The sequence below is a fragment of the Lontra canadensis genome, unplaced genomic scaffold (genome assembly GCF_010015895.1).
Source record: "Lontra canadensis isolate GAN:19392208 unplaced genomic scaffold, GSC_riverotter_1.0 scaffold60, whole genome shotgun sequence".
NCBI classification, from domain to species: domain Eukaryota; kingdom Metazoa; phylum Chordata; class Mammalia; order Carnivora; family Mustelidae; genus Lontra; species Lontra canadensis.
The window spans coordinates 750,908-870,647 of record NW_022631054.1 but is presented as its reverse complement, the minus strand read 5'-3'; the positions used below and the strand labels follow the sequence as shown (position 1 = coordinate 870,647).

Here is a 119,740-nt window from a genome sequence, read left to right as displayed (position 1 = left end):
GTCTTGATTATCGTAGCTTTGTAGTATATTTTGAAATTAGAAAGTATGAACCTTCCAACTTACTTCTTTTTCAAGATTGTTTTGGCTCTTTTAGATCTTTTGCATTTCCATACGAATTTTAGGATCCTCTTGTCAATTTCTGCAAAACAAGGGCAGGGGAGCTTGGATTTTGATAGGGATTGCAAAGAATCTATAGATCAACTGGGGAGAATGGCCGTCCTAACAATATTAAGTCTTACAATCCATGACACCAGAATGGCTTGTCATTTATTTATGTCTTTTCAATTTTCTTTATGTTACTGATTTTAAGCGGAAGAGTGACATAATCTGGTTGATACTTTAGGAAGATTACTCAGGAGTGTGTGGAAAAAAAACTGGGGGCCACAGGAGATGCTACATGAACAAGGGCAGTAGTAGGAGGGACAACAAGGACTTGTTACAGAATCATTTATGAAGTAACTCAGAAAGACTTGATGATTGACTCTGTGTAGAAAGAGGAAAGTGCAAAGAATGACCCCCAGGTTTTTGTCTTGGGTACACGGCAATACTAAGAAAATATTCAAGGAGCCGTCTGGGAGAAAAGAGGAAATATCAGCTGGGATATGTTGAGCTTGAGATAACTGGGACACCCGGCAGAAAGGGCAGGCGACTGGATATTTGAGTCTAATGCTCAGGGGACCATAGTCTGGCTGCAGTGATTTGAGAATTATCATATAAAAGGAGAGCCAAGAGATGACATGAACCAACCAACGGGAACAATATAGGAAGGAGAAAGGATACAAAAAATTACCAATATTTAAAGGTAGAGCACAGGGCGCTTGGGTGGCTCCGTCAGTTAAGCGACCCACTCTTGATTTCAGCTCAGGTCATGATCTCGGGGGTCTGAGATCAAGACCTGCATCAGGCTCTGCGCTCGGCGGGAAGTCTACTAGGGATTATCTTCCTCGTCCTCTGCTCTCCCCCTGAGCGCTCTCTCTCTCTATCTCTCAAATAAATAAATAAATAAATATTAAAAAAAGAAATAGGGGCAACTGGGTGGCTCAGTGGGTTAAACCCGGCTCAGGTCATGATCTCAGGGTCCTGGGATCGAGCCCCGCATCTGGCTCTCTGCTCAGCAGGGAACCTGCTTCCCCCTCTCTCTCTGCCTGCCTCTCTGCCTACTTGTGATCTCTCTCTCTGTCAAATAAATAAATGAAATCTTAAAAAAAAAAAAAAAATTGGGTGGATCTAGAGAGTATAGTGCTAAGTGAAACCAGCCAGTCCGAGAAAGACAAATAGTGGGTGGTATCACTCATATGTGGAATTCAAGAAACAAAACAAAGGAACAAAGAAAAAAAAAGAGACAAACCAAAACACAGACTCTTTTTTTTTTTTTTCAAAGATTTTATTTATTTATTTGTCAGAGAGCACAAGCAGTGGGAGCGGCAGACCAGGGGAGAAGCAGGCTCCCCGCTGAGCAAGGAGCCCCTGGGATCATGACCTGAGACCAAGGCAACTGTTTAACCACTTAACGGACTGAGCCACCCAGATGTTCCCAAAACACGGACTCTTAAGGGCAGAGAACAAACCAGTGGTGTCCAGAGGGGAGGTGGGTGGGGGCACAGGGGAAATAGGGGGTGAAGATTAAGAGGACACTTACCTTGACAAACACTGAATAACGTACAGAAATTCTGAATCACTATATTGTACATCTGAAACTAAAAGAACACTGTGTGTTAACTATACCGGAATTAAAATAAAGTAAAAAAAAAGAAAAAAAAAGTGCCCAAAGGAGACTGAGAAAGAACAAGCAGGGAAAACCAGTGTCCTGTGTGCAGGGGGAGCGGCTAACAAGGACCAGCCCCACGCTGAACCGCTTCCCTTGGATTCACTGAGTTAGAAGATGCTGGGGGTCTGGACGGGCTCTTCCAGAGCCACAGTGCAGTAGGGGAGAGGGAGGGGGGGTTGAGAAGATGGAGGCAGCACAGGATAATTCATTCCAGAAGTTTGGAGGGGAAGGGAAAGGACATGAAAAAGAAGTACCCAGAAATGTAAAGGGAGTCTAGGGGAGGGGATGTGGTCTTAGGATAGAAGAGACTCGGGTGTGTTTCCGGGCTGACGGGGAGCATTAGCTAAAAGGGGGAGAATTAGAGAGGGGGTGAGGTCCACATGGAGCCCCAAGGCCTGCCTGGGAGGAGGAGAAAGCCGCTGAGTGGCTTTGAAATAGTGTTTTTCAAATATGAATGGGCACACCCATCACACTTCTCAAATCTCCCCTCTCCTCTCCAGGTTCAAGTCCGGTCACCCCAGCCACCTTCAGAGCGTGGGGCGGCTCGCCAGACAAGCGGCCAGGAGGGGCTGACTGAACAGAAGGAAAGAGAATGAGCCGGTGACCTCTGTGAAGTCAGGTGTTGAAGCACTGGGAGGCAGAAGACCAGTAAGCTGCAGGAGGGGTCCTGGAGGGACTCTTGAGGCTGGGGTTCCAGAGGGGCCCATTCAAGGCGTGGCCCCAGAGAACACAATGGGGTCCCGATGAAGGTCACTGAGGAGGTCAAGGAAGGGGGTCGGCGGGTCATTTACATGGATGATCAGAGCAGTAGGACAGATCACCTGACAGAAATTATGAAACCCAAGTCCCTGCTGGATGGTTGTGGGTGACCGGGAAGGCAAGAGGCCAGGGTGATGAGAAGGGCTGGGAGAGCAGAGCCAGGGGCCAGGAGTCTCAGGGGGGAGAAACTGACCTATGGGTACAGGAGAAAACCCTCCTAAGCGTGAGTGTGTCTTGTCTGTGAGGGCAAGGAGGACTGTGGGTCATTCAGATTTCTTCTTTACACTTTCCTATGATTTCCTCCAAGTTTCCTGCAATGATCTTTTTTTTTTTTTGTAGAAATGTAAAAGATAGGGGAAAAAAAATACAAATAACAAACGCCCCCATTCACAGCATCTAGAATCCATCATTGTAAACATCCCCCAGTCCCCTGTGAGTCCCTCCTCCCCTCAGACAAGCAGGATCAGTAGGTTTTTGTGTTTCGCACACGTGTACAGACACCTATGGTAGAATTGCACACGTGTATACGCACACGTCAAACAGACGGTAGGTTTGTGCCTGAGTGTTTCATTTACATGGGGAAGTGTTCCAGTAATGGCGGGGCGGGGGGAGGGGAGTAAGGGGGGGAAGGAGCAGACGGGGCTGAAGCCCTCTCCAGTGGAGTGGCTCATCAGGGAGGCGGGGGCCCTGGAAGCCCCAGCCTTCAGTGCTGGGCCACACCTAGCCGTTAACTGTTCCAGAAAGAGGGGGAGTTACTACTTTTATTTCTCTGGCCAGGTTTCTACGTGCTCTCGTGTCTCATAAGTCATTTGCACCTCAGAGATCTGGGAGGCAGGGAGGCAATCATTATCCCCGTTTGACAGGTGGGGAGACTGAGGCCTGAGAATGGCAGAGAGCTGCACCGATGTCACAGTGAGTTGGTAGAGGACAAGGGACCAGAGCTTGGCCTAGGTTTCTTCTCCGAAGCCCAGGCCAGTGCACGGAAGGGTGGGGTAGAAGCAAGGAACACTGGGTGGCTTGGACTTTGGCCACTTGACAATAAGGAAGGAAAATGGAAATAACTTCAGGCAACTAAAGCTGGGGCATGGGAAACTGGGAAGAAACAGATGGTCAATTCACCCTTCTCAGAGGTCTCGGTGAGCAGACCCACCCCTGGAGGCTGGGGCTCCTTCTCCTCCCCCACGGTCCCCTCCCCAACTCAGGAGTCTTCACAAGTACACAAGACTCAGCCCTACCACTGACAACACGCTATGTGATCTTTTTTTTTTTTTTAAGATTTTATTTATTTATTTATCGGAGAGAGAGAGCACAAGCAGGGAAAGAGTCTGGCAAAGGGAGAAGCAGGCTCCCCGCTGAGCAATGATCCTGATGTGGGGCTCGATCCCAGGACTTTGGGATCATGACCTGAGCCGAAGGCAGACGCTTAACTGCTTAACCAACTGAGCCACCCAGGTGTCCCTGCTGTGTCATCTCTGAAAAGCCTTTTACCTGTCTGGGCCTCGATTTTCTCATCTTTAAAACAGGGTAATAACCTTGAGCTCAGTATTGTTCCAAGTATGGAAAGAGAGAACCCTCCTCTATGCATCTGAAAGCAGAGACCTTGAAGAGGCCTGAGTCCCCAGCCTAACTCCCAGAAGGCCCAGATGGTCTCAGTGTCCAGGGAACTGCCTGACACGACTGGACAGTCCACACATGCCCAGGCACAGGAGATCTGGCATCCGCTTTGCAGGGACAGATGGGCTGTCCAGCGCGGTCCCTGGGAGGTAGCCTGTGTCCGCAGATAGTTGTTGGTGGAGTGGGGCAGGGTGGTGGCAATGAGGGGGACTTTTCTTGCTCTCTTTGTAACAAAAGCAAGACATGAATCAAGAAGCATTGTAGACTCCTACAGTATAGCCCCGTGTAAAACAGCCAAATCTTTCCCTCCCTCTCCTTGGGGGCCACCTCCTCCCTCGGCTGTCACTTTGGTGCTTTGCTTGCTGTTAGGAACGGCTCGTACATAACCATCATTAAAGGTATGCCCGTCTTTTGCACTTTCTGGTGTGTAAGATGAAGACCTAGAAATTGAACTGCTGGGTCGCAGATGCAAGTGTTTGACCCCTTCAATGCGGATAAGTACTGCCCAGCCGCCCTGCGAAAAGGTTGCCTCTGAGGACATAAAAATCCAAATGCCAGCCTCGGAGGGGATCAGCCCAAGGGTTTCTTGTCTTCCACCCTGAGAGGCTTTCTCCCTACACTGCCCCTGCTGGGCATGGTCTCCCTTCAGACTGCAGATAATGGGGAAGCCTGTCTGCTGGGGGTTATCAGACCAGCCTGCCCCACTGTGGCCAACACCCAAGGGGGCTCCCCAGCCCCAGTGTCAGATGGCCCCACTCGCACCTTTGGCTCTGTGTGCTGACCAGGTGTCTGACACACAGAGCACATGGCTGGCACCAGTATGGGTGTGCAGGAGGGGACACATTCGGTGGACATCCGGTGCTCCACGCAGCAAGCCAGCCCCTGTCCTTAAGGCTGCTGCCCAGTGGGGTAGGAGTGCAGACCAGGAACTCATGCTGCCTGGATACCAGGAGAGGGCCTCCCAGAGGCCTGCTGCAGGGGCTGAGAAAGCCCAGGGAGGCAGCCACCACACAGCCACCCCTGGGCCGGTGGGCACAGAGACCGGAATGGAAATCTGGGGTCCCCCTTAGCCATCACTTCCAGCTGAGTGCTCTTGGGGGGTCCCCTTCTAGATGCGGAGGAGGAAACAGGGGAGGGCAGGGTCCATCCTAGCCCAGTAAGGCGGCTCAGTAACCAGCAACCAGGATAAGTAAAGCCCCCACTGTGTGTTTCTGCATGGTCTACACTTGGTCTTTGAAGGTACTCTAGAGAATTTCCTAAGTGTTTTCTTATCTCTTTTTTTTTTTTTTTTTGTATCTCCTTTTGTCACACCACGGCCTTAAAGGACAGAAATTGTTATCCCTGATTTTTCAGTGAGAAAACAGAGAACCCCCGCCCCCATCCCCAAGACAGAAATAAAGCGCCTTGCTCTGCGTCCGAGGACCGAAGCCTCCCAGGACTGGTAAAACTAAGGTCCAGGGAGGGAAGGTGATTTGCTGAGGTCACACAGTAAGTCGGGGGCGACTCTAGTTCCCCAAGCAGTGCTCTCGCACCGCCGCGGCTGCCGCTCCCCATCTTCTAGAAAGACGGAGACTTTCAACCTTCACCCTGGGGCTGCCCCGGCCCACCGGGTCACGACAGCCACAGCCCACACGCACGCGGCCCCATCCGGAGGACGGCGCCTCCTCGGAGCCTCAGTGGTCATCTGTGCAGTGGAACCACTGCGGAGTGGTGGGCTCGGGGTAGGGGGATACGCCGAGGCCGGCGGCCGGGTGGGTGGGGCCAGCGCCGCGACTCAGCCGGGCGGGCCGGGAAGGGCTGCCCAGCAGGTCCGACCGGCCCGGGATGCAAACGAGCCGCCGGGGCCCTCCCGGGGCTGGGCCGCCCGGGGGGTGACGGGAAGGGAGGCCGGGCGCCGGCCAGCCCGCTGCTCCGGGCGGGACGGAGGCGTGACGCGGGCAGCGCGGGCGGCGCGGGCGGCGGACCGGCGCGGAGCCTGCGGACGGGATGCGAGCGGGGCCCCGCCGGCCACGGCACCCGGAGCCCCGCTGAAGCGGCCGCCGAGAGCCCGCGCGGGAGCCGAGATGTGTCTGCGCCTGGGTGAGCCGCGGCGGGACGGCCCGCGAGGCCCCCCGCCGCCCCGGATCCTCCCGGGGGGGCGGAGCGCTGCGTCCGGAGCCCGGAACCCCGGGGTCCGCGCCGCCTTCCCTGCGGGTCGCTTGCCGCTCTCGGCCTCAGTTTCCCCAGCAGGAAGGAGGAGGGAAGAGGGCTGCTGGTTTCTTCTCGAGGTGGGGTAGCGCCTCCGCCCCTCGCCCCCTCTTTCCTTTCCTGGGGAGGAAGGAGCCCCAGGCGGGAGGAGGAGAGTCCCTGGGGGAGGGAGCAGCTTGCCCTGCGCCCAGAGAGCACGAGGGAGAGCGGAAGGATAGAGATCCAGGGCCCAGAGAGTTCTGACCCCGAGGCTACCTGCCCTTTCCCCTCCTCAGCCTTGCAAAAGGCTCCCACTTCCAAGCCTCTGCTCCTCCTGCCAGGTGGGGATGGAAGGGCCTTTAGGAAACAGGAGCCAGACAGAGTGGGACCGATGCGCTCTCTCCCCTGACCCCCTACCCACAGTGATGCTGGTTTTGGACATCAGACGGACCTGGGGACTCCCCCCCCCCACCGCACTCTCTGTGAACCTCAGTTTCCTTATCTGTAAAATGGGGATGGTAGCACCACCGCCTAGGACTGCTGTGAGAAGGAAGTGAGCTCCCAGGAGTAAAGTGCTTCCCACTGTGCCAGCCACATTGCTCAGTGCTCTAAGAATGGTCACTTGGAAACAGAGAGCCCAAGATTGCCCTGAGACTGCGTCCAGGGCTCCAGGCACAGCCCCGCACTGGCACCGTGTCTCCGGTTTGACGGGAGTCTGGGTCCTAGGATGTTGTTGTTGTTCATGAGCCCAGCCCTGAGCCAGGTGGTGTCTGGGCTGCCAGGTAGGTGGGTGGATGGAGTGAGGTGGGTCAGGCCCCTGGGATGAAGCTTCCTGTTCAGCTGGCAGCTAATCTCCACGGCGGCATTCCAGTTCCACGGTGCCCGTCAAACCCATCATCCGCCCTCTGCTCCCAGACCTGGTCCAGCTCCAGAGGGCCCTGCAGGCTCCAGGGCTCTCAGAGACAGCTAGGGCAGCCCCTCCCCCCTTTTATATATGGCAAGGTCACACAGAAGGGCTGTGAGCCTGGCCCTACCCTCCCTGCTCCCTAAGGACTGCCTCTTGGCCCAGGGCCCCCAAGTAATGATCCCTTCTTCCCGCCCTTCCTCCCTCCCTCTCTTCCTTCTTTTCTTCCTTTCTCTCTCTCTCTCTCTCTCTCTCTCTCTTTTCTTTATCGCTTTTAGCTAGGGCTAATATACAAAATATGATCCAATCCTCTCTGCCACAGATGGGGAGACTGAGGTCTAAGAAGGGACTCAGGTCCCACTGCGAAGAGCTAAGCAAAGAAGGGGGGTTGCTTAGTTCAGGCACCTGGCCAGTCTCCCAGTCTCCCAGAGCTGGCTGGAATGGGGAAGCTGACAGGGCCAGGGGGCTAGCACGGTGTGTGGCCTCGGGGACAAAGCCGGCACCCATAAAGGACATTCCAGAGGACAGATGTGGAACAGCCTGAGCTGGCCAAGAAAGAGGGTTCTCTATTCCTGGGGTGTGCAAATAGGGGCTGCTAGCCACTTGGCCACTCAGAAGGAATTTGCATATGCCTCTCTGGTGTTCTTTGACCCCAGCCTGCCCTGTCCCTGTCCGGTGCCCCTGCACCAAGAACTTGCTTTTCTCAGGACCTGCACGGTATGTCCCAGCCACCTTCCCTCCTTCCCCCACTTCCTGTCTCCTGGTGGGACCCTCCTTCTCCACTGGGAGACAGGAGTTATTCTTCCCATTTTAAAGATGAGGAAATGGATACCCAGAGGCTTGAGTTTTTTGCCCCAAGTCAGTTCAGCAATTGTGAATTCATTCTCTGCTGTGTGCTCAGCTCTGTATTCCGAAGTGAATCCTGAGCAGGACCCGGTTCCTGCTCCACGAACCAGGGGCTCCTTGGGCTGGGACCGTGACTGTCAAACTCACCGGGGTGCTTTATAAAGGTCATGGCCCAGAGCAGACATTCAGTGAACATTTGTGTAAAAACTCCTGAGTGACTAAATCAGTGACTGGGGAGCTTGGCAGAAAGACCATGGATCTGGAGCTAGAGACCCAGGTTCAAGCCATGGCCCTGCCCCTTGGGACCTTGAGCACTCATGTGGACTGTGATGCTTTATTAAATACCACCTGGTGTGCTTTTCCAGCCTTGGAGTTCAGGAGACTCTCAGGAAGGCATTGTGAACCTCTTTTCCGGATGAGGAAACTGAGGCTCAAGACAAGTTAATGACCCCGAGTCATGCAGAAACGGACTTAGAGCCCAGTATCCATTACTCCTGCTGGGGCGTTGGTCTTCTCCTCCTCTAGAGGCTGTGTCCCCCCTCCCCGGACCTGACATGGCTGTCGCCCACAGGTGGCCTGAGTGTGGGTGACTTCCGGAGGGTGCTGATGAAGACAGGGCTGGTGCTGGTGGTGCTGGGCCATGTGAGCTTCATCGCAGCCGCCCTCCTCCATGGCACCGTGCTGCGCTATGTGGCTAGTCCCCACGACGCGGTGGCCCTGCAGTACTGCGTGGTCAACATCCTCTCTGTCACGTCTGCCATTGTGGTATGGCTGGGCCAGGAGGGCGACTGGCGAGAGGGGGGGCCGGGGGCTTGAAAGGCCTTTGGTGAGTACCCGCCCCGAGCCTGGGGTTGGAGCAAGTGGAGCACCCCACGCCTTCCGCTCTGCACCTTAGCCACTGGTCAAGGCTCTCAGCCTCTCTCTCTGCCTCAGCTGCCTTGTCTATAACATGGGGGAGGGAACAGTGTCCACTTAGAGGGTCCCGGTGAGAATTAATGAGTAGCCAGCACCTGGTCCGTGCTCACTACTGTGAGCTAGGATTAACGTGACAAGAGGAAAGTATTGGGGCGCCTGGGTGGCTCAGTGGGTTAAAGCCTCTGCCTTCGGCTCAGGTCATGATCTCAGGGTCCTGGGATCGAGCCCCAAATCGGGCTCTCTGCTCAGCAGGGAGCCTGCTTCCTCCTCTCTCTCTGTCTGCCTCTCTGCCTACTGGTGATCTCTGTCTGTCAAATAAATAAATAAAATCTTAAAAAAAAAATAAGAGGGAAGTAGTGAAGGCAGAGCTGGCAAAAGGAAGGAGCATCAGCTTAGCTTGGGAGGGTCCAGGAGGGATCCCAGAGGCGGAGGCCCCAGAGCTGGGTATTGATGGATGAGTAGGAGTTCAAAGATAGGCTGTAATTACCGTAACCCAGATGGGAGGCATGCCAGAGCAGGCAAGTAGGAGAGGAAGCTGGGATGACATTCCAAATGCAGAGAATGGCAGAGGCAAAGGTGTGGAGGTGGGAATGGTTCAGATCTATTTTGGAGACCCGGAAAAAGCCGACTTGGCAGGAACTCAGCATTAGGCTTGGTCTGTAAGATGTGCTCAACGAATGGTGGCCAGGGTTAGGCCCGGATGCCAGTACCTGTTTGAGGAATTTGGGAATGAAGGAGCCCAGTATTCTCAAGGTCAGAAATGTCTTTCCCACCTGTTGGCAGAGGAGGCGGCAGCCTTGGGGCAACAGCCATATTTCAAAGTCTGGAGTTCCATCTCTGCCACCTCCTGGGTGAGGGGCTTATTTCTGTCTCTAAGCCTGTTCTGTCCTCTGCAAAGTGAAGGTCATACAGCCTGCTGGCCCCAAGCCTTGGATGAATGGAGATCACAGGCCCCAGCAAGCAGGACAGACTCAGTCAGTGGGACAGGGCCAGGCTGCAGAGCTGTGTGCGGTGTCCCCTGGCCTTGTTGCTACTCTGGTTCCTTCCTCTTGCCAGCCTTAAGGAAGTCAGGTAAAGCGGCGAGGTGAGCCAGGGTCAGGAGATCCACCAGGGATGGGCCCTCGGCCACACCCCTTCGGCTTTGCCCTCATTCTCTCAGCTAATCCTCCCAGCTTCCCGGCAACACGGAGCCTCGACTATCCCCACTGCCCAGAGGGGGAGACCACGCTGAGGATTCACCCAGAGCCCTGCTGATACAAAGAAACCGACTGGATTTGAAAATGTTGTGTCTGACACCAAAGCTAGTGTCCTTTCTGTGAGCTCATACTACGGCATGGAGCTTGGCCCCAGCAGGATGGGGCACTAACTTGTGTCCGCTTGGGGAATTAGAGACATTGCTGGTTCTCTATCACACACCTGACTGCCACCGGCCCAGTGCACAGAATTCTACTCCGAAACATTTCCTTTTTTTTTCCCCCCCTTTAAGTAGGCTCCATACGTAACCTGGAGCCCAAAACAGGGCTTGAACTCAGGACTTTGAGATCGAGACCTGAGCTGAAACCACAAGTTGGAGGCTTAATCGACTGAGCCTGGGCGCCCCTACTCCACAAAGTTTTCTGACTTGTTAAAATAACAATTTTGTTATTAATTCCTTGCCAGTCGAGTTACTTAGTTTCTTCCAGAATCTTTCCCCCTCCAGGGAGATGTATCGTTTATACCCTGTGACATTGCCCCTGTAGCCCTGGGCGACACAGGTGCCTGTTTGAGATACACAACTAGAAGCAGTGGGGAGTCATGGAAGGTTGTAGGCAGGGGGTTACTAGGTGCCAGAAACGTCTCTTCAGGACTGGACTGTGAGGAGGCAGTGGCTTCGTGCAGATGGAGGTAGTGGGGCCAAAGCAGAACTGGGCTGGGGGGCTGGGGTCTGGGAGGGCCAGAGTTGGCATCAGTGGAGTCTTTGTCGAGAGTGGCCCTCACACCCTGCCTACTGTCCTTCCCCGCAGGTCATTACCTCAGGCATTGCAGCCATTGTGCTGTCCTGCTACCTCCCCAGCGTCCCCCTGGTATGTGGCTCCTCCTGGAAGGGGCTGTGGGGGTGGCTCAGGGGCAGCGGCTGCCCCCAAGGGCCTCACCTGCCTGGAGGGGGCAGGGCTGACCCCACAGGGACCAAGCCTGACATACGTTGACCAGTGGCCTCTCCCATCCAGCGCTGGACAGTGTTTAGCTCGAGCATGGCCTGTGCCCTTCTGTCTCTGACCTGTGCTCTGGGCCTCTTGGCCTCGATCGCCGTGACCTTTGCTACCCAGGGCCGGGCCCTGCTGGCCGCCTGTACTTTTGGAAGCCCCGAAGTGCTCGTACTGGTGCCTGACTGTCCCTTCGACCCCACACGCATTTATGTGAGTGCTTAGGCCTGGAGTTGGCAGGGGGTGGGGGTAAGGGAGCAGGTGGGGTTGGGGGGGTGACACCCAAGTGCTCATCAGAGGTGGGAGCGGATTCTTAGAGACACCCCCTCTATCCTGCCCCTTGTGCTCCCCCCGCAGAGCTCCAGCCTGTGCCTCTGGGGCATCTCGCTAGTGTTCTGTGTGACAGAGAGCGTGTTTGCCGTGCGCTGTGCCCAGCTCTCCCACCAGCTGCTGGAACTGAGGCCCTGGTGGGGGAAAAGCAGCCACCACATGGTAAGGCCTGCCACCCCCTTCATCAGCCCTTACTCCCCGTATTTGTGGGAGCCCTTGCTGGGGAGCCCAGGCTGGTCTGCCCCTACCCCTTGCCTTGAGAAGTGGGGCAAAAGTTTTTTTCCCCAAGACAAAAGGGAGCAGCTTGGTCATAGCGCTGAAACCTGGCTCCCCCCAACCAAGGGCCAGGATGAATCTTGAGGGGGAGGGAGGGGTATCTGGGCTCAAGCTGGGGTTCCTCCAAGGGTATGGCCTGGCTCTTGCATGGGAGGGAATAGTGATGCCCCTTTGCCCCCGAGATCCTCGCAGCCCTGCCAGCCCCTAGGTGTCCTGGAGGAGCAGACCCAGAGCCTGGCACCCTCTTGTGTTTCCGCAGAGGCAGGAGAGCCCAGAGCCTGTGGAGGGCCGTGACCTGCTGAGCTGCACCAGCTCTGAGCCACTGACCCTCTGAGAGCCGATACCCCGTCCAGGCCCCATGACCACTAGGGCCCTACAACCCAGTCTGCACTGTGGCCAGGCCAGGATTTCTGGAGCAGACCTGAGAGGGCTTGCCGTTCACTCAGGAACTGGTGGGGCTTTCCACCCACTCCCGCAGCTACCCAGCCCACTGCACTGAAATGAGACTTTATTCTGAAGTTATTAAAAAGAACAGAGATGCTCCACGTGGATGCATGCAGCAGGGGAAGGGACATGGGAGGGGCTGTGCTGCTTTCCCACAAGGGTGCTGTGGTTGGGGCTCTGGGGGTGTCTGCCCATCCGTGGGCCTGTGTGTGTGTGTGAGGGAGGAAACATACACAGCAGAATCAGTGGGTCTGTGTTCATCCAAGTGCTGGAAGGCAAGCGGGGGTTCATGGGACCCACAGCTGGGAGGCTGGAACCCCAAGGTTTTCCTCTTGTTTTCCTGGCCTCCAGGAGAACAAGAGCAGTGGAACAGGAAGGGTTGAGGCCCTCCTGCAGGAAAGGATGGCTCAAGGAAGCTTTTTCCTCAAACCCCCGCCACCTCTGGAATCCTTCTCTCCTTTCCAGATGAAGACAGCCTCCACACCTGGGAATACTTTCCCCTTCCACCCTGACTGAGAGCTACAAGGGTGGGGTGGGGGTTGGGGAGCTTGCGGGTGGTTGGGGGAGGAGCTTGAGGCTGCGTGGGAGTAGGGGAGGCGTGGGGTGCGTGGGGGTGGGGAGAATGGTCGAAGTTCTGTCTGGGCGAGGGAGGGCAGACCCAGCCAGAGCCTGCGTCTCGATCCTTGCCTAAGGGAGATACTGCCTCTCGGATTGACGGTGCCGACCTCTTGCTTGCTTGGGCCTTAGGGGTACTGCGGGGTACCCCTAAGGGTACAGTGCAGGCCCTGGGGGGAGTGCCCAGTGTGACCCCCAGGCTGGATGGACACAAGGGAGAGGAAGCTGATAGCCGGGAGAGGGCCAGTGAAGGCAGGGAGGAGGGGGAACCTGGGTCCTCTCGCTCAGAACTGGGAGGCGCTGCTGGGGTCGCACTGCAGCAGGCGCACGATGGACGGGTCGCTTTTGGCCCCGCGGATGAACTCCTCCAGGGACAGCTTGCCTGCGGGGCAAGGGGAGCAGTGATGGGGGACCGCGCAGCGAGGGAGGCAGAGCAGAGCAGCGGGAGAGGAAGGGGGAGTGGCACCCGCCCCGCCCCGCCCCTGCCCCCTCACCGTCGTTGTTTGTGTCCATTTGGCGGAAGATTTTCTCGGTCCTCTTTTCTGGGGTCGACTCGTCCTCCGGCATCTTCATCACAGACGAAACCATCTTGTAAATGGCCTGAGGGGCGGGAGGGGGAGGCAGGGTGAGAGGAGCCTGCCCGACCCTCCACCCCCATTCCCATCTTCCCAAACCGCCCCCAGACACGCAGATTGCAGCTCCTCCTAGGTGAGGTGGAGATGTGGTCACTGAGAACCGGAAGGGCGGGGGAGGGGGGCTTCAGGAAGGACTACCTAGGAAGGCTTCCCAAAAGAGGGGGGCTATTGGAGCGGGTCCCGACCAAGTTCCCTTGGAGCGCCAGATGGGAAAGGCATTCCTGGCAGAGCAATCTGCACGTACAAAGGAGCGGCGGCGGGAAGCTCTGAGTGCGCACCGAGAATTTGGGGGTGCCTACGTGCAGGGGGACTGGAGAGATGTTGGAGGATATCAGGGCCCAGAGAGCGAAGGGGCTAGAACACCCGGCGCCGCGGGCTCCAGGGTAAGTACCGTCTTAGCGCAGCTTTTCTGAAACTTCGGGGCTCTGGGCGGCCCGCGCTCTGGGGGCCCGCAGGGGGCGCTGGGCGGAGTGGGTGACATTGGGCTGCGGTGCCTCTGTGGCCGGCAGGGGGCGCAGGGACGCACCAAGGGCTGGAGGGCCCGGAGCGCTGGGCTCAGAGCGGGAGGAGACGTTATGCAAATAAACTCAAGTGAGCATCTGCCAAGGGCGGGGACAGTATGCGCTCAGTTGAGCCCAGAACTGCAGCTGCCACGTGCAGGATCTCTGGAGGCAACGCGAAGGAGCGTATTTGTGCTAAATGTACACAGAGCACGTAGGGCTTGGCCTGTAGGATAGGTGGGTCCCAGCGCCCCAGAACTCAAAAGACCAGACCGATGGCCCCAATCTGCCAGCTTTCTGCTACTGACACATCCACCAAGAAGCCTCCCTTCTCCCATCCCAAAAACTTCCCTTGCCTTAGATCCGGCTCAGCCTCCCTACTGGTCTCTTCCCTGCGCTGTCCCAGGTCTGTCCCCTGCACAGCCTCTGAAATCTTTCCAAACACAGATCTCCGCCGCGTCCTCAACCCAATGGGCTGCTCCCTCGTTCCCATCACACACCCAGGCTTCCCTCCAAGCCCACCGTGCACCCAGCTCCTTCTGGATACTGCCCCACGCTCCTTCTGCTGCCTCCCACTCTTCCTTGGGAGGCAACTTACATGGCACTTCCTTAGGGGGACCTTCTCTGATCCCTGCTGGGCCAAGGCCCATATGCTGGCCCAGAGTCTCCAGGGCTTTTCCTTTGGGGACACCTCTCTGGAAGTAATTTTGCCTTTGTAGGATTGCTCCTAGTCCCCGGCCTACAGATAAAGATCATGGACATCTAGCTAATGCCCATATCCTCAGAATTCAGCACAGTGCCTGGAATCTGGCAGGGACTCCACCATTTAAAAGTTTAAAAGCTTTTGGCACCTCTCACTGCTCTTTCTACCAAGTCCAAACCATTCAGCCCCAGGAACTCAAGGTGCTTGCTGACCTCTCCATCACCAGGCCTCCCCTGGTAGGTGATCCTGCTGCAACCAAATACCTCTACTCCTTTTGGGTTTCCCAGAATGGACAGCTTCCACCTGGAACAGTAACCCTGGCTACCACTTACCCGATACCTGCTGTGTGCTGGATACTTCACACACATTATTTCTGAACTTCACAACAGCACTGAAAAGCAGGTATCATGATCCCCACTTTCCAGATAAGAAATGGGGCTTGGAAAGGGGGATTAATGCCAGAGACTGAATTAGAATCCGCTCTTTCATAGCTGCTGGATAGATGCTTGGGGCTGGTAATGACCAGACAGAACTTTGGAGGACGATGTGCCTATAGTGGCATCCTGTTTCCACTAATCACTATATCAGACAAGTCCTTAACCTCTGTGAGCCTCAGTTTACTCATGTCTCCCCCATAGGGACTGCCTCGAGGATTGAAGGAGACGGTTTGTATAGTTGGGATAGTAGCTGGCTAGAGTAGGTGGTCAGTAAACAGAAGCTTCTAGTATCATCATTCCTCATCCACCGCATCTTCAGGTCTTGCCTGCCTTTCAGTCCCCTAGACTCCCCGATGCTGCATTAGCTAGTCCGCGTGGGCTGCTGCACACTTGTTCTCTCCTACCAGAGTAGGGGCCCCAAGAGGCCAAGAGGCAGCATTTTCCCTTGCAGTGTGCCCACCACCGGACCATAGGGCTGGGTCCCGAGAAGGATGGGCGAGTGACTTAGAGAGTGACTGCTCCAATCATGACAAGCCTCTCCTGGGCCTCCTAATTAATTGTCTGGAATTGCTGTGCACTTGTTGTTTCACGGGAACTGGCTTGTAATTAATCAGTCACTGGGGTTTGCAGAGTTCTGACTGCACTGGCCGTCTCGGGGCCCGCGGCTGCCATAAAGGAAATGAGGGCGTAGGTAGCAGAGACCAGCCAGAAAGGGATCCTAAGTATGGCCAAGGAATGAGGCTGGCTTGACTGATATCTTGGGCTTGGCACCTCCCGCTGGGCCGAGATTTACCGGTCGTTACCAGTGCAACCACACTAAGTGGTAAAACGTAATATCCCTCATATTGGTTGGTATCCAATCCCTTGAGGGATCTTCCATCACCCCACCTGCCCCAACCTTTCCACCAGGACCCCCAGAACGTCCCACTAGCCATCAGCTAGAGAGTTAATGCCTGGCCCATGGGGGGTCACAGACAGACATTAAGGCTTTACGCCTAACGATAGGCAGGGAGGGCATCGCATGAGCTAGACGCTTTGCAAGAGAGAAGCCAAAGCGAAATCCAGGATGGGTTGGATGAGATGGAAGGGGAAGCAGCAGAGCTGAGGGACCAGAGGAAAGATTTCAGAGAGGCAGAAGAAAAGGGAGCAAGAGCATGTGCAAAGCTGTGCAGTGGGATTACTCGGGGCATATCCCAAGGATGTTGAAAAGGCCATTCTAGCTAGAGTAGAGCAGAGGAGACAACAGTAACTGACAACTTCTAACATTTTCCGGTAACAATTAGATGCTGGACCATCTCCTGGAGCCCGTATCCCACTCTGTACCTACAATAGTCTGGTGAAATAGGGAACTAACACCCCACCACTTGGGTGAAGAAACACAGGCTCAGGCAAAAAGTGAACTAGGAACTGGATAGATAAAACAGAACCAGAGCCCTAATGGACTTCGATGACAGGCCAAAGGGGTAGGCACTTGGGAATTTTCTGAGGGAGAGCTAACATGTGTTAAACTTAAACTTGTACTAAGAAAGGGCATTCACATCAGGTCCTTAAATCTCCCTGTGAGGTCAGTATCATCACCCCATTTTACAAAGGAGAGATCTAAGAGATGAAGCCAACTCCAGAACTGGAAGCCAGACCCATTTCTAAGGGCAGCTCAGAGTAGTCAGCTTGAACTTAACTCTGGTGACATGTTGTGTGACCTTGAGCAAGTTACTTCACCTCTCTGAGCCTCATGGAGTTAATGAAAGGAGGCACTGGCTCATGGATATAGACATCTCAGTTAGTACTAGGCTCTTAATGGGCCCTCAGTCAGTTGAAAGGTGACCGGTATCCAGATGGGAAGTGGTTGGTGGAGCCAGGTGGTCCACTCATGGGCTGTGTGGCCTTGGGTGAATGTCTTTACTTCTCTGACCATCCATTTTCTCCTGCGTAAATGAGGATCAATGAAACATCACTGGCCTGTACTCTGAAGAAATGTCAAGTTTTGAAAAACAGGCTGAGAGGCTGTTATAAATTAAAGGCAACTAAAGAGACATGACAACGAAATGCAACATGTGATCCTGGACCTGGGTAAAAAGGGCTATAAAGGACATTTTGAGACAGTTGGCAAAATTGGAATTTGGTAAGTTAGATAATAGCATTGTTTCTACATTAAATGTCCTGACTTCGATAATCATATTATCGGTTATGTAAGAGTATGTCCCTGTTTTTAGGAAATACATCCTGATGTAGTCAGGGTTAGAGGGTCACATTGAGAACAACGGCAAAGCATTACACACATGCGCACGCACACACACACAATGATAAAGCAAATATGGTTAAAGTTAATTGGTGAATCTGGGTAAAAGATATATGGGAGTTTTCTCAACTTTTCTTGAAACTGGAAATTATTTCCTTATGGTTTTTCAAATGGGCCACAAGAGTAGCACCTGCCACTACCTACCCACGAAGGCCGTTGAGAGGATAAAAAGGGATGGCAGGTGCCTGAGGCCAGGCCCTGCACCTGGCATCCTGAGGGGCCCAGGGGCCCACCTGCACAATCTCGAGCATTTCCTCACGGCTGATGTAGCCGTTGCCATCCAGGTCGTACATGCTGAAGGCCCACATGAGCTTCTGCTCCAGGCGGCCACGCGAGGTCACGCTCAGCGCAATGATGAACTCCCGGAAGTCGATGGTGCCGTCGCTGTTGGTGTCGAATGTGCGGAAGACGTGCTCGGCGAATTTGGAGGCGTCACCATAGGGGAAGAAGTTGGCGTAGATCTTCTTGAACTCGTCCACGTTGAGGATGCCCGTGGGACAGTCCTTGAGGAAGCCCTTGTACCACTCTTGAAGCTCCAGCTCGGAGAACTCCGTGTTCTCCCGCAGGTCCTGCAGCATCTCCGGCCGCAGCTTGCTGTTCTGCTTGCCCATGGCCGCCAAGCCAAGTCCCACCTGGGTCCCCGAGGGGTTCAAAGGGTAGAGAGGAATGGTCAGGCCCTCTTGGCCCCTTGTCACCACTCCAGGAAGGGCCCCAGACACCAGCCACCCCAGCCTCTCATCTGACCCAGGGGAAGAGAGGAGCTGCTCAGAGTCCTCCTTCTGCCTCTGTGACCTGCTCCACACCATGTCCCCTACCTTACACGTTCCCAGGGAACAGACCAGGAGGCAGAGGAAGGGGCTCATCTACTGAGGGCCTGCTCAGCACCAGCCACTGGGCTGTCACAGATGTATACCATTTTACCCTCACCAAGGGAAGTCTGGGGATTAGCCCCGCTTTACAGATGAGAAGGCAGGCTCAAGGAAGCAAAGTGACCTGGTTCAGGTCGCACAGGCATGGAGTGACAGAGCTGACTCCCAGAGTTGCCCAGGGAGGTGCAAAAGGCCTTCTCGTCCTCCCTCCTCCCTCCTGCTCCTTCACTGCCTCACGTATGCCCGCTTGCTACAAAATACACCTGCAGCCCAGACACTGACTGCACACATGGTCCTGACAAAGGCCACCACAAGGCACCAGAGCCAGACCACCTGGGTCTGAATCTCAGCTCTGCCTCTTACCAGCCAGGTGACCTTAGACAAGCTCCTTATACTCTCTCTGCCCCATCTATAAAGTGAGGGTAACAGTACCTACCTCGTTACTGGGGGGATTAAATGAGTTAATACATGTGAAGCACTTGGAATGATGCTAAGTGTTAAACAAAAGTGATTTACGTGGACCCAGATGCCACAAGGCTCATGCACGACAATATACAGATGAACACACACTGACACATATCAGGCTCCACAGCTCAGCAAATCCATACACCGGCTCCCATGCCACTCAAATACCAGCCCATAGCCACCCATGGGTCACCATGTCTCCACACATGACAGCATTCCCTCAGCTCCACAACTCACATGTTCTGACACACGGCACAACAGCTCCCCTACCCTGTGCATCAAGACAGCAGCCCACGACCCCACATGTCTCACACATGCCATCACAAGCCAACTCCCATGCTGACACCTCTCACATGGGCAGCTGCACGTGGGACCCTCAGGCATCCTTGCCATTTTTCTTTTCCCAGAGGTGCTTCCAGGTCCCAGGAGAGGGAGCCGCAGCCCTTCTCAGACCTACTAGGGTCTCTTTTCCAGGGAGAGCCTTGGCCAGCCAACCCTCCCCCAATACTTACCTTTTCCGTGTAGGAGGTTAGGGTGTGGGGGGCTGAGGGGAAGGCAAGGGAGAGGAGACAGCCAGGCAGTTCTAGGCAGGGATGGAGGGGCACAGGCTGGTGAATCCCTCCCCCCAGCTTGGCGCTGGGAGTGAGACAGAGTGAGGGGGGTTCCTTGTGTGTGCATCTGCACGAAGCTCTGAGTGCATGTAATGAGCATGTGTGTGAGTGCTTGTGTTCATGTATGCATGGATGCCCCTGGTTTCTGCATTGCATTTGACTCTCGTGTGTTTCAGTCTATATATGTGCCTGTGACTAGGTGCGCACCCATCACAGTAAGAGGGCGATGTGCCTACATGGCCATTTGGGGACTTGTGTGTGTCCTCAGCAGTGTGTCACACGCATGTTTTTGTAAGTTGGTGACCCTCCTTTCCAAAGCAGCCTCTTCTGCCCCAGACTGAGGACCCAGTGAACAAGTGTGTGGGAGGGGACTGAGGAAATGCGTGGGGCTGAGGCGGAGGAGTGTGTCCCTTAGTCCCCTCCTCAAGGTCCAAGGAACTGGGTCATCGGGGCGGGGGCAGAGAGATGCACTGAGCAGGAAAGCTCTTCCAGTGCCCCCTCCTCCCTGCCACCCTCAAAGCTGCCCCTCCCAATCGGGAGACTTGGAAACGAAGGTGGTAGGAGATTCTGTCGTCTCCGCAAAGACCCCCTAGTCCCCCAGATGGGAAGGACCCACAGCTCGACCTGAGAAACTCACCTGGGGAACCCTTTCCAAACCTCTCCCCAGCTCTCGCGCGGAGCCCACGCTTCAGAGCGCCGGGAGCGGGGCCCCTCCTGGAGGGGGCGCTCCGAGGCGGCCGGAACGCGACTCCTCCCGGCCGGCCACTCGGCGGTCAGGACCCTGGAGAGCGCCGCGCTCCTGCCCCTGGGGAGCCCCCTTCTTCCCCGCGCCCCCGGAGGCAGGCTTCCCGGGAGGCGCGGGAGCGGCGGGGTTGGAGAGGCTCGACGGGGACCCCTCCCTCCGGGTTGCCCCCTCCCCGCATCCCCCAGCCCCGGCCGGAGCGGCCCCCACTCACCCAGCGACGCGGAGACACCGACTGCGCAGGGAAGGCGGCGCTGCTGCGGCGCGCGGCGGCAGAGGCGGCCGGAGGGGCGGGCGGGGGGCGGGGGGAGGGACTGCCAGGGAGACGCCCCGCGGCGTTCGCCCAGAGCCCCTCCCCGGAGGGGTCCCCGTTCCTCCCCTTTCCCTCCAGCCCCCAGGGCGGGGGGAGCGGGGCGCTTGACTCCGCCCCCACCCCTGCCCGGGAGAGGGAAGGGGGACGCCCTCACTTCCCTGGCCCCCTCACGAGGGAGCGCCCGCCGGGGTAGGAGGACAGAGGTCTCCATCTCAGCATCTCGACTCAGGTAGCCCAAATAGGGTCGGGGTGGGAGGGGTCAGTGCCCAGAGACCTCTTTCCGAACCGGGGACAACCCCCGCTCCTCCCTCCTTCCTCCCCCATCCCTACCTGGGCGCGGAGCTGCAGGTCGCTCCGCGGGCGGAATCCGGAGTCTGGGCGGTTCGATAGGCACCCTCCCCGCCCCCGCGCCTCAACTCGGGAACTAACTGAGCTGGGGCTCTTCCGCGAGGGGGCAGCGCCCACTCTTCCAGTCCCGGAGGTCTTCTGGGGGCCAGGCACGCCCCCTACCCCTCCTCGGCCTTACAGAGCCCCGCCCCCATCTCCTGCCCACCGCCCCATCTCATCTTCGGATTCCTCTCAGAATGAATCCCACCTCCCAACATTGATCTAAATTGCTCCTCCCCTACTCCCGTCCTTCCCCTGCCTCTGGTCATATGTGGGCCTGGGGAGCAAGCATTTCTAGCCTGGGGGTGGGGGGCGGTTCTGAAGTGCGTAGGCACCTCAGCGGCACACAGGACAGCCCTTCTCGGGAGTCACTGACCCCCTCCCCCAACTGCAGCTCCTCCTGCCTGGGTGGGGGCTGCATCCTCCCTCCCCCCAGCTTCTGCAATAACCCCCACATCCTGAGCTTGAATTTTGTCCTTTATCTTTAGGAGGTGGTCCTTATTGTCCCCTGTTCACAAATGAGCAACCTGAGGTTGAGAGGGGCTGCATGATTTTTCCCGTGTCTCCCAGCTGGTGAGTGGAAGGCTTGGACTTGAATCCATATGCCCTCATCCATTCAGTGCACATTCATCAAGCACTATTTCTGTGCCCAGCATTGTTCTAGGCAAGGGGGTTACAGAAGTGGGCAATAAACAATGGACAAAATATACAAGTCAATCCTATGATGTATTAGATAAACGTTTGGGGAAAAGTTGAGGCGGGGTTCAGAGTTTGGAATGCTGGATGTGCTTAGACCATTCCAAGGACTTCGGATTTTGAGATGGGAAGCTCTTGGGGCTTTGAGCAGAGTGAGGGTCTGACTTTCAGGTCAGGCTTACTCAGGCGTTTTGCCAAGAACAGACTTAAGGAGTGGGAGGCAGGGTAGGAGCAGAGGGCCACTTCTGGGTGAGAGAGATGGGTCTGGTTCCTTTGAAGGTGAGTCCATAGCATCTACCTTCTGACTGGACAGCTCCTTCCAGTTCGGAAACAGCTGCTGGGAGGCCCCTGGCTCTGCAGAGCTCAACCCAAAGCTCCACATGCAGGTCCCAGACCAAGCAGTTTAGGTGTCCAAAGTCTAGTCTTAGTCCTTCTGCTTGAGGATGGGGAGGTCTCAGCTGGAGGAGCTGGGGAGCCGGGGGCGGTTCGGTGCCGGGCGGGGGGGGGCAGTTGGGCCCTCTAGAACATCAGTTCCTCTGTGTGCCTTGGCTCTGGTGTTGGGACCCCCAGTGGAGGCGTGAGAGACGCCAGACATGCGTGGGTGATCCCCAGCTGCCTCCTGCCTGAGGACCTGGGGGCAGGGAAAGACTTGCCACTCAGGCCCCACCCCAGGCCCTTGGAGTGACAAGCTCCCTCCATCCTCCCCACTAGGCCTGGAGAGCTTTCCCTGTTTGGGTTTAGGTGACAGGATAGCCCTGCATTCTCTGCCTGGGCTTCCCCTCCCACTCTTCCTCCTTCCTCTCTCTCTCTCTGGCCTGAAGCCAGAGAATCTTCCCAGCCTGGTCTGGATCCTCCTCTCCATCCTCGTGAGGCCTCAGTTTTCCCTCACAAGGAGCTGCTCAGCCACTGTCTCTGCTTTCTCCCACTTCCCCACCCCAGCTCCACCTCCTCCAGGCTGACTTCTTGGCTTAGCCCCTCAGAGGCCTTCCATCCCCACCGTTTTTCTTCCCTGTGAGGGCAACTCTGATGCCCTGCCCTCAGGACCTCCAGTCTGAATTCTGTCTCCTAAAGGCAGGACCATGACTTCTCTCCCTGGAGGCCTCATCTCCCTTGACTTTCCCTGAACCTGGAATGAGTAGAGTAGATCTGGGGGCAGAGCTGGACTCGGATGATCTCTGCACTATTTCTCATCAGCCACCTTTCCCTTCTTGGGGACCTAGGAAGCACTGGGAGGTCCCCTGAGCCAAAGCGGAAGGCTTAGGGCTCCCCCACACTGCACACCAAAGGCCCTTGACCCCCAAGACCTAGTGCCCTGGGATGTAGTCCAGAAAGGGGGCCAGAGGGGCAGCTGTCAGGAGGCCTGCCTGGGCCCTTCACTCCTGGATGACCAGGAGCAAGTCTCTTCCGTTTTGGAGCAGGAATATTAGACAAATGATCTACGTGCCTTGATATCCCCGGTTGAAACTCCTGACCACAGTACTAATAAGACAGGGCTCCCTTACTGCCTTACAGACCCCTCATAGGCCTGAAATTCTGCTCATGAGCAGAGTAGAGGGAGGTCCTAGTGGCTCTGGAACTCTGTAGGTTTGAAAAGCTCTATGAAGGGGGTCAGGCTGGAGGTGTCCTTGCCAACGATGCTCACCCACCTCCCACTCCAAACTGAGGCATCTAGGAGGGAGGGAGAGGCGCAACTTCAGGTAGGCATCTAGTGGGGTCATTGAGAGGACTGAGCAATGGGCAGGACCCATGGGGGCTGGAAGAAAGTGCAAATCCCAGGGGAGGGTCCCCAGGGCCTGAGGAATGGGGCTACAGTAGAGAAACCAGAGCTGACTACCCTCCTCTAGCACTAAAGAGGGGTGCCAGAGAGAGAGGCAAGTGGGGGGTGAATGGAGAGGGAACTGCCTATCTCTTGAGCACCTACTGTATGCAGGGTACTTTTCAAGTATCATCTCCTTTGATCTGAACTAATCCTCAGGGCTCAGAGACCTCAGGTCACCTGCTGGAGGTCAGACAACAAGAAAGTAAGGATGCCAGAACTTGAACCTAGTTGCATGTGACTCTGGAGCCTGGGCTCTCTTCTAGAAGCCTCTCTGGGAGGTAGATGAAGGCAGCCCCTCCCCAACCCCTCAGAGGCACAGCCCCCACCCTCCCCTCTTAGGTCCCAAACGGTTTGGAAAATCCTGATGGGAGCAGATGGTGGGGACAGATGGAAGGAAAAGCATCTCAGGGCTGAATTACACAAACAAACATTGATAAAGTGATTAAACCTCAAGCCACCCCTTTCCAAAGCCACCCCTGGACCTGCACCATGGACCCAGAGGTGGGAGCCTCCGGCTCTCCGGATGCCCCAGTCTCAGCCCAGCGGATCCCAGCTTCTGCCCACCCCGCCCTTCTCACCGCCAGGGACCACCCCCGGACCAGAGCCCAGGGCGGCAGAGCTGCCAAGAGCACAGCCCGGGAGGGGGAGGGGGCGGGTCTGGCTGTTCCCAAGGGAGCTGGGCCATGAAGAACGGAATGGGGGCGGTGGGGGTGTTGGGAAAGTCCTGGGAGCTGGGACTGCAGACTTGAAATCAGGGTGGGGTGGGGCCCCTCCAGCAGGCCTCCCTAGACGGATAGAACTCAGAGAGCCACTGGGCCATGCTGACCACCCCCACCCCCACAGTGGAGGGGGGCAAGGCCCTTCACCTCTGGAAGGTTCGGTTGGTTCCTTCATCTCTACAGTAGAAACAATATTATTAATGCCCCCCTGAAAGGGCTTTGTGAGGATTAAGTGAGAGGAGGCCTATAGGGGCTGGGACACTGGGCTGCACATACTTAATGTCTGCTCCAAGTGGCAGACTGGTGTTGGGGAATCAGGAAGGTGGGCGCTGGTTGGAAATGGCTCCTCTGCAGAGCAGAAGTCTGGGTTTGAAGATCCTGCCTGCAGAGCCCCTGAGGCAGCTGGGCTCTGCGGCAGCCCTCCCCGCTGCGGTGCCCCCAGGAAAGCATCAGCTCCCTCCTGGGTAAAAGCCGCTGATCTCTCTGCCGAGCTCAGATTTCAGGACCCAGAGGTCCCCCTTTGCTGGTCCCTCGGTGTGAACCTACACAGGGAAACAGATCGGGTTCAGATCTTGATGGGGCTCTTTCCCAGCTTTGGGAACGTTGACAAAAACAACCCCACTCACTCTGGCTTCTTCTCAGGAATGCCGGTATTTCCAGCCACTTCCCAGACTTGCTGTCAGAAGCCCAGAGGCACCTCAGACTCAAGTCAGCCAGCATCCAATTCATGGCCCCCCACCCAGCCTGCCCGGAGCCTGGGTCCCCTCCAGGAACCCCTCCCTCCTCTTCATCCCACCCCTCCTTCCTTCCCAAGTCAGAGGTCCACCAAAGGCTCAGGCCTGCCCTGTCCTCTCCCCACAACAGCCCCTGCCCCACTCCCTCCTCTGGTGGCCCTGTATTGTCACCTGGTCCTCTTCCAGCTCCCCAGCCTTTGGTTTCTCCACACCTAATCCCCTTCCTCCCCACTTAATAAACTTCCATGGCTCCCCACAGCCGACCAGAGTAACTGGGCATCGGAGACGCTCTATGACATGCACAACCCTTGCCTCCCACTTCAGCTCCTACTCTCCACCTTCCTCTGATGACCCCCCTGAGGTCCAGCGCCTCCTCTACAGATGGCCAGGATCTCCCCTACACTGAAGAAGGGATCTGAAGGGGCGCCTGGTTGGCTCAGTGGGTTAAAGCCTCTGCCTTCGGCTCAGGTCATGATCCCAGGGTCCTGGGCTCAGTCCTGGGCTCAGTCCTGGGATCGAGCCCCGCATTGGGCTCTCTGCTCAGCGGGGAGCCTGCTTCCTCCTCTCTCTCTCTCTCTCTCTGCCTGCCTCTCTGCCTACCTGTGATCTCTAATCTGTCAAAGAAATAAATAAAATATTTAAAAAAAAAAAAAAGAAGAAGGGATCTGAAGCCAAGCTGGGGGGAACGGGGCTCCCTGATCCCCAGCTCCGTGCATGTGGATTTTAACATAGGTGGAGGTGGGGTGAAGTGATGCAGGCAGCTAGGGTCACATCCCAGCCCCACCCCATACCCTCCCCTCTCTCCCTCTTCCCTCTGCTGGTGAAAGCAATGCTTAGCTGGAAGGATCTCAGACCCGATGACTTGCCTTAGGTCCCCCATCCCTTTTGCCCCCTCCTCAAATGTGAAGCGACCCTTTCTGTGCCACTTTTTCTAACAAATAAGCATTTTTATATTTCTTAACATTTTCATTGCACTACACATTCTGTCTGCTCCTACAGCTCCTCCCGGTGTATCTCTGACTGTTTGAAAATGGTTCCTGAGGTTACCGCAAATGGAACGGTCACTCTTGGAAGTAGGATAAAGGGCAGGAGGTTGAGTGTTACTTGTAACTGTATACACAATTCTGTGTCCATGTCTACAACCTGCCTGCGTGCACTCAACCTCATTTGAGTCTTGAGTCAAAATCTAAAGGGTCAAACACTTTTTTAGGTTTTTTATTTAAGTCGTCTCTACGCTCAATGTGGGGCTCAAACTCATGACCTCAAGATTGAGAGTCTCAAGCTCTTCTGACTGAGTCAGCCAGGTGCTCCCCAAAACAATTTTTTTTTTAAGTCCTTCCTAAACTGGGATCTGTTTCTGCCTGGGAGGTTGCCCAGAGCCCATGGCCTCCTGAGGACTCTGCCCTGCCCCTCCCAACCCAGAAGAGTGGATTGAATCCCCAGTCACCTCGGCCTCCATGACCCAAGGGATTGCTCACGTGCTGCAGGACTGGGACCCCCAGGAGTCGGGGCAGCAGCCCTGATTCCAGCGCAGCCAGCTGTTTCCTCCTGGAGCTTCCGTTCTCCTGGGAGCTGCCTCCTTCCTAGAGCTGCTGTGAGGAGCACACGAGACATCGGAGAGTAGTGCATGTGAAGGAGGCCCCCCTAGGACACTGCACAGTACAGGGGTGCACAATCGTGCAGCCTGGAGGGCGGGTGCTCCCGGGGAGAGGAAAGGGGATATCCTAGCTCAAGGCTTCTGTTGGAACTTCCTATTGTCCCCATTTTATAGACAAAGAAGCAGAGACACAAAGAGATGGAGTTCCCTGCTTGAGACTATGCATGGGATTAGAGCCAGATCCAAGACAGGACCCAGATCTGTTTCCGGAGCTCTTTCCAGTGGGCCAGGATGCCTTGGAGAAGTGTGGGCTTCCCAGAAGGTTCCAAGGGACCCAGAGTCCCACAGCCCAACCCCCAGAGGCTGACTTTGCCATATCTCAGGAGCCTTGTGCTCCCGATCTGTCTTCCTTACCGGGAAGACTGGGTCAGCTCTCCTTTCTGGCACCTTGGGCTCTCCTGAGGCTGGGGATTACCTCTTGGTTTCCATAGTAACAGTGACCAGAGGGGTCTCCAGAATCAGTGTAGGGATGCTGCACAGGGACCGGCAAGTCTGCACGTGCCCTGGGAATCCCCGGGATGGACAGCCGTAGCTACAAGCACGCAGACACACACATACTCGTGCATACACTTGCACGTGCATACACACCCAATGCACACGTGTGCACACCCACGCCCACTGAGAGCACACACGCACACCTCTGCACATGGAGTCCCAGGCAGGCGCACTCACAAGGTGCCCACTAACCGAGAAACACATCTGGACATGATCATAACTGACATCACCCACTCTCAGAGCCACCCTGGCCCCCTGAGGCATAAGGAGGGGCCGGGGGAAATGAGGCACTTCCACTTGATAATACTCACTGCTACATTTATAGATACTATGTGCCCGGGGCTGCATTTTCCTTTTCCCCCGTATAACATTTGCACTCCCCACAATGCCACTCTGAGACAGGCACCCAGTGAGGAAACAGGCTCACAGAGGTGTGGGTGCCAAGCCAAGGTTTGAGTCCAGGATTGTCTGGCTCCTACCTCCCCCCAAGACCTGTTGGTGCCAGACCCATGAGGGCCTGCCTGGGACCAGGGTTCTTGGACTTGTGGCTCTGGGACATCTGATTCCCTCTCCAGCCCCAGCCATTCTGGAGACCAGGGGTGGAGGAGGTGGACATCAGGGGCTTTCCTTCTGCCTACATCTCCCAGTCAGCAACAAGACCCACCGGGAATCTCTTGCTGGTGAAGCCCACTGAGTTCAATTGTGAGCTGCCCAAGCTTCCAGCAAAGGCAGGAATCCAGGTGCTGAGGTCCTGGCCCTAACCTTCACCCTCGGAAGTGAGGGAGCCTGAGTTCAGAGGCCAGGCCAGCCAGGTGCCCCTGAGCAAGGAGTTGGGCAAGGGGGAGGGGGGGGGTCATTGTCCAGGAGGAAGCTTTCAGCAAGAGGACACTCTGACAATCCAAATGGGCTGCTGAAGGAGATGGTGAGCTCCCCGTCACTGCAGGCATCCCAGATCTGTAGATGCTGCTGCTCCCTGCTTAGGAAACTCAAAATAAACAGTGACTGAGTCTTGCATCATTATCACATCATTGACTTTGTCATAGCCACCCCTGATTGGGTACCCTTTGCGTCAGGCACTTTAAGGTATGACTACCACTACTGCTAATAAAAATAGCAGCCGCTATATATTCAGCGCTTATGTGGTTGCTCTTTGCTGTCTCCTCCCAGAGACCTGAGAGGCGGGTGCTATTGTTAAGCCCACTTACAGATGAGGAAACTGAGGTTCAGAAAGCTCAGTGACGCGTGCACGGTGCAAGGACAGCAAGACCTATGTTCTGCCTGGCTGCTGAGTCTCTGGTCTGCCCATCTGGCAGCTGGCCTCCTGGACCAGCGACCACCCCCTCCCCCACAACCCCCTTACCCCCTGCCCCCCAGTCAAGGCCCGGCATTCCTGGAGCCTTTCCTATTCTGGGCAACTTTGGCTTCACTATGGCCACGGGGGCGCCCTCTGCTGGCCCTTCCTGGCTCTGCAGAACCATGTTCCTTTGAGGCCAAGGGAGGCCCTCTAGCACCTGGGATGTGAGAGGTGGGCAGGCCATCCAGCCTTGGCCCCTGACTTCAATTAGCAATAATCGCGCCTCGAATAAACCTCATTGGCTACGATACTGGATACTGCCACTGCGCAAAGCTGGCCCCTGACTTCAGATGGTGGTACCTGACGTCACCCAGCTGGTCAAGGTTGAGCTGAGGTTGGAGTCTAAGGGCCATCTGATTCCCAGGCTCTTGTCCTTCCGCCCCTCCCTGGTAGGAAGGAGGTTTTACTCCAGCTGCCTTCACTTCCTGCTGCAGCCCCCTCCACATCTAGGCCTATAACCAGGTCCTCTGGCCCCATTGCTCTTGAAGGATCTCGGGGAACCCTAGTTTGTAGCTGAGAATCTGTCTACAAGAGTAAAATGGGCCCCGGGGTTTGAGGCAATTTGAGGCATGGAGCGATCATTGATCAATTTTGTGAGGTTGGGCAGGATTCTTAACCTCTCTGGGTGCTGTCCAATGGAAGTCGGTTCCTTTGTAGATTCTGAAAAACTGAAGAGATGCAAGGAGGTCTCTTCTGCCCAATCAGAAAGCCTCGACTGGACCCTGACAGCACACCAGCTCACGTCACCCCACCCAGCCATTCCCGACGCAGCACTCCAGCTTTTTCATAGCCCCTGGGAGTCCTGGAAGGGATTTTACTTAGTCATTAGCTCACTGTTTATCACCTGCCTCTCCCACTGGAATGTGAAATCCATGAGGGCAGGAATTTCATCAGCTTGGTTGGGGCTATGTCCCCAGGACTTGTGGCATGAATAAAGCCCTCCGTAGCCCAACTTCTCTTGCAGCCTGGAACAGCCTTTCAAATCCAGGGCTGTTTTTCCTGCTCCCATCATCACAGCCCAGAGCTTGTAGCACCCCCCCATCCTCCTCTGTCTCCCCTTCCTAGCCCCCCTCCTGCCAAAGATTCCTTTTTACCTCTGTCCCTTTTCCCTCATATGACTAATTCCCACCTGACTCTCAGTACTAGTTAAGCTCAGGCATCACCTCCTCCCAGAAGGCCTCCCAGCTTTCCTTTTAAAATTAATGCTCCCTTCTGACCTCTTTGGATCCTTGGTACCTCCTGGTCCAGAGGGTCGTTTCTCTCTGTTTTAAACATATCTCTCTTTTCTACCATGAGAACTCTTCAGGAGCTGGGACAGATTTGGTTCATCACTATGTCTTCAGTACCCAGGCCCAGGCTGGCCTGGCCCAGACACTCAGGAAATATTGAGCTGGGCTGGTGTCATCAGTGCCATGATGGAGACTTCGGAGATTGGACAGGTCAGACCAGTGTCTCCCAGGGCAAGCCACTTTCTCACTTGGAGCCTCAGTTTCCTCATCTATAAAATGGGTATAACAATCCTGACTCCTCAGCCGCTTCTCTCAAGTATGTAATGTGCCAGCACATGGAGAACATTTGATGAGGAGTAGTGGTGTAGTCTTGGGCTGGTCTTAGTCTCTGCCTCTGTAAACCGCAAGCCCCCACATGCCCTACAAGAAAGGAAAATGCATGTTTTTTAGTGAATCTTGGGCCAGGATCCCCGCCTGAAGGAACCCCCCAGAGGTGAGGGGAGGAGGTAGGCAGGCAGCCTGGGTTAAACGCCGTAATTCACTAGCTGTGTGATCCAGGGCAAGTTCTCACACGTCTCTGAGTCTCAGCTTCCTGATCTGGAACGGGAGCTAATAACATGTGCCAGCCTAAGACTCCGAATAACAGGGACAAAAAGTCAAGTTCTTGGTAGGTGCTTGATTATTTATATTCCCAAAGCATTCTCCTGCCCTTCTCATTCTTCCTGTGACTGGGGGTGCGTGTATCTAGGGAATTCCTTAGACAGGGCCACGAGGATCGGCTAGGAAGGGGAGCCCTTCCCATTCTAAATGGTTGCCTGGGGTCCGGCCTGGGCGCCTGCAGCCTGAGTAAGGTACTGGGACTCTGGGTAGGTCTGGGCACTCCAGCCAGCCCCCTAGATGTCTGTGGAGTCATCCAAAGAGAAACCAGTGCAGCCTGGGAGGACAGAGGTCCATCGCTCAATCCCCACCTAGATCCTCACTCACGCATTTATTCATTCTCCCGCTGCCGTATTTCCAGAATGTTGCACGGAGCCGGGTACATAATAGGTGCTCAATAGATATATGTTGGAAGAGCAAATTTATTCCATATATTCAACACACATTTATTGAGTGCCTACTGCTTGTAGCCTTGTGCTAAGAGCTGGTGTACAAATGGTGCCCACACAGCAACGGGTCCTGAAGTCCTCTGGAGATCACCAGGGGCTCCAAATCCTCCCAACTCTAACGGCCTCCTAACCAGCTTCCACTGATTGCCAGACTGCAGGCATCAAAGGCTTTCCCCAGAATTGTGGTCATGCCCAAGCACCCCGTGCATCCTGGGGCCCGGGAAGGCTGCACCCCCACAGGCACGACTCTCCGAATCCTCCTTGTCTTTCATGCCCTCCTCCAATCACTTTCCCCCTCCCTCTCAAAGCCTTAGACGCCGCCATCACCCCACCCCCAGTGCCCTACATCTACCCGGGATTATACCTGGAGAGGCCAGCAGATGGCGCCTCCTTCCCCCGCGCTAGACTGGCCTCCAGACCCCACCAGGACCCTCTCCCTTCTCTCTTTTTCTCCCTAGCGGGGACAGGAGTAGACTCTGTGACCTCTAACTGACCCCTCTCCTGCCTGCTGGCTCCTGCGATGAGGCCTGAGGAGGCTCCAGCTGCTCCTGCAGGCCCCGGGATGTCTTTTCCTGCCTGCTGGGGTTGGGGGGGGGGGGTCCCTAAGGGCCAAGCTGCAGCTGGTGGGGCGGGGCCGGGCGGGGTGGGGCTGAAGGCAGCTGCCGGGTGAAGAGAGAGACAGGAGAGAGAAGTGCTTTGGTTCCTTGGCTCCGGCCCCAAAGAGGTGGTGGTCCCAAATGAGCCTCACCCCAGCACAAGGTATGTGGCTGGGGAAGCCGATGGGGCTGGGGGTTTCAGCCCGCCGAACAGAGCAGGCCTGGCCGTACGAAGGGCTCTCAGTAAGAACCCCAGAGCCCCCTCCCATCCTACCCTTTCCAAGGTGACCCATAGAAACTTGGGGGGGAGGTCAATGCAGGGAGTCCTGGAGTGGGCATTGGGAGAGGAGGGCTCCACGGCTGCTTCCTGAACCCCTGTGTGAATTTCGGGGAGTTCTTTCCATCTCTGGACCTCAGTTTATCAATCTCAAATGTGTGCGAGGGAGATCTGGAAGACATTCTGTGGGATAGCTTTGCAAAGTTGTCCCTTTTCAAAAAGGATTAGCCCTTCCAGGAGCTTCTGGAAGACCAAAAGGCCCTTAAAGACCCAAAGGAATGCCCCCTAGTGATGGAATTTCAGATTGGGGGGAGGGGCTTATTTGGAGACGTGGGGGCCTCTCCTTGCCGGGGGCCCTGGGGCCTTGGTCTGTGCCTCCCTGGGCAAGGCATCCTCGTTTCTCTGACTGGGACTCAGGGTGGAGTGCCACAAGGTGGGGGGGGCTGCCTTTGGCCACCCGCTGTTGCAGAGGTCCCCTCGTTAGGGAGAGGGTGGCAGGTGCAGGGAAAGGGCAGCTCTGTGCCTCTTCAAGAACAGAAAACGGGTGGGTGGAGCAGAAGAGTGTGTGAGACCGAGGTAGGGACAGCAGTAGGCATATGGTGGCCCCAGTAGGCATATGGCTTCCTCACCCCAAGGTGGTGAGGAAGGAACGGTCCCCACCCTTTATTGGCTGTGGTGACTTGCCCAGTTTCCAAAGCCCCCTAGAATCTCGTTAGCTCATCCCCAGCTCGCGGCACTCAGGGGGGCCAGAAGGGTGAGGGAGGGGGCCGAGCCACTCTTCCCTCACCCCTCTTGGGAAGAGATTGTTCCAGATTGTTCTCTGGCTGGGGAACAACTGGCACAGGCAAGTTCTAGGATCTCAGGCATGGTGGGGTGGGTGAGTTCACTCTGGGTGGGGAGACAATGGAGTCAAGCACACGCGTGGGAGTCAGATCAGCCTGTGTTCAAATCCTGGCTCTGCTGTGGGTCCTTGGGCAAGTCAAGTGACCTCTCCGAGCTGCAGTCTCTTGTGCGAAACGGGGGTCACAAAGCACCTTCTAAGCGGTACGGGGAGAAGCGGCACGATGCAAGTCAAGCTCTTGGCACAACGTTTGGCACCTAGTGGGTGCGGGTTGTTATTCTCATGGAGATAAAAATGGAGGCCCAAGGAAGGGGAAGGACCGGCCGGGGTCACAGAGCTAGGTCTCCAGTGAGTCTGAGCACCGTCCTCCCGGCCGCACTTACTGTATACACCCCTGCACTTACTCGGCACTCCAGTCTCGCTCCCATCCCCCGCTGTGACACTCCCCTCTGCTCAAGTCTGTCCCGGGCCCGGAAAGGCCTCGGGTGTGGGGTGGGGTAGGGGGTGGGGACCCCCAGGCCAAGGGAGGGCGGTGGGGACCGGGGGACACTGATACGTGTCTGGGGGCGCGCGTCCTCCCTCTCCCAGGGGAAGGGCAGGGCTGGGGCCGGGTCGGGGACTGGGCTGGGGGGGGTACAGGGGCGGCCGGCGGGCCGGGAGGGGGCGGGCGTGGGGGGCGCCCTCCGCCCTCACCCCGCCCCGCGCCTCTCCCCGCAGCGGGGGCGCCCCGCCCTCCGGGCGCCCGACGTGGACGCGGCCGCTGCCGCCACCTCCGCCGCCGCCGCCGCGCGGGAGTCGCTGTCCGCGGAGCCGACATGCAGGCGGCGCGGGGCGGCGCGGGGCGGCCGGGCCGGGCGGGCAGCGGGCGGGAGCGCCAGCGCCAGCGGCAGCCGGGCGCGGGAGCCGCGTCCCCCTGCGCCGCCCCGGGCCGGCCGGCCGGAGGAGACGCCATGCGCCCCGGGCCGCCCCGCGCCGCTCTCCGCCTGTGGCTGGGCTGCGTCTGCCTCGCGCTGGTGCAGGCGGGTAAGGGGGCCCGGGTGGGGGGGCTCGGCGCGGGGCAGGCGGGCGGGCGGGCGGGCGGGAGTCCTCGGGCCCCTTCCTGCTCCCCGCCCCCCAACCCGGCCCCGGCCTCTCCCCCACCTCTTGACTCCCAGGCTTGTCCTCCAGCTCCCGACCCCCGGCCGGCCGCCCCAGCCTTGGGGTCCAGGGTCTTGCGATCCCTAGTCCCGTCATCCCCTGGCCCTGACCGCAGGCCTTTTCCTCAGGTGACTGAGCTGAACTCCCTTCTCTGGCCTGGGGAGCAGCTGAGGACACCAGTCCCCCCACCTTGGGCCTCCCTCCCTGTCCTCAAAGCCCTGCAGGACAACTCTGCGGGTCAGAGCAGGATGGGGTCCTGGTTTGCATGAGCAAGTGTGAGGGGGATGGGGACTGGCACCCTAGGACTGGGGTGGGTGGGGTGGACCCCTGAGCCTGCTGCAGTCAGGGTCAGGCCTGCCCGGAGCGCGGGACTCATCCTCACCCAGCCAAGCCTCTCCTGAGGCTCTGTATCTGTCCCTTTAGCTTCTGGCGCCTCTCTCATCGCTCCCTCTACCCATCTCTCTGTGGCTCAGTGCTTTCTCTCTTTCTCTCTGCTTCCTCTCTACGTCTGTCTCTGATAGCCCACTTGTCTGTTTTCTGGTTCTGTGTCTGCCGCCACCTGTCTGTGTCCCTCTGTCTCTGTCTCCACAGATGGCTTTGTCGTCCCGGGCCCAGCCCCTGGGGCCTCAGGTCCACTCCTGTGTGGGCCAAAGGGTGCTGCTCAGGGCTAGGTCAGGGCTAGGTCTTCCCCTGACCGCTCGTCTGTTGGGAGGCTTACATGCACACTGTGTGACTCTAGGAGAGGTTCTTCCTACCCTGACCTCCACCGTCCCTGTCACTCTCCCTCCTACTCCTTTCTTGACTGACTCTTTTCATCCTCTTCCCAAGTCAAGACCTACCTACCCTGTACCCCTGCCTCTCCCCTGGGAGAGCCTACTCTGGGTGACCCCATCTTCCCCTATCACCTCCTCACCTGCCTCTCGGGGCTGGCAGAGTGTGGAGAAGCATCTCACGTAGACCCCTCCCCAGGCTGCATTCTGTCTGCCTCACTGGGATACCAAGGATTCTTCTCTTGATCCTCACTCCGAACCCAGCGCTCACCCTAGCCTGGCTCTTCTTGACCTCTGGGTCTTTCTCCTTCCCTCAAGGTCACTCACCTGACAGTGTGGTATTGTATACAGAGCACTAGACTGGGAGTCCTTTTGACTGCTTTTCATCAGGCTGACTTTCAGCACCTGCAACCTTGGCCACCTATGCCCCCCCCCCACGACCCCGTGCCTGCCCCACCCCTTCCCACCCTTCCATTAGATCTGGCCCCAGCCCAGGCCTCTCAGGTTTCGCTTGGACCCCTGATAGGGCCAGTGAGACCAGTGGAGGCTCCCACCCTGGATACGAGGAGCCTGGGGCCTCTTGGGCCTCACTGTTCAAGCACTAATGAACTGAGACCCGTGTGCCAACCTCTGCCACTCTGTGGCCTTCCCCAGGTCCCCACTTAGGAGACCGTGGGCCTGGGCCTTCCAGCAGGAGGTACTCAGGCTCAGGTGCCTTCCCACCCCCAGACAGCCCCTCGGCCCCCGTGAATGTCACTGTCAGGCACCTCAAGGCCAACTCCGCAGTGGTGAGCTGGGACGTCCTGGAGGATGAGGTCGTCATTGGATTTGCCATCTCTCAGCAGGTAACCCTTGAGGGACTGGGAGGGAAGGACACATCCAGACAGTAGCAGGGGATGGGGAGGCGGGTGTGCAGAAATGGAAAGGAAAAAGAAATAAAGGAGCAAGAGAAGACAGGCAGAAGAATTGCACATGTGGCTTGGAATGGGGACCCCAGCAGGAAATGGATTGGTGAGGCAGGCTCTGGGGACTTTGACTGGAAACTGGGCACCAAAAGTCCGGTTTTGATCTCACACAGACCTAAGTGTGGGACCCAGTGCAAGTTCTCACTGGAGAGACGGCCTTAGGCAGCTTTTCTAAGTTTTCTGCACCCGCACTGTCTCCCTCTCTGTCAAACGGATCTAGCAGTGGTCCTAGCCACCTACAGAGACGAGGGGTGTGAGGAAGCCTGTGTGTGGAAGGCTTTAGCTCCGTAGTCAGCTGAGCCCTGGGCGCCGCCAGGAGGGGGGCCCAGTGGGGTTGGTGGCCGGGCGCCACCGACAGCGGGCCTGGCACTTGCCTTGGCAGAAGAAGGACGTGCGGATGCTACGCTTCATTCAGGAAGTGAACACCACCACCCGCTCATGCGCCCTCTGGGACCTGGAGGAGGACACGGAGTACATTGTGCACGTGCAGGCCATCTCCATTCAGGGCCAGAGTCCGGCCAGCGAGCCCGTGCTCTTCAAGACCCCACGCGAGGCAGAGAAGATGGCATCCAAGAACAAAGGCACGCCCCGGCCCTGCTGGGGGGGCTGGCTGGGATGAGGGGTGGTCAGGGGCAGAGCAGTGGGCAGCTTGAGGACAGCAGCAGCCTCCACCACCTCCCCCGACCCCCGACCCCTGGCGCCTACTAAAGCAGTACCTGAGAGAGAGGAGGTCACCCTAGTGTCCTACCGTGGGGGTATCAACTCCCAGCTTTGGTCAAGCCCTGTTGCTGCCGCTGCAAGTAGCCATTAGCATGTTCTGGAATCTCCTGTTAGGTGTCCAGGCACCTATAGAGATAAGCGCTTAAGATCCTGGGCCCGGCCCTAGAACAGGGGCTGGGGACGAAAAGAGCCTCGGGCCAGTGTCTCTCTCTCCCCACAGATGAGGTGACCATGAAGGAGATGGGGAGCAGCCAACAGCTGCGGACCGGCGAGGTGCTCATCATCGTTGTGGTCCTGTTCATGTGGGCTGGTGAGTGCCTCCCGTCCCTGCCTCACTTGGCCTCTGCAGAATGGAAGTCCCAGGCCAGGCCCCTTCTCTCCCAGAAGCGGAGGCCGCTGAGATGCGATGGGAGGAGTCTCGAAGTCCTGCTCTGGGGACCAGATGGGCCCCATTCGCTGGCTTACCTCTCCCGAGAAACTTAGCAGATTGAGAGCTAGCTGCCTTGGAGGACAGGTTATTTGAGCATTTGCCCTTCCCTCCCTCGGGAGTAATTCGGGCTCCTGGGGTGGACACACCCGTGAGCATGGCACTGCTTGTCTCTCCCTGTAGCTCCTCTTAGATGAGGTCATTGGGCTCATGTCTCTCCCTTTTCCCACTTGTCTGTGAGCTACCCGAGGATAAAGAACACATTTCATCTCAGTTCTTAACTCAACCAGCATTTTCTGAATGGCCACTCCGTTCCAGATACTAGTACTAGTCATGACTAAGAAGAGCCCGGGGCTTGCAGGAACTGGGTCTGCGAGAAGCCAAGTCCCTACTTGACTATATAATTCAGTGTGATGAGGCCACGTATGGGGGCAGAGGAGAGGGAATTAATTCTAGGTCTAGCAGTAGAAATTAGGAAAAACACAGAAAGGAGGAAACATGGGGATTGAGCTTTGAAGGATGAATAGGAGTTCACCAGGCAGCCAAAAAAAAGGAACAGGGTTCTCTTGACAGGGTGTATAAGAAACAAATTCAGTTCAGTCTGACTCAGTGTAGCTGTGGACTGAGAGAAAGTAGAAAGGGGACAATGAAGGATGGCGAGTCTATAAAGTTGGCTGGGGTCCGTTTTGAGAGACTCGAACACCATGCCAAAGCTGTAATCTTAGCATGGCAGTTGAAGGACAGCCTGTATTGTAGAAGCATTTGGAAAAAACGTTCTGTAGGCACATCAAAAAACAGGCACCTGTAAAAAAAGAAAAAAGGTAAAAAAACCAAAGGATTGTACAAAAGAGGTTTGTGGTGCCTTATCATTATATCATTATAAATATATAATATTTATAATTTATAATATCATTATATAAATATATAATGATATAATGATATAGAATAAGATATATCATTCTATATCATTCTATATCATTATAAATACACAGTATTAATACAATCGGAACAATATAAACATGGTGGACTAACCCAAGACTGTGATACGCTTCTGTTAGGATGACGGGAAAGGAAGTTGAGGGAGATGTTAGCCTGTATCTACCGTGGTGGAAAGTCAAAAGATAGGACCTAAAGCATGTAGATCAGGAAAGAGCGCTGTACATAAAGCAGAGGTAAAATGGAGACGACGCCTAGAGGCACTGGCGCTGGCTTCCTTAATGGCATTTGACTTTCAAGAACTTATCACGCTCCCGAGTTAGTAGCTTGCTAACAGTGAGTATTTAGCAGAGCGCAGACCCTGGAGTGCACATCCGGGCTCCCCCACTGCAGGACTTCAAGTAGGTTCCTGGGCTCTCTGCATCAGTGTCCTCACTGGTGGCCCGGTGATGGTAACGAGAGGTGCTCTCCTGGCGCTCCCTGGGCTCGGCAGCATCGGCCGTGACCGTGCCCGGCTCAGCGCACGATACTGTGTCTGTTTCGCTAACTGGAACGGAGAGCTGTCAGGGGTGTAACGAAGGAAAGGGGGGAGATGGATCAGATGCGTGTCGTGGGAAGCTCAGCCCAGCAGCAGCGAAAGCAATGGCTGCTGGGGGAATAGGGGGACACAGGAGCCAGAGGCAGGCCGTTGCAGCGGTGCAGGACAGAGGCCATCTGGAGCTCAGTGTCTACCAGGTGCTCAGAAGGTGCCAGCGGGAATGAAGGAGGCGGCCGGGATTCGAGCTCTGGCCTCTCACTGCTCTCCCTGTCCCCCCACCCCAACCCCGCCATCATCCCCCAGGCGTCATTGCCCTCTTCTGCCGCCAGTATGACATTATCAAGGACAATGAACCCAATAACAACAAGGAGAAAACCAAGAGCACGTCAGAAACCAGCACACCAGAGCACCAAGGGGGAGGTCTCCTCCGCAGCAAGGTGAGGGCAGATCTTGAGCCGGGTGGGCGGCCCCGGGGTTGCAGCAGGGGACAGCTCAGCACCCGGCGCGGCTGCGGCTGAGCAGAGCCGAGCTCGGCCACTGCCGCTGTGACCCAGGGACACCGCACGTGGATTTTGGACCTTTTCCTTTTGCCGGGTACCAGGGCCAGTGTGGTTAACAAAATGCAGTGAGCGGGAAGGGTGGAATGCTTGGTTGGTGTGGGACAGCATGAATAGGGGGTTCTGGGCTCATTTCTGCTCCTGCCGTGTTGCGTGACCTTGAGCAGGTGCCTCACTTTCATTTCCTCTTCTGCAAAACAGATATGAAAACCTTGTCAGTGCTTGCTCTGAGCAGCTCAGAAGAAACGCTAGAAAAGTGGGAGGATCTCATGGTTCTGACGATGATTACCCAACAAACAAACATCTGGCCCTCTCCACATTTCCTCCTCCTTCCATCTCCTCACACCCCCTGGCTTACTGTCCTCTCTCTTGGCTTCTCTCTTTCTGGCGCATTTTCCTGAAGCCTCTTAGTAACCCCCATCTCCAGAAGCACGTCGCAGTGACAGGGGCCGAGGCCGCGCTCAGAGGCAGGTCTGCAGGATGGGAGAGAACCAGCCGGCGGGATGGCTCTGCTGGGGGTGGAACCGGGGGCCAGGGGAGTCGAGGGCCTGACACCCAGTCTTGGCCGCTGAGTGAGGCCGAAGGCTGGGTTTGAGAAGGCAGAGAGACGAGACACGCAGACAGGGCTACTCCATTCCTTCCACGCGGGACGAAAGCCTGGCTTTTAGGTGGCAGCCCTTCCTTCTTGTGTCCTCCCCTAACTTCCAACTTTGCAAGAAGTCTATTCGATTAGCCCTGGCTGCTTCTCTCATTTTCTTCCTCCCAGTTTCCCAACAAGCCCTCAGTGAACATCATCGAAGCATGACTGCCTGTCTGCAGGGAGAAGGATTTCATTTTTCTTCTCTGCTGGTCTCCAGGTCCATGGGCACAGGGACAGGGAGGACTGCGGTGGGGGGAGGCCCAGCTAGCTGCACTGTTCTCCCTCTTCCCCATCCTAGTCTGGTGAAGGAGGCTGAACTACAAACCCAAATTCTGCAAAAAATAAGCCACAAAACTAAAAGGCCTGGCCCCATTCTGGAAAAGGCAAAGCTGCATGAGACACAGCCTTCTTTCTGCCTCCTCGCCTCTCCTGGACTGGCTTCCTCTTCAAGAAAATGCACAAAGCTCCTGGGAGATGACACCTAGACTGACTCCAGCTGTGTCTTTCAGACCGAGAGCCATCGCAGAAGCCATGGGGCAGGGTCATGGCTGCCAGCAAGCTTTTTCTGGATCCAGCCATCACGGACTTGTTTGTGGTGTGATGCACAACTCGGCGAGTGTGTGAGATGTTCTGTTTTGTCTCTTTTGGAAAACATGACTGAAGGGCTTCACTCCAGGGGGCAAAGGAATGCTCCAAGCTGATTGCCTACAGCCTCCATCTTCTTTGGCCCTTATTCGACTGTAATATCATTAGTCTGGAGCCTTTAAGAAGACAAAGTGGGAAAGAGACCTGGGAGGTACTGGCCCCATTTCTTTAGGATGAGTCTCTTGGAGTTGGAACAATGCTGGGTTATGCAGCTGAAAAGGTATGTCCACATGGGACATCCTGGGGGCTAGTGAGTCGCCTGCTCTGGAGTGGAAGGTGCTGGAAGGCAGGCCTGAGCCATTACCGAGGAAATCAGAGCAGCCCTGGCCTCTGGGGTCTCCATATCTTGCCATCTCATCCAGGGTTCTGGGAAAGGTACCCAGGGTCCTCATGTCCTTCCCTAGAGCCTGAGTGGTGTGAGGTATCAGGTCTCTCTCTCCACTGCCCCTTTCTGGTAAACAAAACAAAACAAAACAAAATGGTGCTTGCTAAGGGAAGGCAGACTCTTCCCTCGGACTGACAAGTGATGACTGCTGAATGCCTGCATGGGAAGAGCTGGACCTCTGTGTCTTCCGTTGGTGGCTAAGGACAGGCGTGTGGGAGGACTGCGCCTAGCACAAGCCTGGCACCCAGTAGGCGCTCAGTGAATACCTGTTGAACTGAACGTTAAGAGCAGTGGCCCCCCAGCCAGAGAGCTGAGAGCCATCACCCAATGACCGCCCCTTCCTTCCGGTCTACAAGAGCTCTCCTGGCTAGGTCAGCCACCACTCTACTTGGCCCCGACGTGGCAGCACAGGGAGGGAGGAGAGACAGGATAAAAGGCAGATGTCAGCAATACTAAGGGCTTCCTCATGGAAGGGCATGAGGCTCCACTCATTGTCTTGTGACTTCCATCCCTGCTGAATGGGGCTGCAAGGCCAAGGCTCCTTAGTGGAGAGGTCCTTACCTCTGATCCAGTTAGAGCAATAACCTCTTTTTAAATGTAAAATAAAAGACAAATGAAAAGGCACATCCTTGTCTTCTGGTAAATGCCCAAATGCTGCCCTCTTTTTCTGGCAATTGGCAGCCAGTCAGGATGTGTGGAGGAGGGACGTCAGTTCTCTCTCCATTTTGGCCTGCAGCTTCTTAGGGACATGCCTGCCAGCCAAGCTGGAGCTGGAAGGGAAATCTCTAACAGATGGGGGTGCACGTGTAGGAGGAGAAAATAGCTCCTCCATCGTCCTATTACCAAGGCCCCCAAATCCAAGCTCAGGCTGCCTCTCCGCACAGGTACACAGGCTGGTGCTCAGTTTTTTTAGAACGAAGGGTTTTCCCCTCTGGGTGGGGCTGGGTGTTTTCCCTGACCAAAGGAATGCAGTTCTGGTTTCTCCCCAGGGTGAGGAAGGAAGGGAAGAGATCTGCAGAAGCTGTTGGCGGCAGCTCAGTAGTCCCAGCATGCTGTTTGGGGCGGTTAAAGGAACATCATTCGGATCCCAACAGCAGGCTGAAAGGTGGAGTGATGATGTCATTAGCCAATGAGCAAACGAGTAAATGTGACACCTCGAACACTCCTGTCCAGAGCCAGCAAGAGCTGGAGAGAAGAGGTCAGGTGAGGGGGACTTAGGGTGGACTCTTCTGGAAGGTTCCAAGAGGAGGAAAGCCAAGTCTTAAAGGCTGGGTGGGAAAGGAGAAATCTATTGGCACCCACAATTCTAAACCACACCCGAGAAAGGTACTTGGCCAGGCCCTCTGTCATGTGTGCCTGTCTAGTGTCATGTGACAGAGAAGCCCCTAAGTCCACGCCAGGTCCAGAGACAGCTGTGGGGGGCCAGGGATTTACCAGGGCCTCTAGCACCTCCGCTGAGGGCCTGAGGGAGATGGGAGAGGAGTGAACACTTCTGGTTTAGATAAACCCCATTCACTGTGTTTACCTCCCTAAACCCCAAGTTCCACAATGGAGCTTTTCTTGGACCAGCTGTCATGCAGAGAACCCTACAGCTAGGACTTGGAACGGGGGCCCCTATTCACCACCTAGACCCGCAGATTCCTCACAGCTTGGGATGGGTGTAGGCAAGTACTTGGAGACAGAGAGGCCTGACCTGCAGGTCACGCATGGCCAGACGAGAGGCAAGGCCTGCCTTGTCACCGAGTGACCCCTCGGGCCAGCTCTTCTTTGGGGGGTGCTCCTTGTGAAGAACAGGATCCCAGAGCCCACCTACCACCTGGAGTAGGAGCCAGGGGGCTTCCTCCTAGGAACAAGAGGGAAGCCCCAGGGTCTGGTAGAGGAAAAAGGGTGGTGTTTCCGTGTGGCAGGAGTCCTTTCCTCTTTCTGATCCTGTCCATTCAACCCAGGCTTTTCAGGGTGGCATCTGGAATCCACTTTTAAGATCTCGAATTCAGCTCTTTACAAAAATACGTCCTATCATACCACTGCAGTCATGTGACATTTTAGACTGCCGTGTTCCTTCTCACCCTCTTTAAACCTATTTGAGTTTTTGGATTTTGCTTTTAAGTGGCCTCCAAGAATGAACTGCTTCCATAAATGGGACACACCCCCCTGGCTCCAGTCAAACTCCACCAAACTCCGTCAGCACTATATTCCCTAACCCCCAACTTGAAGCTAAGTCAAAGGAGATCCTCATATACGAATAGTTCCTTAATGATAACGCTGATTCAGGACTACCACATGGAGTGTTTTACAGGTTGTCCAAAAGATGACATTCCACCCCCTTTTCAGAGGGTGCTGGGGAGGCTCAGATCTTCTGTCTGTGGCATGTTCCAGTTGTCACTGGGGGAGGACAGGTGGAGAGGATTGACACGGCAGGCACTTGTTCATTAAGGAATTCCACCACTGACCAGCTAGCTGATACTTCCTGTGACAAGTGGAAATTTTTTTTCCTGACAGGTGCTCTGACATATGAAGCAAGCAAGCATACCCCAGAACCAGCGCAGGAATAACTGTTTTCCCTTAGAAAAGTAGGACAACACAAAGTAAAGCAGGGATCCCTGCTTTCTAGTTTTAGGTGGCTGGGGTTGTTTTCTTCTTCCTGTAAAAGCTCAAAACAGGCTAGAAAATGAACCCATTCTTTTGAGAGGAGGTCCATTTCTCCTCCTCACTTTCCATAACATAAAACGAACTAAGGGTGAGGAAGACCACCACTCCGGAGAATGCAGCCTGGTCTCTGACACCTCTGATGGCCGCAGTAACACCTTGCTGAAAAGGAAATAAGCAACTACCAGACAAAAGGCTTTCTACCGGACAGAAACAAAATGGTATGTACAGGTCCAGAGTACCTCTGAATGAGACAGCATCAAACAGCTGAGTATTTAGCGAATCTGTATTGAAGCTTTTGCCTGGACTGTAGAATATCCATTAGACAAAAGTTACCTCACAGCAAGACATGTCCAAACATGTTGCTACTTATTTTCTCAGCATGAGTGGAGATTTTAAAAGCATTGGCTAATACAGGTGACAAGATTTTATTGCCTTCACCCTGTCTCCTGGGGTCAGTCTAAGCTCAGGTTCACAAAAGGGATCTAAGGAACGTCACGTCCCCCACATCTACCCACACTTACTCCACCTTCAACCTAGCTCCCAGGAGCAGTTAGTTTCTGGAGAAGTTGGATTAAGAACCACCATCAATTCTGTATGACCAGTGGTGGGTCCCATATCCCTTTCAAAGGGGGAATGCCCTGGGGTAAAGCTTGAGCGAGGCAGACAGAGGTCCATCGCACCGCCATGGGAAGGAATGGAAGGCAGTGTTTGTCTGATGGGGCTGGGCCGTCTCCGCCTGCTGCAGAAACAGCAGCGCCCTGGTATTTCAGGCATCCCCTGTGTCAGGCTCCTGACATGCACTGTATGTAGCTGCAAATCCCAATCAATTTCAACATTTTTAAACTGCTGGAAGGCCTTTCTTAACACTGTAATTTACCCTCAAAAGAACAGGGAGCACACACCCTCGCCTCCCCAGTACCACATTCTACTAACTGCCACCCCCAACCAGACCCCACTAACCTGCCTACGCAGAAGAGGAAGGAAACCGCCTTCAAAGCCTGCAACAGACAGCCACAGTACATATGCCACGATAAGAACTTTTATTTCTCTTTAATGACACATTAAACACAACTGCTACAAGGGAAAAAACATGATAAAGAGGAGGCACCAAACTTTAGTTTTGTAATTGATCCTCACAACTCCAGTCCCTTAAGCCTGCACAAGCTTACTGCAGGCTCTTATGAATAAACTGCATAAACAGCATGTTTTAACTCTTTGTCAAGACCTCTGTGGTGAGTGTCGTCATGAACCTCATGAACAAAAAAAGTTTGGTAGACAGTTAAGTGCACGTAACCCTTACTCAAATAAAATACAGCAAGAACTCATGACCTACTAGACTGAGAACCCAACATCAAGTATGAGATAGGAACCTTTAAAAACAGATTAAAACTCCAGATTTTACCTACTACCATCTTCAAGGCAAACATGCCTAATACTGAGTTTTCTTTGGCTTTTTTTTTCCTTCTTAAAGAATACCATGTTAACCGCTAGAGAACAGTTCTCTCCTCCCCCAGTCCAACAGATTTAATTAAGCTGCTAACACTTTGGAAAAACAGAATTATTTGAGCAAAGAGGAAATGTGATTGTCACATTTTCTAGTTAACCCGTCACTCATTTGGCAAAGGCAATGCTGCCATTACACATTCAGACTTAAACCCTCCTTTACCAGGAATGCAGGAACAGGAGCTTAAGCAAAATGCTATCCTTTCGCTCCTTGGGTTCTCCACTCTGTGGGGGAACTAGACAGCTACAACACTAGTTATTCCAGCTACAACTAATTTTTATTATGCTATGGTTCCAAAGGTAGATGTCTGCTTATCTTACTCCATCATGCTAACTGAGGGAAACCTGGAGAACTAATGCAGTAAACGTCCATTATGCCAACTGAAATCACAGATTTTGACTCTTGCCTTTGAACAGAACTTCTTTGCATTTGGTCCCAGATTTTAAACCAAATGTTCAAGGAAGAGAATCCTCACCTACACAAAAACAGTAAACACTTAAGGATATCCATCTAAGATGATCCACGGTGTGAATGACCAAACCTTTCCCAAGTCAGTTTCTAAAGCAGGGTAGGGTGTTTAAGATGGGTTTCTCACATACAAAGGTGGAGCTGATGAAAACAAAACCAGACAAGAGGCAGCTAGGCAGTACCACCGGCGGCGCTACAGCAACCGTGTGTCCAGCCTTCACGGAGGGTGGCCAATAGCATGAATGCCGGACTGCAAAGCCTCCCCAAATGTGTCTAGAGCCATCTGTAAAGAAGAATAACAAACTCCTCACATCCCCGAGGATGGCAGCACAAAGTCTGACATCTCAATCTAGAATACCAAACCTTCACATCAGGTAATGTTTCGTCCACAGGCTCAATCGCAACCACATTAGGATTCACAACAGCAGTTCTGTCCAACAATGTATCAGAGCTTTGACCAAATGAGATAGTAACATCCGGAAGCTGAAGGCACCTCTTGTTAACTATCAATGGAGACAAAATAATGGCTCTCCCAAGTCCCTCTGACGGGCCGGAGCTCACTGACTGCCACAGCAACTGATACTTGGAGCTGGGAGTCGAGCAGATGAAACTGAAGACCAACTCACACCTCAGCAGCTTTCTGGCCTGTCCTGGAGTTAAGACTCTGGGTGGGAAGCTCTTAATAAAGAGAGCAGGGAGGCTGTTCTTAGGAGGCATATCTAGGTTTAACAGGATACAGGAACACACCAACAGAACCTAAGGAGCATAATGGTCACTGGGGGAAAAAGAAGGAAAATCCTTGAGGAAAGGCAGAGAAGACAATCAGTCACAAGACCACAAATCGACAAGGGTTAGTCAGCAGTCTTCCGTCAGTTAAGATGTGTAAGATTTGTAAACCTATTGTGCAAAACACATTTAATGAAGAAGGGGGGAGGCAAGAAAATAAATAAAGGCAGCTAGTAAGTACAAAAAGGAGAGAAGATTTACACTTTTAATTTGTCCTTTCAACAACAGGATTTTTGTCCTGCTCCAACCTACTTCAAATGTCCCGGATTACCAACTTTAAAATACTGGCAAATACTCAAAGAGATTCAAATAAAAAAGTGAGAGGCATTGTTAAAAGTGACTTACGCCCATTTATAAGTCATCAGCAATAATTAACACTGGCTTGCAGCCTGGTAATCTCTTCCTTATAGGAGATTAAAAGATGGTTCTCTTTTCAGCACAAGAAATAGACATCACCTCCGTGTTGAGGTGGGTGTTTTGCTCGAGCCTAAGTATTCTGGCTTAATGCTGGCTTTCAAGAAGTGGCCACCTCCAATTTAAATTAAAAAATTAAAACGCGACAGTGCTTAAACGCATGCACACAGACAAACAAGAAGGGCCTTATACAAAAAAATTTCAAGTCAGCAATGGAAATTTCCAAAAGGTGACAAGTTCTTTAAATAAAAATCTTGTGAAAAATAAAATTCAGAATCTACAAAGCACAAAAGAGCAGAAGATGAGATGCTGCTCTGAATAGGACCCTGGATAGGGACCTTCACTGCTGATGGGATGAGACAAATGGACTTGACTGGAAGTCCGGGAGACGCTGGAATCGATGGTGGCTTCGCATGTTCCTGTCGACCCACTGAGTCAGACTGCATCTTTGCAGAGGTTTCTGCCGGAACCTAGCGTAGTTTCTATCAGGAGAGAAGGAAAATGAAAATAGGAAAGATAAGGGTTTTAGCTGGAATGGCTATTTGTACACAAAAAAGTGGCCGAGGCAATTATTTTAAGAATATCTTTACTTTCGGGAACCTGGGTGGCTCAGTCAGTTAAGTGTCTGCTGTCAGTTTAGGTCATGATCCCAGTGTCCTGGGATCAAGTCCCGCTTCAGCCTCCCTGCTTCGCAAAGTCTGCTTCTCCCTCTACTCCCTCCCCCCTGCTTGTGCTCTCTCTTGCTCTCTCTCTCTCATGCTCTCTCAAAAAAAATAAATTTTTAAAAATCCTTAAAAAGAAAAAAAAAAGAGTATCTTTACCTTTGGGGTATCAGATACTGATTTTACATTTCAATCCTGACAATTTTAGAAATTATTTATACTACATTTTATTTATGTGAAAGTCACAATGTAAGTGCTATTTTCTTCCAACTCCCAAAGCCAGCTGCCACACAGGCATTATGGTGGTATGTGCCATATACATGAATGTTAAGAAAACCTAATATATAATCTGTAATAATGTTTCAGTAGGAAAAAATATTTTCTCCTTCAAGAAACATTTAAAACAGGATCTGTATTTCATTGGTTGCACCATATCTGTACCTCCAACAGGACCTCATTGTCTGATACAGCTCAAGGTTGCTCAGGACAGAGCAGTTAATTTTAGAGTAAAATTCCCAGAGAAGGTAAGTCATCATGTGAGTATCACATTGCAAGTTTAGAGACTGAATAATTAATAGCAAGGACTCAAAGTAAAGCTTCTTGAGCTTCTCCTTTAATCACCCTAGTCTTTTAGGCTAGGGTTCTGAATAAGACCCTCTGAGATAATTTGATCTCATTCTCAACTCCAGCTGTTCCTAATAACCCCCTGGGAAGCTTTTTAAAAGTAAAGATTCTTGCTCCCACCCCCTAACTTAATGACTTTGAATCCCCTGAAGGCAGCGCCTGGACATCTGTATTTTTAGACATCTCCACAGGCATTGTCAGTAGCCAGAGTTGAAAATAACTGTAACATTTTATGACATTTATCTAGCCCTATATGAAATACTTGCTGAATTCTTTCACTACTTCACTTTGTTTAATGCTAATAACAATCTTATCAGAAAAGCACTCTCATTAATATCTTGTACTGGTCAGGAAACTGAGTCTCAGGTTAAATAACTTGTCCAAGGTCATAAAGTGGAGTAAGTAGAAGAGCCTGGATTTGAATTCACACCTGTCTGTCTCTAGGATTCATCTAATACCCATCATACTGCCCTGTCTTTCTGAGACCTGCTATGATTTTGGCAACTACAGGGGAGACACTGAGTATAAAGGCCCTGAAGTGGAAGCATGTGTGCCATATTTGAAAAATAGCATGGCACCTAGGTGGCTCAGAGGGTTGAGCCTCTGCCTTCAGTTCAAGTCACGATCTCAGGGTCCTGGGATCAAGCCCCGCATCGGGCTCTCTGCTCAGTGGGGAGCCTGCTTCGCCCTCTGTCTCTCTGCCTGCCTGCCTACTTGTGATCTCTGTCTATCAAATAAATAAAAGGGAAAAAAAAAGGCTAGTCAAATTAAATTAAAAAACAAGGAAGTCCATGTGATTAGTGCAGAATGAGCAAGGGGAAGAGTAGTAGGTGTGAGGTCAGTGAGCTAACCACATCAGCCCCAGCCATGGTCCTTATGGGGAATGGTGAGGATGGGAAGCCACTGGAAAATTCTGAGCAAAGAAGAGAATCCGAACCTCTTTGGCTGCTGAGTTAAGAATGGCAGGCAAAGGCAGAAGCAGGGAGACCATTTAGAAGACTTGCAATAGTCTAAGTGAAAATGATGAGAAATGGTCAGGTTTTAGACATATTTTGTATGCAGAGCTTATGGGATTTGCTAATAGGCTGAAAATATGGGGTGAGAAAGGAGTCAAAGATGACTCCAAGGTTTCTCAGTAACTGGATCAAAGTAAATGAATAAATCTGTAAAACCACACTACATCAAGAATCCAGAAGATTCCAGAATAGAAAGTCCCTTTGACATCAATTAGTCCAACATACTAGTTTTAGTGATGTGAGGACCAAAGAAGTGGCATGACTTGATCAAAATCATACAGCTGAGTTACAAACTGCAAAGCTAATACTGATCCCGGAAATGTGGGGTCTTCAGCTCAGTTTTTTGTTTTTTGTTTTTTTTAAGCATTTTATTCATTTATTTGACAGAGAGATAGGTAGCAGATAGAGAGCACAGGTAGGCAGAGCAGCAGGCAGAGGGAGAGGGGGAAGCAGGCTCCCCGCTGAGCAGAGAGCCTGATGCGGAGCTCAATTCCAGGACTCTGGGATCATGACCTGAGCCAAAGGTAGCCGCTTAACTGACTGAGCAACCCAGGCGGCCCTCAGCTTAGTTCTTATTTCATTATACTCTCCTGTTTCTTTCCCCACCTTTGGAACTAAATAATAATCACAACCCAACTTCCTTTAACATTCTTCCTACAGCCGAATTCTACCCTTTTCCTCCTCTTCCTCCTAATCACCCACTTACCTCATGGTGAGGTCCGAAGGATGTTGCCACTTTGGGTTCTGCATGTGATGAACTTGACCCATCAGGGCATACAGTTCCCCCAAGGCACCTGTGACACAGAGGGATCGTGGTTAGGAAGCAGCTCAATGAACTCCCATGTCAGCCTACGTCAAAGCACGTGCTTTCAGGGCAAGAGAGAACAGGCACTGGTCCTAATACTATCTATGATTATCACAAGCAGTCAGCACAAAAACTATAAGCCAGGGAGGGGAGCTTGCTCTCAGATGATGACGACGACGATGATGATGATGATGATGATGGAGCAGCAATAATGACAGCCACCATTCATTCATTCAACACTTATTAGCTCCTACAATGCATGAGGAAGTTTACTATCTCTAGAATATGGTGGTAGACAAGATGCTGTATCTGCGCTCATGAAGTTTATATAGGAGAGAGGCAACTCCAAAACTTGCAGTAAGTGCAATGACCAGAGAAACACAGGTTCCTGTGTGAGCACAGAGACTGGAGGGCGGGGGTTTGAGAAAGTCCTCTACAGGGGAGGTAAACCAGAAGCAGGGATCAAAAAGATGTCTAGAAGTTAGTGAGGTAAGGGGGCGGGGGGTGCAGGTATCCAAAAGACATAGCTAATACAAAGGCCCAGAGATACAAGACAGCAAAATACGTTCAAGAAATGAGAGAGGCTGAGAACAGAAGGCAGATGGGGGCTTTTTGCTAAATAAGAAAAATTGCTGGAGGCAATTTCTCAAGCACCTGGGAGCCTGGCAAGGTGCTATGCACTTTATATACTATCTTACCTAATTCTAAAAAAAAGAAAAGAAATCTCATATGGAGACAGATGTTATTAACATCTTTTTGGAAAGTGGAAACTATGGCTCAGGGAGTGGACTTGCCTTAAATGCTCACTAAACCAAACTCAAAACTGGCTCCTGTCTGACTCCATACTTTTGCCATCATCTGATAATGTTAATTTTGCACTCCAGGGCTGAGACTTAGGTTGAAACTTGCAAAAACAAAAATTATGATGAGAGAGAACAAATAACTTCCCCAGACCAGTGAGTCTCAAATTTTAACATGCATCATAATCAGCAGAAGTATCATAAAACAGATTACTGGGCCCCAACCCCAGAGTTTCTGATTCTGTAGGTCTCCAGTGGAACCTGAGATTTTGCATTTCTAAGAAATGCCCAAGTGATGCTGATGCTGCTGGCCTGGAAACCACACCCTGAAAACCACTGCCCTGGACTGTAGAGACTTTTCTTTTACCTAGCACACACACGGCTCAGTATCTTCTCCACTATGTGCTCAGAAACCAAAAGCAGTTGAACCAGGCTACGGACCATTTTTTCCGGTTCTGGTAAAAGATATTTACTTAACTTTAAGGACCAGTCTAATTTATTGGAAGCCTTAAGTAGTTGAGCTTTGTAGATGAAGTATATACTTTGAAGTCAGACAGACTTAAATTTAAATTCCAATTCAGCCATTAACTACCTCTGTGATCCTGGGCAAATCATTTGACTTCTTCTAGGCCCACTTGACCCATCTATGAAACCCAGACAATAATACTATCTAGCATGAAGCTGAACATTAGGAACACAGTACATATAAGACTCAGTATAGTGCCTGACACAAAGCTGTTGCGCAGTATGTGCTGGCTATTGCTACGGCATTAGAGCCTCACACCTACGTCAGTTTGCAAAGATTCTTCGAATCATATGACAATCAATCACCATTCTGTAAGGAAAAATGTTTATTAAGTGGATCAGTCTACACATATACTATGACATGTTTCATAGCACTCAGCAGAAATTCTCTATCCATAACGAGAGGATACTCTTCAGGAAAAACATAGATTCATTACAAGCTTCTGTGCAGCTAAAAAAGTATACCCAAGGGTAAAAGAAGACAAATGACAAAATGAAAAATACATCTGAAACATATCTGGTGAAGTTTTAATGTCCTCACTCTACAGGAGTTATCTCCTCATAAACAAAAGAGGTCAAAGGACATGAATAAGCAATTCAGAAAGTAATACAAATGATCAATAAACATAATGAAAAGATGTTCAATCTCACTAATACGGGAAGAAAAAATATTAATCTCACTTTTTTCTTTTTCTTTTTTTAAAGATTTTATTTGAGAGAGAGAGAGAGGATAGGAGAGAGAGAGACCATGAGAGGGGTGAAGGTCAGAGGGTGACGCAGCCTCCCTGCTGAGCAGGGAGCCCAATGGGGAACTTGATCCTGGGATTCCAGGATCATGACCTGAGCTAAAGGCAGTCACTTAACCAACCAAGCTGCCCAGGTGCCCCTTAATCTCACTTCTTGAGAAGAAAATACAAATCAGAAAAGAATTTTTCCTTTAAGAAGGGAAGTAGCTTTAGATTAGAAAATCCCTTGCCTGTTGAGTTAAAATCAAAGGTCTCAAATCAAATTGCCTTTCTCATATCCTACATTCACATTAACGAGCACCCCAATCGTTTTAGGTCTGCAAAAAAAAACATTTCAGTGAGGGGGAAAAACCAGCTTTGTAGGACTTTCGAGATATGTTTTTCCTGCCAAAGCATCACCAAAGGAGGGCTGGCAAGATAAGATATTATGGTATCCAATCTCAAAATGAAACAAGATTATCTATAAACCATGTCCTTCAGCTCACTCATCTCTTACCATCTAGATCCTATAAAATTGCCCTGATGATGGAGGCTAAAGATATACTATACGCCCCCTACAAAGAAACCTATTCACTTTAAACTCAAAGGGTTGAAAAAGAAAAACAAAAAAACCTGGTTGATTAAGCCCAAGGAGGCTTCAAGTATTAATCTGCTAGGAGTCATAATCTAGCAGAAGAAACTTACATATAGCACTTACCACTGCCATCAGACAGTATCCTATGAGCTTTACATACATTAACTCATTTGTTCATTGTTAAGGTAATCCTCTGAGGTTTTCCATTTCACAGATGAAGACAGAGAAACAATCTGCCCAAGGTCACACAGTTAGTAACAGCCTGAATTCTAACAGTATAATACCATCATCAAGTTGAATTTCCTTAACAATTTTTCCAGGACTGACATATCATAGTGGGGATGAGAAGGCAAGAATCACATCACAGTATGTTTCTTGTATACAGTTGGTACGGCGGCACACAGTGCTGAGTGAACAAGGGCTCAATGATCAGATCTCAGCTCATGCACCAAGAAATGTTACTTTTCCTTAGCACTAAGAACTTACTGATGGACTAGGGTAACCTTTTTTAGTAAGACTTAATGATCTACATCAAGCATGTATTATGTGCCAGGCACTTTGCTAAATGCTTTGTATTCATCCTATCATCTAATCCTAACCACCACACAAGGCAAATACCATGATCTCCATTTTATTCATGATTAAACTGAAGCTTAAAAAAGATACTCATCTATCATCTTGTAAATGGGAAAGCCAGGATTCAAACCCAGGTGGAGCTAATAATCCAAAAACCTTATTTCAGCTCATGGCTCCTATCTCTCTGCCAAATTTAGAGATGCTAACAAGAATGGAAATGTTTGAATTTTCTCTTCACAGTCTCTAACAGATGGGCTTTCTTGGACCAACAATCAGTACCATGGGCTTATTTTAAGTTGTGGCTAAAAGGTGGCAAAGACTGTCCTTTGTTTTGTGCCTAAGAATGAAATTCATCTAAGAATGAAAGAGGAAAAAAAAAACCTTAACATTACAGGAATGAGATAAGCAATTCATCTAAACCTTAATCTATAAATATGTAGCTGACTAGTTTTGGGGACAATTCAGTCTAATAACTGTCCCTAATAAGTTAGGTCAATCGACTGTTAAGGAGGAAGAATGGAAGATGCTGAACACGTGCTCTACCAGTGGCCCTTCTGCCAGGTTTTAGAGGTCACCATACTTTGCACGTGACCCTGTTCAATTAAGTGTGGCACAAGACCCACGAACAGAGAATCTCTCCGATGACTCATGACCCATGAGCTGGCCTGGCACCAACAGGTCATTAAGTGAATAAATCAGATACTCTCCTTCGGAATGTGACTGCGAGCTTTAGTAATGAGAATGAGAGAGAAGAGCACATAGGCAGGACTCGAAGAGAGAACGGACACACGTGAGACAGCTAAGAGCGAGCAGCAGAAGCACTGGTCACAGAGAAAGATTAGAAGTATGAGAAACATTAACTCAGCAAGGAAAACCTGAAGAGGTAACAGAGGCACCCATTTCTGAGGGGGCATGGAGCATGGATCTATGGCTGGTTCTTTTTACTGTAAGAATTGGCTATGTCGTTGTCTGATCTTCTGTAAATCCTTAAAGGCAATCACAAGGTCTCTATTCCTTGCAATCAAAAAAATACCTAACACAGAGAAATGAATGAAGAGGGAAAGAGAGAAAAAAAATGTGCTTATACGGGTGCAGGCTACTGCTTTTATGAATACATTAATAGGAATAAAAAGGAAAAAAGATTAAGTGGAAAACAAGAATGCAAATGTGTCACCTCTAGGTCAACAAAACTGCAATGATCTAGTGCAAATCTTGACTGATTTTCCTTGCAGACAGGGCAAAAAACAGAAGAAATAATGCCTATTGTTTTATATATTATTATATATATTATTTAGCTCATTTCTGAAGTGAGGTATTAGATGGGCGCTACTGAGTGACATATAAACATCCTCAACAGCAATGCCAAGTGCAGAAGCAGAATGTATAGAACCACTGCGGCTTGTGATCTCCATTAACAATCAAGGTGAGACTTCGACTTCTAGGCATGATGAATGGGCTCACCTCCCACTGTAGGCAACTAGAAATTGGGCAAAATATATGAAACAACCGTTTTCAGACTGTTCAGAACTGTGATTCTTGACAGAAGGGAAACCACTGTGGTGAACCTAGAAACTTCTTGTGAGTCTCTGAGTCTATAATTTTTCAAAACAAAAAGTTTAAAATGAAGGTAAAACAAACACTTTGTAAATAAAACAAAAGCAGAGAGAGTTCAGTGCCAGCAAACCTGCACTACAAGAAACTAAAAATTCATCAGGAAAAAGGAAAATAACAGATGAAGAATCAAGGGCAATGAAAATGGTAAATCTGTGAGTAAATAGACTTTTCCTCATTAAAAAAAAAACTTTAAAAGATAACTTTAGTATGTTGAAGGCTTCAACATATATGTATACGTAAAAAGTATACAAACAATAGCATAAAAAACAGAATGGAGGGGTACCTGGCTGGCTCAGTCAGAAGAGCACTCAACCCTTGATCCTCCCGTCGTGAGTTCGAGCCCCACATCGAGTGTATAGATTACTTAAATCAATAAATAAACTTAAAAAAAAACAAAAAACAAAAAAAAAAAACCCAGAATGGAGATTTGGAAGTGTATTGTTAATTAGGGCCTTGTATATATGCTAAGTGGTGTATTATTTGAAGGTGGACTGGGAGGTTAAAGATCTATACTGTAAACAACAGAATCACAGTTCTCAAGGTGTGTTCAAGAGTCCCTGGGAGTCCCTCCACCTCCTTCTGAGGCTTTAAAAGTCAAGATTATTTTCACAACAACACTAAGATGTTATTTGTGCTTTCCACTTGCATTCTCTCAAGTGTACCATGGAATTCTCAAGAAGCTATATGACATGACACAGAGTATAGAACCACATATAAGGATCTAACAGGCTTCTATTAAGCCAGGCATTAACAGAGATTTGCAAAAATGTAAATCAATGCCATTCGTCTCCCCAAATTTTTGGTTTTAAGAAAGTTATTTTTAGGGGCAGCTGGGTGGTTCAGTCAGTTAAGCGTTGGACTCTTGATCTTGGCCTGGGTCATGATCTCAGGGTTGTGAGATGAAGCCCTATCTCGGGCTCTGTACTTTCTTTCTCCCTCTACTCCTACCCTCCTTTTAAAAAAAAAAAAAGTTATTTTTAGAGGCTCCTGGCTGGATCAGTCAGTGAAGCCTGCCACTCTTAATCTCCGGGGTTGTGAGTTCAAGCCCGATGTTGCACACAGAGATTACTTTTTAAAAAAAAGTTATTTTTAATAAGAACATATTATTTATGTTAACATGCAATGAGTCTGTTTTTAAATATATTAATAAATATTTAAACAATTTTTCAGTTCTAACTTTTTTTTTAAAGATTTATTTATTTATTTATTTATTTATTTGACAGACAGAGATTACAAGTAGGCAGAGAGGCAGGCAGAGAGAGAGGAGGAAGCAGGCTCCCTGCTGACCAGAGAGCGCTGATTTGGGGGCTCGATCCCAGGACCCTGGGATAATGACCTGAGCCAAAGGCAGAGGCTTTAACCCACTGAGCCACCCAGGTGCCCCTCAGTTCTAACTTTGAATATGACTGAGTACAGATAGATGTAATCCACACCAACAAAAACTTTGGGGTCCTGAATTTCTAAAAGTGTAAATGGGTCCTGAGAGTAAAAACTTTGAGAACTACTACTCTCTAACAAGCACTAAAAATAAAACAAAGAGGTATAGGTAATAAATCAAGCGTGGAGATAAAATGCAATACTAAAAAATACTTCAAAAAAGAAAAAAAAAAATAAAAGACCATGGGCGCCTGGGTGGCTCAATGGGTTAAAACCTCTGCCTTCAGCTCAGGTCATAATCCCAGGGTCCTGGGATTGGCTGCCCCAATCCTCTCTGCTCAGCAGGGAGCCTGCTTCCCCCCTCTCTCTCTGCCTGCCTCTCTCTGTCTACTTGTGACCTCTGTCAAATAAACAAAATCTTTAAAAAAAAAAGAAAAAAAGACCAGGAAAGATGAAAGAAGACACAAAGAACAGATGAACAGATAAGCAAATAGAAAACAAGTAGTAAGATGGTAGATTTAAAACCACCCATACTGACTGGACTAACAAATTAAAACACTGAGATTATATAAGATTGGAAAAAAGAAGAGCTACATTCAATTATATAGTGTCTACAAGACATCCACTAAATTATTTTACTAATTTTTTTAGAGAGGGAGTGGGGAGAGGCAAAGGGAGTGAAAGAGGAAGAGAGAAAAATCTTAAGTAGGCTCCACACCCAGCACCTGAGCCCAAGGAGACACTCCATCTCACAACCCTGAGATCATGACCTCAGCTGAAATCAAGGGTCCCACACTTAACCAACTGAGGCGCCCCAAGACATCCACTTTAGAACACAAAGATATGGATAGATTAAAAGTAAAAAGATTTAAAAAAAAAAAGATTTTATTTATTTATTTGACAGAGAGAGAGATCACAAGCTGGCAGAGAGGCAGGCAGAGAGAGAGGGAAAAGCAGGCTCCCCGCCGAGCAGAGAGCCAGATGTAGACCTTGATCCCAGGACCCTGAGATCATGTCCTGAGCCCAAGGCAGAGGCTTAACCCACTGAGCCACCCAGGCGGCCTTTAAGTAAAAAGATTTTTAAAAAGTCTATCATGGGGCGCCTGGGTGGGTCAGTGGGTTAAGCCTCTGCCTTCGGCTCAGGTCATGATCTCAGGATCCTGGGATCAAGTCCCACATTGGGCCCTCTGCTTGTCAGGGAGCCTGCTTCCTCCTCTCTCTCTCTGCCTGCCTCTCTGCCTACTTGTGATCTCTGTCAAATAAATAAATAAAATCTTTAAAAATAAATAAATAAATAAAATAAAAATAAAAATCTATCATGTACACAGTAGTGAAAAGAAGGCTGGACTGGCTACATAAATGAGATAAAATAGACTCTCAAATAGAATTATTACTAAGAATGTAAATACTGGGGGTGCCTAGGTGGTTCAGTGGATTAAAGCCTCTGCCTTTGGCTCAGGCCATGATCCCAGCGTCCTGGGATCGAGCCCTGAATCGGGCTCTCTGCTCAGCGGGGAGTCCGCTTCCCCCTCTCTCTCTACCTGCTTCTCTGACTACTGCGATCTGTCAAATAAATAAAGAAAATCTTAAAAAAAAAAAAAAGAATGTAAATACTGAATGTTACTAAGAGTAAAAAAAAGTTCATAATGATAAAAGGGGACAAATGATCAAGAGGATATAATATTCCTAAAAGTGTATGCATCCAATAGCAGAGTTTTAAAATACAAGAGGCAAAAACTGACAGAAGTGAAAGGAGAAACAGGAAAATCCACAATTAGAGTGGAGATATGAACACTCCTCTTTTAGTCAGAAAATCTGTAAGGATATAGAACTGAACACCACCAGCAACATATAAAACCTCACTGAAATGTATAGAACACTCCATCAACATCAGAATATACACTTTCAAGTGCACATGGAACATTCACCAAACATACCATATGCTGGTCTATAAAAATAAGTCTCAGTACATTTGAAAGAATGGAAGTCATTATCAAGAATATTCTCTGACCACAACAGAATTAAGCTAAAATAGTAAGGTATATGAAAACTCCCAAATGTTTGGAAATTAAATAACACACTTCTAAATAACCCGTAAGTCAAAGAAGTAATCACAAGGGAAAACAGAAACTGCTCTGAGCCAAATGAAAATGAAAATCAAAATCTGTGGGATGCACCTAAGCAGCACTTAAAGGAAAACCTGTAGCTTTAAATGCTTATAGAAGGGGTACTTGGGTAGCTCAGTTAGTTAAGTGTCTGCTTTTGGTTCAGGTCATGATCTGAGTCCTGGAACTGAACCCTGCAGAGAGGCTGGTGGGGGGTCCCCCACTCAGCAAGGAGTCTGCTTCTTCCTCTGCCCCTCCCCCCCTTGTGCTCGCGTGCACTCTCTCTCAAAATAAAATCTTAAAAAAAAAAAAAAAGATGCTTACAGAAAATGGATCTCAGAACAGTGATGTAACCTTCCACATTAAAAAGCTAGTCTTAAGAGGGGCACCTGGGTGGCTCAGTGGGTTAAGGCTCTGCCTTCAGCTCAGGTCATGATCCCAGAGTCCTGGGATGGAGCCCCGCATCGGGCTCTCTGCTCAGTGGGGAGCCTGCTTCCTCCTCTCTGCCTGACTCTCTGCCTACTTGTGATCTCTGTCAAATAAATAAATAAAATCTTAAAAAAAAAATCTAGAAGAGCAAATTAAACCCAAAGTACGTAGAAGAAAAGCAACAACAAAGTGGAGAAAAGAATAAAAATGTAATAGCCAAAAATAATACAGAAATATGAAACTAAAAATTTGCTTTGGGGGCAAGAAAAAAATCCATAAAACTGATAAACCTTTAACTAGATCGTCCAAGAAAAAAAAAAGACAAATTACCAATATTAGAAATGAAACAGTGACCATTACTAAAGATCCTATAATAATTAGAGGAATAATAAAGGACCATTATGAATAATTTTATGGCAATAAAATAATGAAGTTAGATAAAATGGGCAAATTCCTTGTAAGACAGAAATTACTGAAATGGACTCAAAGAAATTCTGGAAACAACAACAACAACAACAACAACAACAAAACCCCCTCCAGGGTTAGATGGCTTCACTGATAAATTCTATCACACATTTAAAGGAAGAAATAATACCAATCCTACATAAACTGAAAGAACACTTCCCTCCTCATTTTATGAAGTCAGTACTACCATGATGGAGGACAATACAAGAAAAACTAAAAATCAAAACTTCTTATAAACAAGACAAATAGGACATAAAAACTATTAAAAATATTAGCAAACTTAATTAAGGATAATTCACTAAGGACACTGAGTGTATCCCAGGAATGCAAGTTAGCCTAAGAGTCAAAAATCAATAAATATAACACACATTACAGAATAAGCTGAAATACTATATGACCTTCTAAATAACTGCAGAAAATTCAACAGACAATATTCACCACTCATTCATGCTAAAAACTCTCCCAACCTAAGAACAGAAGGGGAACTTCCTCAACCAAACAAACAGAAGAGGAACTTCCTCAAACCTGATAAACGGTATCTATGATAGACCTACAGTTAAAATCCTAGTTAATGTACTATAGGTCTTAGTCAGTGCAGCAAGGCAAGAAAAAGAAACAAAAGGCCTACAGATTGGAAGGAAAAAATAAACTATCCTTATTTGGAGAGAGCATCATGTTAAAGAAGAAAACCCTAAGGGATTTATTAAAAAGTTACCAAGTATCAAAACCACAATGAGTATCACTTCACACAGTCAGAATGGCTAGTACCACCACAACAAAAAATAACAAGTATTGGTGAGGATGTGGAGAAAAGGGAACCTTTGTGGACTACTGTTGGGAATGCAAAATGGTGCAGCCACTATGGAAAACAGTACTGGAGGTTCCTCAAAAAATTAAAATTAGATATACCATATGATCCAGTATTCCACTTCTGGGTATTTACCCAAAGAAAGCAAAAACACTAATTTGAAAATACATACGCACCCCTATGTTTATTGCAACATTATTCACAATAGCCAAGACATGGAAGCAACCAAATTGTCTATAATAGATGGATAAAGGAGATGTGATACATATACACACACACTCTCTCTTGAATATTAGTTGGCCATAAAAAAGAATGAGATCTTATCATCTGCAACAACATGGATGGGCCTAGGTGGTCTAATATTAAGTGAAGTAAGATAGAGGACAAATATCATGAGTTCGCTTATATGTGGAATCTAAAAAACAAAACAAATGAACAGAAACAACAAAAAAGACTCAAACTCTTAAATACAAAGAACAAACTGGTGGTTGCTAGCAGGAAGAGAGGGGGAATGGGTGAAATAGATAAAGGAAATTAAGAAGTACAAACTTCTAGTTATGAAATCAGTAAGTCACGGAAATGAAAAGTACAGCATACAGAACACTGTAAATAATATTTTAGTAATATTGTACGTTGACAGATGGTGACTACACTTATGGGTGGGACAGTTCACTAAATTATAAAAAGCACTGAGATATTGATAAATGAATTAACAAAATACGTGCAAGATCTGTACAATAAAAAGTATAAAATGTTACTAACAGAAATTAACAAGGCAATAAATAAGTGGAAATATATCCTGTTCACAGATTAGAAGGCTCAGTATTGTTATGTCAGTTCTCCCCAAAATGATCTATTATAGATTCAATACAATCCCAATGAAATACCCAAAAGGTGTTTTTGAACAAACTGACAAGCTGAAGTTAATTTTTTTGAAGTTAATTTTTTAAAAAAATTATAGAAATCCAAATAATTTCAAGACTTGCTATAAAGTTATAGTAATCAAGACAGTATAATATTGGCATAAGAATAGACATGCATACCAATGAACAGAATAGAGAATTCAGAAACCCATGGAAAGGATAATCTTTTTAACAAATGGTGCTAGAATAACTAGATATGCATATATAAAAAAGAACCTAAGCTTTTGCAATACAAAACTCACAATGAATAGTATGATCACTTTGGGGAAAGTTATACAAACACTATATGACTCAGCAATTCCACTACTCTAATTATTTACCGTGGAGAAACGAAAACACAAATCCATACAAAAACCCATATATGAATGCTCGTAGATGCTTTATTCATAACAGCCGAAGACTAGAAGCACAAATGTCATTCAACAATGACTAAACTACAGTATATCAATACAAGGAAAAATTCAGCAGTAAACTACAGAACTACTGATACATACAACATGGATAAATATGTAAAAATTATTCCAAGTAAAAGAAGCCAAACACAAAAGGACACATATTGCATGATTCCATTTATATGAAACTCTAGAAAAGACAAATCTAATTATAGTGACCAAAAAGAAATCAGCACTTTCCCAGCACAGGAGCCGGGCAGGGATAGAATGACTGAGATGGAGCACAAGGGAGATTTTGGGTACAGTGGGAATGTTCTATCAATCTTGACTGTTGTGATGATTTCACAGATGCACAAATTTGCCAAAGCTCAGCAAAATGTACCCTTAAAATGGGTACATTTTACTGCATGTAAAGTATACCTCAGTAAAGTTGATTTTTTTTTTTTTTTTTAAAGATTTTATTTATTTATTTGATAGATCACAAGCAGGCAGAGAGGCAGGCAGAGAGAGGAGGAAGCAGGCTCCCCGCTGAGCAGAGAGTCCGATGCGGGGCTCGATCCCAGGACTCCGAGATCATGACCTGAGCCGAAGGCAGCGGCTTAACCCACTGAGCCACCCAGGCGCCCCTAAAGTTGATTTTTAAAAAAAGGTCAAGGCATCCAGAGAAACAGACTGGCTGTATGAATTTATCTCTTCTTGCTCCTAACATCCCTTACTAAATTAGAAAAGAAAGGTCTCAAATAAATGGTCTGGGCAACAACCATCTAAAGAAACTAGAAAAAAAGCAAAGGAAACTCAAAGTAAGCAGAAAAAAGGACATAATAAATATCAGAATGAAAATCAATGAAATAGAAAAATAGAGAAAAATCAGCAAAACAAAAGCTGGGTTCTTTTTAAAGGAAGTATTACATCATATTGTTCATAGTGTTCATAAACTCAGGCAGACTGAGAGCCAGCCTGAGAGCCAGAAGAGAGAAAACACAAATTACCAATACCAAAATGGGAAAGATGACATTATTGCAGAATACCATGTAGAAGGCGAGGCACCTGGGTGACTCAGTCGGTTAACGGTCTGACTCCTGACTTCCGCTCACGGCATGATCTCCCAGTCATGAGATCAAGCCCAGCCACCCTCCCTCGGGCTCTGTGCTCAGAGCAGTCTACTTGGGATTCTCTCTCTCCCTTTCTCCCGTCCTTAACTGCATACTGGTTTTCTCTAAATAAATAAATAAATATCTTTAAAAAATAAACACACAAATAAATAGATACATAAAAAGCTAATAAGGTAATGTTATTAACTTCATGCTAATAAATTTAACAACTTAGATGAAACTCTTTGAAGGACAACCAAAGCTTACCCAAAAAGAGATACCAATTCTTCTATACAAACTCTTCCAGAAAATATGAAGAGGTAGAAATACTTCCCAATTCATTCTGTGAGGCCAACATTACTCTGCTACCAAGACCAAATCAAGAAATTATAAGTACAGGGGCGCCTGGGTGGTTCAGTTGTTAAGCAACTGCCTTCAGCTCAGGTCATGATCCCAGGGTCCCGGGATCCAGCCCCACATCAGGCTCCCTGCTCAGCAGGAAGCCTGCTTCTCCCTCTCCCCCTTTCCCTGCTTGTGTTCCCTCTCTAGCTGTCTCTGTCAAATAAATAAACAAAACATTAAAAAAAAAAAAAGAAATAAACTTCTAAAAAAAAAAGAAATTACAAGTATAGACCAATATCCCTTATTGAGGCAGATGCAAAAATGCATAATAAAATTTTAGCAAATCAACCCAATGCTATTACTTTAAAAGGATAATACTTTAAGACCAAGTGCAGATGCATGAAAACCAGAAATGTACCACTGGCTTAACACTAGAAAATCAAATATCATTCTCCAATTAATGGACTTTAAAAAACACAACAACACTGTATGATCACTTTAACAGATGCAGAGAAAGTATTTGACAAAATCCAATATCCATTTCTAATAAAACTCTCAACAATCTATAAACAGGAGAGAACACCGCAAATTTGGTAAAGGGTATCTAGGAGATACAGCTAACATAATAGTTAACGTAACAATTAAAGACTAAATGCTTTCCTGCTAAGATCAGCAACAAGTTACTTGTATTACTTGTATTAAGCATTATACTGGCGGTTCTAGCTAGTGCAATATGGCAAAAAAATTAAATAAAAGCCTCCAAATTGGAAAGGAACAAGTAAAAATGTGATTATTTGCTAATGACACGATCACAGATAGAGAAACTGAGGTGATGGACAAAAAAGGCACCAAAGTAACAAGTAGAGTTTATTAGCAAGGCTGCAGAATAAGATCAATGTATAAAAATCACCTGAATTTCTATATACTGTAAATGAACAATCCTTCATAAGGATGGGAGCATATACTGCTGGTGAGAATATAAAATAGTACAACCACTTTGGAAAAGTTTGGTGGTTTGGTTTTTTTTTTAAAGATTTGAGAGAGAGAGAGTGTGTGCATGAGCTGGGAGAGGGGTAGATGGAGAAAATCTCAAGCACTCCCCGCTGAGCATGGAGCCCAACTTGGGACTCAATCTCACGACCCTAAGACTGTGACCTGAGCTGCAATCAAGAGTCAGATGCTTAACAGACTTAGCCACCTAGATGTCCCAGGTTTGGTAGTTTCTTAAAAACTTAAACATATACCTACCATATGGCCCAGTCATTTTACCCCTAGATTTTTACTCAAGAAAAATGAAAGCATATCCATACAAAGATTTGTACATGAATATTCATAACAACTTTATTTTTAATAGGCAAAATTTGGAAACAACCCAAATGCCCACCAATAGGGGAATGGATAAACAAATTGTGGTATATTTCTATAATGGAATACTACTCAGCAATGAAAAGGAATAAACTATCAACAAAATTATGAATTTCAAAATAATTATGCTTTGAGAAAGAAGCTAGTATATATACTATATGATTCCATTTACATAAAATTCTAGAAATTACAAACTATAGTGACAGCAGATCAGTGGTTGCCTGGGAAATGAAGGTGGCAAGGAAAGGCAGGAAGGAGGAATTACAAAGAGGGACAAAGAAACTTTGTGGTGTGGTATATTTATCTTAATTGCAGCTAGTTTCATGGGTGTATAGAAATGTCAAAACTCAACAAGTTGTACATGTTAATTTTGTGCAGTTTACTATTTCTGACTTATTACTCAAAAAAGAAAATAGAGGCACCTCATGGTTCAGTTAAGCAACTGCCTTTTGCTCAGGTCATGATCCCAGTGTCCTGGGATTGGGTCCCATATGCTTTTCTCTCCTCCTGCTCTTGGGCGCTCTCTCTTTCTCCCTCTCAAATAAATAAATAAATTCTTTAAACAAACCCCCCCCCAAAAAAAAGAAGAAAGAAAAAATCTTGAGATAAGCAATTAGTTCATAAAATAAGAACATAATATGCAAAGGGAACAAAAAAGGAAAAAAACTCTTAAGAAATCATAAATGTGAATATGAAAGTAGTCAGTAAGAAAATGTCCCAGCAAGTGGAGTAATTTGCATAAAATAATGGATAAAGAGAAGACTTAAGAACTTTCCAGAAAGAAAAAAACAGGTTACATTAAAAGTAATAAAAATTAAATTTTAAGTATTGTGACTATAATAACAGACTTTTTTTTTTTTAAGATTTTTATTTATTTATTCGACAGAAAGAGATTCCAAGTAGGCAGAGAGGCAGGCAGAGAGAGGAGGAGGAGGAAGCAGGCTCCCTGCGGAGTAGAGAGAGCCCGACGCAGGGCTCGATCCCAGAACCCCGGGATCATGACCTGAGCCGAAGGCAGAGGCTTTAACCCACTGAGCCACCCAGGCCCCCCAATAACAGACTTCTTATAAGAACATTAGATATATGCCTTCAAAACTCTGAGGAAAAATGACTTTGAATTTAGAATTCTATACCAAACTACCAACCAAGTATGAGGAAAGAGATGTTTTCAGATATGGAAGGGCCACCCAAATTTATCTATCACTTTCTTAGAAATTCTCAAAGAATGTGCTCCACTAAAACAGATCAAGAGGAAGAAATGGGGATCTAGGGGTGCCTGAGTGGCTCAGTGGGTTAAAGCCTCTACCTTTGGCTCAGGTCATGATCTCAGGGTCCTGGGATCAAGCCCCGCATCGGGCTCTCTGCTCCGCAGGGAGCCTGCTTCCTCCTCTCTCTCTGTCTGCCTCTCTACCTACTTGTGATCTCGGTCTGTCAAATAAATGAATAAAATCTTTTAAAAAAAAAAAAAAAAGAAAAGAAATGGGGATCTAGGAACAGGATTCAATCCAGAAGGGCAGCAAAGGCAAACACTAGGATGACAGCTCTGCAGCAAGGCTCGAGAACAAACAGTATAGATGGGAGCAGAACACAAGGCTCTAGAAAGGTTTCCAGAAGAAATTTTGAAGGAATTGATAGATTACTGGGTCTGTCTGAACATTTGTGGAAGGGCACGACACAGACACACAGGCAACATAGATAAGGAAGTAAGTTGCATTTGTAAAAAAAAAAAAAAAAATAGTGATAAATTAATTCACAGTTTAAAAAATAAGTGAGGCCATGAACCACTCCATAAAAACAAACGATTCAAGAAAATGTTTGAAACCACAGTATACTACTGACTTTGCAGTGAGCAATATTCACATAGCTGTAATACTGACGGATATGGATAGAACAACCATTTAAGGCAACTACTACCAGAAAACAGAAAATAATAAGAGTTGGTGGGGATGCAGAGAAACAAACCCTGTACACTACTGGTGGGGTTATAAAATAGTACAACCACTGTGTCAAAGAGTAAGGAGGTTCCTCAAAAAATTCAAAGAAGAACTACCATATGATCTAACAATACTTCTGGGCATAAATCCAAAAGAACTGAAAGCAGGGTCTTGAGGAGATAGGTATCTCTAGCAGATAAGCCCCCAAGTTCAAAGCAATACCATTCACAACAGCCAAGAGGTGGAAGCAACTCAAGTGTCCACTGAAGGATAAATGGATAAATGATAAAGTGTGGTACATTAGTCAGCCATAAAAAGGAAGGAAATTCTGGCACATGCTACAACACAGATAAACCTTGAGGACATTATGCTAAATGAAATAAGCCAGTCACAAAATGAAGAGTACTGTTTGATTCCACTTACACAAAGTATCTAAAATAGGCAAATTCATAGAAACAGAGAGTAGTATGGTGGTTACCAGGACTACAGGGAAGGAAAATGGCTCGTTGGTTTCTCATTTGTTTTGTTGTTTTTTTAAAGATTTTATTTATTTATTTGACAGAGAGAGACAGCAAAAGAGGGAACACAAGCAAGGGGAGTGGGAGAGGGAGAAGCAGGTATCCTGCAGCCCAGGGAGCCTCATGCAGGGCTCGATCCCAGGACCCCGGAATCATGACCCGAGCTGAAGGCAGACGCATAAGGATTGAGCCACCCAGGTGCCCCATGGCAGTTAACACTTTAAAAGTAATCAAACTTAGCATCACTATTAGATCACCTGTCATAAGGTGGTGCCCCCAGTATGATACAGGATGAACACACAACAGTCCTATGAATTACACCAGCCAGAAATGCTTACTCTGAATTTAATCCCTCCTCTACATCCAACTTCCATTTCATAGGAAATACAGGCGAATAGAGAACAAGTTAAATGACACCACAGGGAAACAATCAGACACAATTCATAATGTGAGACAATCTACAAACAAGTGACCTAGATTAAGAGAGACTAAGGAGACAATAATCAAACATGTGAACCTTGGTTAGATCCTGTTTGAACAATACAAGAAGACATTTTTGGGACAACTGGGGAAACTGGAATACAAACTAGGTATTAGATGATTTTTAAAAATTATAATTAAATACATATTTCAAAAAACATCAATAAAAAGTGTTTAACCTCACTAATTATTAAAACAAAGTATGTTAAAATTTACCTATCAAACTGGTGACAATAAAAATTAATACAATTTTTGGGGGCAGGACAATCTGGTAACATGTAACAGAGGTTTTCAAAATATTTATATACTTTACCCAGCAATTCCACTTCTAGGTATTCATCCTATAGAAATAAGAGTTGTACATAAATATTTATTGACCAGAATGTTCACTGCAGCATTACTAATGAAAATGGGACAACCTAACTATCCAAGATGGAATAATAAATTATATAATACTTTCTAATCATTAAAAATCTTGAGATATTTGCATGAAAAGGTACTTAGAATACATTAAGTATTTGGAAGGTAATAGCTATTTTTTGTGTTCCCAGAGGGCTGAACTAGAAACTACCACTGGAAACTACAGGGAAGCAGTTCGGCTCAATGTAAAAAATAACTTTTCTAAGAATTAGAATTTTTTAAGCAATGAATAGCCTGCTTCATGATTTAATGAGTTTTGCATTATTAGAACTCTAAGCAAAGGCTGAATGGTCACTGGACAAAGATATACAGAAAAGATTTATATGTTAGGAGAATAAAGAGAAGATCTTAATGACCTTTTCTACTCTAAGAATTTATTATTCCATATAAAGTTTTCCATGAGCTGGAATGTCAGGAAGAAGTTGTTCGTATTTCTTTCTGAATGCTATTAAGAGACTCACGTGGCATTAAACTAAAAAGAGATACTAGAATAATGAAGCTGAAGGATGATTCACATGATCATATTCTCGATCAGTAACATACACATTATTGACAAAGTGAAAGACGACTAACCTAATGGAAAGGATTCAAACGGAATTGGCAGCAACTCCATTTGAATTTACTGATTTTAATTTCTCTGTATCTAATAAAGAACTTGAATAATTATACTTTTCCAAGGTGACACAGCACTATACGTATCAAAAAGGACAGGAGGCACTATATGCTTCCTCTGTTTGCTTCTGGCTGCTCTTTACTTCATATATAAATAGAGGAGCAATGAAATATGCCCCCCACTCTCCCTTTGCAAATGAGTATATAATCTTTAAACTCTGAATGCACGAATAGTGGGCAGCAGGAAGGAACACAAGAACATGGTATCATACTAGGTTCCTAGAAAGCAGAAGCAAGCAGTGGATGCCTGTGAAGTTTTCAGAATAACTGGTGATGTTCACAATTCTTAGACATCAAAAAGGAATCCCCTAAAAGATGCACTTTTTAAAAAAATAACTTTTTATTATGGTTATTTTTTCAAATACAAATTAGAAAATAACATAATGAACCCACACATAACTATTACTGAGCTTCATTCACCAACATTTTGTTAAAGCTGTTTCCTCTAATTTTTCACAGTTTCGGTTGTTTTTGTTTTTTTTTTTTTTTCAAAATTTGAAAACCAATACCTGGCATCACACAATTTTACCTATAAAAACTGCAGTGTGAAAGGATACCCTTTCTTGCAAATAATACCAAGTATTCAATAAATGTTGGTGACCAGAGCTAGGTACTGTTATATCATTACATTTGTACCTAAATTTTCATATATGTTAAGCCTCATTATTATACCCATTTTGCAAATGAGAAAACGGAGTTTTATTGGCTCAAGGTCACACAGCCAGTAAGCAGTGGAGCTAGGATAAGCACCCAGAAGTTAACTCTAGACTAGACTTTACTTTCCCAACCACTAAAGTATGCTGTCTACTCTAGCTGCATTATCCTAGTTCTTCCTCGTGGGATATAAATTATTATGGTGTAGTGGGAGAAGGACTGCTGAATGGGAAAAAGACAGGAAAAGATGCTACAAACATGAGCAGCTGCTCACAGCTTTTCTTGTGAAATTTTCTTTTCTAAATGCCCCAAATGAGAAAGGAAAATGTAATTGGATATCATCATTCCGAATTGCCTAGGACATAAAAGAAAGTCACTTCAGAGAGGGAAAAGCAATGTCCAAGTCTCTTCCACAGAGGTTAAACATACACAAAGTTCTTTTAATCTGCCCCTCCAATCACTGACCCAGGTGGAGAGGGGCTTGGACCCCCTTCTAGTTCCACCAGACCTTTAAAATAGTTCAAACAAAGAGAGCTCACAGAGGGCTGAGCAACAGTACAAGTAGTAGCGTTTGAATGCTTAATGAAATCTGTGACTAAAAAATAAAAGGACCTGGAATAAAAAATTCTTCTGGCCGATGTAGTTCTAAAACTACTAAATAATTAAAGATTTGTAAGGAAAGGGGCATCTTCTCTGAATCTTTTAGCCAAAAGTTCCCCTAAAACTCTTCCTGGTGATTTATGACAGATCTTCTAGTAACACAATTATCTTCCCCATGGAGACTAGCTACTCATCCCTCTTCCTCATCTTCTACTTTCCCCAAACACAAACAGAAGTGCTTCTTCCTTGCTCCTAGTGCACTTTATACATAATTCTATTAGAATTATATCTGTACTGATTAGAGATATTCTAATCAATATTGTGGTATAATTATCTTTTCCTTCTGTGAGCTATCAATTCCTAGAGAGCCAGGACCCTACTTCGGTCCTCTTTATATTTCCAATCCCTAATCTTCAAACCTAGCACCACTGAAAGTGGTTGAGAAAGGCTGGCTTAATGAACAAAGAAGCTGAAGATGACGGAATATGGAGCAATCTTTATGAGAAAGAATCCTTTTATCAGTACCTCTCTGATCTCGACACCTTCATTAGAGCCCACAAGTTCCCCTCCCTTTAGGAATTTTCCCATCAGCTACTAGTCCAGAATGAATAATAACATAGACAATAATCTCTTGAGGGCTGGAGAAAGAATCCAGTCATTTTGGTTTCTAAGAGCTTTTAGTGAGCCAGGGAGAAGTCAGCTTGAAGAATTTGGAAGGTAGTCAAAACCTTTTAAGAGCTTTTATTCAAATGTCAAGATGCAAAATGGTATTTGAAATGCTTGCTTTTTACATTTAAATCCTAAAGGAAACAGGGAAAAGAAATAATTCTAAAGAAAAAACTAATGATTACTAAGCAGCCCCTGGTCATCCACTTCTATTTTTCCAACAAAAAATTCCCTATCCAAAAACTATGGGTCTGGTTACAACCCTCAACCATGGGGGAAGCACTCTTCAGGTACTGGTATGAGTCTCCTTAGATCCCCTCTAATACTGGTTAGCCAAACCACTTAGGATCTTACTTGGTTAGGCAATCCCTTCAAGTAAAAATCTGTGGGTAAGAAAGTTCTCTCTCTCATCAATTTAAGAAAACTCAAAATAATCTCCCAGTTTAATTCATATTACACTGGAAAAAAGAAAAATCCCATCACATCTTTTACAGGCCATTCTACCATGTTACCTTGGTTAGTGTCCTTCGGGTGTGTTATATGAGCAATGACTTCCTTGAGATAACTTTCCTTCTGCTTTTCTAGATCTGACTGTGAAAACGTCGAAACATTAGTCCTTGAACAAAGCAAATCAGGAGGAAAAACAGTCCATTAGAACCATGAGTATAGTGCTTTGTAGAGAGAACTCATATATTGCTGATTAGTTAGAACAACTAACTTTCAGAGGCAAAATACTCTTTTAAAGATCCAGTGACAGAAAACATTATTAGTCACCCAGTATAAAGCTGAAATCAAGCATGGAAATAAGGTAAAAAGGAAGATGAGAAACAGATACAAACTCCTGCTAACAAGGCATAAGAAAGTGAAGGTTACCTAGTCCCTAGAGAAAGAAAGCACTTGTTGAGTAATTCAAGGTTAATCAGGACATAGCTAACTTGACAGAGCCACAGAAAAACTTAATGAGATAAAGACTAAAAAGAACCAGCTGGATGTGGCAATTAGAACACTGGTGACCTTGGCAAGAACAATGTCTGGCCCTTGCTCATCCTTATTGCACTGATAACTGTGGAGTCAGTGGAAGAGAATATTGAGATAATAAGTACATAACTGTCCCAAGTAGCCTGACTTGGCTCCTTGGTATAATTTCCACTGTTAAGTAAGTCACAAAGTTTCCCTCAATTATGCAAACAAAACAAAAAACCAAAAAACTGGCATTATGGAGCATAGTCAAAGGGGACTTTAGCCTTATTTTTAATGTATTTTTGAAAATTTAAAGCAGTGGGGTGTGTGGGAGGTTCAGTCAGTTAAGCATCTGCCTTTGGCTCAGGTCATGATCAAAGAGTCCTAGGATGGAGCCCAGCATTGGGCTCTCTTCTCAGCAGTGAGTCTGCTTCTCCCTCTCCCTCTGCCTATCACTCCCCCTTGCTTGTGCACTCTCTTCCTCTCTCTTTCTCTGTCAAATAAATATTTAAAATCTTAAATAAAAATCTTAAAAAAAATAAAAAAATTTTAAGCAGAAAGACTGAGTATCTGTGTAATCAAAAAATTTTTTTAAATCTCCTTATAAGGAAGCCAATCTGATTCAACCTAAAAAAACAGCTTTGTTAATTGAGAAGGCCCATGTAGAGACACTGCCATCTCCTGGCAACAAGAGAACAGACCGAAAAGATGACCCAAATCTACAATCTCCACTAGAATTTTTCCCCAAGGACAGTTGCATTCAAGTTGGGCAAGATAACAAAAGGATTTTCTACATAATTGTATTTTAATATCTGTGTTAAAATTAGGGGCTTCTGGGTGGCTCAGTGGGTTAAGTCTCTGCTTTTGGCTCAGGTCATGATCTCAGGGTCCTGGGATCAAGCCCCACATTGGGCTCTCTGCTCAGCGGGGAACCTGCTTTCCCCCCAACTCCCACCCTCCTGCCTCTGCCTTGCCTCTCTGCTTGCTTGTAATCTCTCTCTGTCAAATAAAAATAAATAAAATCTTAAAAAAAAAAAATTATTCTAACCTCCTGTCATATCTATGACCAAGCTTCCGGATGCACAGGAAAAGAAATCTTACATTTAAACAGTGCTTTCACTAATAAGTCTCTTTTATTCCCAAAATAACTTTGTGAGGCATCGGAGAAGGCATCCTTAGCCTCATTTGTTGACAAAAAACTGAAGTCACAGGTCATGTGACTTGCCCAAGGTCACACAGCTACACGTTAGTGGTCCCAGCACTTAAAAGTATGCTTACACCTGGTACATGGTTTTATTCTACACTAAGGGAGAACTGAGGTGGGGAAGAAAGAAACTGAACAGAACCAACAGAAATCAGGATATTATCATACTGTTACCTTCTTTTGTTTTGCAGAACAGGAATGACTTTGCCTAGTCTTCTCTCACTGACTTTCAGCCTCCCCGAATCCTTGTCAAGAACATCCTGCTTTCGTTCAGAGCAGAAGGAAAGATAATTATAAGGAAAAAGCTGAAAACACTATTTATGGACATATTCTTAATAAAGGCTACAGAGGCATATTTCTGAACCCTCCTATGTACCAGGCACAATGACAGATACTTTAAACGAGATAGTGATTGTAATTTTAAGGAAAAGAAAGAAACCCTAAGTGGTATGCCCATTTGATAAACAGGGAATCAGGCTCAAAGAGGTTAAGTAAATTGCCTAAGCTTTTTCAGCTCTTCAGGAGCTAATCAGGTGCTGTGCCTCATTTTAGTATGGCACCAGAGATTGAGAATTAAGCTGAAACCCAAAGAAAGGGGAAATAATAGTAAAATCATCATTACCTTAGTAATTATTCAGTAAGTAATAATTTAATATTATATACCAATTACTATAAATATATTATTTCATTAATCCTTACTATACTGTGAAGTATTATTTAGTACAATATATGGGTAAGAAATACAAGGAAACAGACTAAACACTTTTCTCAAGGTCACAGTTCTAGTCAGGATTCAAATCCCAATTTGTTTGATGAATACAAAGTTCTGCTATACAGCTTTAAATGAAAATAATTTTTCTATCTACCTTGAAAAAATATACTTACTTTGTTTGATGAACTGGAAACAACCGGAAACCTCACTTCGCTATTTGATTTATGTGATCCATTTTTCCAGGATGACCCCATATTAGGAGTCTCTGAATGGTCCACGATCTGAGAGAATACAGGTGCAGGTCTCTTACTCTCAAGTATATTTTTATCAGACATAGTTTGTTCAAAGTCACTGTCTGAAGGAGAAGAGAGTGGGGGCACATCCCAAGCAGAATTACTGGGATCAATCCCTTCAGACTCAGTGCAGAGTTTGCTCTCATTTGGGCTAAGACCATCTTTTCTCATCTCTTCCCCAGGGGAGGAAGGTTTTTCAGTATCTTTGAATGAATCAGTCTTGTCCTTATCAAGCACAGCATCACAAACTGTTGGATCAAATGGTGTAACAACTGTTATTTTTATAAGATTCTTTTCTAGTGCAAAGTGTCTGTTTAATGGTTTAGCAGGAGTTGGTCCATGACCAACTGATGTACTTAGTTGAGGTAGTTTTAAGAGGCCGGAGGTCTCAGCTACTGGTCCCAAGCTGTACAATGAATTTTTCTCTTGGGAAGAGTCAAACAGAATTTGACTCCCTTTCTCTCCTTTCTCAACACGCCTGCTATCATCTTTAAGGTCGTCATCCTTCAAGAGCTCTTGAATATCTTCCTCTGTGAAACTGAAATGGCCATCATCTTCTTCTCCCTCAGACAGATCCAGCAAGGAGTCATCCAACCCATCCTCATCCAAGGAACCCCAAGAAAATGGGGCATTGTCTTTAGGCAAGAGAGAAGTTCCAGAAGACTGTTCAGAGGACATTAGTGAGCACGTCATATCTGGAAAAATAAGAGGCAGTCTCACTGAGGAACACGAATTACCCCTATATCTGTTCTACAGTGGTGGTGTCCCTATATTTCAAATTCTTTGCATTGTGACTTGTAACATGAGAAATAATTTTAAGATATTTAACCTTACCAGAATCATGGAAATACACATTAGAACAGTGACAGACTTTTCTTCCTAACAAAATAGTGAAAATTAAGATGCCATAATATATAAGTTGATAAGGATATAGGAAACAAGCATCCTCAAACACTATCAGTATCAAAGAGTGTAAGTCAGCACAGTATTTGTGGAGAGTAATCTGCAATACCATTTGACCCCACAATTTCAATTCTGTGAATTCTTCCTGCAGCAGTACCTATACAAATGCACATAGATACATTTATAAGGATGTTCAAAGCAACATTATTTAAAATAGCCAAATATTAGAGACAACCTAAATGGCCATCACCAGAACTGCTCAGTGAAATTATGGTACATTCATACTATGGAATACTTTAAAACTATTTAAAAACATAATGAAGTAGAGCAGTATATACTATCATGGAATGATATCCACAACATACAAATAAAACAAATATATATTATGTAAAATGTTTGAATTCTTATAGTTTATAGTTTAGAAAAAAAACAAATGTACAACTTCTGAAATTTAAAAAAAAACACAAAACTTTAAGAATATAAGAATTGTCTTCCATACTGTGTGGAGCTGCTGGTGTGATCTCTGCCACGAGACCAAATGGAAAAAGGTTTCAGCTCCCGCTAGCTGTTCCTTTCAGGAGACTTGTCAAAATGATTGACTCCCACCTTCCTGCAGACACAAAGAAAATTAGAGGATCTTCTCATCACTTTCAACTCTGCTAATTACAAAGTCAACTGTATTATGCTTTAAGGTGCTCCACCTATTAATTTTGATCTTGATTTTTTTTAAATACCAGAAAGTTGGATTTTGAGTCAAGAACATCAAAAAAATCTTTAGAGGAAAAATTATGCAACTAAGGAACTAGTTTTGTTCCTCCCAACAATTTTGTACTTTCTTAAGAATATCATTTGCTCCAGCAAAATGAATACTGGCTTGGAGTACTGAGATCTTGCTTGTAGTCCTAGTTCTGTCACTAACCAGCTGTGATAATTTACATAAGCCACTTAACCATTTGGACTTGTTTCCTCATTTATAAAATGGGGACCAGGCTATGTCTAAGATTCCACCAGGACCTACAAGTTAATCATGATCAAACATATTGAAGTCTCATTTTCAATTTATATATAAATGCAAAGAACAGAAAAATATAAACAGAACTGATGACTGTTAAAACCTATGAGGGAACTGAGAGATGTCAAGAGGAGACTTCAGTGTCACTCTACTTGAGTATGTGTATATTATTTATACAATTAAAACCTAGCTTTTAAACAGTGATGGACCTAAATTATTTTCTAGATGGGAAGGTGATTAAAACCTTATATTTCACATATCATGTCAACATCTGAGAAGCTTTAAGAAATGACGAAACACTAAACTCAATAAATCTGGAAAGTGCCTTCTAGGACTTTCCCACCCCGCTTTCCCTCCACATCCTGAATTCTAGCTTTAGTTCACGCATTCTTTCAGAAAACTTTCTAAGCACTGAGCAAGATAACGTGTTTCTTTGTGGCTTCTTAAAAAATAAAGATACAGGGCATCTGGGTGGCTCAGTTGGTTAAGCAACTGCCTTTGGCTCAGGTCATAATCCCAGAGTCCTGGGATCCAGTCCCACATCGGGCAACTCCACAGGAAGTTTTCTTCTCCCTCTGACCTTCTCCCCTCTCATGATCTCACTGTCTCTCTCTCAAATAAATAAAATCTTTAAAAATAAAATAAAAAATAAAGATACATTTTCCATCCTTAAAGAACATATAATCTGGGTACCTGGGTGGCTCAGTCAGTTAAGTGTCCAACTCTTGATGGATCTGGGCTCAAGTCTTGATCTCACGGTTTTGAGTTCGAGCCCCACATTGGGCTCCAAGCCCAGCGTGGAGCCTACTTAAAAAAGTATAATCCTCCTAGGGCAATAAATTGAAAGTTATGCACCAATATGAGAAAATATAAAATGGTATGAACAATAAAGTTCTAGAGAAAGGAGGAGAGGATTACAGAACTTTAGAGTCAGAAAGGATTTACATAATGTACAACATGGTGACTATAGTTAACAATACTGTATTTTATATTTGAAAGTTGCTAAGAGTAGGTTTTAAAAGTTCTCATTACAAGGAAAAAAAACTATGTGAGGGCGCCTGGGTGGCTCAGTGGGTTAAGCCTCTCCCTTTGGCTCAGGTCATGATCTCAGGGTCCTGGGATGGAGTCCCACATCCGGCTCTCTGCTCAGCAGGGAGCCTGCTTCCTCTTCTCTCTCTCTCTCTCTCTGCCTGCCTCTCTGCCTACTTGTGATTTCTCCGTCAAATAAATAAATAAAATCTTAAAAAAAAACAACAACTATGTGAGGGGATATATGTTAACTATTCTTACTGTGGTAATCATTTAGTAATATGTACATTTATCATTACACTGTATGCCTTAAACTAACATACTGTATCAATTATATCTCAATAAAACCAGAGGGGAAATAAAATTTTTTTTAAAAGAAGAAACTTAGTTAAATTTACTCATCTTATGAGATGGGCCAGCAAGAAATATAAAGTACCAATAATAAACCAGGCACTGTGAAACACATTTTAAAACTTTTTTTCTTTTTTAGATTTTACTTATTTGACAGATCACAAGCAAGCAGAGAGGCGGGGAGAGAAAGAGGGGGAAGCAGGCTCCCCACCAAGCAGAGAGCCCAATGCTGGGCTGGATCCCAGGACCCTGAGATCATGACCTGAGCTGAAGGCAGAGGCTCAACCCACTGAGCCACCCAGGTGCCCCCATTTTAAAACCTTTTTTCTTTTTTAATAGATTATTTATTTATTTTTGAGAGAAAGAAACAGTGAGAGAGAGCATGAGAGGGGAGAAAGTCAGGGGGAGAAGCAGACTCCGCGTGGAGCTGGGAGCCTGATGAGAGACTCCATCTAGGGACTCCGAGATCATGACCTGAGCCGAAGGCAGCTGCTTAACCAACTGAGTCATCCAAGCCCCCCTTCTTCATTTTAAAACTTCTAATTTAACTCCTCAACATAACTAACATAGACCTTACCAAATAAACTAAGCTTTCTTTTTTATTTAAACTTAGGGCTGCCAAGACTTTTTATGTTATTTTACCAATATTCCAGCATTGTTAAGAGAGTTCCAGGCACTGCAGGCACTGAAGCAGGTGCCTCTACGAAGAGAAAAATAGTTTTCTCTGCCCAGTGACTAGGTTATTTTCTAGTATTTCTTTAGGCTGCAGTAAGAAAAAGTCTAAAGTCTGTAGGTGCCAAGCACAAGTATCACAGGCACTGATGTTAAGCAGCTCTATTTCTGAGAAGCCCTTTCTGAGCCACTAACTCCACTCTCACTCAAACTCCTTCAAAAAGGAATGTCTAGTTCAAGCAGCTGGCATGACCAAATGAAGAGTTCAATAAATCTTCATTCTTAAGAACTATAGTTAGAGGGATCAAGTAACTCAACCAAGCACATAGACCTATTAAAGCTAGAACGAGGATCCAAACAGAGGTCTAATTCCAAAAGTAAAGTCTTCTCTGTTACCCTTCTCACAGATATGCCCTGGGTGGGTCAACAAACAGCAGAGCCTCTTAATTTCAGTACACTCTCTAATATACTATGAAAAATAAAGACACTGAAGAGGACATTTGATCCCCCTTGGCAAAAATAACTTAAGCCATTTTATTACACACAGGCTTCCCTTGACTTCCAAGGTAGAATAGAAGATGAGAGATATCCCTGATTGTGGCCAAATCTCACTGGAAGAAAAACATCCTTACTTGCAAACTTGACTGTGCATGCATAGGACCAATATCCTTCACAACAACTGAAAGCATCCATCTCTATACCACATGACATCCAGAGGCACAGAGCTGGCTCTTCTGAGCTTCTTTCAGAGAATGTTCCAATGTTTGGGAGCAAAAGCATGCAAAACAATACTGTGTGTATACACACGCACGCGCGCACGCACATATATAATTTTTAATTTACCCAAGTCATTCTCTCCACAATTTTATTTCCTCCTTTTAAAAAGGCATTTTATTACACATAACTTACAACATACACAAATGTAACAACAGTATAACAAACCCCCATACACCCATCACAACGCCAACAACTATCAACCCATAGCAAATCTTATCCCATCCACTCCCCAACTTCATCAGATTACCTTGGTTTGTTTGTTTTGTTTTTAAAGATTTTATTTATTTGTTTTGAGAGAGAGAGAGAGAGAGAGCAAGAGCACACACACAAGCACGGGGAATAGCAGAGGGAGAAGGAGAAGCAGGCTTCCCGCTGAGCCAGGAGCCTCATGTGGGGCTAGATCCTAGGACCCTGAGCCACAGGCAGTTGCTTAACCAACTGAGCCACCCAGGTGCCCCTTTATGGGATTATTTTGAAGCAAATCCCAGGCATCACATCATTTCATCTATAAATAAAAAGGATTCCTTACTGTAAAATACATGGTTCAGGCACCCAATTACTTTATAAATGTCTTATTTTTAAAGATAAAAAAAAAAAATCAGGGGGCACCTGGGTGACTCAGTAGTTAAGCATCTGCCTTTGGCTCGGGTCATGATCCGAGGGTCCTGGGATTGAGCCCCACATCGGGCTCCCTGCTCAAAAGGAAGCCTGATTCTCCCTCTCCTGCTCTCCCTGCTTGTGTTCCCTTTCTTGCTGTTTCTCTATCAAATAAATAAAAGATTAAAAAAAAAAATGGGGCACCTGGGTGGCTCAGTGGGTTAAAGCCTCTGCCTTAGGCTCGGGTCATAATCCCAGGGTCTTGGGATAGAGCCCCTCATCGGGCTCTCTGCTCCATGGGGCGCCTGCTTCCTCCTCTCTCTGCCTACCTGTGATCTCTGTCAAATAAATAAATAAAATCTTAAAAAAAAAAAAATCAGTATCCAGGGCACCAGGGTGGGTCAGTCATTAAGTGTCTACTTTTGGCTCAGGTCATGAACCCAGGGTCCTGGGATCAAGTCCCACACTGGGCTCCCTGCGTGACAGGAAGCCTGTTTCTCCCTCTCCCATTTCCCTGCTTGTGTTCCCTCTCTCGCTGTCTCTCTCTGGCAAATAAATAAATAAAATCTTAAAAAAAAAAAATCAGTATCCAAATAAGTCCACACACTGCAACTGGCTGATATGTTTTGTATTTTAATCTACGGATTCCCCCATCTTTTTCTTCCCTTGCAATATGTTAGAGAAATAATACCATATAGTGTATGGATACATATATATATCATTAAATTATAAAAACATGCATGGGAATAAGCAGCACAAAATTCAGGACAATGATTACCTCTGGGGGTAGAGAGGGAAGAGAAATGGCAAGGGGGTATGAATATCTTCAATTCTATCTGTAATGTTTTATTTCTTTAAAAAATTAACAAAAAAACCTATAAAAAATATGGCAAGGGGTGCCTCTGAGCCCCACATCGGGAGCGTAGAAATTACTTTAAAATATATATAGGGGGGCACCTGGGTGGCCGAGTGGGTTAAGCCTCTGCCTTCGGCTCAAGTCATGATCTCAGGGTCCTGGGGTCAGGCTCTCTGCTCAGCAGGGAGCCTGCTTCTCCCTCTCTCTCTGCCTGCCTCTCTGCCTACTTGTGATCTGTCAAACAAATAAATAAAATCTTAAAAAAAAAAATCAAATATATATATGCCAAAGGCCTGGGTGGCTCAGTTGGTTAAGCAACCAACTCTTGATAGCAGCTCAGGTATTGGATCTCAGGGTTGTTGAGTTCATGCCCTGTGCAGGGGCTTAAAAAAATTAAAAAAAAAAAAAAAAAAAAAAAAAAGGAGCCGGGGACACCATTTTAGAAAGATTCCATTTCTGCTGTTCTTGTGCTAAGTCCTGTTTCAAGGTCTACATTTTGCATCTGAATAAAACAAGGAAGCGACATTGCCACTCCAAAGGGAGACAAGAAAGTTAATCATTCTCTAAATTCCATCCTAGGCCCCAAACAGATTCACATACATCAGCTTCAAACAAACCTTGCCTGACACTGGCATCAATACCCCCTACCTTCAGTGATTTATGGAATAACACTTACTATTCACCTGAAACTCACCTTTGATTGGAGGCTTCCTTGGGTTCCTGAAGGAACATGAACCCTGGACCCTTTCCAATATAAAACCATAACCCCAAGTGACAGAGTAACTTACTTTTCATTTTTGGAGTCTCCCAGACACTCTGCTATCCTCTATCACTTACTATTCAATGAACTCTGTTCTCACTTCCTCCTGGCTCCCATATGATTCTTATCCTGAACAAAGCCAAGGACCCCAGTCAACTGGTATTAGAGGGCCCGTCCCCCCAGTGCTCTAATTCAGCCTGCCTACATTGATAAAATAAAGCTGAATGATGTGTATAATAGTAGCATTATGTTATTTCCTATAAACCTTATATGCTTAAAATATTTAATAAAAAATTTTTTATAATAATAAGTCAGTAGAGAAATATAATGATTATATTCTGTAGTTTCAAATGTCCTCTCCTACACAACAGGGACCATCACAGTAGCTATCTCATAGTGTTGTTGCCATAATTAAACGAGACCATGAACACAAAGCACTGTGAGTACTACAAGCACAATGGAAAAGCTCAGGAAGGAGTGGCTATAGTTTCTATTTCTTCCCACTATCATCAACTCCTTGACCCCTGAGGAGTCTCAAGGAAGCACAGGAATGGTAAGAAAGAATGCTAATCTAACTGAGAATTTTCCCTAGGTCCTTGCTTGTTAAGAAATTATCTGGTATACTCTAATCTCTTCTAGTTCAACCATATTGCCATTGAATTAATTAAAGACCAGGCTGCGTGGACATCTGAAGTACCAGACAAATCCTTCGAATTAATGGGTACTGACGTGTCCTGTATAGAGGGACTGAACTAAAATTCAGAGACCTCGGGGCACCTGGGTGGCTCAGTGGGTTGAAGCCTCTACCTTCAGCTCGGGTCCTGGGATCAAGACCCACATCGGGCTCCAGCGGACTCTCTGCTTAGCGGGGAGCCTGCTTCCTCCTCTCTCTCTGCCTGCCTCTCTGCCTACTTATGATCTCTGTCAAATAAATAAATAAAATCTTTAAAAAAATAAATAAAATAAAATTCAGAGACCGCACAAGTCACTTGAAATCTCTGAACCACAATTCAGATGAGAACAGTCATCTGAAAAATGGAGGATACAATTATACGCTGTTAACTTCAAACACAGATCATCATGAGGATCAAATGAAGTGATGTTTATGAAAGCACTCTACGCCTAAAGGCCCTATGCTAATTAAAGTTGATATACAATGAATTTGCAAGAGGGGGGAAATGTCAGATAACATTAAGATCTAAAGTGAATTTCCACAAGACAGCCTTAGCACTTCTGTCTGCCATTCTACCATTAACTGCCTTTCTTGGCACTTGCTTTGTAACTTCCACCTAAAATAAGGATCTCTTTATTTTTAAGGGAAGAATATTCTCCCCATCTCCCAAGTCTATCTCTTAATTCCTCTGCTCCCCATCCCTCCTGTGACCCTATTCTGTCCTTCCACATCTCTCTCACCTGTCCACCCCCTTCTTCACACTTCAGTTTACCACCCCCATGCTCTGTTCTCTAACCACCTAGCTGCAACCTCAGAAACTGGTTCCCTTGCTATTTTTATCCTACCTAAGAAAACCTATTGCCTTAGAGCACAAAGCCTTAAAATTGCAACACCAGACACAACTCCATATCCCTCCTTCAAGGTTCTTAACCCAAGACCATTACCAAGCTAGATCTGATAAGTATGGTCAAGGGCAAAGATTATTTCCAAAGGACAGGCCTTTGATTTCCAACTTTCCCCACAGGCAATACCCGAACAGCACAAAAGGCACTCCCTAGGCTTTATCACTCCATAAAATGAGCATAACATCCAAAATAAAGTGAACTGAAATTATCTGTAAGAATTCTGCAACTTCCTCTGAAGTAAATGAAAATACTATAGGACAGAAAAACAACCTAGGGCTTGAAATCTCTGCTTTAGGTTAACATTTCACTAGATATGGAGTCCAAGATTCTCATCCCACAGGGGCACTGAAACTAAATATTACTAAGCTACAGCAACAGGTTTCTTTTTAAAAAGAAAATGTTTTTTTTAGATAATTTATACATGATAGCTAAAGCTTGCGACCTCTAACAAATTCACAAGAAACTGGAGATCAGCCGATAGGCAATTCAATCATTTCTTTCCCCTCTCCGGGGCCCACCCTGGAGTGTCAGCTGCCTTCCCTCCCGCCATGGACGAAACCGGTGGCAGCTCCCGTCCCGGGAGCCAAGAGGAAGGGTAACCCAAGTCCACCCTTCGTAGGATACTGCTTGGGCTGCCCCCTGCTCTCTACCCCAGAAACGCGACAGCCTCAGCACGGCATTGGCATCGGGGCTGGGCCTTCGCAATTCCCTCCTCCCTCCTCCGAAAACACCGAGAATTCCCGCCTCCCCGCGGAAGGCGGGAGAAGCTCCGGGTAGCTCCCCGCCCCTCCCCCCGCAGGCGCCAAACCGACTCCTCCGCAGGGCTGCGCGGTACCCCGCTCACCGGAGGGTAGCCACCCACACCCACGCCCACACCTCGGTGGGACCGAGGCCCTGTCAGCCCAAGGGGTGGGCCATCCTCTCCCTCCCCCACCCGCTAGGCGCGGCGGGAAGATCTTCTCCCTAGCAACACCGCCCCCCAGTGGGGCAGGGGCAGCGGCACTCCCAAACCACCTAACACACCCATCCCCCCCCACCCCCACCGGGCAGGGAGACTGACAACGCTGCCCCCCTCACAGGTGACCCGACGGTCTCCCTCTTCCACAGCAGAGTGAGAGACATCTACCTCCGCCGACATGGAGGTGGGGCGCAGGGACACTCCCCCTCCCGCCGCCATCACCTCAGGAACGACAACCAGCCCTCTCCCAGCAGGGTGAAGCCTTCCCAGCCCTTCAACGGGGTGGACCGGCATGTAGAGCCCCCTGGAGAAGCAACAGGCGCCCCCATCCCCCTCCCAGCCGGGAACGCAGACCCCCTCATCCCTCCCGCTCTTCACCTCCGGAAGCGGGGCCGAAGCCTGAGCGAACGACTGCACCTCACTCCGCCCCCTGCGCCATTTTATCGCCCCCTCCCCGACCTCCCCCACCCGAGGCTGCCGGGCCAGCGCAAGGGGGAGGGCAAATGGGCAGTGATTGGCAGGAAACCGCCCCGCCCCTCAGGGGGTTGTGCCCTGCGCAGGCGCCGCAACTCCGCCCTCCGTACCTCCTTGCCCGCCTGCTGGCTCCGCCCCTTTCTCGTCTCATCGACCCGCTCGACTCTCAGTTGGTCCTGGCTCCTTCCTGTCCGCTCTTAGGCTAAGGGTTCAGGCCGAGGAAGCCGAGCGACGAGCTCAGCTGATGCAACCTAACTGGGCCCGCGTGACAGTTCCCGGCACGCGGCGGCGGCGGCGACCGAGGAAGCGGCGCGGTGCCGGGCTGAGCGCGGGAGATAGGGGCGACGGAGCCATGGGGGACGCTCCGACCCCTGAAGAGAAGCTGCACCTTATCACCCGGAACCTGCAGGTCGGGCCTCAGGGTTGGAAATGCGCTCTTGGGGACTGCGGGCTCGAGGTCCAGTGACCCTGAGCTTCACTACTGGATCCTAAGTGTGTGAGGTCGGGGACTCCGCGCCGAGGCAGCTCCGAGAGACTACAGCCCTCGCTGCTGGTTGGTCGATCGGCCAGTCACTCAGACAAGCAGCAGTTATCTGGGTCGCACAGAAATGACAGTGGGCTCACCTCCTGTGTGCAGTTACCTTGAGTTGAGTCCAGCTTTGAATCCAGGACTGCCACCCCACCCACCCTATTATGTGCCAGGCGCGGTGTTAGGCACTGGGGATATGTCAGAGCCTTGCCCTCCCGGGGTTTGTCTGGAGAATCAGACGTTCAGGATGACCCATAATTCAAAAACTTAGTTACAGTTTGAAACAAGTGCTGTAAAGTATATCTTTGGAGCTTTGGAAGGGAATTAGGGAAGAGGGCCGGGGGAGTGTCAGGGAATGCTGAGGATGTGAACTCTAAATTGCGCCTTGATGATGCAAATCACTTGGCTCCACACCTGTGCGAGCTGTTTCCAGGAACTGCAGGAGTAGAAGTTAACCAGAAGAATAATGGGTTGGGGGGCATTTTAGGTAGAAGGAAGCCATGGCAATACGCAGAGGGGAGAAAGAACACTGGTTCAGAGGGAAGGCAGATTTGGCTGGAGTATTGTGAGCAAAGTGGAGATCACTTAATAAATATATATTGCCCATTTCCTTGCCTCCTTCAGGCCTCTGACTATTTTCACATTATGGGGAAAGCCCTTCCTGACCACTTTATTTAAATAACAAACCCCCTGCTACCAGAATTGTCTCATCCCTTGTTCTAGCCTTTTTCATTGTTGTTTCTCCATAGAACTTATCACTATCTAACATACTATGTATTTTACTTGTTTGTTGAGAAGGATTAGGCAAGGACCAGGTCATGAGGGCCTTGCAGGCTATGTTTAAAAGTGAAGTTTATTCTAAGAGCAGTGATACATTGGTTGGGCCACAGCTTGGGTTTTTTTGTTTTTGTTTTTGTTTTGTTTTGTTTTGTTTTGTTTTGAGATACAAGTCACATGCCAAAAAAATCATCCTTTTAAAGTGTACATTTTGGTGGGTTTTAGTATAGCCCCGAGATTGTATACTTAGCATCACTTTCTGATTCCACATTTTCATCACCAAAATAAAACCTGTACCCATTGGCAGTCACTGCCCATTTCCCCACTCCTGGCAGCCCTGGGGAAACACTAATCTACTTGCTGTCTTTAATTTGCGTATTCTGGGCATTTCATGTAAGCGGAAGCATGTAATATGTGGCTTTTTATGTCTCATTTCTTTCATTTAGCATGTTTTTAGGGTTTATCCATGTCGTCACACCCATCAGAACTTTATTCCTTATTATGGCTGAAAAATATTCATGATTATATGGATAGATCACATTTTGTTTCTCTTTTCATCAGTTGGTGGACATTTGGGTTCTTTCCACTCATAACTTGATCTTAACCAGTAATTTTTGCATGCTTCCTCTTAGATTCTTTGTCCTTCCCTTTCCACAAAATAATGCTGTTTGGGGACAAAGGATACACAAAGCTAATGGCACTGACTCACTTCCGTTTTAAAGGATAAATGATAGGACCTTTCCTTGGGTGGCAAGAACTCTCCCAAGTTGCAAATAGTCAGGGGCTAGGAGGGTACGGGATCCAGCTGCCAGCTCCCTTGAAACAGGATTTTAATAAGTCCTGCTAATAGGTGATTCAAACCAGCAAAACAGTTTTTGTCTTTCATGGCTTCTGACTGCCTTCCCAAACCATTACTTGAAAGAATCACTAAAATCTCTTTTGTTACCAGCATACTGATCTATTAGGATTTTTCTAATATTGTCTTAAGGCAAAATAAACCATTAAAGTATTAAATAGGTGAATGAGTCAATCAAGTTTTGTGTTTTAGAGATCTCTCTGGCTGCCTTCTGGAACACGGACTGGAGGGAGCAAGAATAGATACGGGAGTCCTGCTAGAAGGCTATTATAGTAGTCTTGGTGTGATTGATGGTGGCCTAAGCTAATGTGGTGGTATGGAGGCAGAGAGAAGGAGGAGGATTTAGGAGCTTTGGGGTAACTTGGGCAACTTGGTGAATGATAGTACCATTCACTGCACTGGAGTGAAACTGAGTGAAAAAGATGGGTGGGGAGCAAGGTAGGAAGGTGAGAGCATAAGGTTAATTTTGGACATGTTAAGTTTGAGTTTATTGGGTTGATAACAAGTACACTGTTCCATATATGGGTTTGAGCAGTAGATTTGGTAGTTAATTAGCTTATAAGTAAGTGAAACATCTTAAATGGGATTAGCTAGGGAGCATGTAGAGTAAGAAGAGAAGAGATAGGGCTGCAAAGATTGCTAATATTTAATGAATAATAATATATATTATTATTCTGTAGAGAAATCTGAGCCAGCAGCCAGAGAAGTAGGAGGAAAACTAAGAAAATAGAAAAGTGAAGGACCAAAAGAGGGGAGGGTTTCAGGAATGGAGTGAGGACTAAAAAATTTTCGTTGAATTTAGTAACAATGGGGGTCATCCATGATCTTAGCTAGAGCATTTTCAGTGGTGTGATGCTTCATGGAATTCAGCTGGAATGGGAGATGAGAAATAAAGACCAGAAGAGAGAAATGTTTCAAGAAGTTGGCTCTAACGTGAGTTAGAGTAGATAGATGGAGGAGAAGGTGCGAGTAGGGACATGTCCCATTCCTTAACAGCAGTGGCATTTCACTGGAGTGGTGCTAGCAATGGCACCAGCTTAGGTTGGCTCTCATTCAGCACTGCGAGTACGGCTGGACCTCCCTGCTGGCTCTGGGCCTAGACCCTCAGTGACACGTGCTTTTGTTTTCCTTGTCACAGGGTAAAGGATGAGCAAGGTGGGGCACCAGCATTAAACCAGCTCTTCTGCTTCCACAACAGGAGGTTCTGGGGGAAGAGAAGCTGAAGGAGATACTCAAGGAGCGGGAACTTAAAGTTTACTGGGGAACAGCAACCACAGGCAAGCCACATGTGGCTTACTTCGTGCCTATGTCTAAGATTGCGGACTTCCTAAAAGCAGGATGCGAGGTAAGAAGTAATATTTTGTAAACCAAGCAGTTCCTTGGGGGAATGGCCCAAAAAGAGGTTTAATAAGGGCAGGGCAGAGAGGGGGATTTGGAGGTACTTGGACAAAATACACATTTTGGTGGCCCCTTATCTCTTATGTCCAGGTAACGATTCTGTTTGCGGACCTTCACGCATACCTAGATAACATGAAAGCTCCATGGGAACTTCTAGAACTCCGAACCAGCTACTATGAGAATGTGATCAAGGCAATGCTGGAGAGCATTGGTGTACCCTTGGAAAAGCTCAAGTTCGTCAAAGGCACTGATTACCAGCTCAGCAAGTAAGTTCTAGATCATCCAACCTCCTTGTGGCTCTCATGCTTCTAGCTAATTACAGGTCTGTGGAGTGTAGGTACTCTTCAAGTTTGGATTAGAAGCCATTAAAAAATTTATACTCTTTGTCCTTTCAAGTCATCCATCAAAAATGTACTTAATACCTCTGTGCTGTCCACTTTGCTGGAGGTGTGACTGTAACCAAAACAGAGTCCTTGGCCTTGCAGAGCTCCCAGTGTACGGGAGAATGATGATCAGCAATTCAGGCTCCCTTTTTCCTTCCAGCCTCAGCAAATCATGATTAGAGAAAGGTGAAAGAAAAGTATTTCACTTGTTTCTCATCTCCCCGACAATTTTTTTTAAAGATTTTCTTTCTTGAGGGCCTGGGTGGCTCAGTGGATTAAGCCTCTGCCTTCGGCTCAGGTCATGATCTCAGGATCCTGGGATCGAGCTCTGCATCAGGCTCTCTGCTCAGCAGGAAACCTGCTTCTCCCCACCTCTCTCTCTGCCTGCCTTTCTGTGTACTTGTGATCACTGTTTGTCAAATTAATAAACAAAATCTTTAAAAAAAAGTTTTCTTTTTTTTTTTTAAGGATTTTTATTTATTATTTGACACAGAGACAGAGAGAGAGAGATATCACAAGTAGGCAGAGGGGGGGGGGAAGCAGGCTCCCTGCTGAGGAGAGAGCCCAATGCAGGGCTCGATCCCAGGACCCCAAGATCATTACCTGAGCCAAAGGCAGAGGCTTAACCCACTGAGCCACCCAGGTACCCCATATTTTATTTTTTTGACAGGGAGCAGCAGGTAGGGGAAGAGGGAGAAGCAGGTCCCCCACTGAGCAAGGAGCCCAGTGTGGGGCTTGTCCCAGGACCCTGGGATCATGACCTGAGCTAAAGGCAGACACCCAACTGACTGAGCCACCTAGGCATCCCCTCCCCAACAATTTTTATTGCTTCATATCTTTATCAATTTTAAACATATTTGTAATATTAGCATAGATATGATTTTGTGTTCTAATTTTTTTTTTAAGATTTTATTTATTTATTTGACCGAGAGAGAGACATCGAAAGAGGGAACACAAGCAGGGGAATTGGGAGAGGGAGAAGCAGGCTTCCTGCTAAGCAGGGAGCCCAATGTGGGTCTCATTCCCAGGACCCAAGGACCACAACCTGAGCCGAAGGCAGACGCCCAATGACTGAGCCACCCAGGTGCCTCTAATTTTTTTTTAACTTCCGTTATTTCCTAAGTAATTCCTCCATGCTGCCTCATGATTTTTAAAACCTCAGTTAAGCCGTGTATCACTCTACTGGTCACTTTTGTATTTAAACCCTTAGAACAACTTTTTAAGGTAAGCTTTGGTGTGTCCTGTTTCACAGATAAGGAAACAGATTCCTTTCTCAAGTTCACACTTGCTGTAAGTACAAGAGCCAGGATGTGAACCCAGATCTCTTGCTTACAAGTTCATTTCTCTTTTTACTTCATTGATCATAATTTTCTCTTTTTTTAAAGATTTTATTTATTTATTTATTTATTTGAGAGAGAGAACACACACATGTGAGTTGGGGGAGGGGCAAAGGGAGAGAGAGGGACTAGCAGACTCCATGTTGAGAGTAGAGCCCAACTCAGAATCCATCCCACGACCCCAAGATCATGACCTGAGCCAATACCTAGAGTTGGACACTTAACTGATGGGGCCACCCAAGCGCCCCAGTTGTAATTTTCTTTAGCATTCCTCACTGTTGAACATTTAAGAGTTTTTTTTTGTTTTTTTGTTTTTTTTTAAGATTTTATTTATTTATTTGACAGACAGAGATCACAAGTAGGCAGAGAGGCAGGCAGAAGGGGGAAGCAGGCTCCCTGCCAAGCAGAGAGCCCGATGTGGGGCTCGATCCCAGGACCCTGGGATCATGACATGAGCCAAAAGCAGAGGCTTTAACCCACTGAGCCACCCAGGCGCCCCACATTTAAGAGTTTTAAATAAAGCACATAACTTTCTTATGTAAACAAACATTTGAATCATCAGCCTCAGTAGAGTGCCTACCATTTCATTTATTTTTACATTCTACAGATATTTACAGAGCACTTATTAGATGATAACCACTATTGTGGGTCCTGAGTATACAAAAATCCCCATCCTCATGGGCCTTACATTTCAGCAAGGAAATACAGTCAAAGGAAACAAATGAAAAAGTAATGTGTATGAACTGTGTCAGATGGTGATAGGTGCTACAAAGCAGGCAGGCAGGAGAGAGAGTTCTTGGGGAGCGGGGGTTTCTATTTAAATAGGGTGGCTAGAAAAGACTTCTGATAAGAAGACTTAGATTGAGACCTGAAGAAGATGAGGGAGTGAGTCATGCGAACACTTACTGAATTCTTTTTTTTTTTTTTTAAGATTTTATTTATTTATTTGACAGACAGAGATCACAAGTAGGCAGAGAGGTAGACGGGGTGGGGGGAGAGGGGGTGGGAAGCAGGCTCCCTGCTGAGCAGAGAGCCTGATGTGGGGCTTGATCCCAGGACCCCCGGATCATGACCTGAGCTGAAGGCAGAGGCTTTAACCCACTGAGCCACCCAGGCGCCTGTCAGTCCATATATATTCTTACCATATGTCAGACTCTGTTCTAGGTACCAGGATTATAACAGTGAATGACTCAGTGAAAGTTTATGTTCTCCCAAAACTGAACAGAATTTGCAGTTTGGGAAGATAAGATACATAAATAAAGCTGCCTTGCTTCAAAGTCACTTGATCTTTTTGTATGTACAAAAGTGATTTCAAAGGAAGATGGCTTTATAAGTGTATGTTTTGATGCACTCCCTCTGTTCCAGACAACACAGTGGTAGATAAAAACATAAAAAAAACAAAAACAAAAAAAAACAACAAACCAGACGACATAGCTAGATTCAAAGACAAGGTAAACATTTCTGTGGTAAGAAAAGAGAATTGAAATGCAAATGGGTGAGTTGGGCTGAAGTTACAGGTTTGCTGGGCTCCAGTCAGAAAGCAGACAGTGGGGACAAACCAGGCTTACTGCTTAAACCCAGAGTATAAAGTAGGGCTTTTACCCCTTTCCCATCCCATCGCTACCCCTCAAGGAAAGTAGAGCCGGGGAGTAGGGGCATTATTAGTCACCTGCCTGGGTCTTTAGGGGCTTTTGTCAAGCTTCAGGCCTATGGAGACTCAACTGTATGCATACCAAGAATTAAACCAAGCTGCCCACCATTTATGAGTGTTACAGTCATATATTCTCTAAAAGACATAAGCTCTAACATGCCAAGGAATGGCGTCCATTTTTAAAAAGGAACTGATAAAAACAGAGAGGCAGAAATGAAACATAAATCTATAGAAATAAGAATCATTTAGAAACCTTGGAAACATAAAAATCAGTCATGAAACCCAAACCAAACCAAATCAAACAACCCCACAGGGGCACCTGGCTAGCTTGGTTGGAAGAGATCACGACTCTTGATTTCAGGGTTGTGAGTTTGAGCCGCATGTTGGGTGTAGAGAATATAAATAAATAAACAAACTTTAAAACAAAGAAGAAAGAACTCCACAAACGAGGCTTCGGTGGAAGGCATCAACTCTAGACTGAACGAAATTGAAGGGAAAACTAGAGATTTGAGAGACAGTACTGAGATTCACGGAGAATGCAGCCCAGAGAGATGGACAAAAGAACTGGAAGAGTGTTTGAGACATGGAGGAAGACATTTGCTTCCAGCAGTCTAGCACACTGGGTACTCTGACCAGCCTTACTACCGCAAACAACTAACAGTGCTGGGTAAAAGATTTTTTAAATGTTCCAAATACTTCAGATCAGTCAGTTGACAAATTAGTCAAAAATACTCAGTGGCCAGAAACCAAACAAAAGTGTGAATACAAAGATACTTTATTTCAGGGGGGTCTGGCTGGCTCTCTCAATAGAGCATGCAACTTTGGATCTCAGGGTTGTACGTTCAAGCCCCATGTTGGGTGTAGAGGGTTACTTAAAAGTAAAATCTTTAAAAAAAAAAAAGAAAAAAATCTGGGGCGCCTGGGTGGCTCAGTGGGTTAGGCCTCTGCCTTCAGCTCAGGTCATGATCTCAGGGTCCTGGGATCGAGCCCCACATTGGGCTCTCTGCTCAGCAGGGGGCCTGCTTCCTCCTCTCTCTCTCTGCCTGCCTCTCTGCCTACTTATGATCTCTGTCTGTCAAATGGGTAAGGTCTTTAAAAAAAAAAAAAGAAAAGAAAAGAAAAAAATCTTAAAAAAAAACAAAACAAGGTACTGTGTTTCAGCTAATCTAAGATGTCATTAAAAATACTGCTGATTAATATGTTAATAAAAATAATTTTTAAGAAAATACTGCTGGGGTGCCTGGGTGGCTCAGTGGGTTAAAGCCTCTGCCTTCGGCTGGGGTCATGGTCCCAGGGTCCTGGGATCAAGCCCTGTATCCCTGCATCTGGCACTCTGCTCAGCAGTGAGCCCACTTCCTCCTTTTTCTCTGCCTGTCTCTCTGCCTGCTTGTGATCTCTATCTGTCAAATAAATAAATAAAATCTTAAAAAAAAAATACTGCTTATTAGTATCTAACATGCAGTGTTTAAAAGACTTATCTAGATTTTGGAGATGTTAATTTTTTTTTAAATGCAAAAAAATGCATTTTGTAATCTACAAAATATAATTTGTGGACTACTAGCACCTCAAGAGACCTTGTTGAATTATTGGGATTGAACTTTGGTTTCTGTGGCCTTACAGAGCACAATGAAAAAAAAAGAAAAAGCTAAGAAAATTAGAGTACTAGTTCAGGAGGTCCAATATTTGAATACTAAGTATTCTGGAAAAGGGAACAAAGAGTCAGAGGGAAGGAAATCATCAATGAAATAATTTATAGAACAAGTAAATGAGTGTGCAGAGTGGAAGGGCCCATCAGGTGCCTGTCATGCTGAATGAAAATAAACCCATGCTATAGTGTACTGTCTTAAAATTTCAGAATTCTGAGGACAGAAAAGAAGGGGGGGGGAATATATACTACAGACTTCCAAAGGGGCAAAAGAAGTCACATACAGAATTTCAGGAATCAAAATAGCTTTGCTTTTCTCAAAAGGAACACTGAAAACCAGAGGGTGATGAAGCAAAGCCTTTAAACTTCTAGGGGAGGGGCACCTGGCTGGCGTGGTCTGCTGATCTCTGGATGGCAGGTTCGAGCCCCGTGTTGAGTGTAGAGATTACTTTCATTTTGTTTTTTTAAGATTTTATTTATTTATTTGACAGAGAGACAGTGTAATAAACTACATGAGGAATAGTGTACCCATCACTCAGTTTAAGAAAAAGGATTTAATTACTTCTGAAGCTCGTGTGCTCTACCCCCTGCCACAATCCTATACTACTTCCTCTTCTTCCAGAGTAACTACTATCCTGAACTTTTGGGTTTCTTTCCAGTTTTATATCCTTGTATCTATAAACAGTGTGTTATAAATATTCTAGTGTGTGTCTCCTGGTATACAAATGCAAGTTCCTTTATACATGCCTAGAGTAGAATTACTGGATCATAGGGAAACTGCATCTTGAGCTTTGGTTGGATAATGTTGAACTCTTTTCCAAATGGACTTTTATCCATTTTATTACCAAATATTGTCATTATTTTAATTTTTGCTAATTTGGTATGCACGAGTGGCTTCTTAATGAAGTTTTAATCTAAATTTCTTTGAATAACCAAGGAGGTTAATTTCCATGTTTTTATTGGTCATTTGATTTCTTCTGTGAAATGCCCATTTGTCTTTTTCTACTGGACTGACTCATTTTTCTGACAGCTGACTTTGTAGTTTTTGACAAAGAATCTAGGATATTAATTCTTGCCAGTTACATATGTTTTAAATATGTTCTCCCAGCTGGTGGCTTGTCTTTTGACTTTATTTTACTTTTGATGTACTGAAGGTCTTAATTTGAATTTGAATTCATCAGTCTTTTCCTGTGATTTGTGCTTTTGGTGTGTTTTGTTGAATTTGCCTTGCCCTGAGATTATAAGATAGTTTTATATATGTATGATCTTTTAAATCTTTTACAGGTTAGCCTTTACAGTTAAATCTTTAATCCACTTGAAATGGAGGGATCATTTCCTTCCCACATACATAACTAATTGTCTTTGCACCATTTTTTGGAAAAGATTTTACTTACTTTTCTGTCAGAGAGACAGTGAGAGATGGAACACAGGCAGGGTGGGAGAGGGAGAAGCAGGTTTCCCTCTGAGCAGGGAGCCAGATGTGGGGCTCGATCCCAGGGCCCTGGGATCACGACCTGAGCCGAAGGCTGAGGCCTTAACCCACTGAGCCACCCAGGCGCCCCGAATTCTGCTTATTTAATAGGCATTCTAGAAGAAGATAATGGAGGGGAATGGCAAACAAGCAGTATTTCAAATGGTAAGGGAAGAAGATTAACTGAAGCTATCTATAAAAAGGAAAGACATAGGGGCACCTGGATGGCTCAGGTGGTTGAGCATCTGCCTTGGGCTCAGGTTATGATCCTGGGGTCCTAGGATGGAGCCCCAAATTCAGCTCTCTGCTCAACAGGGAACCTGCTTCTCCCTTTCCCCCTCTCATCCACACTTGTGTTCTCTCTCAAATCAATAAATAAACTCTTAAAAAAAAAATAGGGGCATCTGGGTAGCTCAGCTGTTAAGGGTCTGCCTTCGGCTGAGATCATGATCCCAGGGTTCCAGGTCCAGGGATCGAGCCCCACATCAGGCTCCGTGCTCAGCGGGAAGCCTCCTTCTCCCTGTCCCACTCCCCCTGCTTGTGTTACCTCTCTCGCTGTGCACGCGCACGCGCGTGTGCGTGTGTGTGTGTGTCTTTCTCTCTCTGTCAAATAAATAAATAAATAAAATCTTAAAAAAATAAAAGTAAAGTAGTATTTTGTATAAGAGTAAGGAGCAGTCCAATTCTAGAAGCTTCCAGGCAGCAGAGTTCTCTTGGAATGTCTTAAGATTGGGAGAGTGAAATAATGTGCTTCAGGATCAAAGTGAAGCCTTGGCCCAGTCTCACAGGTGTCCCCGCTTCCTTTCCTCTTCAGAGAGTACACACTAGATGTGTACAGGCTCTCGTCCGTGGTCACACAGCACGATGCCAAGAAAGCTGGGGCTGAGGTGGTAAAGCAGGTGGAGCACCCTTTGCTGAGTGGTCTGCTGTACCCCGGATTACAGGTACTTGGGAGGGATGAAGTTGCCCAGGGACCTTTTCCGCCCCCTTTCTGACTACTGGTCACCGAGCCCTGGTGAAACCCAGGTCCTTCGTTCCCTTGCTGTGCTGCAGGCCTTCCTTCCTGTCTCCCTTCCCTCCCCTTTCTTACAAGCCTTGGACTTCTTCAGCTGTAGGTCCTTCCCTAGCTGTCTGCCCTTGAAAACACTGCTCTTCTCACACATCTTTTTTTAATTTATAAATCAGTTTATTTGCAGGTTTTACATTTTCTTTTTCTTTTTTTTTTTTCCTTTTTTTAAGTGAGCTCTGTGCCCAGTGTGGGGTTTGAACTCACAACCCTGAGATTAAGAGCTGCACCCTCCACTGACTGAGCTAGCCAGGTGCCCCCAGATTTTATATATTTTCTTGTAAAGTGCATTTCAGTTAACAAATCTGTTTACACAAGGAGACATGGGAGTTCCCACCAGTTATTTACAGATCATACTGACAGACCACACCCTAAGTCTTCTGTGCAAAGGCACTGCATGTGACTCTTGGCTGAAAATGACCAGATGATTTTTTACATATACGTAGTAAATGGGGTTTGTTTTTCATGTCTGCAGAATATACTATACATGCGGAAGCCAGTCCTCCCAGAGAATGCTTTGCAGTGTCACATACCCGTTTTATGTTGATCATGATCTCTTAAGTGAAGAAAATTTCAGAGTAATGTGCAAAAATGAATTTTAGGCGGGGCATCTGGGTGGCTCAGATGGTTAAGCAGCTCTTTTTTTTTTTTTAAGATTTCATTTATTTGAGAGAGAGAGAATGAGAGAGAGAGAGAGCATGAGATGGGGGAGGGTCAGAGGGAGAAGCAGACTCCCCACCAAGCAGGGAGCCCAGTGTGGGACTCAATCCTGGGAGTCACCCAACCAACTGAGCCACCCAGGTGCCCAAAGCAGCTAACTCTTGATTTCCATTCAGGTCATGGTCTCAGGGTTGTGAGATCAAGCGCTTCAACAGGCTCCACACTCAGTGGGGAGTCTGCTTGAGAGTCTCGCTCTCTCTCCCTGCCTCTCCGAGACTCTGCCCCTCCCCCCACCATGCAGACCTGTGAGTGTGCTATCTCCTTCTAAAATAAATTTTGTTTTATTTTATTTATTTTTTAAGATTGATTTTATTGGCCAGAGAGTGAAAGAGCACAAGCAGGGGAAGCCTAAGGCAGAGGGAGAGGGTAAAGCAGGCTCCCCCAGAGCAGGGAACCCAACAGAGGGCTTGATTCCCAAGCCTAGGATCCCAGGACCCTAGGATCATGACCTGAGCCGAAGGCAGACACTTAACTGACTGAGCCACCCAGGTACCCCGTAAAATAAATAAATCTTTAAAAAATGAAACAAAATAAATTTTAGGCAAGATCGTATTTTCCATTAAACAAAGCGCATCATGTTTCTTGTGTGTGTATTTGTGTGAGCAAGGAGAAAGAAAAATTCAAACTTGAGTTGTTAATACTGTTAATACACCCATCTTTGTATATTTCTATAATGTTTGATACAAGAGGGGCGCCTGGGTGACTCAGTTGAGTGACTCTTGATTTTGGCTCAAGTCATGATCTCAGGGTCATGGGATTGAGCCCCACGTCAGGCTCCACACTCAGCAGGCAGTCTGCTTGTCCATCTCCCTTTGCTCCTCCTCCTGTTTGTGTGCACTCTTCCTCTCAAATAAGTAAATAAATAAAATCTTTCAAAAAATGTTTGGTATAAGAATACCAAGTCTTCCCTCATCACCTCCAAAAGAGCCTTCTACAGGTTAAGCCTGGAGAGACATTCTAGATCTACACTGTCCCGTATGGTAGCCTCTCTTCTAGTCATGGTCATATGTAGCTATTAAAAATAATTAAAATTGAAGTTTGTAGATTTCAGTCACATTGGCTGTATTTCAAGTGCTAACAGGCCACATGTAGCTAGTGGCTAACCCGTTGGGCAGCACAGAGTAGAACATATTCATCATTCCCAAATATCTTAGGGACAGTGCTATTCTAGATTATTCTTGCTTGCTCAACTGTCTCTTCCTCTCCTTCCTCTTCCTTCCATTCAATTAGACATGAAACCTTACCAGTTCTACTTTTGAATTCTCTTAAATGGGGGTGCCTGGGTGGCTCAGTGGGTTAAAGCCTCTGCCTTCGGGTCAGGTCATCATCCCAGGGTCCTGGGATCAAGCCCCGCATCGGGCTCTCTGCTCAGCGGGGAGCCTGCTTCCTCCTCTCTTTGCCTGCCTCTCTGTCTACTTGTGATCTCTATCTGTCAAATAAATAAAATCTTAAAAAAAAATAAATAAATAAAATAAATAATAAATAATAAATTCTCTTAAATGTGTTCTTGTTCTACATCCCCACTGACCTGGTTCAGCATCATTTCTTACCTGGACTAAGATGGAAGCCTCTTCGCTCTTTTCTTTGTCTCCAGTCCAGAGGGCTCCACTCTGTGCCCTGCCCTCTTACTGGTGTGATGTTTCTATAGTGTGGGCCGGGGTAATGCTAGACATCCTAGTATGACGGTCAGGATCCTTCCATCTCTGATGCCATCACTAACCACTTCCTACATCCGTTGAAGTTTGTGCTTTTGCATACTGAATCACTCATAATTTCCCTATACATTTCACACCTCTCTGCCTTCTCACATCTGTTTCCTCTGCATGGTGAAAAACATCTCTATATTCTTCAGAACCGAGGTCAGACACAGTGTGATTCCAGGAAGCCTTCACTGCCACCTGCCTGACCAGCTAGAGATAAGCATTTCTGTCTTTGTGTTAGTACTGTCCCTTAAAATGAACATCTTGGGTAGCCCTTTGCACACTGCACTGAAATTCTCTGTTTACATGTCTCTCTTTTCAGCTGGGTAATTGGCTTCTTTTTTTTTTTTTTTAATATTTTATTTATTTATTTGACAGAGAGAGAGATCACAAGTAGGCAGAGAGAGAGAGAGGGAAGCAGGCTCCCCGCTGAGCAGAGAGCCTGACATGGGGCTCGATCCCAGAACCCTGGGATCCTGACCCAAGCCGAAGGCAGAGGCTTTAACCCACTGAGCCACCCAGGCGCCCCATTCAGCTGGGTAATTGGCTTCTTATAGGCCAAGTCTGGGTCCGGTTCAATTCTGCTTCCTCAGGGCTGGCACTAGGCCTGGCAGGTAGCAAGTGACAAAATCAGTTTAGTCTTGCCTTTTGCTTCTGAGTTCTCATAGCACTTTCTTCTTATCCCCCTTTTTTTTTTTCTTTAAGATTTTATTTATTTGACTCCCCACTGAGCAGAGATCCCAAGGCCGGGCTTGATCCCAGGACCCTGGAATCATGACCTGAGCCAAAGGCCGATGCTTAACTGACAGAGCCACCCAGGCACCCCTCTTATGCCATTATTTGACATTTGTCACAGGCTGTCTTACTCAGTGGGTACCTTTGACCCGACTATAGTGTGTCTTCTGCTTCTTCCCTCCCTTCCCCAGTGGACTGTGCGCTCCCCGAAGGCGGAGGCTCTTCTTTTCTCCCCCATGACATCCCCATGGAGCGCCACTCACCGCAGGCACTAGGAAAATGTCCATGCAGCTCTTGAAGACAAGAGGGAGGCTGGATGCTGCTGTATTTGCATCCCAGCCCTACTTTCTGAAAAAAATCTGGTGATTTTCAAAAGTTTCTGATTTCTCAGATTCATATAGAAGAAATACAGTAGGAGTTTATGCTCACGTGTTATTTTTTTCCCACAGGCCTTGGATGAAGAGTATTTGAAAGTGGATGCCCAGTTTGGAGGTGTTGATCAGAGAAAGATTTTCACCTTTGCGGAGAAGGTCGGTGTTCTCTTCCCTGTCTTTTTTCCTTTTGTGCCTCAGGTATGCAGTTAAGGTTTACTGAATATGCCAGTCCCACCACTCATAACTCTATTGTGTGGCAGGTGTTGTTCTCCCTGTTTTGCAGACGAGAAAACGGAGTGTAGAGCAAGTTGTCCATTATCACACAGTTAGTGACTGAGCAGAAATTGGCACTCAGACCCGTTTGACCCAAAAGCCCGTGCTCTTGCTGCCACCTGGAAGCTGCCCACAGACCTGTTGGATTTGCTTCTTTCCTAATAACACGGTTTCTAGGGAAAGGGACCATCCGTCAGCTACTGGCTTTTCCCAGAGCGTTCAGTCCGTACTGCTCTGGATCTTACATAAACCAGTCATCTCTGAGATGAGGCTTAACAGGGTTTAAAGGAGGAAATCAGAGCAAACCCTTGGTAGTTCTTTTTGGGGGAAAGAATTTGAGTAGGTTGGAAAGGGCTATTGGGAAATGGTTGTTATTTTTGAAAGCTTCTCAAAACCTCATCTTGGCAAGGGTGTGGAGAAAACATTGTTAGTGGGAATGTATATTTCCAGGAGGGTAGTTTGCCCTGATAATGACACAAGTTGGTGCTAAGGAAATAATTTTAAAAGTGCAACTTCAGTTATATATGAAAGTATTTATCACATTATCAATTCAAAGGTAAAATCTAGACATAGGGACACCTCACTGGTTCAGTTGGTAGAGCATGCGACTCTTGATCTCAGGGTTATGAGTTCAAGCCCCACGTTGGGTGTAGAGATTACTTAAAAATAAAATCTCGGGGCGCCCGGGTGGCTCAGTGGGTTAAAGCCTCTGCCTTCGGCTCAGGTCATGATCTCAGGGTCCTGGGATCGAGCCCCACATCAAGCTCTCTGCTCAGCAGGGATCCTGCTTCCTCCTATCTCTCTGCCTGCTTCTCTGCCTACTTGTGATCTCTGTCTGTCAAATAAATAAATAAAAATCTTAAAAAAAATAAAATAAAATCTCTAGGGGCACCTGGGTGGCTTAGTGAGTTAAAGCCCCTGCCTTCAGCTCAGGTATGATCTCAGGGTCCTGGGATCGAACCCCATATCGGGCTCTCTGCTCAGCAGGGAGCCTGCTTCCCCCTCTCTCTCTGCCTGCCTCTCTGCCTACTTGTGATCTCTGTCAAATAAATAAATAAAATATTTAAAAAATAAAAAAATAAAAATAAAAAAATAAAATCTCTAAAAAATGAATATATAGGGATGCCTGGGTGGCTCCGTTGGTTAAGTGGCTGCCTTCGGCTCGTGTCATGATCCCAGCATCCTGGCATCAAGTCTCACCTCGGGCTCCTTGCTTGGCGGGGAGCCTGCTTCTCCCTCTGTCTCTGCCTGCCACTCCATCTGCCTGTGCTCGCTCGCTCACTCTCTCTCTCTCCCTCTGACAAATAAATAAATAAAATCTTAAAAAAAAATCTAGAGGGGCGTCTGGGTGGCTCAGTGGGTTAATAAGCCTCTGCCTTCGGCTCGGGTCATGGTCTCAGGGTCCTGGGATTGAGCCCCGCGTTGGGCTCTCTGCTCAGTGGGGAGCCTGCTTTCCCCTTTCTCCCTGCCTGCCTCTCTGCCTACTTGTGATCTCTGTCAAATAAAAAAATAAAATCTTAAAAAAATCTAGAAATAAACTCATATTCAATGGCAAGGGATTGTTATATGTTATGATAACTCCTCACAATGGAAGATTATATAGTATTTTTTAAATGGTTTTTGAATGTATTTTTTATTAAGTTTTTAATCTTATTTCCAGTATAGTAACATACAGTGTTATATTAGGTTCAGGTATGCAGTCTGCTCGTTCACCAGTTCTGTACGTTACTCAGTGCTCCTCACAGCAATTGTGCTCCTTAATCCCTATCCCCATTTCTCCTCCCCCCACCCCCCTTCCCTCTGGTGACCATCAGTTTGTTCTCTGTAGTTGAGTCCTGTTTCTTGGTTTGTCTCTCTTTCCCTTTTTGTCCCCTTTGCTGGTTTGTTTTGTTTCTTGAATTCCACATATGAATGAAATCATACGGTGTTTATCTTTCTTTGACTGGCTTATGGTTTTCAGGTATATTTAATGAACGAGGAATGCTTTCAATGTAAATTTTTTGATTATATATTTCATATTATTCTATTTTATCTCCTCTGTTAACTTTTTAGTTGCATCTACTTTTATTATTCTAGCAGAGATATGAACCATGGCTTGTTTTTGTGTGACTCACAAGCTCTAAGAACAGTATAATTTTTTTTTTAATAAAGATTTTATTTATTTATTCATGAGATAGAGAGAGGTAGACGTAGAGGGAGAAGCAGGCTCCCGTGGAGCAGGGTGCCTCATGCGGGACTCAATCCCAGGACCATGGATCATGACCTGAGCTAAAGGCAGATGCTTAACCCACTGAGCCACCCAGGTGCCCCCCCACCTTTTTAAATAAAGATTTTATTTCTTGGGACACCTGCGTGTCATGATCCCAGGGTCCTGGGATGTCAGACCTCTTGCTCAGTGGGGAACCTGCTTCTCCTCTGCTTGTGCACTCTCCCTCTCTCTCTCCGACAAATGAGTAAATAAATGAAATCTTTGGAAAAAAAAGATTTTATTTCTTTATTTTAGAGAACGATCACACTGGTGGCAGGGAGTGGCAGAGGGGGAGTGAGCAGGACAAGCAGACTTCACTTGGTACAGAGTGTGTAGCCCGACATAGAGCTTGATCCCACGACCCTGAGATCATGACCTGAGCAAAAACCAAAAGTCAGCCGCTCAACCAGCTGAGCCACCCAGGCACCCCTGGTTTTTATATTTTTTAAGAGCTCTACAAAACATGAAGAAGAATATGCAGTAGAGACCCTATGTGGGCAAAGTCTCTAAGTCTAAAAATATGTACCATTTGGTCCTTTACAGGAAAGTTTTGCTCACCTATGCCCTAGAGATTACAGCATGTGTCTTTGTAACATATAACACTTTAAATTCGATATTTTTACCACTTCTCAATGATGTAAAAACCTACAATTTTATCCATTTAACTCCTTCTGCCCTTTGTGCTATTGTCATACAGTTCACTTCTTTTTTTTTTTTTAAAGATTTTATTTATTTATTTATTTGTCAGAGACAGAGGGAGAGAGAGTGAGCGAGCACAGGCAGACAGAGAGGCAGGCAGAGGCAGAGGGAGAAGCAGGCTCCCTGCCGAGCAAGGAGCCCGATGTGGGACTCGATCCCAGGACGCTGGGATCACGACCTGAGCCGAAGGCAGCCGCTCAACCAACTGAGCCATCCAGGCGTCCCAAGTTCACTTCTACATGTATTTTAAATCCCGAAGACTTTATTATAATTCCTTTTTAAGCACTCAATTTTTTTTAAAGATTTTATTTATTTATTTGACAGAGATCACAAGTAAGCAGAGAGGCAGGCAGGGGGTTGGGGGGAGAAGGCTCCCCACTGAGCAGAGAGCCCGATGTGGGTCTTGATCCCAGGACCCTGAGATCATGACCTGAGCCAAAGGCAGAGGCTTAACCCACTGAGACACCCAGATGCCCCTTAAGCACTCAATTTTCCTATACACTTAGCCCTACTCACTCTTCCTGGTACTCTTGATCCTTCCACGGCTTCTGTGCTTCTGGGCTTCCATCTGGGATCATTTTCCTTCGACCTGAAGAGCCTCCCCCCATCCAATTTGGCATTGGTAGTACACGTCGTTAGTAATAAGTTCTTTCAGCTTTCTTCTGAATGAAAACATCTTTCTTTTGTTTTCACTGGATATCAAATTCTAGGTTGGCAATTATTTTTCTTTTAACACTTTAAAGAGTAATCCCATTGCCTCTTGCTTCCCTAGTTTCCATTGAGAAGTCACCTGTAAGTATTATTGTTTCTCCTTTATAGATAATACAGCTTTTCTCTGGCTGCTTTTAGAGTTTTCTCTGTCTCTGATTTTCAGCAATTTGACTATTATGTTCCTGGGTATAGTTTTCTTGGTATTTATTTTATCCTACTTGGATTTTGCTGAGCTTCCTGAGTCTGTTTTCTTCAATTTGGAGAAATTGTCCCCTGTTATTTCCTTAAATTTTGCTTCTATCCTATTCTCTCTCTCCTGTGCTAGGACCCTAATTCCCTAATTATACGTATGGTCGACTTCTTGACCATGTCCCACACTTCTCTTATATTCTGTTCTGTTGTTCCCCCCTGCCTTTTTTTTTTTTTTTGTCCCTTCTGTACTTAGTTGGGTTATTCTCTGCTGACTTTTCTTCAAGTTCATCAAACCTGTCTTCTGTTAAGACCATCCAATATCGTAGCATGCCATCTTAGAAATTCTAGTTGGTTCTTTTTTATAGATTCCAGTTCTCTCTTGAAATCCTGTCTTTTATCCATTTTGTCCATCTTTCTCTCTGTTTCCTTTAACATACCAATCATAGTCATTTTGACATCCTGATATGTTTATCCCAATATCTGGATTATTCCAGGGTCTGCTTTTATTGACTGTTTTCTCTTAACTATCAGACATTTTTTTTTTCTTTTTGCCATTTCTAGTACTTTATTGTATCAGAGACATCATAGATGTGTTGTAGAGACTCTGGATTATGTTTATAGGGTGCTGTGCTTTTTGTAGGCTGTTAAATTACGCCTTATCACCTTGATCCTGTCTTCACTGGTTCTAGGCTCGGTCAGAACAGGTCTGTTTCAGTTTTGCCCTTCCTCCTACGATGTGGTCCTTATTCCTGGGATGTGACCTTTCTGGAGTCTCAAACTCAAATCTCAGAGTGTTGACAAAGACCTCTTTACTCTGAGTGGACCTGAACTTCATACTGTCTCCCCAGCACTGTCCAGTGTCTAAAATCTCTCTGCGGGTCTCCAGCCTCCCAGTACCTGTTCCCTGCTGGACTTCCTGGTGTCTTTCTGTATGCACACACAGCTATGAGTCGGCTCATAAATCACTGGGGGAATTTTTACTTAGATTTGGGTCGGGGAGCTCGCTTTACTCTAAAACCCTTACCAAATCCCAGCATCCTGGCAGTACTGAACCCCATACTCTCTCTCCTCTCCTTCATCAGACAGCTCTTCTCTTTTTCTCAGCACCTGGTTTGGAAAAAATGCCCTCAAGAAGAAAGCCAGGGTGAGTGTGGGGTCACCTTTGCTTTCCCTTCTGTCAAGCTTTGTAGCCCTACTGCTATTGCTGTTGAATGCCTACGAATGGTTATTTTATATGTTTCCAGCTTTTAGAGTTGTTTATGGTGACAGGGCAAATCCAATGTAATGTAAAAATCACAATATAATACTAACAGAAAAGCAGTTGAGAAAACAGACACCTTTTTTTTTTTTGAGATAAAGAAAACTTGTTTATGTTATGTACACCATCAAAAGGTTGTGTATTCAACACAATGGAGTATTACTCAGCCTCCCAAAAAATGAAATGTCATCATCTGCAATGACATGGATGGAACTAGAGTGTATTATGTGAAGTGAAATATGTCGGTCTGGGGTGCCTGGGTGGTTCAGTCGGTTAAGTGTCTGCCTTCAGCTCAGGTCATGATCCCAGGGTTCTGTGATCAAGTCCTGCATCGGGCTCCCCACTTAGTGGGGAGCCTGCTAATCCCTCTCCCTCTGCTTCCCACTCTCCCTGCTGTGTTCTTTTACTCTGTCAAATAAATAAAGTCTTTAAAAAAGAAAAGAAGTCAGTCAGTCAGGGTAAGAAAAATACCATATGATCTCACTCACATGGAATCTAAGAAACAAAACAAATGAGGGGAAAAGAGAGAGAGGCAAAACGAGAAACGACTCTTTAACTGTAGAGAACAAACTGATGGTTAACACAGGGGAGGTGGGTGGGGGACGGGAGAAACAGAGGATGGGGCTTAAGGCATGTGCTTGTTGTGATGAGCAACAGGAGACGAATGGAAGTGTAGAATCACTAAATTCTATACCCGAAACTAATATTATGGTGTATGTTAACTAAGTTTAAGTAAAACCCTTAGTTTTTTAAAATTTTTTAAGGATTTATTTATTTATTTATTTGACAGAGATCACAAGTAGGCAGAGAGGGGGGAAGCAGGCTCACTGCTGAGCAGAGAGCCCAATGCGAGGCTTGATCCCAGGACCCTGAGATCATGACCTGAGCCAAAGGTAGAGACTTAACCCACTGAGCCACCCAGGCACCCCAAGTAAAAACTTTAAAAAAAGAGAGGAAGAAAGAAAGGTTGTATGTTCAGTAAAAAAAAAAAATAGAGATTGGAAAAGCTATATCAAACTATCACGTTGCTGGACAAGTTAGATGAGACTGGGGCACTGAGGAGGAATTTATACTAACAGCAGCTTTGTGTGTTTCTTTCTAACCCCCCAGTACCTCCCTGCACTTGGCTACTCAAAACGGGTCCATCTGATGAATCCCATGGTTCCAGGATTAACCGGCAGTAAAATGAGCTCCTCAGAAGAGGTACGTTTGCCAATTCTGACTTGAGTTTAGAAATCCTCAGCAAGAGATAAAAGGATTGAAGACTCAAAAGAAGATTTCCCCTCGCTAACCAGAGTTCTTGTAGATCTGAGTTCCAGGGAATCTGAAGCCATCCAGGTAATTTCAGTGGTTCTTGAATATTGAAGGACCCAGAAGCAGTCCTGATGAGATACCATCATAACCTTAACACTTTCCCTGCGGCTGGTAAAACGCACAGGCAAAAGTAGTTTCTTCATTCATAGAACTGTGCTCAACGTCAGCCTTATTCATGAGATTAGTGAGGCTAGGGTGGCATTTCACCATAGAGTATCTGGATTCTCGGGCTGATATTTGATGTAACTACTGTGATAAATACAATATCTTCTAACAGTTAGAAGTCCTGCTTCGGAAGAATACACTTCTGTTTTGATCACTGAGGATACAGAATGGAGGACGTAGTGGAATCCCCAAGATGGGAAAGGTTGCCTTCTGGGTTCCCAAACACAGCTGAGCTTCAGAACCACTTAGGGAATTTAAAAACAATAACAACAAACGTTGCTTTGGCTGTTCTTAGAGATTCTATGATGAAGTGGTTCTGGGGAACATTAGGAATCTGTATTTTCTTTCAAATTCCACCAGGTGATTCTGACTGAAGTCTAATTTGGGTGTTCTTCTAGTTCTTTAAATCTGACTTTTCAATCTTTGATCAGAGATCAGTAAATACACACGTGGAACCTGTTGTTATTTTTTCAAGGAATATATAAAATATTTGTTTTTCTCTGTGTTAAAGTCTTCCATGTATCAGTTATTTCTCTGACAAAATATCGTATCACTCACCCTGTTTAGTAACTTTCACCATATCTTGGCCCTGGAAGTCAGTGTTAGCAGCAGTTCCTGAACATGATTGCATCAGAATCACTTAGAGAGCTTTTTAAAGATACCAATACCTGGCCCAATCTCAAGAGATTTTGAAGTTTTGTTTTGTTTTTTGTTTTTTTTTGGGTTTTTTTTGACAGAGAGAGAGAGAGAGAGAGATCACAAGTAGGCAGAGAGGCAGGCAGAGAGAGAGGAGGAGAGATTTTGATTCATCTTCCGGTAACTTCCTTTTTTCACCCCAGATGACTCATACGCAGGCATACACAGACCAGAATTTGGTAACCACTGGACCCAAAGAACCATGCACTTGCTCACTCCAAAATAAGAAACAGTTTCTACTACCTAAAAAGAGAAGATGGCTCTATTTACTAGATAGTACCTGGGTTGGGGGTTTGCCATGCAGCAAGCCGCTCACATACTGTTTTGGGCAATGACCAGGAGTATGCCCCTTTCGTAAAACAGTTTTGGGCCTGACAGTTTTGGGTAGGTTAAGGAAATAATCCTAGAGAAGGCAGAAACAAAAACAGTAAAAACCTCTGCAAAGGGCGCCTGGGTGGCTCAGTGGGTTAAGCCTCTGCCTTCAGCTCAGGTCATGATCTCAGGGGCCTGGGATCGAGTCCCACATCGGGCTCTCTGCTCAGCAGGGAGCCTGCTTCCCTCTCTCTCTCTCTGCCTGCCTCTCTGCCTACTTGTGATCTCCTCTGTCAAATAAACAAATAAAATCTTAAAAAAAAAAAAAACTGCAAAGATGTTCATTGTACTATTGTATATAATTTGTCAAAATTAGAACATAATCTAACAGTTCAGAAATCATGTTGTCAGTAATAACTGGGAGTGTGATACAGCATAAAAATTAGAAGCAAAGGGGCACCTGGGTGGCTCAGTCGTCAAGCGTCTGCCTTTGGCTCAGGTCTTGATCCTGGGGTCCGGGGATCGAGCCCTGCATCGGGCTCTCTGCTCGGCGGGCAGCCTGCTTCTCCCTCTCCCACTCCCCCTGCTTGTGTTCCCTCTCTCTCTGTCAAATAAATAAATAAAATCTTAAAAAAAAAATTTGGACGCAAAGACTAGGTAGCCCCTCAGAAATACTTACAATATAGTCTGAAGTAAAAAAGCAAAGGTTAGACATTTGTTCTCCAACTGCGAGTTTGTAACGATTCTGCATGTTACAGGCCTGGGAAGAACACAGGAAAACTGAAATCGTGATTTTTGTCAGGTGGCAATATTGTGAGTGGTTCTTGACTCTGATTAATACTGCTTTTATTAAAGTTGTTAATGTTTAAACCTCTGTTTAAAAAAAAAAAAAACACACAGATTAGTTGAGCATATCTCATTCTCCACCATAAGAGTTCCCTTCTCTGTGGCTTCTAGGAGTCCAAGATTGATCTTCTTGACCGGAAGGAGGATGTGAAGAAAAAACTAAAGAAGGCCTTCTGTGAGCCAGGGAATGTGGAGAACAATGGGGTTCTGTCCTTCATCAAGCATGTCCTCTTTCCCCTCAAGTCCGGTAAGACACTCGCTGATTGCTTCTCGGAGGCCAGGCGGAGGGAGCAGAGCTAGTACTGTGCTCATCCTTGGGGTTGGTTAAGAGTCTTCCTTCGGGCTTCCCTCTGACTTCTCATATACCAGGGTACACTTGCACTTGGGATGTGATTTCATTGCCCATGAGATTGTCACCAGGTTGGGTTCTAAGCAGAGTGTCAAGGTGGGCGGGGGTTGTAGAAATGAGGGTGGGCACAGGCATGCTGAATTAGAGCAAGACGAAAGAAATGTAAGGCACAATCCTTCCCCTTGAGCATGGGTGCCAGCTGGGTTGCCGGCTCATCTGATTTAAGAACAATAAGATATATAAATATATATATCATATAATAAAGTTGAAATGTATAACAGAATAAAAATTGAAAATGTATAACAGAAACTACAAGTATCCGTACCATTTGAGCTAGGACTGCTGACTTTGCCATTACCGATGAGTTTGTTGGCATGGATCCTTTGTCTTACAGAGTTTGTGATCCTTCGAGATGAGAAGTGGGGTGGGAACAAAACCTATACTTCTTACTTGGACCTGGAAAAGGACTTCGCTGATGAGGTAATCCCAGAGGAGGAGAACCCCCCCCGCCCCCGCCGAATTCCTTCTGCCAGACCTCTCCTTGACCTAGCCAGCTTTCTAGCACCTGCCCCAAGTCTCCGCTTGATGCTCTCCAGGGCTGTGTATCACGGGCAGTGGCTTAATGAGGATTCGGGTGGTTCACAGGTTAGGCGAGCGAATGGCCCAAAGCTAAAATATTGGTGTCCTAATCACTCTGCAAAGGATTTAACCTGGAATGAGGGACCAAACCCAGCAAGGTGAAGTATTTCAGGGACAGGTGCAAAGTCAGAGTTCAGAAAAGAAACACCTAGGAAAGGACAGCATAGAGGATCCTGCTGACCTCAAGAGACCACTTAAGAAAAGAATTCCTGGGTACCCATGAGTTTGGCACCACGGTGAGGGCTGGCATTACAGAGGATTAAATCCTCACGAAGCTCGTGGTCCAGAAGGAAAGGCGGACGTGTAAATAAACATCATTGCCGTGTGGCTGTGCGATGATGGTGTATACATGGTCCAGAGAGAAGATGGGAGGAAGTGATTACCGGGCTGTGGGGCAAAGCTTTGCAGAGGAGATGACATCCAAATAGAGGGACTAAATTGTGCGCGACACAGGAAGATGAAATAGCACGGTACAGAATCGCAAGTGGTTTGGTCTGACAAACTGGCGGAGTGTTGTGGGCGAGCCAGGCAGGGCCAGGTCCTAAAGGGAAGATGTGATAGTGGTGCATATGGGGAAGGAAATGAGGGCTTTTGATTGGCTCTGACTTTGGGTTGAATCAGCAGTGTGATTGGGCTGTCAGAAATGTGAACGGGGTCTTGCTGTAAGATATGGAAAATGTGGAGTCTGGAACCAGGGAGTCCATTCAGTTCTCCACTGGTGTGAGTCCATTTGGGGCTTTGCATCCAGGCCTGGACTTCGATTTTATGAGGTTTGTTAGACAGTCTGGGCTGTGTTGGGGAGACGAAGGGGGCTGTGTTAGGGAACAGACTGAAACCTTTGTCGCAGAGGCACAGTTGAAAGAACTGGGGATGTGTGGCTGGGAATCAGGGCTGCGTTCGGTCCACCTCAGATTCATGGCAGACTCTCGTGGGGGACGGGTTGGATTTCTTCCTGTGGCCCCAGAGGGCTAAGCCAGGCCTGTGGGTGGGGCACGTTCAGGTTCAACATCAGGGAGAGCCGTGCAGCAACCTTTGTTGGATGGCAGTGGGCCAGGCTGCCTCACCTGACTTTGTGTCGCCATCACTGAGGTGTTCAGGCAGAGGCCAGAAGCCCCCTGCAGGCAACACGGTGTGAGGGTTTGAACATCAAATAGAGGAAAAGTCTCCATGACCTCGGAGCTCTGCGGCCCTTAAGGCCCATTTTTTTGGATGTTTCACAGCCATTGCACTGAAGCCCTCTACGTGCAGTCTGAAGCAGCCATAAAACCCACGCGTCACTCCTCAGCCCCGTGAACAGTCATCTGTGGAAATAACAAGAAGGACAGAAGAAGTGGGTCTGAAGAAAAGCCTAGAACAGCACTAGCCCATAGAACTTTCTTTGAGGGCCGACACATTCGGGGTGTGCTCTCTCACGTGGCTGCCACTGGTCCTGTGTGGTCAGCCTTTCTGTGAGCCCCGTGCAACTGCGAAACTGAATAGTACTTTACACTCAGCCCCACGTGGCTAGCGGCTGTCGCACTGAACAGAGCAGGTCTAAAGCTTTTCTGATGTTAAAAACGAAACATTCCAAAAGAAATGAGAGAGTATCAGAAGCAAAAATGGAGGCACTGTTGTATTACAGGTATCCACAGCTAAGAGATAACTCCTCAGAATATCTAGCGGAGCCTCTCAGGCCGGATTTGGGATATAAAAGTACTAGTTACGGGACACAAGAAGAAGAATCAAATGGCTGTGCCCCTGCCCTGTACTAGCATCAGTCACCGTATTCACCCACATTATGGGACTGGATCCTCATTCTGACACTCTGAGACCTAGGTATTCTCTTCAGTTCTTAAGTAAAGCATCCCAAACTTAGAGGGGTTAAGTGCCTGGTTCAGGGTCACACAGCTAGCTGGGACTCTAGCCCCGGTCTGTCTAATGCCCTCACTCTCTCTTCTCGCTCGCCCAGCTCCCTCCCAGGCTATCTCCTCGGATTGCCTCTGTGGGTGTTTCTCCGCCTGTAAATAGCCCCTGGTTCATGCCACCACTCGAAACATGAATGGGGGGACTAGAAGAATTTGATTAATAAAAACGTTCAGCCTCAAAAAAAAAAAAAAAAAGTTCAGCCTCTAAAACCCCCCAAGTTACTGCAGCTCAGGTCATGATCTCGGGGTCATGAGATGCAGCCCCACACTGGGCTCCACGCTGGGCATGTAGCCTGCTTCAAGTTCTCTCTCTCCCTCTCCCTCTGACCCCCAGCCTTGCGTGCACTCTGTCTCTCAAATAAATAAATAAATAAATACATCTTTCATTGATTTCTGCTCTTGATCTTTATTATTTCTCTTCTGCTGAGTTTAGGCTTTATTTGCTGTTCTTTCTCCAGCTCCTTTAGGGTTAGGTTGTGTACTTGAGATCTTTCTTGTTTCTAGAGAAAGGTTTATATGGCTATATACTTTCCTCTCAGGACTGCCTTTGCTGTGCCCCCAAAGACTCTGAACAGTTGTGTTTTCATTTTCATTTGTTTCCATGAGTTTTTAAAATTCTTCTTTAATTTCCTGGTTGACCCATTCTTTCTTTAGTAGGATGCCCTTTAACCTCCATGTATTTGAGTTCTTTCCATCTTTCCTCTTGTGATTGAGTTCTAGCTTCGGAGCATTGTGGTCTGAAAATATGCAGGGAATGATCCCAATCTTTTGGTACCAACTGAGACCTGATTTCTGACCCAGGATGTGATCTATTCTGGAGAATGTTCCATGTGCACTAGAGAATAAGGTGTATTCTGTTGCTTTGGGATGGAATGTTCTGAATATATCTGTGATGTCCATCTCGTCAAGTGTGTCATTTAAAGCCCTTATTTCCTTGTTGATCTTTTGCTTAGATGATCTGTCCATTTCAGTGAGGGGGTGTTAATGGTTTTTACTAACACTAAGGTGTTTACTATTACTGTATTATTGTTGATATGTTTCTTTTTGTTCTTAACTGGTTAATATAATTGTCTACTCCCATGTTAGGGGCATATATATTTAAAATTGATAGATCTTCTTGTTGGACAGTCCCTTTAAGTATGACATAGTGTCCTTCCTTATCTCTTATTATAGTCTTTGGCTTAAAATCTTATTTATCTGTTACAAGGATTGCCACCCCAGCCTTCTTTTGATGTCTATTAGCATGGTAAATTGTTTTCCACCCCGTCACTTTAAATCTGGAGGTGTCTTTGGGTCTAAAATGAGTTTTGTTTTGTTTTTTTTAAGATTTTATTTATTTATCACAAGTAGGCAGAGAGGCAGGCAGGAAGGGGTAGGGGGAAGCAGGCTCCCCACTGAGCAGAGAGCCCAATGGAGGGCTCGATCCCAGGACCCCGAGATCATGACCTGAGCGGAAAACAGAGGCCTAACCCACTGAGCCACCCAGGCACCCCTAAAATGAGTTTCTTGTGGACAGTGTATCAATGGGTCTTAGTTTTTTATCCATTCTGATACCTTTTGTCTTTTGATTGGAGCATTTAGCCCATTTACATTCAGGGTAACTATTGAAAGGTGTGAATTTACTGTCGTTATATTGCCTGTAAGGTGACTGTTACTGTATATTGTCTCTGTTCCTTTCTGGTCTGTGTTACTTTTAGGCTCTCTCTTTACTTAGAGGACCCCTTTCAATATTTCCTGTAGGGCTGCTTTGGTGTTTGCAAATTCTTTCAGTTTTTGTCCTGGAAGCTTTTTATCTCTCCTTCTATTTTCAGTGACAGGCTAGCTGGATATAGTATTCTTGGCTGCATATTTTTCTCATTCAATGCTCTAAATATATCATGCCAGTCCTTTCTGGCCTGCCAGGTCTCTGTGGATAGGTCTGCTGCCAGTCTAATATTTCTACCATTGTATGTTACAGACCTCTTATCCCGAGCTGCTTTCAGGATTTTCTCTTTGTCACTAGACTTGTAACTTTTACTATTAGATGATGGGGTGTGGACCTATTTTTACTGATTTTGAGGGGGGGGGTACCCTGTGCCTCCTGGATTTTGATGCTTGTTCCCTTCGCCAAATTAGGGAAATTCTCTACTATAATTTGCTCCAATACACCTTCTGCCTCTCTTTTTCTTCTTTCTTCTGGAATCCCAATTATTCTAATATTGTTTCATCTTATGGTATCACATATCTCTCAAATTCTTCCCTTGTGGTCCAGTAGTTGTTTGTCTCTCTTTTGCTCAGCTTCTTTATTCTCCATCATTTGGTCTTCTATATCACTAATTCTTTCTTCTGCATCGTTTATCATAGCAGTAAGAGCCTCCTTTTTTTTTTTTTTTTTAAGATTTTATTTTATTTATTTGACAGACAGAGTTCACAGGTAGGCACAGAGGCAGGCAGAGAGAGGAAGGGAAGCAGGCTCCCTGCTGAGCAGAGAGCCCAATGCAGGGCTCAATCCCAGGACCCTGGAATCATGACCTGAGCCGAAGGCAGAGGCTTTAACCCACTGACCACCCAGGCGCCCCTGAGCCTCCATTTTTTATTTCCCCTCATTAATAGCTTTTTTTATTTCAACTTGGTTAGATTTTAGTTCTTTTATTTCTCCTGAAAGGGATTTTATTTCTCTAGAAAAGGATTCTCTAATATCTTCCATACTTTTTTTGAGCCCAGCTAGCACCTTGAGAATCGTTCTGAACTCTAGTTCTGACATATTACCAATGTCCATATTGACTAGGTTCCTAGCCATTGGTACCGCCTCTTGTTCTTTATTGTGTGCTGTTTTTCTGCCTTGTCATTTTATCCAGATAAGAATAGATGAATGAGAGAACAAAATACTAAAAGGGTAGCAAAACCCCAGAAAAATATATACTAACCAAGTCAGAAGAGACTTGAAACTGGGGGGAAAAGGGGAACCAAAAAAAAAAATTTATATATATATATATATTTATATATAAATATATAAATTATATAAATATATATATAAATTATATAAATATATATTTATATATATAAATTGTATATATATTTTTATATAATTATGTATATATATAAATTTTATATATACATATATATAACATTTATATATAAATATATGTATATATTTTATATATATAGCATATATATATATATATATATATATATATATAACATATATGTATATGTTAGACTGGTGAATAGAGCAGAGCCCCACACTTGATTTTGGGTGTATTTTAATCTGTTAGAAGAAACTACCTCCCAAAATTTTAAAGAAAGATAAACTTATATATACAAAAATAAGGGTAAACATGATGAAGGGATGGAATATGACTATAAAGATGAAAATTTAAAGATTCTAAAAAAAAGAATTGATAAGTTGTTTGGAAAAAGAGGAAAGAATGTGATCAGGCTGGAGACTAGGACAAAGCTGTGTGCTAGATTTAGGGTACATTTTGATCTATTAAAAGAAATTGTATCCCAGAATTTTTTTTTTTAAAGATTTTATTTATTATTTATTTGACACAGAGAGAGAGAGAGAGAGACAGACAGACAAATCACAAGTAGGCAGAGAGGCAGGCAGACCAGGAGGAGGAAGCAGGCTCCCTGCAGAGCAGAGAGCCCGATGCGGGGCTCGATCCCAGGACCCTGGGATCATGACCTGAGCTGAAGGCAGAGGCTTTAACCCACTGAGCCACCCAGGCGCCCCTCCCAGAATTTTAAAGGAAAAAAAAAAACCTGTGTGTATACAAACACAAGGTTAAATTCAATGAAAGGATAAAATGTGACTATAATGATGAAAATTAGAAAAGATTTTTTAAAAGATATTGAGAGGATAAAATAGTTCAGAAATGTTAAAATAGGAAAGAGGAAAATTTTTTAAAAATAGAATAAGAAAAAAATAAAATTAAAAAAATATAACTTTGAAAGACTAAAGGATCATGGGGAAGAAAGCCATGAATTCTATGTGTTGCTTTCCCTTAGCTCTGGCATCCTGCAGTTCTCATTGATCAGTGAACTTGGTCTTGGCTGAATGTTCTTGCTGATCTTCTGGGGGAGGGGCCTGTTGCTGTGATTCTCAAATGTCTTTGCCTGAAGTGGAATTGCACCACATTTGCCAGGGGCGAGTCTAAGTAATCTTCGTAGTTTGGGGCTCCCTGAACACTTTCCATACAGCTTTGGAGGACAGGAGTGAAGATGGCAGCCTCCCAGTCTCTGGCCCATAGGAGCCGAGAGCTGAGGGCCCCACTTCTCAGTGCAACCTCAGAGAAAAGCAGTCGATCCCTCCCGTCTCCCTGGTCTCCACCTGGCCTGTGACCAAGCGTTTCTGTCTCTGGTGCACAGCCCCGTTTGCAGTCTCCAAATCCAGCAGATCCTGTCGTGCATTCCCCCGCCACTCCTCCTGGAGGAGGAAGGAGGAGGTCCCTCCGGATCTGCCACTTGTGGGGTCCCTGCTTGAAGAGCAGTGGACTGACTATGCCTCGATCATGGTTTAAGGTGACCCCGAGCTGAGAGCTCACTCCTCAGCCCCATCTCTGCAGCCGGCTTCCCTGCTCTGATACCTGGGAGCTCTGCCACCACTCAGACACCCCTGGTCTTTTTGTGTCCCCGTGGGTCCTGAGACCACACTATCCCCATGAGGGCTCCACACCTGGCTTAGCCTCTGGAGTGACATCCCTCTGCGGAGCAGACTTCTAAATGTTCTGATTTTGTGCCCCACTGCTCTTTCACTTGCCGGGAGCCAGCCCCTCCCCCCGTGGTCAGTCTTCCCTTATGTTGCCTCGGATTCACTTCTCCGCCCATCCTGCCTTCCGGAAAGATGTTGATTTTCTAGATTTGCTAGATTTCCTAGAATTGCTGCTCCTCTTCTCCTCCATCTCCTGTTGAGTTTGTAGGTGTTCAGAATGGTTTGATAACTATCTAGCTGAACTTCTGGGACCTGATGATATCTCAGTCTCCTACTCCTCCGCCATCTTGCTCCTCCCCAAATAAAGAAATCTTTTTTTTTTTTTTTTTAAGATTTATTTATTTATTTATTTGACAGGGAGAAAGAGACAGCAAGAGATGGAACACAAGCAGGGGGAGTGGGAGAAGGAGAAGCAGGCTTCTCACCAAGCAGGGAGCCCAATGTGGAGCTCCATCCCAGGACCCTGGGATCATGACCTCAGCCAAAGGCAGCTGCTTAATGACTGAGCCACCCAGGCGCCCTCAAATAAATAAATCTTAATAAGATGCAATCCCTCAAGTTAGGATGGAATTCAGAGTCAAAAGACCTAAATCTCGGACTAGAAAATCTTCCTGAACCTGTGTCCTCTTCTTGGCTTTGTCAGCTTCACGGGGCTGCTCTGAGGGTCAGCGGCCTGCATCCTACACCACACATTGTCATTAGTCAGACGTGTCATGCCCCCCCTCAGGTGGCTCCCCTCACCGGCCCTTTGCACACTTCCACAGGTTGTACATCCTGGAGACCTGAAGAATTCTGTGGAGGTCGCCCTGAACAAGTTGCTGGATCCTATCCGGGAAAAGTTTAACACCCCTGCCCTGAAGAAACTGACCAGCGCTGCCTACCCAGAGCCCTCCAAGCAAAGTAAGGCCAGCCCGGGAGGTCAGGGGCCAAGGGCTGCATGACGTCATCATGACAGAGCGCCTGTCGGTGGGCTTCCAAAAAGGGTCTGTCTTAAATCGAGAGCCCGAGAAGCCAGGGGGTCAGAAGTGCAGGAATATCCTAGCCCATTGACCTCTGGAATGGAACTTGAGTCATCGGGATTTAGGTTTGGGCGATACTGTGATTACATCCTGTTGTCCCAGTCTACTGGTGTGAGACGTGTACTGTGATCCTTCGCTCAATCCTTCAGTTAAGGGAGCAGTTGGGTTAGACCATGAGGGAACAGAGCTGCTCAGAGCCTGCACAGCTCCTTAGGGAAGCTCATCTTCAGCTTTGCCTAATTCCTTTCCGTATGCTTCTGACTGGCCCTTAGCTGGCTATCCACTTAACCCGTGACACTGAGATATCAACATGGATGGTTTTGTGTGACTCTCCCAACTCAATAAATGTATGTGGAGAGCACAAATGGAAACACCTAAAGGTAGCCAAGCTATTACTGCCCCCTGCCCCGTTTCCTCCCCGCCAGATACCTGAGGGAAACAATAGATGAAAATCTGGCATGTCACTTCTCAAAGGTTGCTGATCCTGGGGTTTTTTTTTTTGTTGTTGTTGTTGTTTTAAGATTTCGTTTGTTTGTTTGACAGAGAGATCACAAGTAGGCAGAGCAGCAGGCTTGGCGGGGGGGCCGGGCCGGGGGAAGCAGGCTCCCCGCTGAGCAGAGAGGCAGATGTGGGGCTCCATCCCAGGACTCTGAGATCATGACCTGAGCCGAAGGCAGAGGCTTAACCCACTGAGCCACCCAGGTGCCCTGCTGATCTGTTTTAAGGAAGATATAACTAGGGGGCCCCTGGCTGGCTCATTTGGTAGAGCCTACGACTCTTGAGCTCGGGGTCATGAGTTTGAGTCCCATATTAGGCGTAGAGATGACTTCAAAAAGAGAAAAGATATAACTAAAGGGGTAGATTCTGGGGTTCTACATGAAACCCTGCTAGTGTTCCCAGTGGGTGTGTCAGCGGTTGACCTGTCATGGCAAAGGAGGGTTCTGACCCTTTGGGGCTCTTCTCATTCCCAGAGCCAGTTGCCAAAGGCCCTGCCAAGAATTCAGAACCAGAGGAGGTCATCCCGTCCCGGCTGGATATCCGCGTGGGGAAAGTCATTAGTGTGGAGAAGGTACTCATTTTTCACCACATCCCAGAGAGGCAGATGGGGTCACGTTTGTCTGTTGTTTCCATCTGAGGGAAACCTGGCCTGGGATGAGAAATTACTTCCCTGAGGTCACATTGCAAGTCAGAACGCAGGTGCCTAATTGCAGGTGTCAGCCTTTTCCCTTTGCTGCCTCTGGACCTTGTGCAACCAGACACAGCCAGGAACTCAGGGTGGGGGGAGGGTATTAGTCAGAGGGAGCTTGCTTATCCATTAAATCCGATCCCATAGACTCCTCTGGTCTGTACCACCTTGTCTGGACTTAGCTGCAGGCCTTATCTCCGATCAGCCACTTGGTCCTGCTGTCCCATCCCACACACCCCTGAAAATGGGGAAGGGAGAGGGACTTCCTTTTTCCCCAGAGGAAAAGGTTATGCAACCAGGGACCTGGGACCATTGTGGACTTTTTTTCTCTACCAGCATTCTTTTTCACAGCATAGACCCAGCTATGGAAACAACTTTGAGGTAGCTGCGGGTGCTCTTTGAGATGGCAAGGCCAGCGCTGTCCTCCATCCTCCTCCAGGCTGGGGCAGTGTGTGGCCGTAATGGTCGCCACCCAGAAGGCTCAGGCCACTTAACCTCTGGGGGAGACTGCTCGCCCCTCCTTTTACTCGAAGCCTGCCTCTTGGCAGACAGTAAAATGAACCCTCGCGACCCATTCTCCGGTCTGCTATCTGGGACCTGGAGAGAGTTTGCTCCAGGGGCCCCTGAGGAGCCTGTGCCAGGGAGTGGTGCCCACCATGGCGCTCAGGGCTCCCTGGTGCCGCCCGTGACCCAGTGCGTTATGGTCCCATCTGGCCTGACCTCTCGCATAGCACCCGGATGCAGACAGCCTGTATGTGGAGAAGATTGATGTGGGGGAAGCCGAGCCTCGGACTGTGGTGAGCGGCCTGGTGCAGTTCGTGCCTGAGGAGGAGCTGCGGGACCGGCTGGTGGTGGTGCTGTGCAACCTGAAGCCCCAGAAGATGAGAGGCATCGAGTCCCAAGGCATGCTTCTGTGCGCCTCCATGTGAGTGAGAACAGGGGGTGGAGAGGGGGAGGGAATGGGCCCACGCAACACCCTTCCCCACGCCAGGTGGAAGCCCTGAGGACCCAGTCCAAAAGATGAAGGAATGAGTTCCTGGACACTTAACTGCGAATAATACGCTTTACCTAAAGTCAGTTTTATTAAGACAGAAATCCGAAGGCTTGGAGCAGTAGGCACGTGCTGGAGTCTCTCTCCCAGATAAGTCGGAGCCAGGAGTCCTACCTGATTCTGACTGGCCGATTGGGCCTTGCTTCTGTTATGTCCTACTTCCTCCCGACGAAAACCCAGATTTGGGTGTCTCTCCAGACAGAGCATTTCGGGGTAGCCCAGGCCAGCCCATCCCAGTAGCATCCTGGTAGCCCATCCCAGTAGCTCTGCCCTGAGGGCCCCTATGTAGAGGCCCTAAGGCCTTGGCTTCCACAGCAGCTACAGGCAGGCCACAGCCTCACTCCTCCCTCATCCTGTGTGTCTTCTCAGAGAGGGGTTGACCCGCCAGGTGGAGCCTCTGGACCCTCCTGCAGGCTCTGCTCCCGGTGAGCGAGTGTTCGTGAAGGGCTATGAGAAGGGCCAGCCAGATGAAGAGCTCAAGCCCAAGAAGAAAGTCTTCGAGAAGTTGCAGGTCAGTAGCTGGCCATGCCAGCTTTCTTGCCTGGGCCCCCTGGACTGGGTCCCAGACCCCCCAGAGTCCACCTCTGCCCCTCCTCCGCCCTTCCTGCCTCTATGCCTCTCCCTTCCTCCGTCCAGACCTTTTGGGGAGGGGAGGGGGCAGGCACCTGCAGAGCATGGGAACCCTCACAGGGACTGAGCACCAACAGACTCCTTGAAGCACTGTGTGGGGGACTCAGACATTTCCTCTTCTGATCTTCAGTCCGGAGCACAGGGTTATCCCTGTTTTATCTGGCGGGTTACCTGCCAAGGCCACACAGGGTCCCCAGAAGCCATGGAGCCAGGATTCTCCCCCCCACCCCACCCTGGTCTTGGAGCACTCATTCTCTCTCTGCCCTCTGGGGCATGGAGTCTAACACAGCATGTCGCCACAACCCCTGAATGCATTCCTTCCTTCAACAAGTCCTGAGCCCCTGATATGTATGTCAGCCCCTGTTCTAGGAGCTCCGGGCTACATCATGAACCAAGCAGCCATGTTTTTCTCTCCTCGTGGAGTTAACACGACACGTGTGACCTTCCCTAGTAATCCCTCCTTTCCTGGCTCAGCCAGGGTATGTCTGGGGGGCATTAGAGTGCTTTCTACCTGTTGCTTCGCCCTGCGCGTGGCAGGCATGTTTTTACCCACTCCCCCCTCTCCGACTTTCCCAGGCGGCTTTTTTGGATCACTTACTTTTCCAGGCTATAAAATAGGTTCCCAATGTAGAACCATCCAAAGTATAGGGAACATGAAGGAGACAAAATATCCATAGTCCTGACACCTAGTTCCTGGGAAATAGCATTAGTGATTATTTCTTTGTGGACCGCTTCAGGGCGGGGAGGTAATATATTTACAGTTTGAGCCCCACCATGTTTATTTTTCTCTTTAACTGGATGCCAGAAAAACTTCCCTGTCTTCTTAAATACTGAGCAGTGATCTGATTGTGCAGTAGTGAATCGTAATTGTCATAATATGACAAAATTATTTAACCTTGTTAGACATGGAAGTTGTTCTCAGGTTTTCACTATTGGAACGCTGCTGTCTTGGTACATAGTTCTTTGCACTTACTCGTGACCGGTTTCCTGAACTAAATGCCTCAGGTGGGCAGGCTTGCTGGTAGTGGAGAGAGAGGCACAGGAGACCCTGGGGAAGGGCTGTCGACGCCTCCCCTCACCACCCCATTCATGGCTTCTGTTTACTCTGTGCAGGCCGACTTTAAAACCTCTGAGGACTGCATCGCACAGTGGAAGCAAACCAACTTCATGACCAAGCTGGGGTGTGTCTCCTGTAAATCGCTGAAAGGGGGGAACATCAGCTAGCTACCCCAGCGTCCTGCTCCCTTCTCCCATCTCCCAAGTCATCTGCTGTCTCAGTTTGCTCTGTCCTTTACCCATTTACTCATCTCCCAGGACACCAAAGCAGGAAGTTGGGGACATTATCAGGGGTGGAACTCAGTAAGCCGGGGCTCAGCCTCCCCAGAATCCAGAACCATCCTGTTCGACTGTCGAGTGTCGACTGTCGCTGAGCTCCAGGGTGGTAATGTGGGCAGGGCGACCATGGGGAGTCTCCGCTCTACCTTCTTCCCCTGGCAGCTGACTGGAGAAATCTGGTTTCAATAGAACTCATACAAAAGGGTTATGCCACAGTCCTTCTAATTGGAAAAATATTGGTTCCCGTGTTTTCCTAGAGTTCTCCCAGCAGCTGTGCCTCTGTCTGGGATCTGGTGCCTGAACTGGGCTAATTACAGCCTTTCCCAACAGGAAATTGTGGGATTCAAAAAGGAAAGGGAGGGGAAAACAGAGAACCTAGCGGTCTACCAAGCAGTGGGCAGCCTTCCCCAGTGCCTGGCAACCATGAGGCCCGGCCTGCGGGGCTCTGCTGCCATTTCTTTCCCTTGATCCTGCTGGGTTGAGACATTCCCTAAACCAGCTGTGTGTTAATATCAGAAGTAAGGCAGACGGCACAGCCTGAATCTTTCTTCAGAGTGAGGGGTACTTCTTCTTAAGGCATCAGGATCAGAATCACTGTCATTGTCATGAATTCAAATAAACAGTCCAAACAAGAGTGTCTGGACAGGGCTGTCTGCAAGCGGGGCCGTAGGAACACAAGTTTGGAGCAGCTGCTGGACCACTCACCCAGGCTAGGCCCTTGTATCCTGGACTTTTGACCCTGTAATAGGGGATGGGGCTGGCAGGGGCGGGGGGCTGTGTGTGAAGTGGGTGGATCCTAGAAACTTTGACTTTTTCTTTGGCGATAAAAGCAGAAGAGGCTGGGGTGTCTGGGTGGCTGTGTCAATTGAGCGCCAGACTTGATTTCTGCTCAGGTCAGGATCTCAGGGTTGTGAGATCAAGCCCTACATCAGGCTCTGCCCTGGGTGCAGAGCCTGCTTAAGAGTCAAGCAAAAAAAAAAAAAAAAGCAGAGGCCCCTGTGGGGTCCAGTGCTTAGAGGAGGCAGAAAGCATGTTTTCTCTCCTACTAATGGACCAGACCCCGACCCCAACCCCTGTCCATCCCCTCTTAAGAAGCAGCAAACCACAGCCAAGTTTTAATCATTTAATTAATACCTTTGAATGAAACACACACAGCTTTTTCATGTGTCTCACTCAGGCTTCAGGGGAGAGGGAATGGATTGTTGGTATAGACATATCAAAGACTCAAAAATTTAAAGAAATATATATATACTTCTCTCTAACATTTTATGGAAATTAAAAATCAGAGGCTTTTGGTCTCTCCATTTGCACTAGATCAAGCTCATTTACCCCAAAGGACAAAGAAGGGTTGCCTCTTCTAGATCCTCCCTTCTCCTTTGTACTCCGTCCCACCCAGTGGGGAAACAAGCTCAGA

The 119,740-nt window shown here is 47.2% G+C and overlaps 5 protein-coding genes across 22 annotated transcripts; 3 read left to right on the top strand and 2 right to left on the bottom strand.

Annotated features, from left to right (window-relative positions):
* Positions 1 to 6,079: 6,079 nt before the first annotated feature.
* On the top strand, positions 6,080 to 12,205 carry TMEM54 (transmembrane protein 54). The gene is made up of 6 exons (XM_032877129.1): positions 6,080 to 6,220; positions 8,629 to 8,822; positions 10,976 to 11,035; positions 11,180 to 11,368; positions 11,513 to 11,647; positions 12,021 to 12,205. Exons 1-6 carry the CDS (start codon positions 6,205 to 6,207, stop codon positions 12,093 to 12,095), a joined length of 669 nt encoding a protein of 222 aa, XP_032733020.1. The 5' UTR covers positions 6,080 to 6,204; the 3' UTR covers positions 12,096 to 12,205.
* Positions 12,206 to 12,985: 780 nt separating this feature from the next.
* On the bottom strand, positions 12,986 to 20,411 carry HPCA (hippocalcin). 2 transcript variants are annotated; one of them, XM_032877127.1, is made up of 5 exons: positions 20,296 to 20,303; positions 18,700 to 18,706; positions 17,628 to 18,026; positions 13,315 to 13,420; positions 13,085 to 13,202 (listed from the first exon to the last, which is right to left on the bottom strand). In XM_032877127.1, the coding sequence occupies exons 3-5, from the start codon at positions 18,003 to 18,005 to the stop codon at positions 13,105 to 13,107; spliced, it is 582 nt and encodes a 193-aa protein (XP_032733018.1). In that variant the 5' UTR covers positions 18,006 to 18,026; positions 18,700 to 18,706; positions 20,296 to 20,303; the 3' UTR covers positions 13,085 to 13,104. The 2 variants fall into 2 exon arrangements, with proteins under 2 accessions (XP_032733019.1, XP_032733018.1); XM_032877128.1 differs by lacking the exon at positions 18,700 to 18,706 and having other exon boundaries at positions 12,986 to 13,202; positions 20,296 to 20,411.
* Positions 20,412 to 31,257: 10,846 nt separating this feature from the next.
* Positions 31,258 to 40,648, top strand: FNDC5 (fibronectin type III domain containing 5). Of its 6 annotated transcripts, none has more exons than XM_032877123.1 (6): positions 31,258 to 31,349; positions 34,941 to 35,056; positions 35,559 to 35,757; positions 36,117 to 36,206; positions 38,101 to 38,234; positions 39,504 to 40,648. In XM_032877123.1, exons 1-6 carry the CDS (start codon positions 31,328 to 31,330, stop codon positions 39,693 to 39,695), a joined length of 753 nt encoding a protein of 250 aa, XP_032733014.1. In that variant the 5' UTR covers positions 31,258 to 31,327; the 3' UTR covers positions 39,696 to 40,648. The 6 variants fall into 6 exon arrangements, with proteins under 6 accessions (XP_032733014.1, XP_032733013.1, XP_032733012.1 ...); XM_032877122.1 differs by lacking the exon at positions 31,258 to 31,349 and adding an exon at positions 33,209 to 33,327 and having other exon boundaries at positions 35,592 to 35,757; XM_032877121.1 differs by lacking the exon at positions 31,258 to 31,349 and adding an exon at positions 33,209 to 33,327.
* Positions 40,649 to 43,699: 3,051 nt separating this feature from the next.
* On the bottom strand, positions 43,700 to 95,618 carry S100PBP (S100P binding protein). 11 transcript variants are annotated; one of them, XM_032877111.1, is made up of 7 exons: positions 95,548 to 95,577; positions 73,600 to 73,710; positions 72,078 to 72,892; positions 71,367 to 71,455; positions 69,541 to 69,644; positions 48,854 to 48,941; positions 43,700 to 46,327 (listed from the first exon to the last, which is right to left on the bottom strand). In XM_032877111.1, exons 3-7 carry the CDS (start codon positions 72,888 to 72,890, stop codon positions 46,186 to 46,188), a joined length of 1,236 nt encoding a protein of 411 aa, XP_032733002.1. In that variant the 5' UTR covers positions 72,891 to 72,892; positions 73,600 to 73,710; positions 95,548 to 95,577; the 3' UTR covers positions 43,700 to 46,185. The 11 variants fall into 11 exon arrangements, with proteins under 11 accessions (XP_032733002.1, XP_032733005.1, XP_032733000.1 ...); XM_032877114.1 differs by lacking the exon at positions 95,548 to 95,577 and adding an exon at positions 82,069 to 82,198 and having other exon boundaries at positions 71,367 to 71,452; XM_032877109.1 differs by lacking the exon at positions 95,548 to 95,577 and adding an exon at positions 82,069 to 82,197.
* Positions 82,411 to 118,394, top strand: YARS1 (tyrosyl-tRNA synthetase 1). Of its 2 annotated transcripts, none has more exons than XM_032877107.1 (13): positions 82,411 to 82,573; positions 85,525 to 85,671; positions 85,815 to 85,990; positions 93,026 to 93,155; positions 96,882 to 96,962; positions 103,298 to 103,390; positions 105,632 to 105,767; positions 106,264 to 106,349; positions 113,870 to 114,005; positions 115,096 to 115,193; positions 116,042 to 116,235; positions 116,731 to 116,872; positions 118,105 to 118,394. In XM_032877107.1, the coding sequence occupies exons 1-13, from the start codon at positions 82,517 to 82,519 to the stop codon at positions 118,213 to 118,215; spliced, it is 1,587 nt and encodes a 528-aa protein (XP_032732998.1). In that variant the 5' UTR covers positions 82,411 to 82,516; the 3' UTR covers positions 118,216 to 118,394. The 2 variants fall into 2 exon arrangements, with proteins under 2 accessions (XP_032732998.1, XP_032732999.1); XM_032877108.1 differs by having other exon boundaries at positions 82,467 to 82,573; positions 85,465 to 85,671.
* Positions 118,395 to 119,740: the final 1,346 nt, after the last annotated feature.

Bases quoted from the DNA above. Each gene is read 5' to 3' on its own strand.
- S100PBP (XM_032877113.1), bottom strand. From the start codon at position 72,890: ATGACGTGCTCACTAATGTCCTCTGAACAGTCTTCTGGAACTTCTCTC. The intron at 69,645-71,366 runs GTAACAGTATGA...GCTTTGTTCAAG, and splicing joins GTTCTGCAAAACAAAAGAAG to GACTAATGTTTCGACGTTTT. The intron at 48,942-69,540 runs GTAACATGGTAG...TCTGTGTCACAG, and splicing joins CCCGAAGGACACTAACCAAG to GTGCCTTGGGGGAACTGTAT.
- HPCA (XM_032877128.1), bottom strand. From the start codon at position 18,005: ATGGGCAAGCAGAACAGCAAGCTGCGGCCGGAGATGCTGCAGGACCTG. The intron at 13,421-17,627 runs GTGGGCCCCTGG...CCCGCCCCTCAG, and splicing joins AAATGCTCGAGATTGTGCAG to GCCATTTACAAGATGGTTTC. The intron at 13,203-13,314 runs GTGAGGGGGCAG...CTTGCCCCGCAG, and splicing joins AATGGACACAAACAACGACG to GCAAGCTGTCCCTGGAGGAG.
- YARS1 (XM_032877107.1), top strand. From the start codon at position 82,517: ATGGGGGACGCTCCGACCCCTGAAGAGAAGCTGCACCTTATCACCCGG. The intron at 96,963-103,297 runs GTCGGTGTTCTC...CTAACCCCCCAG, and splicing joins TTTTCACCTTTGCGGAGAAG to TACCTCCCTGCACTTGGCTA. The intron at 114,006-115,095 runs GTAAGGCCAGCC...TCTCATTCCCAG, and splicing joins CCCAGAGCCCTCCAAGCAAA to AGCCAGTTGCCAAAGGCCCT.
- TMEM54 (XM_032877129.1), top strand. The intron at 8,823-10,975 runs GTATGGCTGGGC...CCTTCCCCGCAG, and splicing joins CTGTCACGTCTGCCATTGTG to GTCATTACCTCAGGCATTGC. The intron at 11,369-11,512 runs GTGAGTGCTTAG...CTCCCCCCGCAG, and splicing joins TCGACCCCACACGCATTTAT to AGCTCCAGCCTGTGCCTCTG.
- FNDC5 (XM_032877121.1), top strand. From the start codon at position 33,255: ATGCGCCCCGGGCCGCCCCGCGCCGCTCTCCGCCTGTGGCTGGGCTGC. The intron at 33,328-34,940 runs GTAAGGGGGCCC...TCCCACCCCCAG, and splicing joins CCTCGCGCTGGTGCAGGCGG to ACAGCCCCTCGGCCCCCGTG. The intron at 35,057-35,558 runs GTAACCCTTGAG...TTGCCTTGGCAG, and splicing joins GATTTGCCATCTCTCAGCAG to AAGAAGGACGTGCGGATGCT.